Source organism: Jaculus jaculus, chromosome 4 (genome assembly GCF_020740685.1).
Source record: "Jaculus jaculus isolate mJacJac1 chromosome 4, mJacJac1.mat.Y.cur, whole genome shotgun sequence".
NCBI lineage: Eukaryota > Metazoa > Chordata > Mammalia > Rodentia > Dipodidae > Jaculus > Jaculus jaculus.
Window position 1 is genome coordinate 175,596,150 of NC_059105.1, and position 144,179 is coordinate 175,740,328.

Consider the following 144,179-nt stretch of genomic DNA (forward strand, 5'->3'; position numbering starts at 1 on the left):
TAAGTACAATTTTCACTTTTAGAAACTTGCCTTCTCCCCATATATCTCGATAGCTTATTGAAATTGTTTCCTATAAAAATTTGCTTCTGGGCTGGGGAGATGGCTTAGTGGTTAGGTGCTAGCCTGTGAAGCCTCAGGACCCTGGTTCGAGGTTCAATTCCCCAGGACCCATGTAAGCCAGATGCACAAATGGCGCATGCGTCTGCAGTTTGTTTGCAGTGGCTGGAGGCCCCGGCACACCCATTCTCTCTTCCTCTCTTTCTCTCTCTCTCTCTCCTTCTTTCTCTGTTTGCCACTCTCAAATAAATAAATAAAAATAAACAAAAATTATTTTAAAAATTTGCTTTTCTGCTTTGGTTTGGAGGGTGACTGACTCTGGAAACATCTTGACTTCTGCCCAAGCCCTGTCTAGCAGTGCCATTCCACGCACCTAGAGGACCCTGGGAAGACAGGTACCTGAGAAGCGGAAGGGCCAAAACAGAAGTCACCGGGAAAAGCAGCCTCTGCCCCAGAGCCAGACTCAGGAACTCGCCTTGGTCTGAAGTGACGCGGACGAGCACTCATGTCATTCTTCCAGTGACCCAGCTCGAAAGTCACGAGAAGGGGCAGGCTGGGAGCAAACGCAAAGGGGCTGTCTTCAGGTGGGACTCTTGTTGCTGTCCCTTTGAAAGAGAACGGAATTCCCGAGAAGGAGGAAGTCCTCCTCGCTCCGCTGCCCTCGCAGGGACACTTGCCAAAGCCAGTAGTCTGCAGAGGGCATGAGTCATGACAGTCCCATGAGGAAACACTCTGCGTGGAGTCTAGAGGACAAAGGTGAGGACATGGGGGGCTGGGGGGACACAGAGTAGAGGGAACATATAGGAACCCTGAGGGAAGGGCCAAGCTCGTTCATGATCTTTACTGAGAAGTTCCCAGAGCCTCTTGGTGCACAGGTAGTAACAAGTGAGGGTCTGCAGGACGAAAGCTCTGTGTTAACCAGTGGGACTAAAAGCCTCGGACTATATGCCCCGTGTCTTCGAAGTCCCATGCTGAGGTGTGAATGCTAGCCCTTGGCTGAGACAGTGGCTCGGATCGGCACACGTGCTGGTCGGACCAGCTCTGTTTTCTTAGGGAGCTGCCATACGTGGCTTCATTTGAGGAATTCGTAGTTCAAGCACCCAGAGCAAAGGCCTGTCCAGAGGAAGAGTCTGGGGACTCCTTTCCTGCAAATGAGGAACCAGTGGGCTTGTCAAACCCAGAGGCCCAATGAGGGGAAGTTCTAGGGGATTCCCTTGCTCTGGGGCCTTCTTTTATAACTGATGAAGCCTGACTCCTCCCTGGGTGGCTGTGGTGACATTTAGGGCAGGAAGAGGATGTTGGGACAGGTGCTTAATTCCCTGGAGATGATGGCAGATGCCCCAGCCCTCCACAATGACTTTTCCTCCATGAGTTAAAGACATGAATGGGCGTGTTGTCAGTTTTGCTCAGATTCAGGCCCTATGGTCAGCTGGACTCGATGGCTCTGAGTGTCCCCAGGGAAGAAGGACATTTCCATACTAGCCAGGACCCAAATCAGACACCTCATTCTGCAGTGATTGAAATGTTCCAAGTAAAGGGATTTTGCATAAATTAGTTATTCATCACGGAAGAGGTATTATAGATAAATACCGTACCTCATTGCTATTCTAAGTTGCCCACCAGTCATCTCTTTTAAGTAGAAAAATAGGAGAATTAACGTGATTCTGAACAGTGATCTGCTTAATGATTTCAAGGTTTTTATCTGGAGAGGGTTTCAATAAACTACTTTAAAAGAAGTGGAAAGCACAAAAAAACAACAAAACCTGTGTGAAGGGCTCATATAATTGCTGAAAGGCTGGTTATCTAGGGCGAGAAATCAACAAAAAGGGTGAATGTTATGAGAAGATTTTTAAGTACTTATTCAGGAAAACTAAATAGAAAATCAATCAGGAAAATAAAAAATTCATAAATCCAATTGCTTCTAATTGGCTTAGAACATAGTACGGAATTTAAAATGTTGGACTATGAACAGCTCAGTCTCTTGAAATTATGACTCTTATCATAGGCAGGAGTATTTGGGTTACTTTTTTTTTTTTTTTTTGCTATCAAAGAAAACTCATCAAGGCTGAAGCAATCCTTCAAAGCACAAGCTGAAAAACTTCTCATCTTGGCTATTTATGGAGACATTACTGCTAAGGAATTACTCAAGGCATGCAAGAGCATACTTTCATTTCAAGCCTTTAAACATTCATTGATTCCCTACTATGTACACAGCTCTAGGCTGGGCTCCACAGGACAGACACAAGGTCCTGAGCTCTGACTCCTGAGAATTTGTGATCTTGATGGGGAAATGGACAGGAGCCTTAGTAACTTTAGGAAAGGAACAATGCAGAGAGCGCTAGAGCATACGGGCATTGCCACCCCGCACGAAAGGAGAGAAGGCTGTGATGATTTCTCGTGGAAGGGATTTGCGAACTTTTCTTGGAAGAGGTCAAGTCCATTTCAAGGGGTATGAAGGTATCCCACACAGGAAAACAAAAGTATTTTGGACAAATGTCCAGCAGAAATGTGAACCAGGATTGCTAACTGCAAACTGTTTAGTAACTAAGCAAGAGCAGCAGGTGAAAGAGCTTAAGGAACATGCCACTGGGCCTGGGCATCATCGTGGACACCCAGGCTTTGTGTGCTGTCCCCACTTCTCTTGTCATGACAAAAATACCCTGGGAAGCACATATGCCCCCACCCACCTATTATGACCCAGTAGGTTCTCCATCCCAAAGAGTATTTGCTTTGTTTCTTTTAATTGCTACGTAGTCACTTAAGGAATAGAAGAATTCAAGATATGAGAGTGCTGTATTTAATAAGGACAACTTTAAGAAGCTGCTGGTCCCCTTTACTTTATCATAATCACTTTCAACATTCTAAACCTCACTTGGCATTTTATTATTATTATTTTCATAGTGGAGACATGAGAAAAGAAACACAGTATTTTCTAAGGTGTAATGTTTCTCCCCTGGAGGGATGCCAGGCACCCAGGTGAAGGTCCTCAAATTTCATGGTTGGAAGACCAAAGAACCACTTCACATGTTTTAGAGACAGAAAATTCTGGGTTTCAATTCCTACTCTGTCTTTCAAAACACTGGCTCGGGGACAAGCTGCTCAGCTTCCCAGAGTCCACAGGTCCAGGTGTGCAAACCGGAAGCGACTGCTGACCACCATGCACGGAGGGTGGCACAAAATGCTCTCAGGCCACGACAGGAGGTGGCAGGTATGCCTAGTGGCATGCTCATCTGAGGCACACACAGGATCTGCTAAAAGCGCCCAGGGAAGCTGTAAGGGGGAAGGCCATGGGGTCCTGCAGCTCAGGAGAACTCCCTTGCTCCAGTCCCAGTGATCCGGCCCAGCCCAGAGCTCCTTTCTCCAGCCCAGTTCTCCAGGCTGGATTGGCCGCTGTTCAAATCTGAAGGGAAGACTGGTCTTCTAAGGCCTCTGCCCGTGAAGGCCAGGATGGATCTTAGTTCCCCTTATGACCATGACCACTTCCAACTTCTTAACATTCAGTGCCTTCTTCCTGGGAACATTCACAGTGGAGTTCATGGACTGGCCTGTGCTGGATGCTCTCAAATATACTTCTTTTAAAATATTTTGAGTCATGAGCCCTAGGGGTCTAACATCTACTGCTGTGTGGCTAAATGTATATACTATGCTTATCAAACTGCCCAGTAAGCACTTCTCTTAACATTCATATCCTTAAACTAATGCTACTCTCACTTTGGGTAAAGAACCTTCTCTTTCCAGATGGCAGTGACCTTGGGACGACTCAGAAGGTATCATAGTGCTGGAAAGAAGTGACTGGAATGCTGAGTAATATCTCGATCACACCTTCCAAGGCTCAGGGTCCATTGTGGAAGAGGTGGTGGAAAAAATGTAAGAGCCAAAGGAAGGGTAGGACTCATTACAACGTGCTCCCTCCAGACATAAAATGGCCTGGATATCCATGACCTCACAGTGCCTGACACTACCTACACAAGACCATCCTAAGAGGAGGAAAAGATCATGACATCAAAATAAAAGAGAGGCTGATTGAGATGGGGAGGGGATATGATGGAGAATGGAATTTCAAAGGGGAAGGTGGGGGGGGCAGGAGAGTATAACTATGGGATTTTTTAAATATTTATTTATTCATTTATTTATTTGACAGTGACAGAGAGAGAGAGAAAGAGGGAGAGAGAGAGAGAGAGAGAGAGAGAGAGAGAGAGAGAGAGAGAGAGAATGGACACGCCAGGACTTCCAGCCACTGCAAACGAACTCCAGACGCGTGCGCCCCCTGGTGCATTTGGCTCACGTGGGTCCTGGGGAATCAAGCCTCGAACTGGGGTCCTTAGGTTTCACAGGCAAGCACTTAACTGCTAAGCCACCTCTCCAGCCCAACCATGGGATATTTTTTTATAATCATGGAACATGTTAATAAAAATTGAGAAAAAATAAAAATAAATATTTTGTTTATTTATTTAAGAGACAGAGAAAAAGGAATGATTGCACAGCAGGGCATCCAGTCTCTGCAAATGAACTCCAGTCACACACACCACCTTTTGCGTCTGGCTTACATGGGTCCTTGGGGTTCAAACCTGGGTCCTTAGCTAGGCTTTGCAGGCAAGCGCCTTAATGGCTAAGCCATCTCTCCAGCCCATCCTCAAGTATTCTTGAGTGACTTAGTAAAGGAGAAGGGAAAGTGAGGGAGGAGAAAGGAAAGAGCCTGTGGAAATTCTTTGCCTTACAATCAAATGGACCCTCCAGAGGTGCGACGGATGGTGAGCTCAGGCTAACATGGCAGGAGCTAAAGAAAATCAGAGGCCGCTTCTATTAATATGCTGTGATCTTGCTAAAAGAACAAAATGCATCACGAGGGCTCATTCCCTCTTACACGTGTCAGCGCTGCTTCCAGCACAGTCCTTGCTGATGCTTAGATGCCAACTTCACGACCCTGGGGCCTTGCGGATTTCACACAATAATTTCCCACAAACTGACACTCTTCCGTGGCTCAAGAGAGAGCCTTGTAATATCTATTGTTCACCTGCATTGCAAAACTGGTGGTCTTTTACTAAGGAGGGTAGATGAATATTTTATAATGGCCTTTCAGGAAAATATAATAGAATATTCCATCATAAAACATTCTGCTTCTGTTTGCAATTCAAAAATCTCTGACGGTGTCCAGGAATGGGGGTTGTGGATGGTTCTTCCAGTTTTTATCTTGACTGCACATCAGATGTCCTGGGAAGGGGGAGTGAGGCTATCAAAGGTGAGGCAGGCAGCTCTGACAAGAGTTCAGCAGTGGGATTGAGAGCTCCATTCAGTGCAAGGCACATCTGCGAAGCACTGAGTGGGTTCAGCAGTTCAAAAATAATGGCAAGCATCACATGCTGTATTAATAATTGAAATGTGTTATGCAAATATGTGCCAAGGAATAAATGGTCTCATTTAATCCCATCACCTTTGTAGTTGATATTACACTACAGTTGCCCTACTTTGAAGATGGAGAACCAGGCCCAGTGATCAATTTGAAATGTGTAAAAACAAGCAAAAATACAATGCATGGGCTGGAGAGTTGGCTTAGCAGTTAAGGCACATGCCTCCAAAGCCTAAGGACCCAGGTTCGATTCTCCAGGTCCCATGTAAGACAGATGCACATGGTGGTGCATGTGCATAGAACTCGTTTGCAGTAGCTAACTGGCACACCCATCCTCTCTCTCTCTCCCATTCCTCTCTCTGTCCCTAATAAATATATATATATATATTTAGGCCCGGGCATGGTGGCGCACGCCTTTAATCCCAGCACTCAGGAGGCAGAGGTAGGAGGATCGCCATGAGTTTGAGGCTACTCTGAGACTACATAGTTAATTCCAGGTTAGCTTGGGCCAGAGTGAGACCCTACCTCGAAAAACTAAAACAAAATAAAACAAATAATAATAATAACAAAATAAATCTTTTTTAAAAAATACAATGTGCAGCACAGGAATTCGTAACCATTAACTGATGAAAGCAAGAATGCAGCAGGAAAACTGCCTGCCAGCCTTGGCAGTGCGGGCCAGGCGGAGCAGAGGGGCTGGGGATGGGAGAGCCGTGACGAGACGAGGGGAGCCTAGTGGGGAGAGCATCCTGATTCGGGTGAAGCCCACAGCCGCGGGGGTGTCTGGTAGCAAGCCCTGAGACTCTGCCATAGTCCTCAGACTTACTCATAGTCTCAGAGTTTTCCTTTCAGAACTGGAGAGGGGTCTATGGTGGTCTGCATCTGCTGTTCCCACATCCCCTCCTGTCCATCTGACGCTGTGGCCCGAGCTGATTGAACTGGAGATGCAGAAAAAGGAAACGCGCTATCCGGGCAGAGGAAATGGCTTTTCGGAGGTGCCTGGTGGGGTAATTCCCAGGGACCGAGAAGAGTATGAGGAAAGGGAAGAAAGACAGATGGACAGAGAAGGAACAGGGGGTGAACCAAGCTAGACCGAGGTGTCATCTAGCCCTGGCAGCCCAAATAGTTCAGCAGCATTCTGAACTTTGTTCTTTAAATATTGATCCAACATTTATTTAAATGAGAGGCTGAGATCGGCCTGGAAAAAGGGCAGGAGGAAGTCTGGCCCATTTGTTCCATAGTTGTACGATAGCTCGCATCTCAAACCTCATGCACAGACCTGTGAAACCAAGGGAGCATCTGTGGCAGAGGAGGTGCTCTCCCTCTCTTCTCCCCATCCCTTCCCACCCACCTCTCCTTCCTGCCATTCAGGTATTTCTTGTGGAAGGCGCTTCAGTAGAATTGCTCCGAGCCTGACCCTATCTCCGAGACAAGGGGAGACAATTGAAGAAGTCAATTCAAGGTCACATGGACATTAATTGGGACACTGGAGGTTTTAAAAGGTGGTGATGTGGTTTGTGTTTAACAGACTCTTCCAGAGACAGTGCATGGAACCCTGTGTTGGTCATAACTGGTAGGTCTGGACCAATGAGGGTGGACAATGTTTGAACCCATCAATCTCACCACCATTTCTTTTTTTTTTTTTTTTTTTTTTTTTTGTTACTCATGGTTGTCACTGTGATCCCCTTCATCATCCTAACTTGGAGGGTGTGGTGGTTTGAATCAGATGTTCCCCATAAACTCACGTGTTCTGAAGGCTGCATTCTCAGCTGATGGCAATTGGGAGTTGGGGTCTTGCTGAAGGAGGTGTGTGGTTTGGGGCAGGGTTTGGGGTGTTACAGCAGCTCCCCCTTGCTTGGCTCATTCTCCTGCTCCTGTTGTCCACCTGCAGTGGCAGAGGTGATGTCCAGCCTCTGCCCATGCCATGTTTTCCCTGCCATCATGAAGCTTCCTCTTGAGACTGTGAAACAAAATAAAAACTTTCCTCCCATCATTGCTTTTGGTCGGGTGCCTTGTCTAAGCAACGAGAAAAAATAAAAAAAGAACAGAAGGCCCCGTACTAAGTAAGATTTAGGCTCCTTAATAATTCCAACATCAAAACCAGCCACTGGGGAGTCTTCCTGACCTTAGAGTCCTGTGTAGTTGCGCAGATCACAGCCCCTCCAGGTCTGCAGCAGTCATTCTTTCCCTGTCCCAGTATTTTTCATAGTAACTGAGCCATTTTGTGGTCCAGCTTCTCCATGTTTTACATGAGTTCAGTTTTCGCTGTTTCACTCTGCCTTGTGGTGCACTTATTGCCTTTGTTCTGAATGTACTTGCCCCTTCTGAAGATTGTCCCTGAGTAACTCATTCTCAGCTCCTACACAAAAAAGGCTCTGAAAAAAATCAAAGCAAATGCCATCGAGTGCAGACTTGTTTTTTTAACTTGGATGAAGACCACCAATAATTAATATCAAAGTTATATGCTGGCCTTGACTCTGGCATCCTCTGTGGGTCAGGCTGGCAGCAATGCATGGCAGACGGGCATGCTGGGCAGGGCAGGCATGGTTGTGTATTAGCCTACTCCTTGATTGGAAATAAAATGGAGCCCCAGGCCTTGTGTAGGCTCCTGAACTAAAATAAATTATATGCAATCCAATGGAGCCATTCTTCCTACACTCAGAGACCTTGTAATCTTACTGAGTAGTCTTTAGTCTGTTTTCTGCTGATGTAACATACTGTCTGAGATGGAGCAATGTTTCTTAAGTTTTTACTGACAACCTGCATACATGCACACGACGTGACCTCATAGCATAATCCCCTGCCACCTTCCCCCTTACCTCCCCTCCCTTGTGGTCCTTGCATTGAACCTTTTCTTCTTTCTAAGCAGACCTCTTCTATTTTGGTGTCTTCCTTTCTTTCTTTCTTTCTTTCTTTCTTTCTTTCTTTCTTTCTTTCTTTCTTTCTTTTTTCTTGCCCTCAAATTATGCAGGTCTTGTTGTAGGTAGCAAGAGCCACCGTGAGGCTATGAATGCAAGCGTCGCTTAGTGTCCAGAAAACAGCATTGCAAAGCATCTTTCCCCATCCTTTGGCTTTTACATTCTTTCTGCCAAATCTTCCACAAGGATCCCTGACCCTTGGACGGTGCGATAGAGATGTCTCACTGGTGCTGAACACTTCACTATCACTTCTCAACACTTTGATGAGTTTTGAGTTTTTCTAGTGAGACCTTTTTTTTTTTTTTTTTAAGAAAATACTCTTATTTGGGTCACTGTTACAGAGGCTGAGAAGCCCATGAACATGACGTGGGTCCTTTGTTGAGGTGGCACTGGTGCTACATCATCCCAAGGTCAAAGGGCAAGTGTGTACCACAGAGAGGTAAGGGAAGGAGGACCATAAAACTTTGTTTTATGGAGCCCATTACCATAGTAACAAGACCAGTTCTGCTATGAACAGTACTAAGCCCTCTAGGAGAGTAGAGACCTCATCGGCTCTTTGAAGGGCTCTGCCTCTTAATACTTTCACAACAATGTGCAAATTTCAACATGCCTTTCAGAGACCGTATTCAAACCACAGCAGGGAGGAAGGACACACAAAGAGTAAACTAAGTAAGAAAGTACCTTTCATGACTAATGATGAAACTAAGCAAGAAAGCACTTTTCATGACTAATGGAGAGACAGGGAACCTACCCTTCCCACTGTACCAGTGACAGCCGCAAGCCAGCAAAAGCGGGAAGCTGCAAGCCAATCCGTTACAACCAGGGACAACCTAGATGTCCACAGGTCTGTCCTAGAACTTTCAACCTGTCATCGGTGGGTGTCGTATCTTTGTCCAGAGGAAGCTGTCACCCAACCTTTGCACATTTTGAGCCTTCTTCAAAGCGAAATGCATGTAGAGTGAAAATCACCTCCCTCTCCTGGAAAAGACATGACTGCTCCAACTCTTTTCCATGAGATGAGGTTCTTCTTTAAATAAAAATCTTCACTTTGGAGGCCCTGGTACCATCAGCTGCCAAGCCATATCTTTTTAAATTTAATTTTATTTAATTGAGAGAGAGAGAGAGAGAGAGAGAGAATGGGCAAACCAGGTCTTCTAGCCACTGTAAATGAACTCCAGATGCATGAACCACCTTGTGTATCTGGCTTTATATGGGGACTGGAGAATTGAACCTGGGTCCTTAGGCTTCACAGGCAAGTGCCTTAACTGCTAAGGCATTTCTCTAGCCCAAGATAAATATATATTTTTTTTTTCAAGGCTGCTCTGCCAGTGGGTAACCTACAGTACTTTTCTCTAAAAATATTTGCTTTACTTTCACTTTAGAAGTATGCCTAATTCAGATCCTACATGTAGCAAAAGTCCCACCCAACTGGTGCCAGCAAGTTGTGTCTCCCACTGCCCCTGGGCAGTGCCCATCTCCTCCCCTCCTGATACAGGCTGGGGAGTGGCTTTGCCCACATTTCCTTCCTGGCCCCCACCTGCTGGACTGGGTCTCGGGCCTGTTCCTTTACCTTGTCATGCCTTAGTATTTTCAGTTATAAAATCATAATAAGTGTACAGCTCCACTGTTTTTTAAATTCTTTTTAAAATTTAATTTTATTTGAGATAGACACAGAGAGAGAGAGAGAGAGAGAGAGAGACAGAAAGAGAATGGGCGTACCAGGACCTCTAACTAATGGAAAGGATTTCCAGAAGCATGTGCCACCATGTGCATTTGGCTTACGTGGGATCTGGAGAGTTGAACATGGCTACTTAGACTTCACAGACAAGCGCCTTAGCCACTAAGCATCTCTCCAAACCCCAGCTCCACTGTTTTGTGACAACATGAGATCATTTGGTTTTTTTGTTTGTTTGTTTGTTTGCTTAGAAAGTGAGTAGACTTAGTAACTTTTTTTTTTTAAACCATAACCTAGTTTTTCTATTCCTAAATGTCTCAGCGTCGTTTTGGACAGAAAATCGGGTCTCTCTCCTCCGAAGAGCACGCTGGGTTCTTGCCGTTGCTTGCTTTCTGCGTGCGGCATCCCTCCTCCTGAGCCCGGCTGCAGCCCCGGCTGGGTCTGCAGCCCGCGCTCTGCAGGCCTCCGCTGATCTCTGCCGAGCTCGGCGCTCAGACACTCGCTGGCCCGTTCCCAGGGCCGAAGCCCCGCACCTTGGATGACAGCTCCGTCGCTGCTCAGGAAATCGAGGCTGACTGAGCCCAACGCTGAGTGTGTCTCCTTCCTACTCCTGCATCATTTTTACCACACATCACGACAAGCTCCCGTTGCCTATGTTCCTCCTCCTTCCTGTCCCAGGAGCTGCCCAGTCTGCAGCTGTCATATAAAACGTGTCTTCAGCTCCTCCTTCTCCTCAAACAGCTAGTTCTTCCAGCGAGCCCTTCTCACCGCTTCCTGCTCTGCCTTAGAGCAGGTTTCCCCAGAAAGCACCACAGAGAGGCTGTGACTGTTAGTCCTCTAATGCAAACCTGCCCCACTCACTAGCATGAAACTCTTGCTTCAAAACAGAATGTCCCTTGAGTGTCTAAGCAATGTGACTATTGGTGGCTCAGCGGTGACGTGAGAGATTCGCTCCTTGCCTTTGAGAATTCTATATAAAGCGCTACAACTGAGAACGGAGAATGTGCTCTTGGACTTTGCGGAACTCTCGTGAACTGCAAGTACCACTTTAGAAAATAAAAATAGAACTGGGGATTCCTCCCACTAGGCTGAAGTGAAACAAAGACACAATTTTTACAGTCACACAGAAGCTGGTAGAAAGATATCATGTTCCATAGCAAAAGAAAAATGTTTTCGAAAAGGAAATACCAGGGCTGAGGGGATGGCTTAGCGGTTAAGGCATTTCCCTACAAAGCCAAAGGACCCTGGTTCAAGTCCCCCAGGGCCCACATAAGCCAGATGCACAAGGTGGCACATGCATCTGGAGTTCGTTGGCAGTGGTTGGAGGCCCTGGCACACCCGTTCTCTCTCTCTCTATCTGACTCTTTCAAATTGAAAAAAAAAAAAGAGAGAGGGAAATACCATGTTTTTTAGGGTTGTTTAGGGAAGTTCCTCTGTCAGAGGCTAAGCTTCAACATTTGCTATAGTTTTAGTTGCATCCCCATCTCCCCCCCCCCCCCGTCACTTCTAAGAAACAGCCTGGTTCTATCAGGAAGGAGTTGGCCCCAGCACCTGAGCAGCTAGGTTCCTTTGTGACTAACCTGAGTGTAAACAAAGCTCTTCGCTGAAATTCAAGGGCTTCTTGTACCCACTGCTTGAAGAAGTGGCATTCCTGTGAACTGGTGCTGAATTAAAAGTATGCCATCCATTGAGGGGAGCTTCAGATGGTCTGCTTATGGAGCCTTCCTCTTTCTGGCTTGTTGGTCTGAAACCACTGCCTGGAGGAAGTAGAATGTTCACAGTCCAACTGTCACCAGGTCCTGTGCCCTCCTGGCCTCTCTGCCAGTCTCTCTGCTGGCAGCTCAGTGTCAACAGGCTCCAAATGGAGCCATGCAGAGCCTTTCTCTCTCTTTGTCCTGATATCTCTGAGTTACGCCTCTGAACTAGACATCTGAAAGGTGTCCTCGATGACTTCCTATGCAAACAAAACACTCGGCTGCTATTTCCCAAGCTTCTTTTGAGTTTGCTTCTCAGTCACTTCCTCCACCACTCTTTCTCTTCCTGCCATCCCTTCTGCTCCTGCCCTGGTCCACATCTTTATACCTTTATTATTCTTGAAGTTCCTTGAGCTTCCTAATTTTCCTCAAGCCATGATGCCTGTCTTTCTGAATCCCACAGTCCCCTTAAATCATCCTGTTCCATGCAATTTCTATCTTGTCACTTCCTTGCTCAACCCCCTTCCAACAGCAGATTTTCTCAAGGGAATGGGGCTCCTTTGAAACCTGGGGAAGGACAAGTTTCTTGAGTGTCCATCACGCTGCAGGACATTAAGCATCCCTGTAGGCTAGTAACTTCCAAAGTGACCTTCACTCTCAGTCGCTGTAACAACCAGAGTGCACACACATTTCTAAATATTCCTAGTACCACCTCTGCCAATGCTCATCATGAGAAAAAGCTGTCCGTTGCGTGGGCTCCAAAGCCTCCCAGCACGCAGTGCTTGCCTGGACTTACAGGCCTCTGTCCTGCCGCACTACACCCTTGATTCTCAGCCAACAGTGAACCGCTGTTGTTCTTCATGTCTGAAGTTTGCCCACATTTATCACCCGGAGAACTCCTCATCATTCGTCAAGACTCATTTTAGGGTCTCCTGCTAGAAGCCTTCCTTCACCCGCCTTCCCTTTCCCATGTCCCTGAATGTTCTTCCTCTTGTCCCGCCTCAGTCAAGCACTTGAGTCAGGATCGAAAGATAGGAAATTCTGGGAGACATGAGAGGGCGGAGGCTCTGTTTCTTCTGAGTTATAATCTGCCTTTTCTGTTGAGAATGCCAGGAAACTTCCTATGCCACTGGTAAAGCCTAAATGACCCACAAAGACAAAGGGAATTATCCAAAAGGCATCTTGACAAAGACAGTACATAAACTGTACTCACATATGGCCAGATAACGCATTCCCAAAGACACCTCAATCAAGGAGTCAAGTATTATAAATAAAGTTATGGCCAAAATGGTATACAAACTTAAGTGCCCACTACTCATTCCTAAGCCTAAGTCTGGACAGTGTCCCTCATCAATTATAAACTTTGTTTCCAAAATAATCTTTTGTGGCCTGGAGAGATGGCTTAGCAGTTAAGTGCTTCCCTGTGAAGCCTAAGGACCCCGGTTCGAGGCTCTATTCCCCAGGACCCACATTAGCCAGATGCACAAGGGGGCACACAGTCTGGAGTTTGTTTGCCATGGCTAGAAGCCCTGGCATGCCCATTCTCTCCCTCCCTCTCTCTCTCTCTCTCTCTCTCCCTCTCTCTCTCTTCCTTTTTCTCTGTGTCTGTCGCTCTCAAATAAAATAAAAAATAAGCAAAAAAATCTTTTGGGCTGGAGTGATAGCTTAGTGGTTAAGGCACTTGCCTGCAGAGCCAAAGGACCTTGGTTCAATTTCCCAGGACCCACGTGAGCCAGATGCACAAGAGGACACATGTGTCTGGAGTTCATTTGCAGTGACTGGAGGCCTTGGAGTGCCCAATTTCTCTCTCCCTCTCTTTGCCTCTTTCTCTCTCACAAAAATAAATAAGATAATGCTTTTTAATTTTTATAAATGAAGTTTTATTTAACAATACAAGTATGCATACCTGGTTCAATACTATTTTTTCATTAACAACTTCCACGATTATAAAAAAAATCCCATGTAAATACCTCCCTCCCCCCACTTTCCCCTTTGAAACTCCATTCTCCATCATATCCCCTCACCATCTCAACCAGTCTCTCTTTTATTTTGATGCCATGATCTTTTCCTCCTATTATGACAGTCTTGTATAGGTGGTGTCAGGCACTGTGAGGTCATGGATATCCAGGCCATTTTGTGTCTGGAGGAGCACGTTGTAAGGAGTCCTACCCTTCCTTTGGCTCTTACATTCTTTTCCGCCACCTCTTCTGTAATAGACCCTGAGCCTTGGAAGGTGTGATAGAGATATTGCAGTACTGAGCACTACAGTCACTTCTTTCCAGCACCATGATACCTTCTGAGTCATCCCAAGGTCACTGCCATCGGAAAAGAGAAGATTCTTTACCAAAAGTGAGAGTAGCATTAATATAAGGGTATGAACATTAAAAGAAGTGCTTACTGGGCAGTTTGATAAGCATAGTATATACATTTAGCCACACAGCAGCAGACGTTACACCCCTAGGGCTCATGACTACCTCTGTTTTAAGTTTTCAGTATCAGGGATGTATTCCCTCCCATGGAGTGGGCCTCTAGTCCAATAGAGGGCAGCTGGTTTCCACTATGACAGACATGCCACTATTGCACCCATTGGCTCATTTGACCTGCCTGGACAAATATGAAGCTTTCAGTGTCCACTGTTGAGTATCTTCACTGGTGTTTCCTGTTTCTTCCATTTACCTGCATGCAGAATGGCTTCTTCCTGCTTTCTGTCAGCTGGTCTACATGGAGGAAGTTATCAGCTCAGTTCCAGGAGGATTTCTCAGTGGCCTTGCAGCCCAAGTACGTGGAGTCTTCAGCAATAGAGTCTTACCATATTTCCTGGTGGGAAACCAAGGGCCTTGGCAATGACCTATAATGTTTTGGGGACATCAGGGACCTCCCTGGCCAACAACTGACTGAAAGTTATCCCATACCTGTTACTGAAAATTTTCTACCAACAATCTATGGCTCCTGAGTGTTCCATTGTCAAAAAAAAAGTAGGTTTCCAAAGAAAAGAAGGTGGGCATGGTTTCTCAGCACCATGTACAAATGTAACTTAAGAGCCAGTGAAGTAGTTGCTTTCTCATTGCTGAGTCCAAATACCTTTTGGAAGCATGGTAAGGAGGAAGGATTTGCTTCAGCTTATAATGCTACCATGAAGAAAGGGTCATGGCAGCAGGAAGGCTGAGCTGCTAGCCATGTGGTGTCCGACATCAGGAAGCAGATAGAGACCTGAATGTTCATGCCCGGCCAGCTGTCTCCTTATTCACTGCTCCGGGCCCCAGCCCATGGAATAGTGCCACACTCACAGTAAGGGCGGGTCTTACCACCTCATGTAACCTAGTCTCGCAACTCTGTAACAGACATAATGAGAGATTTGTCTCTATGGTGCTTCCACATCCTGTCAGATTGACGGGCCAAGATGAACTGTCATAGCCACCAAACCTTAATAGGTACCCACTACAAAGATACTTGAAACTCGCCCAGGGAAGTCCATACCCATGGTCTGGGGTGTGGCTTTTGTTTGGAACATCTCTCTCTATCCTAGCCTGCAAGCTTAAGCCTGAGTGAAAAATAGCTTTAACAAAATCTCTAACCTTGCTTCATACTGGCTTGTTGGAAATTCTTTTCAAAGCCCCAAATCCCTGCTTGGCCTGAATGGAAGTCCTTCAGGGAAGAGAGGCTCTCCTTCAGGCTGCTTCGGGGAAGGGAGTGGAGCTGTACCCCTCTCCTCATTGCTAGTGCCATGTCGACTGGACAAGTTGTGCTCTGGGGGCACTGAGTGCCCTAGGAACATGGTCACAATGCTGGTCCTATCAGGTCAAAGTGACCTGCTTTAACACTGATGGCTGCACTCACAGTTCTGGGACAGATGTACCTTTCAAATCTCCTTTCCCGGGTGCACCTGGTGTCCTCATTAATTTTCTATAACCGTGGTGGTTGGAATGAAAAGTTCCCTGTAGGCGCATGTGTTTTGAGGATGTGGTCCCCAGCTGGTGGCAAGGCTGTTGGTGGTGGATCTTTGTTGGAGAAGCTGTGTCACTGAGCGTGGGCTTTGTGGTAAATAGCCCGGCTGCAAGGTCAGTGTTGAGGCAGTATCCTTCAGGTTGCTGTGGAGAGGTGGCACCTGGCTGGCTCTTTGCCCATGCCAAGCTCTCCCTGCCATTGTGGAACTTCCCTGATATCAACCCTTTCTCCCATAAGCTAATTCTTACTGGGTTTTGTCCCAAGAATGAGATGCCAACTCTACAGAAATTGGTACTGAGGAAGTGGAGCTATTGCTGCCCTAAGCCTAACCGTGTGGGATTGGTCTTTTGGACCTTGTTTGGGAGAGGAGTTTGTAAATAATTGGAACTTTGGACTAGAGAAGCCTTGCACTGCTGTAATCAGGACTTACTGGACCATTCCCGTGAAAGTTTGAAAGACTTAAACACGGAGAGATGTGTGGACGGTGGAGGCTCATCTTATGATGTTTCAGAGGTGACCAAGGACTTGGTCAGGACTGGGCTGGAGGCGTTCTGTGTGATGCTATGGCAGAGAGGCTGGCTGTGTTATGATCATATCCTGAGCACCTGGGCAAAGTTGAATTTAAAAGCAATATGCTAGTGGGTTTGACAGAGGAAAATACAGAGTAGAAGAATCTAAAAGGTATGAGGTTTGGCATGAAAATAAATGAAAAGGATCAGGTCCCAGAGACTAGCTGCTTGACCTGATTGCTTTCTAGCCGCCACTGAGGCAGGCCAGCTGTTTTGCATTAGGGCAACAGGAGTAGTGCTGGCTCTTTTGGAAGTAAGAGCTTGAAGGAAGAGCATTGAAGCATTTCGTGCTCCTCAAAGTTGGGCTTTGTGTTACCTGGATTGACAAAGTTGGTAGTGTTGCTTTTGGGGTTCTGACATGACAAATGCAGAAAACAGAGGGTCGTTGGAATGTGACATTGTTCTGGAGATGGCCACTGAGTGTGGGCGATGTTAGGCAGCACACATCTGGAGTTCATTTGCAGTGGCTGGAGGCCCTGGTGTGCCCATTCTCTCTCTACCTGCCTATCTCTCTCTCTTTCTCTCTCAAATAAATAAATAAAAATAAAATATCTAAAAGCATATCAGACAAACCAGGCCCATGCACTTATCACTCACTAGAGCTCACAGTTAAGAGACTTTCTTTTTTTTAATTTTTTATTTATTTATTTGAGAGTGACAGACACAGAGAGAAAGGCAGATAGAGGGAGAGAAAGAGAATGGGCGCGCCAGGGCTTCCAGCCTCTGCAAACGAACTCCAGACGCGTGCGCCCCCTTGTGCATCTGGCTAACGTGGGACCTGCGGAACTGAGCCTCGAACCGGGGTCCTTTGGCTTCACAGGCAAGTGCTTAACCACTAAGCCATCTCTCCAGCCCTTAAGAGACTTTCTTGAGTCTCAGGCAAGAGTTTGGACTTTAGAACAGTGTTGGGACTGGTAAAATCTCTAGACACCTTGTTGGACTGAAGTTATTTTTCCATCTTGAGATAGCTATGAGTCTATGCAGGTCAGGGGCAGAATGTGAGTTGTAGATCTTCCCTGAGATGTGCAAAATAGAGGTTTTCCTGCTGTGACTTGCCCTAGGTGACTCCCTATTACAAGCAGCAGTGGGTCCCCTTCAAGTACAAATGCAGGGGCAGAGGGACTCCACATATCATGTAAGCAGAGATACCACCGCGTGTCCAGCACCCACCAGGACAAAGACTGGTAGGGTTCTTCTGCATGTAAAAAGACTCCACCTGTAAACCTACCAAGCTGGAGCAAGGACACGAGAACACATGGGTGTATTAAAACCATATCAGACAGACAGGGCTGGAGAGATGGCTTAGTGGTTAAGATACTTGCCTGCAAAGCTAAAGGACCCAGGTTCAACTCCCCAGGACCCATGTTAAGTCAGATGCACAAGGGGTTGCACACATCTGGAGTCCATTTGCAGTGGCTGGTGTGACAATTCTCTCTCTACCTGCCTATCTCTCTCTCCCCCCCCTCTCTCTCTTTCTTTCTCTCTCAAATAAATAAATCAAAATAAAATATCTAAAAGCATATCAGACAAACCAGGCCCATGCACTTATCACTCACCAGACCTCACTCACCTGGCCCCACAAACAAGGAAGGACGATGACAGTGCCGAGGTGATGGCTCCTTCCACCTGTCCTACAACCCTGTCCATGCATCTAAGGGTCGGCAGGCAGCAGACTCCTGACTGTGCCCAGTGTTTCAGCTCATCAGTTTCGACTGCGTGATGCAGCTCAATAACATCGTCATCTAGTCATCTGTCCATGACCCATTCACCCCTCTAGACCCAGTTCTGCGCCTCCCCTCAACAGTCCTATGTCTCGGCAGGGGACCCCCGGGGCCAGGCTCTGAAGCTCTGATTTAGCTCTTCAGACCTATAGCAGCTCTCCAACTGGCTTCTGACCACTTCCGGTGACTCTTTAACCTTTTGGTAGCTATTCTGTAACTCCGTGTGCGTGTATGTGTGTGTTATATGTGATCTGAGAATAATTAAGATTGGAACTAAAGAACTTGTGGTTGTTAATGTCCATGCTATCTTGGCAAATTGAGGTTAGTTGTTAAGTTGTAGTCACAAAACCAAAGTTGTTTCTTATTCAACAAGTTCCGACATTGCAAAGAGACAAAAATGTAAGTTTCTGACACAGCACACTGGTGACACCAACTCACTACACTTGCCAATTGCAGGAGCCTCTCAGGGTCAGTTGCACAGAAAAGTCATGTCAGAACAGGGAACTTGACAGTGACAGCTAAACGTGAGGGCAGGTCCCTGAGAACGGGTCACCTTGTCACTGGGCAATGAATGAGAATGCCCATGGACAAATTCATTCTCTCTTCTGTTCACTTCCTCATGCTGGCGTGACTCACTTTCTCGGAGGTTCTTTCAATGTTAATTTTGTGAGATCCTTTTAAGCCTCTCACCTGAGATGTTGAGGTTGCTAAGAAAGCCACCTAATAGATTCCCTGGTCCTCCTGGGGCCAAGCTTCTTGATAGGAAAGACATGATTACTTGTCAAGATGAGTGATAAAGAAGAGTAGCAGCCTCAGGACAGGAACAAGGTCAGGCTCCCTCAGGCTCAGGTTCCTGGGCTGTAAAGGCTGGCTGCACTTTGATGTCTTAAGAGTTTCCAGTACTAGCCACTTCTCTGCAAGTCTTTGCATGTAGGGAGAAATCATCGATGACAGTCTCATGCCAACTCTGAGCCCTGAGTGGTCTGTTAGGCTAGAAGGAGCTTTAGCAAGGAGAAGGGAAAGGGAAGACAGACACCAGGGCGAGACATCTTCAGAAAAATTTGTTTGCTGGGCTGAAGAGATTGCTTAGTGGTTAACGTGCATGCCTGTGAAGCCTAAGGACAAAGGTTCTATTCTCCAGGTCCCACATAAGCCAGATGCACATAGTAGCACATGCATCTGGGGTTCATTTGCAGTGGCTAGAGGCCCTGGTGCTCCCATTCTCTCTCTGCCTCTGCGTCCCTCTTTCTCTCTCTCAAATAAATAAACAGACAAACAAAAATATGGCTGCACTTCAGGGAGGAAGAGGAACTGGCTTGGGATGGAAGAGCCGGGTCATCGGTGTGAACCAGTGGCAGTAAGAATGCAGGCAATCTGAAATTTAGGAGCCAGTTGGAGGCACAAAGCCTGGGAGGAGTTTGAAATGGGGGGAGAAGTTGAGGTGATAAAATACTAAATGGTTATTTTAATGGCTGGGAGGAGTACAGTTCAGTGGGAGAGCACTTATCTAGCCTTCACAAGGTACTGGTTTTTTAATCTTTGGCACTGTGGCTAAATGAACAATTGGTCTTTTAAGGAAATTTCTCAGGGCTGTGGAGATGGCTCAGTGGGTAAATAAATAAATAAAATAAAAGACACTGGTTGAATAAGCATGCAGACCCAAGGCTTATCCTTAGTGCCCACAAAAAAAAAAAAAAAAAAAAAAAACAGGACATGGCCACTCATGCCTGTCACCGCAGAGTTGAGTGAGGGGGAGATAGGAAGCTCACTGGTGCTTCCTAGATGTCAGTTGGTTCTAATTGAAAACTGGCAAGCTCCAGACTGAATGAGACACAGCAAGATAAGAGGGACGGAGGAGGCCACCTGACAGCTTCTCCTCGTCTTTGCACGCAGGCACGCGGGCTCACACACCTTCACACACACACACACACACACACACACACACACACACACACACACGCACGCACACAAATAAAATAAAATAAAATTGCTCCCAACACAAAGTCAGGGAGCCAATGCCGGAAGCCATTGAGATGCGTCAGTCTCCCGGGTGTACGGTAGACAGGACTTGGAAACCAGGCAGTAGAGACATTCGAGACCCATATAAATTGTTGATTTAGTAACTGGTGGGAACTTTAAAGTGAACAAAGTCTCAAATCACTCCAAAATTCACAGCCTGGGAGGGGCTGAGGAGTAAAGATTTTTCAAAACAAGGATGGGCTTGCTTTGGAACGCGTTGGCTTGATGGAATGTCAGGACATTTAAATAGAAACGTCCGGTGCTTTGTGAAGCACTCGTGGCCCCTCATGGCTGCTGCTTTGAGCTGCTCTGTCTGGCCTAACGCGCCGTCTCTCCTTGCTCCTGGGCAGAGAGCCTCCTGTCAACTCCACAAAAGCATCCTCCGTCTTATCTTGAATGTGACCTTTCCCTTAATTTATAATGTCTACTCTCAAATCTTCTGTTGTGCTGCCATTTATTTTCCACCCAAAGTAGCTGACAAAATTGAGCAAATCAGGACAGCGTGTATTTATTTATTTGCTCAACAGACATTTTTCAAGCAGTGATTTTGTGCCATTTAGTGTGCTAGGTACCAGGCATCTAAAACAGCATAAACTCTGGCCTTATGGTGGGGTTGATATATAACAAATGAGGGCGGTGCACAAGAACAGGAGGCAAAGGATCCTTCGAACACAGAACAGGCAAGTCTGGAGAACGCAAAGGGGTCATGTTCATCCCTTGCAGCTCAGGCCTTGCAGGGACTGGTGATGTGATTAGAGGTGATTTTGACTTATGCTAACGAACTTCATCAGATATTAATAAACATAAACTCCCATATCTGTTTGTGAATTTTCATGTGAAATGAGAGTCTCTGTCACGTAGACCGGAGATTGACAGTCTAGAGGTGCTGACTCATGCTAAGTAAACTCCCAGGACATGAATATATGCAAGCCAGCCCACCGATTTGTTAATTTTCTATGAGAAACAGAATCTATCTGTCAAGTAGACCTCAGATTGACAGCCTGCCCTGTCTTAGTGTAGGGGGCTCCCTGGGAAGCTTAATTATCCTTACACTTCATGGGGAGCCAAGAATCAGACATAAGAGCAAACAGTTACATGAGCTGCAGACTTAAGGATCGGCGTCTGCGTGCGGCGCACTTGACCCTGCTGGGACAGGCTCAGAGCTTGTCAGGGGTGGGGGCGGTGTGCAGACTCTCTCAGTCCATGGTGACCGCTTTGTACCTCTCTGCTCCAGAGCTCGTTAACACACCTGATCGGTATACTCACCTAGCTCGGATTAATGTGTTTGCTACGGAACTTTAGAAAAGCAACTGTGGCCGGGCGTGCTGGTGCATGTCTTTTAATCCCAGCACTCAGGAGGCAGAGGTAGGAGGATTGCCGAGAGTTCGAGGCCACCCTGAGATACTTAGTGAATTCCAGGTCAGCCTGAGCTAGAGTGAGACCCTACCTCAAAAAAAAAAGGAATAAAGAAAGAAAAGCAACTGTGTGGGTAGATTCTAGTAATTTAATTCTCATGGCACCTTCCTGCTGTTCCCAGGTTTCCCCACACCTATAAGCTAGTTTGGAATGGTAGTGTTATGGTTCCACCCCAAAGCTCACATGCTTTCACGCCTTCAATACCATGGTGTGGACAATGGGGTCTAACGGGGTGTTTAGGTCATGAGGATTCTGGCCTCGTGAATGGGCTAATTCTGTCGTGGTGGGAACGGGTTAGTCATCGCAGTGATGAGCTCCTGATAAAAGGACGAGTCTGCACCCTCCTTTCCTTTCATTCCTTCATGCTCTCTTGTCCTCAGCCTTTTTGTCATAATATGTCACTGCAACACACTCCTTAGTAGATACCGGTCCTTGACCTTGGACTTGCAGTTTCCAGAACTGAAAGAAATTTATCTCCCATCTGTTCAAAGCACCCGTTCTTAGAGACTCACTCTCAGCAGCACAGAGTGGGCGAAGACATTCGGCTCATCAGTGACAGCTCTAAGCTGAATTCAGACCTGCCTGGAACCACATAGGAAATGAGCTCAGCCCGGAGCCCTCCGGTAAGCCATTTGCCAAGATGAGAACTTACACCACCAATCTTCTCGCCTCCTTCTGCACAAATGCCTAAGCAAGCGTGGCTGGGTGAGGTCCTGACATCATGGTGGCACTGTGCCTGCTGAGTCTGACACACGGGTGAGCAGCTTGGTGGCCTCTGGTAAGTTCCTTTTGCGTTTCCACATCACAAATCACACACGGTGTGGACTGAAGACGTTCCAAGTCTGTTTGGCTCATGGTTCTGGAGGCTGAGAAGTCCAGGGTACAGAGGTCACATCTGTTGAGGTTCGTCTTGCTGTGTTCCAGCATGGTGAGAAACACCACATGGTGAGAGGGCATATGTACAGAGAGGGCTCACTCCGTAAAGCCTTTATTCAAGCCTAACGAACCAGCCCAGGAATACTGACTGCTCGCCTCGGAAGGCCTTCCAATACCACTACGGTGGAAATGAATTCAACATGAGTTTCAGAGGGGACATTCAAACCATCACCTCTCTCCCCCAAAGACTTCCCCACCTTAACCCCTTAAACCTGTGAGTATGGATTTTATTTTGCAAAGGGACTTTAAGAATGCAATTAAGAATCTTGCACCGAAGGGGAAGCACGCATTGGAGAGATTCCCCAGTGCTGCCCGCACAAGCACGAGGGCCTGACACCACATGAGTTTGAATCTACAGATCCCACGTGATCATTTGGAAGTGGCTACGCATGAGACCAGAGACTGGGAATTGATAGGGTTTGTGAAAAAAACAGCAAGCTCTGATATCAGTAAGAAGCTTGGGCTCCAGTAAGAGCGGGGAGACGAGTGATGGGCAGTGTACCGGGTGTTAGGCTCTGGCCGCCCCAGGCCAGCATCCCCTTCTGTAGTGAGCACTCATGGTGCTACAAGGGCACAGTCATGCACACACACACACACACACACACACACACACACACACACACACACAGAAGCAAAACAGCAGAATGTTGGCTAGGGGCTGCAGGACTGGGGAGACAGCTCAGTGGGTCAAGTTCCTGCCGTGCAATATCGAGACGCTGAGTTTAGATCCCTAGCACCCACGTCACCTGTCACATGTGGCAGGACACGTCTGTAATGATACAGGTGAGCTCCCAAGATTTGCTGACTAGCTGGTCTAGCAGAATCAGTGAGCTCTACGTGCAGTGGAAGATCCCGTCTCAATGAATACGGTGGGGAATGACCGAAGGAGGTTCCCACCGTGAAGCTCTGGCTTCCACATGCATAAGTGTTTTTGTATACCCACGTGTGTTTGAGCCTACACACATATGAACATGCATATATGTGCACATGCCACAGGTGGAAAAAAAACCTGAATCTTGGGTAGTAAAGAAGATTGTGCGTTATCTGAATCCAATGTCATCACAAGGGCTCATATAAGGGAGGGACACAGAGGAATATGAGGCAATGAGGTGGACTGTGGCTGGTTAAGCCCTAGGCCCAGAATAGGGTTGCCCCTCCCCGCAGCAAGCTGTTGGTCAGGGACACCCATGAGGTCCCCAAAACAATGTAGACCGTTGCTAAAACACTGGATTACCAGCCACAGCTAAAAGGTAAGACTCTATTGCTGAAGACACTGCAGGCTGCTTCCACAGGACATGAAATTACCATGCAGGAACCTAAAGGGAAACTAGCTCCCTTCTGACTAGCCCGCAAAGTGCTGGAAGAAAAAGGTCACCAATAGCATGAATAGGCAGAGGATCCTGCAGGCTGCAAAGCCCTCCAGTGGGACAAGAAGCTGTGAAATAGTGGCACGCGGCCTATGCAGGTGACCAACCATTCTCTGATTGCACACAAGGCCTGCTCAGTGGGGGCAAGCTCATATCAGGTACTGGAAAACAAGTCATAATCCCATAGTCAGGATGCTCAGACTTCAGAGAGAAACCCCCATTGCTCTCTGGAGAAGAAACACGGGTTTGCACACCAAAAATCTGTCAAGTAACTTTGCATACCCCCTTTGACCCAACTCTTGTTTGAAGAATCTGTTTTATTTTACAGATGGCAGAGAAAACTTAGGATAGCCAAGATCCATTGATAAAACAAGTAGACAACTGACTGCCCACCATGAGACTTGCCACCTCTGCCACTCCTGCCAGGGCCCAGCAGAACCTGCAGAGGAAGCAGCACCATGAACACTGCTCTTACTGCGAGCCTGACAACCAGCCTCAGGGTGACGGTGACAGACAGGGTGAGCAATCATAACCTATCAAAGCAGAAATCCAGAGGCCACAAAGAACTCAGCACTAAATCAGACTGCCCACATGCCTGCCATAGCTCAGGGATCATTGTGGGAGATATTGTAAGAGCCACAGAGAGGGTAGGAACAGCTTGAAGTGCTGACCCTCTGCTACCGTATAGAGACTGATTGAGGTCTTCATGGCCCCTCAAGTGAATACCATAACCCCACTGAAGGGCCCCCAGGGTCACAGGAGCAGGAGTGAGGGGATATAAGAGAATATCCTGTTACAGTGTTTATAAAATAAAATTAAAAAAAAAAGAGGAGATGAGGGAATGGGAACGGAAGTCAAGTATTTTAAGAGGCATGAAGGTGACAAGCTGGAAGGAGTGTGGCAGGTTCTAGAAAAGGCCAGGAGACAGGGACTGTTCTGGAGCCTTCCAGAAGAAACACAGTCCTGCTGACGTCTTCATTTGAGACCTGACTTCTGACGTACAGAGCTATCAGGTCATATATTTGTATTATTTGAAGCCCTGTTTCTGAGTAGTTATAATAGTAAGAAATTCATGGACTTCACTTCTCTCTCTCTCTCTCTCTCTCTCTCTCTCTCTCTCTCTCTCTCATTTACCTGGCATTGTCTGCCCTGCTTTCGAGGGAGGGCCTGTTGCTGACAGACCAGTCCTCAATGTTTGTTCAGGCACTGGCATATTCCTCACAAATGATTCTGCAGTATTAAAACCCTGTGTATAAGTGGTATCTCCATGTCCTGGGCCAAAAATACAGTCCCCCCCCCTCCTGTGCCTGACATGGGCCCCTGGGTGATGATGAAGATGTGGGCTCATTGTTTGGATCAGCTCTACAGGAGCCTGAAGCAGGATGAGAAATAAGTCCACGATTCTCATCATGATGCGGGTTTTGTATCAAAATGCACAATCAACTGACTGGAACAGGAAATAATTAATCAGGATATTACAGAGCAGTTAAGTATAATTAATTCATACAAAAGAATGTGAGTGTGTGCAGTTTTAGCTGCCACAGCAGTTTTATTTCCCTGCAAATTTAGTTTAAGATAAACAAACATCAGAATATTCTTTTCAAATTTTTCATGACTCAGGGGTTATTTTCTCCTTTTTATTTAGTTACTAAAAATATTAGTAAGTGCACACATTAACAACTTGAGGTTGGCCGTATAATGCAGAAAGAGCTCTCTGTTCCTGGTAAATGAGAAATTACTCAGTTATAGAAACCACTTTCCGCTTGAATATTCCAATGCACGTGTGTGTGTGTGTGCGTGCATGTGTGAGTGCACACGTGAGCACGTTAGGAGGAAACCCAGCTATCGGCGATGCATAATAGCACATGGAGGGACGTTTTCTACTTCTGCTCAAACCAAACGTCAGCACAATGCATTAAAAAATTATGTTGTTTAAGCATCATCTGAGAACGTGGCTTGATCCCTGGGGAAAACTTAGTGATTGATATTGTGTGGGGTATTTCTTTCCTCTTATCTTTCTTTCCCCATGCCCTAGAGCTGGGAGCTCTTTATAAGCGAAGAGGTGAAAAATGTGAGGCAGCATGAGTTGTCTGTGACAACCGCCTTATTGGTCTGTGACCCATTTCTCCTGTCATACTAGGGTCATTCGAAAAGCCACAAAGACATGCCCTGTGCGCAGGACTTTGTGTAGAGGTGGCAAAATTCATCGTGCAGGAGTGTTGGAGGGAATATTTTCTCCACTCTGTGGCTTTGGAGAAGCACAGCCGGCTCTGCTGAGCTGCAGAAATAGCATTGGCTTGGTGTGATGGATGACTAGTTAGTGCTGGGAAGTGCGGATCCAACGAGGCCGCCAACAGAAAGGCCGGGCCCGGACAGCTCTCCACGGCCCAGCGGCCTCCCGGTTCCCGGGAGATGGCTGTAGCGTGGATTTACTTCCCACTTTCACCTGGTCACAAATTGCATGCAAAGGGCGTCCTGACCCCTAGGTCATGTAATAATGACCTGTCACATGACAAAGATAGCCGTGCTCCAATTTCTGATGCCATTTACGAAGTAATGATGACCCAGCTTCATGTGAGTCTTATTTCTTGCAGCTGGAGTCAGTTTTGTGCAAGAACTTTGATGTCTTCAGTCACTACCTTTACTGTGGAATGTGGCTTTCAACATGAAAGCTATGACCCACCTATGAATTTTGAAATAAATTTAATGGGTCACAACCAGCATACTTTTTTTTTTTATCTTAGAAAGGAGTAGAATAGAAAAGAAAGTACCAGAATATATCACACATAACAAGGATAGTGTTTGATATTTCAGTTTCAAAGAAAATGTGAATGCAGTACTGTGTCTACATCACTTTATATGCACGTACTTACACACTTGTATGCTTGTGTTCACATAATGTAAACTTGTTGGCCCAAAAGCATGCTGCTGTGTCTCATTCTAAGGGCTGCTCCCCTACAGGGCTATGCATGATACACTGGGAAAACCAATAGTTATAGCCAAAAAATAAAAACATTCACAAACAGACTACCAGCAGCTGCTCTCACTCTCCAGCCACCTCAGATCCTGCTGAGGTCTCCAGGGACCTGCTCATAGATGTGGCTGTGGCCCTGAGTACCTGCGATCGGCTGTTGCTGCCACAAACGTCTTACCAGACACAGCTTATAGGAGGAAAGGGGTTCATTTCAGGCTTACAAAGTCCAAGAACGCCATCAAATGGTGAGAAAAGCCAATTCCCTTTCGCAGATCCAAGCAGAGACATCCGTAAAAAGCATGAACAGCCAGAGTTCAGACTGCTCTCTCTATACCTTTGGGCTGGAATTCAGAGCTAACCCCAAAACATACTTTAGGGCTGGACTCCAAGATCAGCCCCCCAGTGACACCTCTTCCCCAGTAGAATTCTACCCGCTGGAGACTCAAGATTCAAATGTGAGTCTGTGGGACCATTCACTCAAACGACCACATATGCCTTTTTTTTTTTTTTTTTTTGGTCACTTTTTGCTCTGGGTATACATGGCACAAGTTTCCACTCACCAAGTGAGACATGAATGATTAACTCAGGGATCATGCAGAGTCTCCTGTGGTGAGCACAGGAGGAGCCTGGGTGGGAAGAGGGGAGACCTGATGGTTAAGTGTTGTGATTCCTTTCTTGGGTTGAAAGTACTAGAACGCTTTGTGAAGAGCTGCTCCAGGAATGGCCTCAGACACAGTTGTTGAGCAAATTAGATGGAGTCACACACAGCATACTTGTAAGTGTGTCTCAGGGTTCGTGCTACATCCTTAGAAAGAGAAGCAATAATTTTGCTATAGAAATTCTTGCAGCCAGCTGAGGAGATGGCTCAGCAGTTACCAGCACGTGCTGCCGAGGCGTAGGACCTCTTGGGCCAGAGACCACCAAGTTCGACACCTCAAAACACATGCTATAAAAACAGCTGGGTGCTGCAGTGCACATCTATGACCCCAGTGCTTGGAGGGCAGAGACCAGAGAACTGCTGGAGGTCACTGACAGGGAGCGGGCACCACGTCAAGGGAGAAACCCATTTCAGGGAAAGAAATATGTGCAGGAGAGATGAGAAGAACATCAATGGTCTCCTCTGGCCTCTGCATGCACATGCATGGGGCTTGTGTATCTGCGCACACACACATGCAAACACCACGTATCATACATACCACATCACATACATACTCACATACACACTAAGCGCGTGCACACACACACACACACACACACACACACACACAATTCTTGCAGTCTTCATCCTTCTCTTTTTGTTTTTGGTGAACTGAAACAAAAGTTTGAGTAATGATATTTTGTTGAGGTAAGCTTGTCCCATACCTCTCATGTGACTGCAGAGCAGATTGTACCTGAGCCACCTGAAGGGAACTGCTTGTCTTGTGATCAAAGACATCAAATATTGAACAGGCGGCATAGCTGTCATCTTAGGCTTGCTGTTCTTATGCATCTTTCAGGGTAGTCTTAGTAAGTAGAATAATCATTATCAAAAATGCTGGTTATGACATAAGCTAAGCAGTCATTAATAGTTAATAGCATTGCGACAACCAGGCATTACACACCTCTGACAGAAATATAGAAAATACAAATTAAATCTGATTAAACCTTGTTGCAGTCAGGTTCTCATTCCTAGTAGGAATCATCCAGCTAAGAGCAGCTTGTGGGAAAAAAAGAGGTTCATTTTGGCAAACAGGCTCGAGGGAAAGCTCCACGATGGCAGGGAAAACGAATGAGCAGAGGGTGGACATCACCGCATGGCCAACATAAGGTGGACAATAGCAACAGGGGAGTGTGCCAAACACTGGCAAGGGGGAGCTGGCTATAACACCCATAAGCCTGTCCCCAAAAATACACCACCTCCAGGAGGCTTTAATTTCTAATCGCCATCAGCTGGGGAGACTAGCATTCAGAATACCTAAGTTTATGGGGGGCACCTGAATCAAACCACCACAAACCTCCAGCTATACATACCAAAGCTCAGGAACTATAGGAAGAAAAGACATATGCTAAACAATGTCATAAGGCTCTCATCAAGTGAAGCTGAAATACGGGATTCTTAACAAGACAATAAGACCTGGTTCTCTTAACAACACACAAGCAGGGGAAATGTGGTATGGGTCTTATTTGAGTCCCAATGAAAATAAGTTTTCAAGAAAAAAAAAAGAGCATTGAGGCCACTTGCAGGATAATAAGGGAAATATAAATAATAAATAGATTCTTAAGGATGCCAAGGAATTTGCTATTACCCTTGGGGAGCTGTAATGATTTCTAGGGTGTGTGGTGATGTTGTCAAAACTGTTTTAAAAGAGGTATTTCTTTTCTTTTACAGCTAGCTGCACCCTGAAACATTCACTGATGAAAGGTTCTGACACCTGGGATTTGCTTCAAAATTTATCTGGGGCAGAGAAAACAAAATAGGTGATACATTGAAGATACTGAATCTTGGTGAAGTGTGCATTTGATAAGTTAGTATAAGTTTGGCTATTTACCTAAATTTACAAAAAAGCTTTAGTGAATATTTTACAGAGGTGTTCCAATAAACATGTTGAAATCATATTGCCCAGCAGGTACAGGGGAACACAGAGACAGGCTTACCATTGCTTCACAGGTTCTCTTTCTAAGATGCCAGTGATTTCTAAGACACACAGTTATTGGTTTTTTTTTTTTTAATATTTTTATTTGTTTGAAAGAGAGAGAGATAGAGAATGAATGGGCATGCCAGGGCCTCCAGCCACTGCAAATGAAACCCAGACACATGCACTACCTTGTACATCTGGCTTTTATGGGCCCTGGGGAATAGAACCTGGATCCTTTGGCTTTGCAGGCAAGCGTCTTAACTGCTAAGCCATCTTTCCAGCCTGACACATGGTGGTTTTAACTAAAGTTCTTCAATTCCACTGATTTGATGGTCAATAATTCCCCCTTGGGATAAAGAAAAAGAAGAGAAAAAAATTAGCACATTAAAATCACACATTGATTTTTAAGATATATCTTGATTTTCAATTCATACCATGTACCTTAGAATCAAGAAAGAATGGTGATTCCTACTTCTCCTTTGACTCTATAGTAAATATTTGGTCCAGTGAAAACTGTGCTTTTCTTTTATATATACTTTTTTTTTTTTTAATCCAGTGTGACTGAATCCAGCCATCAAGCTGAAATAGGTCAATCTGGTCTTACCACTAACAGACTTGACTCAGTCATCTGGAAGATGCAGTTCCTAGAAGCGTGGCTTGCTCTTCTTTAGGATATGGTTGTGAAAATCATGTTTGCAGTGGTGCAAACTGTTTCCCAGGAGTCAAGAGAGATTTAGCAGTCTCAAACCACAAGCTCTTTCTCCAGCACACCCGTCCTTGGCACAGCTGTGGGGAACAGACTGGGGTTTTGAGCCAGAGGAGTTGGACTGGAACCTGCTGTTACCAACAGAGTGACTTTGGATACGGGCTTTACTCTCAGATTCATGGATAAAATGTATGTGAGGAAACCTTCTGTTGACTGTTGTGGGATTTAAATGAATGACAAGGGCTGGAGAGTTGGCTTAGCACTTAAGGGGCTTGCCTGCAAAACCAAAGGATCTCCGTTCGATTCCCCAGTACCCACGTAAGCCTGATGCACAAGGTGTCACATGCATCTGGAGTTCGTTTGCAGTGGTTGGAAGCCTTGGCATGCCCATTCTCTCTCTCTCTCTCTCACTCACTCACTCTGACTCTTTCCCTTTCTCAAATACATAAATAAAAATCAAATATTAAAAAATTCTTTTAAATGAATGACAACAAATCTATGGTGTCTAGTGGAATGTTAGGACATAGAAGCTTAAGGTGTTAAAAATTCCTGGAACCTGCCGGGTGTGGTGGCGCACACCTTTAATCCCAGCACTCGGGAGGCAGAGGTAGGAGGATTGCCATGAGTTCAAGGCCACCCTGAGATGGCAGAGTTAATTCCAGGTTAGCCTGGACCAGAGTGAGACCCTACCTTGAAGAAAGAAAAAAAAAAAATTCCTGGAACCCAAACAACGGCTCTACCAGCCAATGTTCTGGGTGGGAAGGTTTGAATTCAAACTTCTCACTGCTACATCAGGTTCTTGGTCACCCTACAAAGCAGTCATATGGTAAGTTCACTGCCAAAGAATGCATATAGTTTCTGTTTTAATTCGGGCGGCTGCATCAACATCCTATAGACAAAGTGGCCTGAAGCACATCTATTTCCCTCACTTGTGGAGGTTGGAAGTGCAGTATAAAGGTGTCAGAGGTTTTGTGTCTGCTGAGGTCCACATTTCTGGTTTGTAGATGGCTGTCTCTCTTCTGAGTCCTCACGCTGTGGAGAAATCTCTAGTCTCTTCCTGTCTTTATCACTGTACTAACCACATCACAAGGGCCCTTCAGTTATAACCCAACCGAACTCTACCTCAAAGGACTACTCCTCCAGATACCATTTTTTTAAATTTATTTATTGGACAGAGCAGAGAGAGAGAGAGAGAGAGAGAGAGAGAGAGAGAGAGAGAGAGAGAGAGAGAGAGAGAGAGAGAGAGAGAGAATGGGCCCACCAGGATCTCCAGCCATTGCAAACGAACTCCAGACGCATGTGCCCTCTGGTGCATCTGGCTAACATGCGTCCTGGGGAATCGAACCTGGGTCCTTTGGCCTTGCAGGCAAACGCCTTAACCGCTAAGCCACCCCTCCAGCCCACCTCCAAATATCAGAGCACTAAGATTAGAGATTTTATATATGGGCTTGCAGAAGGGGGAGACATTCAGCCCATGACAGGGGAACCAGCTATTTCCGCTCTGACTTGGAGCTGTAGACCCTCGGGATCTTCTCCTAATATGATTCAAGCTCAATGAGCCGGCATCACTGTGGACCCTGTGGTCTTTGGTGGGGATGCTCGGGAAACTATTATGTGAGCACCAGCATACAGTAAGTGCTCATCACGTGGCTCAGATTCATGACTGACTGAAGGAGCCTCCCGACGCCCACAGCCTGGCCATCTTTAGTTCCCTGAATGCCGGTGCTGGGGATTTCCACTGCTTCTGGGATGCTTACACAGTCATCCCTCCTTACCCCAGCGGGCATGCCTGGGCCACAGACACTACCAAGTTCTATACAAAGGCTGCCTATTTCCCCACGCACTGTCTAGACCCAGCCCAGGAAGCTGATCTAGAACTCACACTGTAGCCCAAGCCCAAGGTAGCCATGAGCTTGTGGTGATTCTCCTACCTTACGCTCCCAAACACATGAGCCACCACACCCAGCTTTAAATAGTTGTTTTGTTTTGTTTTTTTTTTGGTACAAACATACTTATGATAAAATTTATAAACTGTGCATAGTATGAGACAACTAATAATAGGACAATGATAACAGTCACACTAATAACATCACACAATCTTTTTGTCTTTTTTCTGAATATCTCATATAGCCTTCACCCTTCTTGTAATATTGATATAGTACCTATATAAGATGGTTGTCATGAATGAAAGAGGCATGGTTGACTTATGAGGCTATTAGTACATAAAGAGTTTTTAAACAAAAACATTTCACTACTACAACAGGCAATCTGATAAGATGGTTACGAAGCCATTGAACAACAGGCAGTACACACAGTGTGCACACCCTGGGCAACATGTTGCATGACTTCATCATTCTACACAGAATGGTGTATAGTTTCAAGTTTATCAATATTTTACTTAAGTAGCTGAAGCCACGGGCAGGGAAAGCAAGGATGAGGGTGGAGGCCGCCCTTCTCCCCTCCCCGGGGTGGGAGGTCGCGACGCTGGAAGGGCGTTCTTGCTCCGCTGCGGAGCTGGAGCCTGCTCTGAGGCAGCGCTGTGCGGCCAGAGGCAGAAGACGGACACGGCCTCTGGCTGCCCTCATTCCCGCGTTCCTGCTGCTCTCCCAGAGACTCCAGAACCCCACTCTCGTGATCTGCCTGCATCAGCAGTTGCTATCCCATCAGGCCGAGGGCCCCAGCTGGCTTCCCACGCTGCCTTGCCCCAGCTGCTAGATGCCATGCCGTGTGGCCTGGCTGGGGAGACCTGAGCAGCTTTCGACTGACCACAGCAGCGCCTGTAAGCGCACCTGATTGCAAGCATGTTGGGAGGAGAGGGAAGCCCGCGCGGAGGGGCGCCGCCTCGCCCGCCCCAGGGAAAGCAGCAAGGACACCCTCCCTTCTAGACCAGCTGATCACCCAGTCCCTGCCCTTGGGCAAGCTGTTTACCTGCCTGGATTTCCAAATGTCTCTGAACAACGGGAAAAGGCCATAATAGAGATCCATGCTGTTAGTATTTGAATAAATTAAATTTGGTTCTCCAAATCCAACTCCTATGACGACTGAGGGATGCGATTTGTTAGACTTGCTTCAGGCAATGAAGCAAGCAAGGGCTGAAGACTACAGGGCTCCTGTCACACTGTGGGCGTGAGAGGATGAAATTGCTCCAGTTTACAGCTAGGCCTAAGTTTCAGTTTCCCAAGGAGGCAGGCAAGACTTCTGGGAAAAACCATAAACAAAGGGCTATTAATCAACAGCGACCCTGACATGTGGCTGGGGAAGATAGCCGCCCAGGGGCCTGAGTCAGCTCCTGCAATACCTCTGGACTATGGCCACAAAAAGGACTTGCCCGAGATAGCGGGCTCCAGGGCTGAGTTGGTTCCTGCAATGCCTCTAAAACATGTCTAAACATGTCCAAGGATGGTAAAGTCTGGGCCACAGCCAATCAAAGTTGTACAAATGTCACTGCTGCTTGCTTAGCCAATCACATTAGAAGATGACCTAACCCTCCTGGAATTCCCCTAGCTGTGTGTCAAAGGGGCCTGCAAGCTCCTCTCCGGTGGCCATTTTGCATGAATGGCTGACCCCCACATGCTGGCTGATTCTGCAGAATAAATGCTCTTTGCTTTTACATACTATTCGAGTCTGGGGTCTTTCTTCAGCGATTCTCGGATGCTTACAGGGGGATGGGCCAAGCAATCCCATCATGACCCACGGGGAGGAAGGGGGTTTGCGTGAATACCTGCAGACCCCCTGCTGAGTTTCAGATGGTCACTCTCTGACTTTTCCAGCCAAACAGGTAAGAGCCACGTGGGAAACTGGAGTGAGTGGAGGATGCCACAGGCTGCGCATGCGCATTGTCGCGAGCACTCTCAAAGATGATTGGTTGAGAGGATTCCACCCACGAAGGTCAATGATACTCAGACACTGGTATACTTGCAAAGGAGTTTACTGGGATGAAAGTCACACACAAGCAAGTCCAAACTATCACAACTAATATTATAGCTAATATAATATATAACCAAATTATATTCATCACTACTAACACAAGAATATTTCTAACGAGTCTAACATGTATACAAACTGATAACGCGAGACTTGGGTTGCGACGTCTCGGACGCTTTACGACCTGGCAACGCGGAGTCCGTGCTGCGACTTTTTCTCTCGGTTCGTGGTGTTTTCTCGGTTCGCAGTGTTTCAAGCCGAGTCTTGATCGTTTGGACAGCGTGTCGGGCAGATGAATTCGGATCGGTGATGCGTCTCGCGGAGGTCTCGGTCCGGACTGCTGAGCAACCTTTCAGTCAGTCATAGTGTCGGGAAGACTGAGACAACGGTTTCTGAGCAGCTGGGGTTTTTATACTTTCCACTACTTATCTAGAGTTCCACACACACACCTGCTAATCTCCACTATGTCACCGCACACAGCTTAGTCTTAGTTTTTGCTTACAAGGTTTGACTTTGCATTTTTACTCTCACAAAAAAAAAAACTTATTTATCTAAACTGGCCCTGGACCATATGCTGGTCCTTACATGCTCATAACACGCATGAACGTTAGTGCTTTCTCCCCAGAGGACGCTCTCCTTCTCTACTTGCTGGGAAGGCTGATCTGTGGGGATGCTTGGTTTTCTCATGTTTCCTGGACTCAGGAGCACACAGAAAGATTTCACTACCACAAGCCAAACACTCGAGTACAAGCTTAAGTAGCAACCGTGCAAGGAGCCTTGGGGAGTTGGTGGCCGTGTCCTCCACCCGAAGGGACAAGGCTGTGCCCTGCCAGCTAGCTACCGGGGGAGGGGTGAGCCAGGCCCAATCACAGCAGCAGACTCCCCCTTTTGCTCTCCCAGAAGTTGGAGACACGGTATTTAACATGTAAGATTTCCTTCTCGATGCTTTTCTCTTTCTACTTAATTTTATAATATACAAACGATAGATACACATCAAACAAGACTCAGGCAGTATTCTGAATGTTGAAAGGTCTTTTCTGGGGTCCTCACTGACCAGGAAAGCATGTCTTTGAAGTTGGCCTGGTGTCCTCAGGGCGTGCTTTGGGGCTAGTACGGGCTCTATTTCTTTATTGGAGTCTTTGCATTTTCTTTGTCAAGTTCTGGGGTGCTGGATTTTTGTTTTTGGCAAAGTCACCTCCTGACTTCTTTGTGGGTAGAGAAGAAGTGCAGTTCTGGGGTCCTGACTCCCTTCACGGAAGAGGTGATGAGCACTGCTGGGTGTGCCTTTAAAGCATCATGGTGAGCCCCCCCCCCCCCACTTTGTGCATGAATGAGCTGAGACGTGTGCAGCGGCCAAGAATCCGACATGCCGTGCTGAATTCTGCTATGTGCTGTGCACCCTGCCTCCCCTATTGGGGCCTCCCGCCTTTCCCTGGAGTTCAACCAGGACTTGAACTTAATGACTAAACTTCAGACCTGAAGCTAAGAACTGTGTAAGGCCAAGGGATCAACTGAAGATCAGGGTATGTTGTGTTGAGGGAGGGAGAGGTTGGAACTCTCTTGTTTTCCTCTGGCTGTGAGCAGAATTCACACAAGAACAACAAGAAAATGGTCTGTTGATGGTTCTTTTCACCAGAATCTGGGGCTACTATGCCCATGGCGCATGTGGAACCCGAGGCCCTGGCCTGGGCATGACTCAGGTATCCTGTTTGCATCGAGTGATTCTCACTAACAAACAGGAAAGCCAGCACTGGCTCTGCCTCCTACAGCCTCTGCTGGCTTCCCAGAGCTCAGAGCGCTTTGGGTGTCTGGTCACCGTTGCTCAAGGACCTGCTCCCTGGGAAGCTGGCCTCAACCAGCGGATTGCCCTGTGATTTCCACCTGCGAACAGCTGTTTAGTCTTAAATAATTCATTTTTTTCCTTTGAAATCAAAAGCTTCCTCTTCTACTTAGCATTCTCCTTTAAAAAATTAAGAAATAGCATTTTATTTTCTTTTCCTGTTTATGCATGGGGGGGAATAAAGTTTTCTGAGCTCCTACTTATATTCTACTAGGTGCTTTTATATACTGTAAATCAATAAGGCACATTAAAATTGCCGAGTTTATTTGAATACAAAGCATTTATGAGGTTGGGAATACCAGAGTGAGAGAGGTTTTAATGTTCTGATAAGTCATCAGAAGCAAGTATTTATGGGAGAAATTTGAAGCACAACAAGAGATTATTCAACTTTCTTGCTTTTCATTTTCGTCTGTTAGAAATTCCCTAGCTACATAATCACATGTTAGTTGGCTGCTTATGATTGGGTGAGGTTAAGTTTTGTCTCTATCTGACGTTTCTAAGCTTTAACTAAAATTTCTGCAAATTACATTTTGCTTATTTTGCAGTTTGAGCAAGGTTTGAGGCCTAGTTTTATTTGCTTAGGGATTTCTGAGGCTCAGTTTCTGTTTCTATTTGTTTTAATCATATCTTATGTAACCCTCAATACATTTGCAGAAGAATGTGAGAACATTATTTTTATTTTTCTTATGTAATGAAATGAGGGGGCTACAGGTTACTAGAAAAATAGAAAAGTTACTAAATACCTTTGTCTTGGAAGAACTCTGTCTGATTCTGTCTGTATGCACAGCTGCAAGCGCTGTCCAGCACAGGATGTGGTTGCCAGTGATGTCCTTTCCAGGGAGAATGAGCAAGTGAAAATGCCTTTACAAAGGAGATGGGGGCGTGGGACCCACGGAGGATAACAAAGAAAAGACAGAAGGTGCCATGATTCACAGTGAAATAGGAAATGACGATGCATGTGTCATTACATTGTTCTTTCAAGAATGTCTGTGGTGTGTGACATGTCTTCTCACTTGTCCTTTCAAAAGTCTTAGCAATATTCCTGTCAAATGAGAGCAAATGAACAAGAAATAATTTGGTAAGGGCCAAACACAGAACTCTAGCGCCAGACATGGTCAGCCTTCTGTTCCTGGTCTGACTCCTTCCACCTTCCATGGACCTTTGAAGACTCTAAGAAGTGGGGGGACGTCCTCTTAAGCTCCTGCCCCATCTGGCTACCGCCCCTGACATTCTGCCATTACACTCAGTAAGGAGGGTGAACTGAGATGTCAGCTTGGGTTTTAGTTCATGGGGCAGACAGGAAGAAAACCACATAGAAAATAAACTGTGGGGAAGTATTTAGACAAAGCAGTTGGCAAGAACTCCCTTCCCCTCGCCTCCTGACTTTTTCTTTCCCTACAGTCTGACTTTTAATGTGTAGTGCAATGCCTTGCTTAAAACATTACAAAAGAAAAAGATAAAAGAAGCAAAAATCTCCAGTACATGCTTTGCTGGGTATTTCTTTGTTGTTCCTATTGTCAGAAAAAAAAAAATCACATACTAATAATTTTAGCTGCAGTTATAGACACAAGCTTTGATTTTGTTAGCCCCATATTGTGTCTTTTCACTAGAACCACAGAGTGAAAGTTACAAAGGAAGTGGCTTTATAGTCACAGTTCTTCTAGGAAATTTATGAATCCAGACTGGAGATCTATAAACCCGCAAACTGAAAGTCAGTGGAGATCCTAACTGTGATCCTATAACCCTCCACTACCACCCCTCTTAAAAGCCTATCGGAAATCCAGAAGGCTTAATCAAAGGCAGATACCAGGATGTCCTGAGTTGATTTTTCTCATTTAACATTATTTTTTATTTACACAGCTCAGTAAGAAGAGAGAAATAACTGGGTCTCACTTTTAATAAACACATAGACATATACTTATTTACTAATTCCACTGAGATATTGCCTAATTTTCATGAAAGCTGTAGAACAACAGTCTTGTTCATCCTGCTTGAATGCAATTAATTGTCTTGTGTTTATCTAGCTGGTCCCGTAGTTAATTCCAGTGCAGAACAAATGGTTTTATGTTTTCTGACTGCTCAGAACATCCTTCCCACTGAAAATTCACTGATAGTGTCATGATTCACAGTATACTTTTATTTCTGGGTGAGGGATTGGTTTGGGGAAAAAAATGAGAAGGAGCAGTCTATAGCCCACTCGTCATTTGGCGTATTACAAGGGCAATGTTCCCAATGAAGGCCACAAGTGCCCACTCTTTGATATGATTATGGTGCCAGGGTTGGCTCTCCACACCCCTTTGTGTTCCTCTGAGACAGATGATGGGCTAGAAAATGACCCCAGTGCAGCTACTGCATTTGCAAACACTAAACAAACATAAACAAGAAGCATCTTTTGGTGCACTGGGACTTATTGACACTCCGTATATCTCTGCCCAGGAGATAAAATGCTGACATATGAGGACAGTTCAATTTCCCCGCTCAGGAAAGTGTGGAATATTCTAAGCATTAAGAGCTCCACAGAAAACCCTGCTTCACAATGAATTTGGGGCTGTAATCAGGTGCTCTTTAAAGCAGGTTTCTTTCTTTACAGCTCTGCTCAGCGGATACTGGCCACTGAGCCCCGTGGTGTTTCAACAAAGAATGTGGTCAGTTTGGAGAAGGGGGCAGGCTGATTACAACCTAAGCCCAGGAAACTCCGAGCTGGGACCAGCTCCAGTTGGGCGATCACGTAGACGAGGCCTTGGTGCATTTTCGGAGCCTAGCTTCACTCCCACTTGGATGCAGTGCCTGCTGGGTACCAGCCTCAAAGACAGTGCTGAGCTCTTACTCACATCCAGTCCAGTGTGACTGGAGGGCCCGCTTTGAACATGTCTTCAGAAATCTTGAGACTCACTCACTGTCATGAATGAATAAACTGGGCTGAGCACTCAGGACCGGTGGAGACCCCGGGGCCCTCCCTGCGTTACAAGGGTGGGCTCCTCCCCTTTCACCTTCTCTGCATTCAGGGCAAGACTAGGATCACATGATGCCTAATGTCACCTTCCGTCTGTCCTCTGGCTCACCAATGGGAACGGTGTGGCTGGACGCCACGTCGACAGTTTAGAGGTTACATTATGATATCGACCTCATCACAGTGTTTGATCCCATGAGAACACTTCTGAGCAGGACAAGATAGATTCTCTGGGTGTCATTCTCATTTTTAGGGTTTCTAGGCTCATCCATGCTTGTTTCCTGTCCCTTGCTCAATGGCTTGAAGATAAACGAAGGGAAGGAGAACGGCTTACACTCATGGAGTCGTCACTCGGCTTACACTCACGGAGTCGTCACTCGGAGCCGGCCCCGGGCCACGTCTCAGGGTGTCTCACCAAACCTTCTTTTTTTCTCCTTAACGAAGGCACCTGAGGGACAAGGAAGTTGGGCTAATTATGCAGGGTGACGCAGCTGGTGAGGACAGGGTGGGGCCCTCCTCGTGGGCACTGCATGCCCCTCTGCAGCCTGCATAAGGAGCCTCTGCTAATTCTCCTATCAGTGGAAAAAAAACGATTATCAGGAACACTGACGCCTCCACGGCCTTGTTTCAAGGGCAAGAATAAATGCGCTGAACTGTCCTTTGAGCCGCTAATAACGGGGCTGCCGAACACCCCGGCTATTATTGTTTGCCGGCTGACACTTGGCGGGGTCTTCTGTTCTTCACTTTCAGGCTAATAATTAGATTTAAGTCTCTGACAGGACTCTAAACATCACCCCGGGGAGTTCGAGCTTTCTTTACTATTACTTGCAAAGATTTCATTTTCCAAAAGCCCTTTGAAACTATAAGTAAGTTACACTCGGCAACAGCTTTAAAAAAAATCTATTATCTTATTGAGTCTTTTGAAGAACACGTGCAGCTCGCCCACCTTGCCTTGACAGGCTATCCCTTCGTTTTAATCTCCAGCTGGAGGAAGTCGAATCCCCGGGGGGTGGGGGGCAGAGCAGGTAGATTCGTGAAATGATTTCATCAGCACCCGCGGTACTGGCAGGTCGATAAGACTGCCAACCAGGGTCTCAGAATGTTTGGATTCAGGAAGCTTGTTTTCATTTTATTAACAATAAATTTATTTTCTATATATAGTGAAAATCATTGTGGTGGCTTTGTTTCTCAGGGGAAGCATGAAAAACAACTGTTCTTTATACGAGTAAATGAGTCTCTCGACCTCTGTGTCCTGGTTGCTTGGAGCAAGGCAGTTGGAGAAGGCTTTGCCTAGAGCTGTCGGCCCACTGCTCCGGTCTTCTCACATATTATGCATCTACTGGTTGTCCCCAGCAGCTGTGATCATAGACAGATGCCTTCCTCAGTATAAAGATGCCCAACCCAAACAGGGCCTTTCTAATCCTTTGAGGAACAAGATGGAGTCACTAAACCAAGGGTGCACTGTGGCTCAGGTGGAGACAGTGGTCACATGGACCTCATTAGCACATGTTAGCGCACAGATGAGTGGTCTCCAGAGGCCGAGCCACTCAGGAAGAATCTCTTCTGAAGCCTACATGTCACTTCATTATTCCTTTGGAGAATCCCAGTTGCTCTGAGAAGAGCAAAGCGTGTGTTGGTCTCTCTACTAAGTCTTGTCTATCCGTACAATAAAGAAAAAATGAGGGCTGGAGATAAGGCTTAGCATTTAAAGTGTTTACCTGTGAAGCCTAAGGACCCATGTTTGATTTCCCAGTACCCATATAAGCCAGATGCACAAGAGGGTACGTGAGTCTGGAGTTTGTTTCCAGTGACTAGAAGCCCTGGAAGCCCATTCTCTCTCTTCTCTCTCAAAATTAATTAATTAATTAATTAAAAAGAAAAATTATTCTACCCAGAGGACAAAGGAAATGTGGTGATCGATTCTAGCCAAATCCTCCGGCCAAATGTATTTTTTCCAAGGCACAAGAACAATATAATAATTGAATTTTATTAAAAGTGGTACTTTTGAGAAAATTTAACTAGAAGAAATTTTGGTGTAATTTCAAGCACAGTTCTTTTTGAGTAATTAACTAGTGCCCACACTATCTATAATTGGGTAATACATAAAACTTCTATTATTTTTGAGTACTTATTTTGAGGAGAAATAATAATAATAATAAAAAAAAACATTTGTTGATGCCTTCAAGTAGATTCCTCCTTAGGAGGAAGGATAATCTTTTTTTTTTTTCAACCTTTTGTGCTATGGAATGAGCCCAGGGCCCAGGGCCTTGCACATCAGGCCAGAGTCCTTCCAGAGGTGCATCTCCAGCCTGATCTAGACCAATCTTTTCTCTCACATTTAGCAATAGGTGTTACCAGAACAATGTCCATCAGTAGCTAGGTGCATGATTAAAGGTGTGAAAAGTCATAGACAGTACTGAATCCATGAAAATCAAATTTAAAAATTCAAGATATCTACCCTGAAAGATGCCGCAAGGAAGAAAGATTTCTTCAGGCAGCAGAATAGATAGGCCTGCTAACTTGCACATGGGAAGCTTTTGAACATCACATTCAAGAGCTCCCAGTTGAGCTGGAGGAGGAGCTCCCTGGAGGGCAAGAAGCTTTACTAGAAAGACCTGCCTGGGAGATGGGCTGGAGGCCAGCCACACAAGGCTATCACCCGAGATGGAGGGACAGCTGTTCCTGCTGGGAGAAGACACGTTCACAGTGGGGAAGAGCAGAGGTTTTGGTACTGTCCACCAGATCCTAGCATGACAGAGTCACCCTGACAGCTTACAGATTGTCAGTGTAACCTGGAGGAGTTTCTCAGGTCACCAAAGTGGGGAGCAAAACTACAGTGATTAGCTAGGTCAGAGGGCTTACAACCCTAATTCCAGTACTTCAGAAGCGAGAGGGAGTATAGCAAGGTTTGAGGTCAGTTTGGGCTATAGACATAGCAAATTTGAGGCTATCCACGGCTATGAGATCTTGTCTCAAGTCCACAAAGCATTTTTGTTTGTTTGTTTCAGTGTATGCATCTCTGTGTATGGAAAACTGATGTAAGACGAAATAAGCTTCTGTTAAGCAGAGGCTCTCAGAAAGCCATGTATCAGGCCTTGGTGTTGCAATATCTGTCCCCAGAGAGCAAGGGCTACAGTTCCAGAAATCTGCCAAGTTAGTGTGCCATCACCAACACTGACATCACACTGCGGTTTCCAGACTTACATTTATCTGGAGAGAAATGCTTATCCAGCATACGTCACCACTCAAATTGGGTCAAGATATCTGTTGTCCTACAATTGTCTATCATGGGGCTGAAAAACCATTGCTTTCTAATGAAATGGCGAAGTAAGGAAGGACATTCCAAATAACTGGACTAGAGTTCTGGTCATTTCCATGTGGTGGATGATGCTGTCTTCAACATTAAATCTGTGACTTAGGGTTAAGTATTTTATTTCCCTCTAAGTCCTTGAGCGTTCTTACAAAAACAGAGCCCAGGTGAGCGATTCTCAGCACGGTGGCACTGCCAAGTGGGCAACCTCAGGCGTTATCGTAATTGACTGTTTTCTAAAGTTGTCAGACCTGACGCTTTGGGGCGGCAGAGTGCCGCACGAAAGTGAAGCCCGCCGCATTTGAAGCCTACACCTCGGCGGGACTTCTAACTGGGTTGAGTACAGTTCTGTGCTATGCCAAGCCGTTTTCAGGGCAGGAGGTGGCCCATTAAATACTTTCTGAACTCCATTAGTTACTCCCGCTGAGAGTGAAAAAAAAGTCCTCATAAATGCAGAAAAAATAAAATTGCCTATGAGGTTATGAACGAGACGGCATTTTGCTGCCTAATATTGTTTCCCATTCAAATGGTCTACAATCAGACATACAGTGCAGAATTCGGGTATAGACCTGGAGGGCTAAGACCCCGCCTAGGAATCCTGTGCCCGATTCTAATGACCTCCCGTCATCTGTTTGGCTTCAGAACTGGCCCTCTTCCATTCCTGGCTGGCCTGATGGGCTGCAGACACGGCCCAGCACCTCCACTCCAGCCTGCAGGTGGAAGGGAGGCGAGCCCCAATAGAGCAGGGCATGCTTGGTGTCAGTGACCCAGGGCGGCATGGCATCCAGTCAGAGGCCTGAGGTAACAGTTGGGTGGGCAGAGCTACTGAGGAAGAGACATGCATCATCTGCCCAACCTTCCATTCTCCATGAACCTGGGAGAGGTAGGCAGACTTGCCCCCACCCCTGACGGAACCTGGGAAGGCAGGAGGAAACTGGGTACTTAATGTGGCTTGAATCCAGAATCCAGTTGAATCCAGAATCCAGTTGTACTTTATGAACTTTTAGGTTACACTGATTCATACATTGAATTTTTTCTTGGATTTTAGACTTTTAACTTGTAGTCGCAATGGCCCTAAGTAATTAGATGATTAATTAGGCTGGAGAACCACACGTTTTTTCTTGGAAGAGGCTAAACACATCTTACACACAAGGACTATACTGAGACACAGGCTTAGAGGTATGCCCAGGTCTTCTGGAAAGGAGCCAGGACTAGAACTAAGGTCTCCTGCTTCTCATGATATTTTCACTGTATCACAGGAAAAAAAAAATAATAATTCAAAGTTAATTATGAAACATATTGGATCTGTTTAAAACATTTCTTCTGTCAAAAGCTCAGGTATAGGGTATCTTTATAAAAGAATTTTTATTTAACCTTTTAAGTCATACTTGGAATTATTACCTCAAATTTGGAAAACTTGAAAAATACATTAATAAATTTCTCAGACACATTTTTGTAGTCTGCTACCACAGAAACAGAAGTAGCCCAACAAAATAGCTTAAAATGTTTTATTAGGTATATATAATATTACAGGGTAATATTTACACAGTTATGTTTTTTAAATTAAAAAAAAACATATCTTGGCAAAGATTGCAGGTATTCAAAGCTTCAAACAGTGATAAATTGATTTAATACATATAAAAAAACTTTAAGGGTAACAGAGCTGTAAAACAACTTTGGTCTTTAAATCACTGAAAAAAAAATAGCTACTGACAAATTGCACACCTTTAATTGCTATGCAAAAAGACCCCCAAGAGAGCATCTTGTACGTAGCAATGCTGGAGTCCTGTTTATTATTTAGAATGGTTAATGGATATTCATATGATGTGGGAACTAATTCTCACCAATGGCTTTTTGTAACTAATGCTCTGTTTAATAAAAACGAAAATGTTTCCCTCTCTCACCACTCATGGTAACAGCACTTTTAAGATTCCATTCATGTTGTCTTACACAGAAGCTTATTACAATCTTTGTACTCTCTCCGAAGACTAGATTTATGAAAAACCTAGTCCTAAATGGTCTTAATGAAGAGCTATCAAAGTTAAAGGCAGGGCAGTGCCTGGCTGCGCACATCTCTTCAGAGACCAGCCCTGTTAAGTCACTGACAATGACGGACGGGACTCCCGGTGGGCGTGGAAGTTAGGGGACTGAGTATACCACACACCTGAGAACTCATGCTTCTAACTAAGCCCTCAATCAAATACAACAAAAATAGAACGAACTTCCATGATTTTTTCTAAAGTTCCCAACAACAGGCAAATACAGAGGCTGTCTTTTCATATATAACCACTGATTGCCTGTTCTGAATACTCTTGTCTGACAGGAGAAATTTAGGAGGTGACAGGCGGTTCCCTTCGTATCACTGAGACAGAGAAGTAAACATACCACCTTCTCCTGCTTCATTAACTCAAGTTACAATCTGCTCGGTCACCTACTACATTGATTACAACACTTCCTCCTCCAAATGCTACATTCCACATTATAGGATAGCCCCAATATCTTAATCCGATGTTCTCAGTGATTTAAACATAACAGACCTGAAATTTTTCAGGTGAAAAAATCATTACCTTTTCCAGTTTTTCAGAGCATGTGAAATCTGTCAAAAAAGAAAAGTGTCTAGCTCACCCTATTAAAAAGAGCGAGAAATCTAAATACAGCCAATCCTCGGTCATCAGACTAATGCACTGAGTGTCTAATGTATGCACGACACTGCAGGGAGAGAAAGGAAGAAAGCAAAGCTCTTGCTGTGGAAAGAATTTTAAAATCCAGTGAGAAGAACAAGACAAAAACCCAATAGAGCCAAGCAGAGATACACCAAGTACCAGGGCAGGGACAGTGAGAGATGAAAGAGGCAGCGAGACCGATGGGGACGGACAGCCAAGCACAGCCAGTGGGGGAGGAAGGCTTGGAGCAGAATGTTGGAAAGAGAAGAATGTGACTTGGCCACAACCAAGGAAAGGTTGTTGCAGGAAATGACAAATGGTGTCACTCTGTACTGTCGTACAAATGGAGCATAGACCATAAATAAAAGTGAACGGGGGAGTTGACGGCAAAAGCCGAGATCAGGGGCGGGAAGCATAGTTAGGACACATGATGCCCACAACACTGTTAGCAACTTGGACTTGACAGGGCACGAGAACTGGGGGTCATTCTGATTTAAAGAAGGTGGACTGGCCCCGTGATGCCCAGGCAAAAGGGCCTCTGTGCTCTTGTCCTTTGTCCAGAGAATCTGGTAAACAGGAGCTGGGCTCATCTCAAGTCTCCCCGCTAACCACGGCAGCGTAGTTGGGGCACTGCCAGCCTTAAAAAGCAGGCAGCATCCAAGAGGCGAGACAACACACGTCCAGACCCCAAGACAGAACCCCAGAGACAGAGGTTACCACATATGAAAAGGCTCAACTTCAGTCTGTAAAAACTTTGCCTATGAAGATTTTCATACCTGACTTTCTTCACAGAGAATAGGAACTTGGATCTTTTCCAAGTCCATCTGCCTCCCCGCCCCCCGTTTTCATCCAAACTGATTTCAAAAGTAACAGATAATATGAGCAAAGTGTAAATATTTTCAGAAGAAAAAAGAGCAGCAGGAGCCGTCATATTTGTATAAAGGCATACAGCTCCCTCTCCATATGCTAATATTTTGGACAGCTACAAAAGTGGGGAGGAGATTATACATCATATATATCTGTCTTTAAGAAAAGAAATCTCAGTCGTGTATTCGGGATTTCTGAGCAGTGTCGGCAGGTCATGAGTTTAGGTTTGCCATGAACAAACCACTTGGTCCCAACATGAAATGTAACAATAGATTTGGCATACAGAGGCACATGGAAACAGTCACCAGACGAAGAAATAACCATTAGTAATGCAACCACAAACATGGAATATGCCTTATTACACAGACAGGAAGAGTTACTAGCAGTTTTTTGGAGGGGGGAATGATGAGCATCCACAAGAGTTTGGCAAATTACCTAATTTTTAAAGTTTTAAGTGACCAAATATTTGCATCACATATAATTCCACCCAACAAGAACCTTTGTTTTTAAATGTATTTACTAAAATCACAAAGTTAGCCTTTGCTCTCCTGTATGCCCCACTTTGTCCATACAGAAGACGCGTGCACACATACAGACACACAGCCACAGACGAGGTAAAAAACGAGTGCTAAGCGTCTAAGAGTAGTCCATGCGATCACAACTGTCAGAACGTCGTTTTGTCTTCTAACCGGGGTAAGGAATGTGGCAGTTTTGCTTAACTTTTCCGTCTTAGGGGAGGAGGCATGAGTCAGGATACAGGAGGAAGGGGATGAGTGGTATCATGCAACAGAGACACAACAGGGGGAATCCCTCCTCCCAGAGCCTTCCTGGAGCCTGATGGAGACACACATGTGGCCATGCAGGAGACACATAGTTGATTTCCGTCTTGTTTCATGCCTCCAATCAGAAAACATGGGAAGAAACACTGTAGAGTTTTGCTTTCAAATCAGAGGAAGGGAGTACATATGTTACAACCACAGCTATTTTTTGCTGACAAGTGTGAACACAGTGCTCTGAGAACAAGTCTGGCTCCTTTCTGCACTGATGCTACTGTGTCATGGGGCCACGTTCCAAAGGGAGAGAAGGTCCTGCATCTTGTACCACAGAAGCAAAATGCCAGGAGGACACGTCGGGGCCCAAAGGGTTGTGAGAGAAAAAGAAAACCACATCCATCAATAAAAGCACCCTAAGTCTGGGCAGGATTTGTCACACCGTATGTCAAAGAGGAAACATGCGAACAGCAACCTCCAAGAATGAACACCAGCATCTCCACCAACCCTACGGCCCGCCTAGCTGGCATTCGGGAGAGCCCCGCGGGCTTATCTTGACTTCTGTCACTACGCCAATGACCCAGAAGTGGCAGACACATTATTCAGTCAGCGGCATCACTGCCGAAGCTGTTGGAAACCTGAGTTCACCGAGGCTTGTTGGAAGCCACCGATTTTCAGTTGTGTCATGGTCGCCACCAGGTTAATGCTACGTAATCCTCACCCAGAACCAATTTAAACCTACAGTCAAGAGGCCCACGGACCTGAAAGGCATCATTCTTGGGAGTTTGCCCCTCCACTTTTGTTCCTAATTGAGTACAAATAACAGAAAAATGGATCTCAACTGGTTACACAACACAGTTTATAATTCTTTTATTAACTAAATTACAGCTGCTTTGATATAAACTTAACTGTAAAAACCATTTATGGGTCAGTGACATGTTCTCTCAAAGATGAAAGCCAGCTCCTTTTTTTTTGTTTTGTTTTGTTTTGTTTTCTTCTTCCCAACAGTGAGTCATCAAGGCCATGGTGCTTAAACGTAAGTGGATTCCTTCACATCCATGACTCCCCAAGCCGGAGCCCATCACTCTGCTTCAGTTATTCTGAAAAATGGAAAAATGGATACATCATCACTACATGTTTCTACTTTCTATGCATTAAGAAGCAATGCATCTTTTAAAGTTTTAAAAATTATTTATTTATTTATTTATTTATTTGAGAGAAAGAGGGAGAGAGAAAAAGAGAGAGAATGGGCACACCAGGGCCTCTAGCCACAGCAAACAAACTCCAAATCCATGTGCCACCATGTGCATCTGGCTCATGTGGGACACAGAGAATCGAACTGGGATCGTTAGGCTTTGCAGGCATGCATCTTAACCGCTAAGCCATCTCTCTAGCCCAAGCAATGCATTTTTATGATTGGAAAATTATTTCAGATATATAGCATGTAAACATAAAGAAACTGTCTCAGGTTTTGCTAAGTACGATGTTAATGCCGAATGAAAATAATAGTCAGCATGGTTTGATAATTGTGGTTTGCTGGGAAAATTGAAGAAAAGCCTAGAGATGTTGATTATTCCAAGGAAAAGAAACTGATCCAAGAATAATATTCGATCACATCCACTTTGGCTCAATGCTATTCAGTTAAGAGGAAGTCCCTAAGGCATACTGTGAGCACTGAGCCACTATCAGAAGAAAGAGCCCATCAGAGAGACAGCTAACAAATAAATTCTGGCCATATAACTAGAAAAAAGTCCAGGGTATTTTAAAGGTCATCACAGATTTCATGTGCTGTAAACAAAAACTCAAGGCAAAGATTCCTTATGATATATCCTGATATAGTGGCTCAAAAGCAAAAAAAAAAAAAAAAAAAAAAAAAAAAAGGCATCACAGGAATAGGTAGAAGGATCACTGTGAGTCTGACACCAGTTTAAGATGACATTATGAATTCCAGGTCACCCTGGGCTAGAGTGAGACCCTAACTCAACCCGCCCGCCACCCCATGGGAGAGATGGCTTAGTGGTTAAAAGCTTGTCTGTGAAGTCTAAGGACCCCGGTTCGAGGCTCAATTCCCCAAGACCCACGTTAGCCAAATGCACAAGGGGGCACACGTGTCTGGAGTTTGTTTGCAGTGGCTGGAGGCTCTGGCCTTCCCACAACTAAACAACTAAACGCCAAGCAGCAGCAAGATGACCAAAGACCAGCCGAGACAAAGGATCCAAGAACTCACTTAACAGGTGTCCCAGAAAGCCTTGGCCGGTGCTCTCTCCAGATGAGCATGTCTCAACAGAACATGAGTAACACGGAAAACCGACATTACGTCTCTCCAGTGGAGCACATCTCAACAGGAAATTAATAACATGGAACACTAAGACAATATGTCTGCCTGGAGAAAGACTAATGGTCTCCTGTTGAGTGCTCCAAAGAAAGAACTCAAAGAATGATTGTAAATATGTTTGCAGAACTCAGACGGGACACAAACAAATACCTGAATGATATTGAAAAGAACACAAACAACTAAGCGCATTCTAAGAGGATGGAGTAAATGGCAAAGATTTCCAAGAGAACACAAACAGATAAATGAAATGAAGAAGTCAAGTCAGTATATTAAAACTGGAATTCAGGGCTGGCAATATGGCTTAGCAGTTAAGTGCTTGTCTGTGAAGCCTAAGGACCCAGGCTCGAGGCTTGATTCATTCCCCAGGACCCACGTAAGCCAGATGCGCAAGGGGGCACATGCGTCTGGAGTTTGCTTGCAGTGGCTGGAGACCCTGGTGCACCCATCCTCCCTCTCTCTCTCTCCCTCCCTCTCTCTCTCTCTCTCTCTACCTCTTTCTCTCTCTGTCGCTCTCAATTTTTTTTTTTTAAAAATCTGGAATTCAATAAAAAGACATGATAAGTTAAATAAAAAGAAAAACTAAATGGCTCTGACCACTTGGGAAGTTCCAGCTGTGAGTGAGGTTTTCCCTCATCGGGGCCTGGGCCTCAGGTTAAGCGCAGGGGAGGGACCCCTCTCCACATGGGCTCCTTTACCCCCTCTAGCTCCCCACATGGCAGGAGTTCCTTGCACTTTCTTTTCTCTTTCTTCTTTCCAGTTTTCCCAGGCCCTCTACATGGGATCTTTAGCCATGTGAATATCTTTCCTTGGCTCTGTACTTCCCTCAATAAATATAATAATTTAATAATAATAATAGTAATAATAATAATAATAAACTAAATAAAGCTGGAAATGAAAAACAAAATAAGTCAAACAGAAAGCTCCATGGGGGTGGCTGGAGAGATTTCTCAGTGGTTAAGGCTCTTGTTTACAACTAATCACCCAAGTTCGACTTCCCAGTACCCATGTAAAGCCAAATACACAAAGAGGCGCAAGCAGCTGGAGTTCATTTGCAGTAGCTAGAGGCCCTAGCATGCCCATTCTGTCTGTCTTCTCTCTGTGTCTGTTTCTCTCTCTCTCCTTGCAAATAAATAAATAAAAATATCAAAAAGAGAGCCCCAAGACAAGCTTCACCATAAAATGGATCACACAGAGGATGGACTATCAGGGCTTGAAGACGTGGTATAGGAATTGGGTCAGTTGGTCAAAATCAGTAATATGTTCAAAAATGCATGAATAGAGCATGAAAAGTCTTTGGAACTTCATAAAAAGACCCAAGGTTTGAATAATGAGCACTGAATAATGGCAAAGAAAAAAAATTCAATAAATAAGAAATATGTTTCAAATTTAGGGGAAGAGGTGTCCATCCAAGCATAAGAGGCGCACAGAACATGAAGCACACAGGACCAGATAAGAAACTGCACGCTAAACACGAAATACACGGAAGAAAGAAAGGCACTGAAGGAGACAACAGAGAACCATCATACAGGCCCGTCAGAGTAACAGCTGGCTTTTCACAGTAGAAACTCTGAAAGCCAAAAGGGCTTGGAATGACGTATTCCAAGTACTGAAATGTCACAGCTTCTAACTCCCAGTACTGCGCCCAGCACAATTCTTTCTCATCATAGAAGGAGAGAGTAGAGCTTTCTATGCTAAAGGCAGGCTCAATGAATTTATGACTATGAAGGCAGCTCTACAGAGGATACTACTAGGAATACTTTAGACTGAAGTGTAAGGACATAGTCAAAAGCTTACAGGGAAAAAAAAAAAGATCAATGTTAGAACCTTCGTTAAGCAAGTAAGAATAAGTGAGTATCAAACTCGGCAAGATCATCAACATGACAGGAATTAACTAACACCTTTCAATAATAACTCTTAATATTAATGATCTCAATTCCCCAATCAAAAGGCAAAGGTAAACATAGGACCCATCTCTTTTCTGTTTTCAAGAAACTGACCATTAAAGACAGACAGTAACTAAGCCAGATAGGTTGGAGAAAATAAAAGGTATCCCAAGCAAATGGAACTAGGAACAAGCAGCATATGTTTCTGTTCTAATGACTGAAGCTATAGACTTCAAATCAAAATTAGCCAGAAAATACAAAAAAAAAAAAAAAAAAACACTTCTTACTGAGTAAGTAAACAATTCACCAAGACAACAAAATAATTCTAACCAGACATGCACCAAAGACAGGCATACTTAATTTCATAAAATAAGTTTTACTAGCTATAAAGTCAGATATAAACCCCAATAAAGTAATAGTGAGTGACTTCAATAGGCCACTCTCACTAATAGATAGGTTAGAATCATTGAGATTAAGTGACATCATAGAACAGTTGCCAGTTGAGGGGAAATAGCCACTGGTAGTGATGAGAAGAGAAGAAATGCAGTGGGACCGAGGGGATAAGAGAGTATAATATGGGGTAGATGTGCTCAAAATGCAATATATGTGGGCAGAATAGTTAAGTTTAAATAAAATCGTTAAGGTATAAAATTACATTACATACACATATGAAAATGTCATAATAAAACCCATGGCATATCATTTGTATGTGCTAATCACGCATTGAAAGTATTCTTTTATTTATTGCTATGAAATATAGTACAAAACATGCATTTAAAGGCTGTGACAAAAACCCACTAATATGGGATCATTTTGTGACTTATTAAATACAAGTCTAAACACTGTTTTAAATTTAGTTCACTAACCCATGGGCAAAGTGTTTTTAATTTATGCAAAATTAATTGTACTCAAGGGAATAAGGTCTCTAGTGTTAAATGGTTCACTTTGTTATAGGGTGAGCAAGCAGGGCCCAGACTTGAAAACAGCAAATACAGATCAGGGTATTTACATGAGCAAGGAATGCTTACAAGCATCAATACAATAAAGGAAAATTCGAATATACTATAAAAGTATAAATGTGTACTAAATGTCACTAGAACCGAAGAATAATAGTATATTATTAAGGTAAAATCATGATGAATGCTAACAACATAGGCATGGCAGATTTATTTAAGGATTAGCATATATATGCATTTGGAATACTCAAAAAATAAGTTCTTACTAATCTAGAGTCCAAAAAAAGTGGGAAAAATGACTAAACATGCCTCTCTCTCTTTCTCTTTAATCCTCTCCCATAAGGTTAGAATCAAGTTCTTGCTACACACACACATACAGATCCTATGGGTAACATACAATATCACCTACACAAACATTAAAAAAAAGTGTCAAAATGAGGCAGATTTGTGCCTTATAAAATGTTTTCAGGCTAGGCATGGTGGCACATGTCTTTAATCCCAGCACTAAAGAGGCAGAGGTAGGAGAATCACCATAAGTCTGAGGCTACCATGAAACTACATAGTGAGTTCCAGGTCAGCCTGGGCTAGAGTGAGACCTCTAAAAACCAAAAGAAATTTAAAAGAAATAAAAAAGCGGGCTAGAGATGGCTTAGCAGTTAAGGCGCATGCCTGCGAAGCCTAAAGACCCAAGTTTGATTCTCTAGGTCCCATGTAAGCCAGATACACATGCTGGCACATGTGTCTGGAGTTTGTTTGCAGTGGCTAGAGGATGTGACATACCCATTCTCTCTCTCTAATAAATAAATAAATAAAAACAAATTAAAATAAAAAATGAAAACATTTTTAAAGGCTGGAGAGGTGGCTTAGTGGTTAAGGTGCTTGCCTGCAAAGCCTAAGGACCTGGGTCCAACTCCCAAGTACCCCGTAAAGCCAGATGCACAAAGAGGTGTGTGCATCTAGAGTTTGTTGTGGCTAGAGGCCCTGGTGTACCCTGTTCTCTCTCTCTCTCTCTCTCTCTCTCTCTCTTTCTCTCTCTCTCTCTCTCTGCTTGCAAATACATGAATAAAATATTACAAAGCATTTAAGTAACAATAAACATTTATCAAAAGTGGCAATTTCTCAGCTGTAAACCATGACTCTAATTCATGAAATGCCATAACTTTTATAGTCACAGTTTCACAATTTTTAGCAAATAGTTGTTTTATACATCAGGAAATGTGGACCTTTATGATTTGACCAATGCCCTTTTATTTAAAAGAAGACACACTTGTAAAAAATGTTATGCTTTCTTTTCAATGTCTATATTTCAACCAATGGATAATAACCATAGGTGGATTTTATACTTACCATCGTTCATCATTCCTTTTGATTCTTTAAATGCTAAGAATTAGTAACAAGTCAAGAAAGCAGTTAGTAAGCTTTCACAGTCAGAAATCACTTCAAAATAAATACATATGCAACAGCAAAATGCCAACTACTCCACAACCAGACAGCCAAAGCCATTTTAAGGTTATCATTTCACTGCAAAGCATTTCTATGGATCACACCCACAGTGGCCACAAGGAAACAGACTCAGGAATACAGATCTAGATTTCTACAAAAAGAAAGTGAAACATTCTGATTTCAAGCCATGGTAGCAATCTGTATCTTTCTGAACTTTACAAATCCCTTTTGAAGTCACTGAGGGTGATACACTACTTCATTTTGGCCAATATAAAAAGGTCAAATCCTTGCCCAAATTATAATTGGCTTGGGTAAGCAAATACTGGGGATCATGGAACAGTGTACTTTTCCCAGAGGTGCAAATATTACAAAAGAAATACTCCCAATTCTTGAAGAATAATCAAAGAAAGACAGATCAAGGCAAAAGAAAAAATAAATAAATAAAAACCCAAACAAGATTGTCCCCAAGGCATGTAGATGTGCAGTCTAACTTCTTTTGAGGACCAGTTCAAATTATGATACAATAATGGATCAAGAATAATATGTCAGTGTATAATGATCACATACCGTTAAGGGGCTCCTCTACAGCTTTCTGGAAAATATTTAAAATATATTCATATAAAGTGTAATTTATCTCATGTCTTTTGTTTAAACTAAAACTTATATATGCTAACATTTAGCAATGTAAATAGTGAATTCTAAAGTCCAAAGACAAAATAAGAGAGGAAAGTTCTAATGAAATAAAGCTTGCCAAGTCTAATTTATAGTTTAATAACAATTGGACTGCTCTCTTGATATTTTTTCTGTGCAGATTTTCCACTTCAGTAATCCCTCTGTTCAAGAAATCCCAACTTTTCACAAGAATATTACAGTGCAAACATGCAGATTGCAACAACAGGAACGTAAGACGATAAACAAGAAATGGTGGCAAAGCAGTTAATTCTGTGTCATGCAAACTGCGCACAGTTAACAGGGAAAGAAGGCTGTTAAGAATTAATGGTCTAAAGACCAAGTTATCTCTAAGAGGCACTAGGAAAACTGTTGGCTGCTTATGACTAATGTAGCTATGCACCAATCTCTGAAATAAATGGCTGAGTTTTATTAATTAACATTATTAAATTATTGATTCATGTATTAACACCCAGACCCAACCTCCCCTTTTGATGTTTGCCAGACTAAGGAGCACTTCCTGGGACCTTCGGGATTCCAGAGAGAGCTGTCATTGATCATTTATAGGAAGCTGAGTACAATCTTATTTCCACATAAGAGTTCTTGGACTTGTCAATGTGATGAGATGTATAATGATTTTTATATTGTCCTCATCTAGACTTCCTAAATTTTATCCTTTTCTTAGAATTTTCTCAGAGAGATGAAGCTATCACAATATAATGAAGGCTAAGGTACAGGTTTTAGGGAGAAAAATGTTTATAAAGTGGGGGAGGGGACAGAAATGGATAGGGGCATTCATGTCCCCACAGGAAACGCCAATAACCCCAATAAGTTCATATAGTAAAGATATCAAAAATAAAGTTGAAAAATGAGTTAGGGATGAGACTTAACTCTGGACAATTTTTTGTTGATGTTGTTGTTGGTTTTTTTTTTTTTGTTTTTCAAGGTAGGGTTTCACTCTGGCTCAGGCTGATCTGGAATTCACTATGTAGTCTCAGGGTGGCCTCGAACTCTCAGAGATCCTCCTACCCCTGCCTCCTGAGTGCTTGGATTAAAGGCATGTGCCATCACGCCCGGCTGGACAATTTTTTTTAAACAACATTTATATTTACATTTCAACAATATATAGACTACAAATTTTAATGAAGTCAATTTAACATAACTTTCTCTTCCCTGTTATCAAGCTTGAAATTGTTATTCTGTGTATTCACATCAAATGAATCTAATAGGTATGGAAACAAACTGGAATCAGCCTCCTTAGGGAAAAGAGGACCAATGCCCCCCCCCCCACTGCCGCATAAATTGTCCAATTCTGGGTATAAGAAGTAAACACAGTCATGAAATCACTTACCCTATCCTAGAGATACTTAAATAACCAAACACTGGCTTTAAAACAGAATTATGATCACTTCATGCAAAGGTGTGGAAAAGACTTCAATATTGCCTTAATTTGATATTACATTAAACAAGGACAAAATAGTTCAATACTCCAATTATCAAACTTCATTATAATCCACCAAGAGATTATTCCAAAATCATTTAATAAACTTGAACTTACCCTAGGAGGTTGTATAGTCCTCTGATTGGAAGCTGATACAAATAAAAGTAAGGACATACATTTAGTAAGTGAAATAAATGAAGGCAATGTGCTATTTAATTGTAAGCTGAAGTATATGGGGCTAAAACTAGAGGGGACTGGAGACTCTCGTGAAGGATCCCTGCTTTGATTGTCTCTAGTCTTCATGAACATCAGTAGAAGGAAGGAAACAAGAGGCATATACATTGTGTCATTTGTGCATAGCATGGCTCCCTCACTTACCACACTTCATGGTAGAAAGATGCTGTCACCCACCCTTTCCCAACATAGGTTCTTCTATCCCTTGCTTTCTCAGCTGGACGGGGCAGAATGTGCAGTGAGGGACCTCTCCTTTGGTTATTCAAAGTAGGGTCTCACCTTAGCCCAGGCTGACCTGGAATTCACTATGTATCTCAGGGTGGCCTTGAACTCATGGCAACCTTCCTACCTCTGCCTCCCGAGTGCTGGGATTAATTTAAAGTTGTGTGCCAACTTGCCTGGCTTTTCTCTTTTTTCTTTCATCTTTCCACTTCTCAAAGCTCCAGACAGTTAACAAGTGACAAGAAAATATTCCCTAGGCAGCTAGTTCCAGGCACAATCAGGGTCTCCTCTGCTTTCTTCCCTGGCTTCCCAGCCCTTTTCTGCTTCTGAACAGATTAGCTCAGGAAGATGAGGGAGCACAGGCCATGGGCTAAATGGAAACAGGGAGGACTACTCTGAGTATAGGTCAGAAGCAGCAATTTCCTTACAAAACTAGGTGAGGGAGCCTTGGAGAAGGCGAAGCCAGTCTGTAACTTACCCAGCATGACCAGCAACATTCCCCAAATCCCTCTGTAGCAAAATTACCCTACTGTGTTACTCTCCTGGTATTCATTTGCTAGGCAGAATTTCCCAACCCGTCTATAGGGGTTTGACTCAGGTGTCCCCCATAAACATAGGTGTTCTGATTGCCAGGTTCTCAGCTGACAGAGATTTGGGAATGAATGCCTCATGAAGGTGGAGTATTTTGGGGGTGCTCTTATGGGTATTATAGCCAGTTTCCCCTTGTTAGTGTTTGGCACACTCGCCTGTTTCTGTGGTCCACATGATATTGCCCAGGGGGGTGATATCCACCCTCTGCTCATTTTTCCCTACAATCATGGAGCTTTCTCCCCTCAAGCCTGTAAGCCAAAATAAACCTCTTTTTTTTTTTTCCCCACAAGCTACTCTTGGTTGGGTGATTTCTACCAACAATGCGAACCTGACTGCAATGCCACTCATCTCTCACTTCACAAATCCAAACTTCTCATAAAATGCACCCATTCAACCATTCAGAAAGTAACAACAGAATTCATGATATCACCAGACAAGAGAAGCGAGCAAAAGAGAATCATTTTCAAGTCATACACACCGACATGAGTAAGAAGATGGAAACTGCGTTGGGGTTTGTGGGATTGCACCAAAACCTGGTGTGGAAGGCGGGCTGTCTTGCTCATTAGCTGATGGAGACAGGGTCGGGGCAATCTGCTGCTCTGTGCTAGTTACTTAGGATCACCCCCCATAACCGCCCATCATGCTTCTTCTAGAGCTGATGGAAAACAAGACAGGTTCTGATGCCAGGAAGGCCATTCCGTGGGCCAGCCTGATAATGCTTTCTCAAACTGGAAATGGTAACTGACTGGACAAGTATGTTTTTCACTCTCATCCACACAGAAGAGGGGAAAAGCCGTGAGGAGACTACAAAACTGGTGATGGGGAAGGGAGCAAAGTCAGAAACAGAAGTAAGCAAGGAGGAGCGCAGAGCTTGGAGAAAAGTGCCCATGCGCCAAGAGCTACCGCGGAATAGATGACCCAGTCCCACAAGAAATGGGAGCAAAACAGAATCCTTAAATCATGCAGATTGAACGCAGCATCAGGGACAAGAGAGAAGATGACCAGATTCAAAACTAATAGGGGCCTGAGGTAGCTGCTAAGAGGAATCTGTATGAAACAAGAGAACATCCACCAGCTCTTTCCGGGGAGAAGGTGGTGGGATGGCTGCTGTTTCAGGTGCACTTGAACCACTTTGTCTCCCGCTCTGTAAGCTCCATCTATGTGCGTATGAAGGCCGCTGCTTGTCGAGGAATGAAATGGGCTGAGGTATATCACATCCAGCAGCTTTCCAAATAACCAAGCTGAACCAGATCCTTGTTAGGGACCATCTGACAGCCATGTATGTACAACTTCCCTCAGCTACCATGCACTGCATCTTAAGTTTCATAAAGGAAAAGTGCTATCTAGTTTTCTGATTGGTAACATGAAGGGTCAGAGGAAATGTTAGTGTTATACTGTGGAGCCCATAGATGCACTGGTCAGAATTAGTTTTAAGAATTGTCAAGTAATTCTTCTTTCCACCAACCATGTGCTTAGTTGCTAAGTTCCGATTTTCAAGTCTAAGGAATGTGACATCTGGCTAGGCCATTCTGAGCAAAGATCTAACTATGAGAAATACCAGTCAGTTATGTTCCTCTATCTTTATAAACTGAGACAGCTCAGAAATTAGTGTCGCCTGAGTTAATTCTCCCCAATGAGGATATAATCCATGTGATGAGCCCTGAACAGGACTGGTCTGTGGCTCTCGTCAGCACAGGCATTGAGAGCCATAAATTTTTAATCGAGAGCTCTAAGTAGCCACATGAGCCTACTGGCAGTCTTTCTTAGTTTGTTCTCTCTCTGAAATACCCAATTACATGCCATACATATATTTCAGTTCTTTGGGTTTTTTTTTTCCAGAATCACCTATCATCAACAGAGAAGACAATATATCTGAATACACACGTGCACAAGCATGTTGGGTGTGTGTGTATACACAGACATTGTGCCCTAGTATACTTTTAGAATGAGTATCTGAGATGTTGTGGTAGATAGGACTTTGACTATTATCAGGTTGATTTGGACATACTGAACTGACTGGTAACGGTTTTCAAAATGATCTCACACTGGCCCTCATCCATCATGAATGCAGGCCTCCCATATAAACAAGTCCAAGTTCAATGAATAAAGTCATTTCTTTTTAATCTTTCATATGCTCTCACATTCAGTTATTATTCCACGCCCACTTTCTGACTTCATAAAATTAAAATGCGTCTAGTATGAAAGAAAAAAATTGCAAGATTTTTTTTAAAGAAAGCAAATGTCTAAATCATATCCTTTAAAATTACAATTAAGGCTACAAATTTAAATTTGGAAATAATGAAAAATATAGAAGTTCAGATTCTCACGGGATATTAACTCACTTTTAAGAGACAGCTTGGGTTTTTCTTTAAAGTATCTAAGGATTTTATTACATTGAAATCCAGACATTCATTTCTACAAATGCATCTTCAATACACAGAAATTATTTGGGAAATATATATAACTCTTACTTCTTGATACATACGCTCAAATTTGCAACCTTAATTTAATATATATGCAGATTTACACAGCTGTAGCACATGAACAGAGCACATTAACTTCCTAGTCTACCTACCACATCATCTAAGCAGCAGCTTTTCCTGTGCCTGTTATGTCCGTGCCTTTCAACTGACCGAAGGTGGCTCTGCACTCTGGCATCACACAAGTCGATTGGAAAAGTTAATTGAGAATATTCTCAAAGTGCCAAATAAAATTGGACTGAATTCTTAATTTACATATAGTATATTTATCCACTGAAACCATGATAAAGAAAATACTTTGGGGTTCTTGTAGTGATTGCACTTTCATGACTGTAATTTTAAACAACCATTTTAATGGTTTCACAAGCTTCTCAGGAAAGTCAGGCACAGAAGTGAGAGCGTAGAGGCAACAGAGCCCCCAGGATCCTATTCCTGGGGAGGCAGCAAGGCCGGCCCTGATGGCAACTGTGCAGAGCGAGAAGCACGCCTTGCCAGATGGGTGGCATGAGTAGGCATGGCAACAAAAGGAGGTAGGTATTCTAGACAGACAAGGGAAGGGTGGCAGCTTAAAGCTGACCCACACTCAGAGACACCTCATGCCCCCCCACCTCATCATAGCTATGCGAATACCGCAGGTCACGCCCCATTCTTAGACATGCACGCGGTGACAGAATCAGCCCTATCACCTCTCAAGGCCAGACTCGGGTGATTGGAAGACTCAACAGAAAGATAACAGGGCAGCAGAATTCAAGAGCCCGCACGCAGACACCAGCCCACTGCCCATGGACTCAGCGGTGCTACGCAGGCTTATGTTGCATGCAGTTAGGAAATGTTGGCAAGAATGAGCTATGACTTATGAACATACAAACCAAAGATAGGCACATTTTGGTTGCATATTTTGATGGTGTATCTAATACGCATTCATTAAAAGGGAGAAAAAATATGTAACAGACCAAACTCAATTAATGGATTTAGGAGCCAAAGTTAAAAAAATAGAGGTAAAAATGCTTTGCTTATACAAATCATATGAAAATTTTCTTCACTGTAATTATTCAAGTTTTGCATTAGTTTGTAGAAACGTAAGATTGTTTACCTAAAGCAGAAGCAATGCTGTTTTTACTTCATGAATTTGTAACTCTAGATTATCTTGAAATATGGTGGAGGTTTTGCTTTACTTCATAAATAAAGAAACAAGTTCTTTTAAGGGAGACTACCATAAATCAGTTGGCAGGCAACATGTTTGGCTTAGCTAAGACAACAAAACACACAAATTTCAGAACTTCTAAAGGTATCTACCTCTGTATATATTCAAAACCGGAATTCATAAACCTGCTACTTATTGGCAGATCAAATATCAAAGTTAGAAACAATGTAATCAATGTCACACTTACTAAGAATTGTTTTTTAAAGGTAGCACAATCTTAAAGAAGAACTATTTTATTATATTGGTTTTACTTAAAAATCATTTTAAATTAATGCAGTAGGAGTCACTAAACTTTAAAATGACAGGAGTGATTTTCAAATTCCGTCTCCTTAGGGCATGTCGGTATGTATAGGTAGTGCGTAAGGACAGAAAGTGACAAACAGGTCTCCATCAAGGAGCCCTATCATTGAAGTAAGGGATAATGAAAAAAGTAACATTAGTTTAAATGGATTTTAACATTGGGGAGATGGCTCAGCAATTAAAAGCGCTTGCTTGCAAAACCTCTCAGCTCACGGTTCAATTCCCCAGAACCCACATAAAGCCAGATGCACAAAGTGGAGCATGCGTGTAGAGTTCATTAGCAGGGGCTGAAGGCCCAGGGTGCCCATTCTCACTCTAACTTACTCTCCCTCTCTCTGCTCACAAATAAGTAAGTGAAAATATTTAAAAATAAATATGTAAAATGGATCTCACTTTTTACAAAAGATCCAAGTTCTTTATGTACTATATGTAAATATAAAACAAAGCAATTTTTATTAATTCCTGTGCCGTTTCCATCTTTAAGCATCTTCATTTCAAGTGCATTCCCACATTTTCCAAGGTGTCACTATATCGCTTTGGGCCTGAATTGAAGAAAACCAACTAAACTCCTTTTCTGAGTTATATTTGCGAAATTCTCCAAGGAAGGTAACAAAAATAAAAAGAACTTACCCACAAATTTCATATAAACTAGTCCAAGTAATTCTGCTAGAGCTATGATACCCAAACCTGAAATCAAAAGAGGGCCATGAACTGGTTCACATGCTGTAGAAAAAAAATGAAATCTGACATTAGAAATTCATATAAAATAACTGACTTTTAAAAGAAATTAAAAATAACTAATAACACAGTTTTATTTGTCTTATGGCGGTGCTGGGATTCCACACCAATACCTCTTGCACACCAGGCCAACACTCTACCGCCAAGCCTCCCATGCAAGGTACCTTCTAATTCATATATTCATATCCTAATGATAAATAAATAAACACTAACTTTATTAAGTCAGTCAGTGAAACAACTCTCAATTATTACAAGAAAAAAAAATCTCCTTGGCATAACATTCCCTTATCATATCTAGATTAATGGTGAGAAAGTGTGCAAAGTCTTTCCAGCCAATTACAGCTTGGTTGCTTTTAAAGTTTTCTTGCAAATATTAAGATGGCTCAGCAATCCAGGTGACATGCTTGAATGACTGCTGGCCCAAATTTGACTCCCTGACACCTATGTAAAGCCAGACAGGTGCACAGTGGTGCATGCACCTGTGATCCCGGCTTGCCTGTTGCAATGGGAAAAAGAGCGAGGGGGAATCCCAAGGATCATGGGCCAGCTAGTCTGGGACACATGCAGTGACAAAACAAGAGAGACCATGACTCAAGAAGAATGAACAAGGAGAAGATAAATACCTCAAGGTTGTCCTGTGACCTTTATTCTGTGCCATGGTATACACATGTACACACACACACACACACACACACACACACACACACATCCACACAAACATACACATACATATAAATTTTAAAAAGGAAAGGCTCACTATACATGTGGTAAAACATATGTGCAGAGACAGAAAATCTCACTCCTTGATTGGTGGTACCAGAGTTCATCGGATGACTACAAAATTAACTTTACCTTAACACTCCTTGTAGTTACCCAGATAAAGTTGAAGACTTACACATACAAAAACATGCTGTAGGATATTCCAAGAAACTTTACACCTGGTTACAAAAAAATTGAAGGCAACCAAAATGCCCTTTAAGGTGCATTTATGAGCAAATTATGACATATTCCCATGACAGAGTATTACTCAACATGAAAAAGAGTAATGAGCCATCAAGCTCTAGAGACATGGAGGAAATGTAGATTCACTTTTCTATGGAAAAGATGACCTGCAGTGTGATTCGGGCTCTAAGACATTCTGGGGGGTGTAACACCGTGTGCAAAGGGAAGAGCTTGTTGCAGGAGGCGTGCATGGAGAGATGGACAAGTAGAACACAGGGAGGCAGTCTGCATGACGCCTCCACGGAGGACACGTGCCATTACACCTCTGCCACAGCCTCAAAAGCTCCACGAGGCAACACGAGGCATGAAGCACCGCAGAAGCCAGGTGACAATGATGTCTCTGCATGCTCATCGATTGTTCCAGTCTTGTCTGGGATGTTAATGTACACTTAATGTAATGTAATGTAAGAAAGAGTTGGGAGATATGGAAACTTTATTTCTCTTTTCCACTCATTTTTTTCTGTGAAACCAAAACTGCCCTAAAAGTGTGTGTATATGTGTCTGTCTGTCTGTCCCCCCCTCTCTATACATACATATATATATATATATATATATGTATATATATATATGTGTGTATATATATATATATATATATATATATCAGTATACCTCAATTGCTCTCTCTCTATATATATATACATATCTATATCTATATACATATCTATATCTATCTATCTATCTATCTATCTATCTATCTATCTATCTGCACATGTGTGTGCACACACATATATTAATAAAAGCTTCAAATGCAGAAAGAAAACAGGACTGCAGGAGGAGAGGTCGTAATCCTTACCCATGATACAGAGACACAGTCCAACCACAGCAAGGACATAGCCCAGCACCTGGGTGATCAATATGGCGATGGTGAAGGAGGTCATCCCAAATGCTGGGGAAGACAAGGGACAGAGCAGAGTGGTGAGGGAACTGATGACCACTCCTCCTGGCATTGGATATGACCAGAATGATCCTATGACCAGATGGACTTATCAGATGACACACAATGCCTCCGGGATTTCACCCTTCCGGGAAGTATCAAATACACACTTACACCTTCCCCAACTTCTTATGGTCACCGACTTCTGAGAGGAACTGATAGTTTTGGGCCACGTGTGCATTTTACAGTACATGTAGCAGCCCCGCACATCGGCAGCCGGTCTCGTGCACAGAAATGCGAACGCAGCCTCTCTATCATGAATGCCCAAGATCTGTGATTCTGTAATGAACTGACCTTTCCCTTGTTTAGCAAGTCAGAGCCAGGCTCTCACTCACTGTCAACTGGGAACCTTTAGTAAGAACAACAAAACCATGATAGTGACTTACTCTTAAAATGAGGAGAAAATGATATGGTCTATTGGCAAGACCTCTAACTGTCTTTTCAAAATAGTGTCACCACTAGCTAAAGAAAGTCTCTTTCCAAAATTTGTGATTTACAACCATATTTTATAGAGCTAGTCTTCTTGATGCAGAGGGTTAGTAAAAGAAAATAAATAAGTGCTTCTAACATTTAATTGATAACCACAAAACCTGAAATTACAATATGCAAATAATCATTGAAAATTACACAGCACACTTTAAATTATGCTACCTGCTATCAAATACATAGAATTTCTTTTTACAGAATGACTTCCTTGAAGATCTAAAGTAACCTTAAAATTCAATCTGTATGGAAAATATCACTATGAGCCGGGCGTGGTGGCACACGCCTTTAATCCCAGCACTCGGGAGGCAGAGGTAGGAGGATCGCCATGAGTTTGAGGCCACCCTGAGTCTCCATAGTGAATTCCAGGTCAGCCTGGGCTAGAGTGAGACCCTACCTCGAAAACCCCCCCCAAAAAAAAAGAAAATATCACTACGAACACAAGAGACAACTCTTAGTAAACAGATTTTTATTGAGCTATTAAAACACATACAAGAACATTTTTACTAAAACTACTGTTTTGGGCTGGAGAAATGACTTTGTGGTTAAGGCACTTGCCTGCAAAGCCTAAGGACACAGGTTCAGCTCTTCAGGACCCATGTAAGCCAGATGTACACGGTAGCACATGTGTCTGGAGTTTGTTTGCAGTGGCTAGAGGCCCTGGTATACCCATTCTCTCTCTTACTCTCTCTCAAAAGTAAATAAGTAAACTAAAATAAAATATTTTTAAAACACTACTTTTTTAAAAGGAAAAGGTAAATTCATGCTATAAGAACAAATACCCACCTGTCATGAACACATTGTACTGAAGAAATATTAATATTATTGTAGAAATTACAATGAGACCAAGTCCAGAAGCATTCTTTACTGGATATTCTCCTGTTAATACATAAGCGTATGTGAAATATTTTCTTGCATACTTTGTGAAGTTGAAGCACATAAGTTAATAACTGTTTTAATCTCAATTACACTGTGACACACTCAAAAGTTTCTCTCAAGTTCACATGTGGGGCTTTGGTTCAGGTGTCCCCCATAAACTTAGGTGTTCAGATGCTAGGTTCCCCAGCTGAAGGCAACTGGAAATCAAAGCCTCCTGGAGGCACAGCATTGTTGGGGGCGGGCTTATGGGTGTTACAGCCAGCTTCCCCTGCCAGTGTTTGGCACACTGTACTGTTGCTATGGTCCACCTTATGTGGGCCAGGGGGTGATATCTACCCTCTGCTCATGCCGTTGTTTTCCCCTGCCATCATGGAGCTTCCCCTCCAGTCTGTAAACCAAAATAATCCTCTTTTTTCCCCCACAAGCTGCTCTTGGTTGAGTGATTTCTACCAGCAATGCAAACCTGACTGCAACATCACAAACAACAAATGATTCTCTCCCTCTCTCTCCCTCTCTGTCTCTCTCGGTTACTTAAAATAAAACTGAAGATTTTATATCTCAGCATGTTGAATACTCGCGTGAGCATACGTGCACTGCCATCTGCCTTACCACAACCCAGTGGGGTCCCCAGTCTGCCAGGGAGCCCCCTTCTGCCCTCACCTTTCTTCCCAGGGCCTCGTCCTCACCGCCCACTCACACTGACATCCCCAGGTGCAGCTGCCTCCTCTGACAGACACGGTTCCCATATCCATTCCCACTTCCATACTTTGGCCAAAGAAAAGCTTCCCTCCACAGTGGAGAGAGTGGTGGTCCTAATTATCCTCCCACATCCAGTCCCTGGAGCCTGTTGCTATCACCTTGTTATGCAGCAGAAGAATGATAACTACAGTAAATGGGGAAAGATAATATTCACCACAGAATCTTGAGGAAGAAACCTATCTCAAATTACGTGGGTGGCATGAGTCCTCGTGAGACAGGGGATTGGAGGGAAATCCCATGAGGGCGCAGAGAAGACGCAGGAGAGGGCACTGTGTGGCCAGGGAGGCAGAGCTGGCTGTTAGAGGCTGGCACAAGTTAAAGATGCAACGTGTCTGTGAACACCGGCAGCCAGAAGGACCAGAAATGGCCTTCCCCCTGCCAAAGCCTCCCGAGGGGTCCAATCCTGGTGACACTCTGAGTGCAGACTCATCATGACTCAGGATCCTTGGGAGAATTTCTGTCGTCTGTGGTCATGCATTTCCCATCATCTGTTACAACAGCCCCAGCAAGCCAATGCGTGCATCGCCCTTAACACGAGTCGCTACACTACACGGCCATCTTGGTGCCTGAGCGTCCTACCTGGGATGAAGAGAATGGCTCCAACGATGACAATTATGGTGAGCATTAATCCGGTGATGAGTAGCAGAATGATTTTCTTACTTGTTCGAGTAGATTTGTATTTAAGTGCTTAAAAGAAAAACAAATAATGACATCAGGTCAGCTGTGTGTGAAGCCATTTCTAGAATGCATATCGGGCCGAGAGGTGGATGATGCACCATAAACGGATTCCCTCGGCAGAACCCCTTCCTACCAGCAGGTCTCCCCATATCTTCTCATAAGCCAGGAGATACAGGGTCATGGATGCTGAGGGCCCCTGCACCTTACTGCAGTTAGAGACTGCAAGATTTCTCCACTGAGGCACATCAAGGGCTTGCACCCCTTCTTCTTTTCTGGGGGGATGGCTGCATGCACTACAGAAGATGACAGAACTCCAGGGCTCCACACCCCATGTTCTAGTCATAGCTCCCTGCTCCCCCCAATTATGCCCATCCCAGTGCCTTCAGACATGGCCAATGTCCCATGAGGAGCCAAAGTACCCCACACCGACCACACCACAGCGCAACACACCGTCCTGATGGAAAACAAGTGACCAACTAGCAATGCAGGGAAAAGGAGAAGCTCTACCTCACCCAGAATCAGTAAAGCACCAGGAAATCGGGGTATTTTGTCCTGAAAAGGAGGAAAGCACTAACACTGAACAAATCACATACTTTGAAATCTTGATTGAGAAAACTTCCAAGACAACATTTTAGCCAAAAGAAACTGCCTAGATTCAACAGACTGCATCATAGCTGGTATCATCAAATGCCCACAGTTACTGGCTCTGAAAGAACACAGCAACGGATAGGTCTAAAAAATATTTTCTCTCCTGACCTGTTTGTTTAGAGCAATACTGAAATTAACTGCTCACCAAGAACTGTTAAAGCGACGCTAAGAGCAAAACACGGAGCAGAGAGCAACGTAGCGTGGGACTGGCATTCGGATGTGCCCCCTGCACACACGTCCTCGCGTTGGTAACTGATGGTGACTGGCACGAAGGGGTATTTTAAATGCTGTATCTTGTTTCTAGTTTTCTTTGACTAAAATGACAAGCATTTTACATAAATAGGAAACAACAAACAAATACCTTCGTGACCACAATAAAACCCATGCTCAGGTATACTGCAGATCTACAGGTTATTTATATCTCTTCCCACCCTTTCTTTAGGTTACCTCAGCCGTGGTCACTTTATGGGGAGACCGAGGCCACGGCAACCACCATCCGTGAAGCTGAGTCAGTGACATGCACGGGAATTAAGAATCAAGGACACGCACAGTGAGCAACAGGGCATGCTTGGGGAGGTTCCTTGGCTCTGGTTTCCCACCTATCCTAGGACATTGTGACCTCACTCCGTCACATCCCTGCCTCCTTTAAGACAGATGTTGCACAGCTTCCCTCTGGCCTCGGCTCAAGGACCGGCTACAGCAAGGTCGAGTGTAAGGTCACAAGGACACAGGCAAATCTCGAAGGAGCAGGCACCACATTTTCCACTTATCCCATGTTAAGTTGTTATCTAAAGATTCTGTAAAAGGTCGTAGCGTATGAGCTGTTGGGCAAGTACCTCACAATCAATCCAATCAAACCCAATAGGACTCTTCCAGGTCTGATTTCATACCGAAAAAGGGCCATTAAAATCAAATGGCAAGGATTTAGAGTACAGCACAAATTTTGCACAACAAGGCTTACATGTCTTAACAAGGTAATAGGCTGAACCTCATATAAAATGCATGCCCTTCAGGCTCAGGGGTAAGGGAATAATGTTACAAAAACCACAAAGATAGAACCACCACCAAACACAACTAGCAGTGATCTACCATCAAAAGGCCTTTCCCTTTGAGTATAAATACCCTGTGGATCAGAGGTGGCTGAGTTCCTAGTGACTGGTTCAACTGCGATTTATTTTCAAGACTACCTTAAGACTTCTCCTTAACCAGCTATTTGCCCTCAGGACATCACTGGGTTCTGGGTAAATAAAGGCAGGCAATGAAAGCATATCTCCTTTTTCTTGGGCAAGCCTTTCTAAGTAGTTTCTTCTGGCTCATACTGTGCCACACTTCACCAGGTCCCACTGCAAGAGAGAGGGGGCATCTTGTTGTCTGACCGGCTGTCAATGTTCTCAGCTACCTTGAGATACTGCAGAATCCAAAGATCTCAAGGGCTTTTGCTAATGATCTTTTTTTCCTGTCTTTATTTGTCAAATTTATCAAAACATTAAACATGACAGGGAAAATATAAATTCATATAATTCCCCAAGCACATTAGGATAAAAGTTATTTAATGCATTCTTAACAGCAGGCTCTTATCAAATGCCTTGGTATGATTTTCTGGTTGCTTAGCAAGACAATCTATGGATTTTTAATAATCTGTATACTTTCAAAGATTCCCCCCAGCCAAAACTATTGAATTCAATATATAAAATACATATGACATAACAGTATTAGCATTTTTAACAAAAAGTTTATAGCCTTAGTGCTACCTGCTACAGAAATGGGAAATTACAAAGGAAACAATATGTTTTGTTTTGTGACAAGGTTTTACCATGTAGCCCAAGCTGGCCTTGAACATGCCTTTTCCTGTTGCTTCTGCCTCTTAAGTACTAAAACTTCAGAAGCGGGCACCCCCTGCCTGGCGCAAAATGGCATTCTCGTCAACAAATAAGCAATTCTAAAAATTTTCTCTTTCAGTTTCAAGATGTAGGTTCTTTAGCTTTAATGTAATTTCAGAGTATACGCAGTATAAAATAAATCTTCCATGTTGCATCTCAGGAAAAGGGGTTCCAGAGGGCCGGCTCAGTCACCTGTTCTATGAATTTTTGCCTGGCACAGACACTGTACCTGGCACTTTTCTGCATTCAAAGCAAAGAGCAAGTGGAAGACTTTGTTATTTAGCAATAAGTGTCTGAGCACTATTAATCCATAAACGGTTGCATAGTCTAGTCTTAGATCACGTATTAAACCTTTGAAATCCATGGGAACAAAGCAGTAACATGTTCCCTTAGCCACCAGAAGAAAGTGCTAATGTTAGAACAGACAAGTTTTTCTGTTCTCTTTGTGACTAATACACGTCACAGACAGGCGAGCTCACAGGTTGTGGCTGATAAAAATCTAATAAAAGAGCTGGAGAGATTGCTTAGTGGTAAGGCACTTGCCTTCAAAACCTAAGGACCCAGGCTTGACTCCCTAGAACCCATGTAAGCCAGATGCACAGGTTGATACATGCACAAAAGATCACACATGCACACGTATCTGGAATTCAGTACAGTGGCTCGAGGCCCTGGTGTGCCAATTCTCTCCTTCTCTCATTAAAAAACAAAAAACAGGGCTGGAGAGATGGCTTAGCGGTTAAGCGCTTGCCTGTGAAGCCTAAGGACCCCGGTTTGAGGCTCGGTTCCCCAGGTCCCACGTTAGCCAGATGCACAAGGGGGCACACACGTCTGGAGTTCGTTTGCAGTGGCTGGAAGCCCTAGCGCGCCTATTCTCTCTCTCTCCCTCTATCTGTCTTTCTCTCTGTGTCTGTCGCTCTCAAATAAATAAATAAAAATTTAAAAAAAAAAAAAACCTAACACAATTACCAAGCTACTTTCGCGGTCAGCATTGTACCTATCATGTTAAGTTTGCACGAGAAGACTCGAGGTTGAACAAGCTGGAAAGCTCACGAGAGCACAGCTTACCTACCAAGATCCAGGCTCCTAACACTTGCTCCAAGACATGACATTCAGACAGCGCGCAGCCTTACAGTGAGTAAGGAGATGGAAGGCATGCCAGACGATAAAAATTCACAGCAAAATAAGAGCAAGTCATGAAGGGAGAGAAGCTTTCTTGTAACTCCAGGAAGTTATTTAGAGTACTTCTGGTATCTAATGAACTGTCAGCCAACACTGTTTTCAATATAGGGTAAAGTCCATGTAATAACTTCTAAAATCAAATTACATCTATCTGAAAAGGAGAAGCAGATTCTCCAATGGAGAGTAAGTTAGCACCAGACAAATGAGATAACTCTTACTTTTTTATAGAGAGTTTAATAGGTGTAGGACCTCTTATAGCCCACGATTTGTGGTAGCTTGATAATGGACAGTTGGCTTATGTTTGGATATGGTTCTGACTTGTTTTCCAGCTCCAGCTATGGGTCCCGTACCACTGAGGGGATCAGTTAGCCAAATCAAGAGCAGTTGGTTCCCCACCATGGCTGTGTGCCACTATTGCACTTGTGTGGGTACCACGACAGGTTATTTGCTGCTAAGTAGGTTAGACCATGAGTTGCTTGGACAGATACTGGTCATTTTTCCCCAGTCGCCCATGTAGCACCTTCTGGCATTAGAAGTGCTGTCTGGGGACTGACTCTCTTCCAGCTTCCAGCCATGCATGCGAAACAAGCAAGGGTGCTGTTCTCTTGGTGAACCGGGTACCAGCACAAGGGTGAAGGAGATCAACACAGAGAAAAATCAACTTCTACCAAATCAGAGAGCCGGTGACCCAGAGGCCCCCAACACCTCATCACTGAAGCAGACCAAACATGAACCCAACATGGCTCAGGGAAATTTTGCGGAAGAAGGGGAGGAGAGAATGTCAGAGCCACACGTTGGGTCATGAAATGCAGAGACATTTATCCTACCCATAACTGTGGGCTAACTCCAGAATGCATGACCCATATACCTCAACAAGGAGGGGCCGGGGAAGAGGGTAGGACATAGATGAGCCTGACTATATTTGCTGAGTACAAAACTGATTAATAAAAAATAAAAATAATCAAATTACAATGTTATCTAGTAAAATTGCTTACATTTGCTATTTTTAAAGTATTTACAACACACGTCAGCACAAAGACATGCACACTCTGAGACATGGGTGTTGGAGAAGAGTGGACCACCACGTATAAACTGTTCATTTGCCACAGGAGAGGAGGAATTGTACAGTAAATTCCATAGGCCATCCACCGTCTTTTATGAACCCATTTCATCAAAATGACTGCTGACTGAACATTCCATTCCGCACCTGCAGGACCTCGAAACAAAGAAGTCAGCATTTTTGTATCAACTATCTGAGTACAAGGAAGAAGGCCCAACAGTGGAGTTAACCTACTTAAAACTTACCCCGGTCTGGTGTCTGAATTTCAGAGTGTATTGAAAAATGGGGATAACGGGGTTTTGAGAGTCAAGGAAAAGAGTGAACTGCTGACCTACAGTTTTGCTACTATGTTACCGTTCCGCCTACGATGTCAATGCATAACCATACGCTTTGTTTGATGCAGAAGGTGATAGTTAAGTGGACAGGTTCAAGGGGAAACAATGGGAGTTCAAACCTAGTGGACAGAAGTCACATTAAACTAAGCTTATTATGCAGGGCGAGGAGCCAGGTCACAAAAGACTGTGTGATTACCCTTACTGACTATTTTATCCTCTTGGGTAGAAATCATCAATGCCACTCAATGTATGTCTTCACTTTTCAGACTCATCAGCCAAAATCCCATTCTTTGCTTCAAGGCTTACTTATTATTTCCGTCAAGCTCGGCCTCCGGTCCAGACTAGAGGACTTAGTAAGACCCCAGGTTGCTGTGAGGGAGAACTTTTTTTCCCTTGTCCTTCCCAGTGAGCATACCTGTAGGATCATGCCACTGAGCAAGGGCATGGAGAGATGGCTCATCAGTTAAGGCCCTTGCTTGCAAAACCTAATGACAAGGGTTTGATTCCTTGATACCCATGTAAATTCAGATGCACAGTTGCACATGCATCTGGAGTTTGTGTGCAGCAGCTAGGAGGCCCTGGCACGCCCATCCTCCCCACTCCTTGCAATTAAATGAGTATTGTTTTAAAAATACCGCCAAAACCCTGAGGTGACATTCTTCAGTAAAAAGTCAGCAAAGGAAGCAAAAGATACAGTCTTTACCCAGTTCTGATATGCATGAACTCCATGGTTTAGTTACCTAACACTGGTCTCCCAAAACACAGTTCAAACTTTTGTTACAATATGCCATGTAAAAAGCTGCAGAAGAGAAACTTCACTTCTTTCTCTTTGGTTCACAAATCACCACCCGAATAGCAGAAAGTGTCCCCTCACCAGTCACTGCTCTTGACAACTGCTGGGGACCAGTCACTGTGCGTCTGTCATTCAGTCCGCACACAGTCAGCCAGGGCATGGCTGTGTTGTCTCCTTGTCTCCCAGTGATAAACTCACAAGACATTTTATAATGCAAAGGAAACCCCAGGCATGAAAACTAAAAGAGCAAACATAGGCAAAAGTGGGGGGAGGACTGAGGGAATGGCTCTGTGACTAAAGGGATTGCCATGCAAGCACGAAGTGGACACTTGACTGTGAATGTGTGTCCCCACCCCCATCGCTTGAGGTAGTTTTGATGAAGCTTGCAACTTAAGTCCCCAGCAGCCTGCCCCTGAGGGGGCCGTGTGCATCCTGAAGTCCAGCTGTAAGGGACATTCAGAGCGGGCTGAGCTCTGGCTGCTGCGTTTGGTGGTGTCCCTGTTATGATCTATGGACGCGAGCCAGCTTTCTCCTGCCAGGGGTGATGCGTCCCCTGAAATCGAAGCCTAAAATCAACCCTTTCCTCCCACAAGGGAGCTGCTTCGGATCAGGTGGTTGTCCCAGCAACCGCGACACATGAGATCCTGAGTTTGACCTGAGAACTCATCTAAATTCGCCCGGCGTGGCCCCCTGTGTGCACAGTGCAAGTGCTGATGGTGACATGGGGGGTCCCTGGGCTTCCTGGCTGCAGTGCGGCCAGGCTGGCAAACTCTAGGTTCGACATGGGCTCTGTGCGGAGAATAGGACAGAAGCTGACATTCCACTGCAACGTTTTCCTCATTGGTTATGACGGTCGCTTTCCGGCTGGGGAGATGGTTCAGCGGCGCAGGCTTGCTGTGCGAGCCTGGCGGGCGGAGGCTGTGTAAAGTTGGATCACGCGGTGCATGCGTCTGTGATCCCAGCGCTCCCACGGCAGTGGGAGGCAGAGTCAATAGAGCCCTGAGGCCTGCAGGCCAGCTGGTCCGGCCTTCCCGTGGGTCATCAAGAGCCTGTTTCAAAGCCGAGGGGAAAGTGAGGTCTGACGCTTCGAGGCTCTTCTTTAACCTGTGCATGTGTGCTCTGGCATACACGCTCAGCCATACATACAAAAACATCACAGAGAGAGGGAGAGAGAGGAAAAGGGGGAGGATTGCCTTATGGAGGCTCAGGTTTCAGTCATCCTCATGGCCATGCAGTTGTATACAAAGCAAAAGACTCCTTGTATAGGAAAAAAAGCTTAAAGAAAATAAAACAAAAGAATAAGATACGCCAGCATCAAAGAATTCCAGAATGTAGCCAGCCCTTTATTTACAGCTGAGCCTTAAATCGGCAGGGAGGAGAGAGTGGGTGGGCGGTACTAAAAATCACGAAGCCACCATCTAAACGGCAGAAACCACTTAGGACATCAGAATGTGGATGGAGCGCCCTGGACGTCAGCCAGGAGCTGATCTTGAATGAAGCAACAAACTCGGAGCTGGTAGAGTTTCCAGAACAATAACAAGTGTCGGAAAGCAGTTCTACTTGCTGGGGGCTCAGTGCTTGTTCCTAGCGATCTCTGAACTGGTTCTTAAGATTCTTCAAAGCCAAACACACATTTAGGAATAGCTCCATGTAGGAGACCTTTGTCTTCGAAACAAGGGCTGGTGCTCCCAAGTTGCTGGCCGGGCTCCAGGAGCAGAGAAATCTCTCCAGGTTTCTTCCCCACTAGGACCCCAGCCCAGCTTCTTGTAAAGAAACTCTCTCCTCAAAGTGAGGCCATAACCTCCTGTCTGTACTGACAGGTTAGCAAAGGTTCAGGCTTCTTCTTGGACCACAAAAGACTCACATGCAGAGCTATAGACAACACTGACAGAAACGCCCCACAGCCAAGTAAAGCGATGGTTGCAAAAAGTTAAAGAGAGCTAGACATCTAGACAGGAAAAGCCATGGGTCTGCATTATCAAGTCCACAAGGTTTACTTCACACTGGGTGCTGAGGAACACCCAGTCTGAAGAGGTGCTCAGGCTATAACCAAGCAGCTCCTTACAAAAGGGGGCTAAAAGGCAAAGAGTGAGGTCCAGCACAGGACAGGAGGACACACCTTCTGCCTAACAGCAGTGACTGGCATGTGATGGCTGTAAGCCAAGGGTCATGGGAGGTCACTTCCACACCTCAAACATTTCGCTCAGTGCCCAGCAGGTACCAGTCAGTGGGCATGTGTAGAATAACCCATCACATGACACCAACATTTAGCTCTGTAGTAGACTACTTGGATAAATACCTAGGCAAGACACAGTATATGGGAGGAAGGGCTTTACTCGATCCTCCACGTCCAGTGGGAAATTCTATCAGTAGAGGGAAAGCTGCTTGCATACATCCATGCAGAGGAACGAGCAAACAGCCCGTAAAGAGTTAGAGCAGCAAGCACAAACGGCAGCAAGCAGCACCTACTCAGAGCTCAACCCCCTCGGTGCACCTTTGGGCTGCAATTCGGAGCTTCCCCTCAACACCCCTCAAGGCTAAACTCAAGGGTCCCCTCCACCCACCTCCTCCAGCAAGGTAGCTAGAGATCCAAATGTGTTAATTTGGATAGATGCCCCCCAATATATTCAGTGTTTTACTACTTTGTAGCTTCCATCTACAGCCGCCTGGCTGGAGGCGGTGTCACTGGGCAGATCCTAAGGTGTGGTGGTGGGTTCGAGATTTCAATCTAAAGGGATGCAAAGTGTGCCTGGCTGGAGTTCCTGAAGTGTGCTGTGCTGTGTGGCTTTTGTGTCTGACTCTACATCTGTCTCTCTCTCTTTCTCTCTCTCTCTGTTTGAACCTGTGAAGGCAGGCCAGCTTCTTCTGCCATTATGGAACTTCCCCTGGATCTGCAAGCTTCAAGAAATCCCTTCCTCCATAACTGTGCCTGGTCTAGAAGTTCATCTCAGTGAACCTGAAGCCGTCTGCTACACAAAGTTACACATTTTAATAAAGCACCTGAGTCTATGGGGGATACACAACACATTCAAACTACTGCAAGTTCTTTCACTAAGTTTCATGGGCTTAGGGTAGTAAACTTAATACAGGTTCATCCATCAACAAAGAAATATAGAGACAGTATAGTGGTAAGCAACAGTGTCCAAATTCAGGGCTTCCAGAACGATCTGCCTCAGTGTCTTATGTGTACCATAAGAATGGCAACTGCACCTATAGCCCACAGTCGCTGTGGGAAATCAATATGCTTTTGCTGGAGAGTGGCTGGCACAGTGCCTGATCTTCAGAGTGAGAGATCCATAAATATTTAGCTACTTATTAAATCCCTGTAAATGTGAGGACAGGCTAGGCGAATCAAGTACAGATGTTCCTCGCCTACACACACACACACACACACACACTTTACCTGAGTACCTAAGATGAACCAAAGTAAAACAACTGCACCAAGTATTTCTTCAGCTTCATAAACACTGTCCCTAAATATGACTAGTATAAACATATAAAACGAACATTCAACCTCCAAACAAAAGCAGAAATTAAAAGTCTTTTTTCATACATAAAATTAGCCAAGGTTTTAGAATGGTAATGATGTCAGGACCATGAGGCGAACACCAACCATTATCATCTGCAGTGCAGTAATTGATAAGGTGCATCTGGAACATATGTTGACAGCGTGAATCTGGGAACTTAAAATATCTTTGTAACCTCTAGGCGTAGGCTCCTTGATCACGGTTAGTTTTACAATCAAATTTTGGGTGAGAGTAAATTCTAACACAGCCGCAGGAAGCGAGCACAGACAACCACGGCCGTGCTCCTGCGGACACTGGGGAACGTGAGGGTGTAGAGCGTACACGCTGGGTGAGCCCATCTTGCTCTCATTTTTAAACAGGAAAATAACAGAGGTAAAGAAAGATATAAGTGGAAGTCGGAAGGTCACGAGAATATACCAGTAGGTCATTTCTAGGTCTCCAGCTGATCTTTTTTCTTTTTTTTTTATTAAAGCTCTTTTTTTGCTTATTTATTTATTTATTTGACAAATAAAGATAGATAGAGAGATGATAGACAGAGAAGAGAGAGAGAGAATGGGCATGCCAGGGCCTCTAGCCACTGCAAATGAACTCCAGACACGTGTGCCTCCTTGTGCATCTGGCTTACGCGGGTCCTGGAGAATCGGACCTGGGTCCTTTGGCTTTGCAGGCAAACACCTCAACTGCTAAGCCATCTCTCCAGCCCGATTTTTTTTCTTGATAACTTCTCATATAACATAATGTGTTCTAAAGTGATAGGCACTGTTTGCTTTAGGTTAGAAAACATTGTTAAGCTTATTTTGTACAGTTATGACTAATCATGAGCATTAATTCCTGGTTCTTTCCACTGAAAATAATGTCACCAGTGATCATATCATGCCTGGCCAACTTCTATTAACCCGGATTCAACAACATTGATATGAAATCATTTTATGATTAAAAAAAATGCTGCCTGCCCAAATCACATGAGACAGCCTTGAAAGCCTGAGTCTGCCTATATAGTTAAAAGCTTTCCCTAACTTCAGTGAAGAGAGAGCAGGTACTGATACTGAACTAGTCTTTTTCTGGAAATAAAAGGCTTACTGAAATTCTAAGGTAACTTCTAAGAGAAGTCTAGACTTGAAGGTGGGAGTTATGAAAATGTCTTGACAGTTGCCGCTGTCAGCCCTTGTTCTCCTTAGTATATTTTCCTGTTTAGGCACAAGTTGAGAACATGTCTGAAATCGCTAAGCATTTCTAGAGTGCTACCCATTAGGAAAAGCTCTTAAAATATATCACCCGCCATCTCCCTTCCATTTCCATGTCTCACCGAGGATACACACAGCTTCGATCTCGGAGGAGGGAGGCACACCAGGCCTGTCCGCCCCAGTACATCCCCAGCCTTTGCAGACCAAAGTAGCCCAGCACTGTCCACTCGGTGCCTGGAGAGGCGCCCTCTGGCCCCCATCAGCTTGGAGGGAGACGCGGGTAAGGCTTACAGTTTAGAAGGCTGACTTCGGCCTTCCTCTTCAGATCTTTACCAATTTGCTCAATTCCCTTCACAAAACCTGGCTCAATCTAAACCTTAACCAGAACACATGCAACTTATGACCCATAAAGACAATTCTATACCGTTGAGGGCAAACCAAGATAAGGCATCAGGGTGCGCCCTCAGAAGTTCGGTGGCATGAGTGGCACGGCAAAGTGCCACATCACAGAACACAGCTCCCCTGGGGCTTCCTCGGGGGCTACACAGCTGCAGACCAAGGACGACAAGGCAATGGGGGCTTGTCCATGGTGGGACAAACTGAGGGAAGTAAAATGGGACTCGCCAGCACTCCAGAGCATAAGATTCTGTCTTCACATGAGCCTGTGACCATCTGCTTAGCAATTAAAACCATAAGTCAATATGGCAGTACTACAGGAGATTATGGCGGTATTATTATTAGCATTTCCAGTATTGTCTCAAAAAGAGATCTTTATTAAAAAAAAAAAGAAAAACACCACCACCCAAAACACCTTCTTATGAATTTAAAAATAAGCTGCAGCAAAACCTGGGGGACAATGTGTATGTTAAGTTGACAATTATTCAAACAGCATACTCTATGTATCACAATGGCATGCTTACCAATACAACGCAGTTACATAGGGCTAATTTATTAGCATTGCCCTACAAATAACCACTGAATTACTAAAACACAAATGAGAAATGATATAAATACTTACTTAATATGCCAAACTTTCCCCAGAACAGAAGTATAGCCAAAATTGGGAAAATAACAATGAGAATCTTTTCATTTGGAGAAAACCATGAAGCTGAGGAGAAAGAAAACAAAAAATCACAATTAGTGTTTACTGTAATCAATCCTGCTGCCAGTCTTAAGTATGCCTTGTATTAAAGATAAACATAATTAAAACTGTGGGCATAATTTATACACTCACATACACAAACAGATGATACATACCACTTATTCATATAACACATTCTATCTAGGATGCCCAAAGCCCTGGCCAGCTGAGTGTCTCTGCTCACGCGCTCTGTTTTCTGTGGAAAGGGCACGCACACAGTAGTGGACAGCAGCTCTGTTCCCCACAGTCCATGTGAACACCGCTGCTCATCACCACCCTTGCCTGCCACACAGGAAGAGCACAGACTGCACCCCTTTATGGGTTGTTGTGACAAGCAAGGTAATGTATGCAGAGGGCTTACAGCAAGGGTCAGCATACTTGCCAAGGGCTCAGCAACTGTGGGCTACACTTATTATGTAAAATGCCCAAATTATCTTCATCCATGAAACCTGATGCGGGCAAACAGGGAAGGGAGCTCTCTGGACATTTAGGCCCCTCCCGTTAACCAGACTTTGACAAACACTTATGAACCCTTCCTTTTCTCAAAATGACTTTGTAATAAAAGACTAACTCATGAACAATTCGACTTGGAAAAGATAGTTCATGTAAACATGAGAGGCTTTAGGTTACTAAAGAAGTTGTTTACATGTGTTATATGCTATGGTGAAAATACATCCACACATCCTATGTAAATGGAAATGAGATATTACAGCTTCACTTAAGGCTTGTTGAGAACTTTTAAAATGTTAAGTTTAACTGCATCTCATAATTCTGTATGACTGTAATTTTGGCTATGAGATTTTTTTTTTTTTTATTCCTCTAACAATAAAACCAAGGAAGCTCAATTGAATGAGGATACAGCTATGCAATGTGAGAAAATCTTTGCCAGCTAGACAGGTGACAGAGGATTAATATCTATCATACATAAAGGACTCAAAAACTAAACACCAAGAAAAGAAACAAACCAATCAAAACATGGACTATGAGCCAGGCAGGGTGGCACACGCCTTTCATCCCATCACTTGGGAAGCACAGGTAGGAGGACTGCTGTGAGTTCAAGGCCAGCCTCAGATTCTATAGTGAATTCCAAGTCAGCATGGGCTACAGTGAGACCCTACCTCAAGAAAAAAAAAATAATAATAAAAATAAAAATAATAACAATAAATGACTATGAAACTGAACAGTTATTAAAGAAAATGGCTAACAAATATTTTTAAAAGTATTTAATATACTTAGCCAAAAGGGAAATGGAAATTAAAACTACTTTGAAATTCCATCTCAGCTCAGTCAGAATGCCTATCATCCAAAGAGAAAGGAAAGAAAGAAAAAAGAAAAACAAACAACAGCAAACACTGGCCAGAATGTGGAGAAAGAGAAACATTTACTCACTGTTGGTGGGAATGTAAAGTGGTGTAGCCACTATGGAAATCAGTGTGGAAGTTTCTCAAAAACCTAAACTTGAGCTACCAGATGATCCAGCTAAACCACTCCTGGGAGTCTATTCAAAATGTGTGTGTATGTATGTATGTATGTATGTATATGATATGTATATTATATGTATATGTATGTATATTATATGTATGTATATATGGCATATACCCTACAATGGAGACACTTGCATAACAATGTTCACTGTTGCTCTATTCATAGTAACAAGGAAATGAACTCAGCCTAGATATCCATCATCTGATGGATAAAGAGCATGGGATACATACATGATGGAATTTTGTTCAGTTCCACTGTCAAGAACAATTATTGCAGAAAAGTCAATGGCATTGGGAAATACCCGGAGTGAGAGAACCCAGAAAGACAAAAGCGACCTCTTCTCTCTCACAGATCTGACCTGTGAATTCTTAGATCTGTATGTTTAAGTTGGAGTGACTGGTGTTGGAGGCCAGGAAGGTAGAAAGGGGGCAAGAAGTGTTAAAGCACTTATGATATAAAAGTAAAAGGAGAGAATAGTGGGGGGGGGGGTAAGAAGGGATGGTGTAGAGGGATGAAGGAGAAGAGAGGGTGCAGGGGAGTTTAATCCAAAGAATGAATAAAAACTTGCTTTGTAAGTGAATTAAAATATAACTTAAAAATAAAGAGCTTGAACACAGGTACTGCATACGGGTGGATAATGCTGTTCCCAGAAGCCATAGCTTATTAAACAAAACATCCAGTGCCTGGTGTGAGATACTGCCTTCTAAACTGAATGTAAGGGAGGCCCGGGAGAGCCCCTTACCTAACACAGCACAGACCATTGCTGTTGTTTTCAATCGCCCCCAAAACCAGTGCTAAATCCGTATTGCTCAAGGCACAAGATGTTTTGGTTGCAAGACAGAGAAACCAAGCTGGGACTGATCTGGAACTTTCCTCCTTGCTATCTTTCATAGCATTGCTGGAAGGTGTTTTTATGCCGGCTGCTGGGGGAGAAAAGCCTTCAGCAATCTTACCCAGCAGTGAACCTTGCATACTGTACAGCTGATCCGCCAGGCGAGTTGGGTCTTCTGCTCCAGCGGTGGCGTATTTGTTATGGCTGGTAAGCGATCACTTTCTGATTGGATGTAAGGGCCACTGCCTGGGAAGTAATTCATGCCTGGTGAACATGGTCAAAAACATACGGCAGCGAGCTCATAAGACCTAGGATGGAACCTAGTGCAGCCGCTACGCTAAAGGGACATGCTGTCCAAAGGCCTCCTAAGTATGCACGTTTATACCCATAGATTCGAGCTGGTGTCAGCCTCAAATCAAGAAAGCTTCTTTTCCGGGTATGGGGAAGGCGGGGTTCATCAATAAAGATGAATGTAGGTTCAAAGTGCCAAAATAATTCCTGTGTGATCAGTCCTAAGTAGGAAACTTTATCATTCCCTCCAAGGCTCAGGGAATATTGTGGAAGAGGGGCCGGAAATAATTCAAGAGACAGAAGATGAGAAGGAGTGCTGTAAAATGCTGTCTTCTGGACAAGACATGATTGCTACGCTCATGAACTCACAGCAGTTGTGGTTTCCTGGACAAGACTGAGCCTGACAACATTCCATCACGAATGGAGGAGGTACCCATGAGGCTCCACCCCTCCCAAAGGATCTATTGTCAATTAATAATTACTGGGTTAGAGGAGCCATGCTCTTCAGTGGTTTAACCACGGGCAAGTTACCTATGCTCCAGTTAATACCCCACCCTCGGGTCATGCAAACAAACCTAATTAAACTGAGTAAGTCACCAAAAATAAATAATATCATACATGATAGATAGATAGATAGATAGATAGATAGATAGATAGATAGATAAGATAAGATAATGGATGGTAGGAGGGAAACTAGTTTGGAAGAGGATTCTCTCAGTTTAAAAATTTGGTGGGTGGGCTGGAGAGATGGCTTAGCAGTTAAGCGCTTGCCTGTGAAGCCTAAGGACCCCGGTTCGAGGCTCGGTTCCCCAGGTCCCACATTAGCCAGATGCACAAGGGGGCACACGTGTCTGGAGTTCGTTTGCAGAGGCTGGAGGCCCTGGCGCGCCCATTCTCTCTCCCTCTATCTGTCTTTCTCTCTGTGTCTGTCGCTCTCAAATAAATAAATTAATTAATTAATTAAAAAAAATTTGGTGGGTTGGAGAGATGGCTTAGGGTTTAAAGTGCTTGCCTGCAAAGCCAAAGTACCCAGGTTCAATTCCCCAGGACCCACGTAAGCCAGATGCACAAGATGGCACATGCATCTGGAGTTCATTTGCAGTGGCTGGAAGCCCTGGTGTGCTCATTCATTCCCCCCTCCCCTCTCTCTCTCTTTGTCTGTCTTTCTCAAATAAACAAAGGAAAATAAACAAAATCACTAGTGCAGATTTCTGTTGGAGTTTAGGTCCTGTCATCGCATGATTATGTCATCTACCTCTAGAATCTGCTATGATGGGAACAATCAAGAATCACTGTATTGGACATTTAAAAATCAACGAGCTGGGTAACAAGATGGTACACATCTGTAATCTTACATTCAGGAAGCTATGGCAGAAGGATCATGAGTTCAATGCCATGTTGAACTACATAGTGAGACATGTCTCCAAAAAAAAAAAAGGTTCATGTCTTTCTTTAATCCCAGCACTTGGGAGGCAGAGATAGAGGGATTGCTATGAGTTCAAGTCCAGCCTGGTACTTACAGAGTGAGTTTCAGATAAGCCTGGAGCAGAGTGAGATGCTACCTTGGAGTGGGGAGGGGGTCTAGAGGGGGGTAATAAAAATTTATCTAAAACCACTTAGCTGTCCATTAAACTACTGATTTGTTATGGAAATATTGTCAGATGCCATTAGCTCTTATGTCCTAAGGGGAGTGTGAGATAAAGACACTTCTCTAGAATTTCTTTTTGAACTCTGAATTTTTTGTCACTAAGAAAATTAATTAAGCATAAAATGATCTAAGAATAGTATCAGATGTGTTTCCATTTCAGGTCTAGAAAGATAATCCAAGGGCATTCACACTCTTTTTCCTCCCAAGCTATAGCTGACGGCTTGGTCCGCTCCACTCGCCTGTGAGCCCCTGATCCTCACCAGGAAGAAGGAGGTGCAGGACAGGAACGTACTACTGGAAAGGCAAAGGAATGACAGTAAGAAGGTGTTGTCTGTGAATAAAATGTAACTTGTGCTTCCAAGTCAAAGTGCTCCAAACACCGAGGGCCTCAGTCCTCTAGCTCGGTATGAAAACGGGACAACTTGAAAGGGTGAGGAGAACACTTCACTCAGCCAAGTGCGCTCTTCAAACAGACACAACACGAACCTCCACAGACAGAGCCAACACCAGCTTCAACAAAACATCACAGTAAGACTTGCCACACTAAAGTTCATACCGAATTTCTATTTGATGTTTCGGGATAATAATGTCTTTTGTGAGGTGCCAGGATGTCCACAGTTTCCAGTTATTTGATCACACTCAGAATTCTATGGTCGTCCCCCAAACTCTGACTTAATGACTTGTATGACTCCTCTCAGTGAGTGAGGCTGTGACTATGTCGAATTTCCCATGACCATGGATTGTTATGAAAAGTGGAAAAGCCAGTTTGCTAAAAAATTAAGGTACCTGATTATGTGATGTTAGCAGTAGGAATTACGATCCTTGAGTGGCTCAAGGTTGGCCTAATCGTGTAACTCTTAGGAGGGGGCTGGATTCTACCTCTAAAAACACACTCAGTATGTGTGTGGAATTCAACAAGATGAAGATTGTCTTCCCTGGATTTATATGTGAAAGGGACGGAATCATCCTCTAGGAGCTCAAGGGAGTCCCTGGCAGGCGTCCAGCACTGCTGCAATGACAAGGAAGTGAGTCCTGCCACAGTCTGGAGAGCAAGGAACTGGACCTCCCACTCCAGAGGAACCCCATTCTGGCTGCCGTCTTAAAGACTTTGGGCAGAAGACAGTCATACCACAACCAGAGCTGCGACCTTCGAAATATGAACTCGTAATTGTGCATTATTTGAAACTCATATTTGTGTCAATTTGTTTTCCAGCACTAGAAAACCATCAGAAGGACTTTATGATGCCTTCATTGCCATCACTGTGAAGAGGAACCATGCTGACAGGGATGCAGTGGGTGACAATGTCGAAGCGACCCTTCTAAACAAAATCCTAACAGCTATTTACTCACCTGCATAATGAAAGCTTCTAAATTTTCTGTATTGTGGATAATAGGAACGTTAATAACTAATTCATAAATATTATGTAGAGTATTAATATTTCATTTTTATTTTTATAGGGGAGTATTCTGATGATTTTATAGCCAGAGAGATCTGGGTTAAAATCCTGGATGTGACTCTGATCTTGAACTCACAGCTGAATCATGTTGGATAAGGATAAAGATAAAGAGTGTATCTATGACGAGTTCTTAGTAAAAGACATAAAGCATCTGACACATGCTGTGGTGGTTTGATTCGGGTGTCCCCCATGCATGCTAGGTTCCCAGCTGATGGAGATTTGGGAATTAAGGCCTCCTGCAGGCAGTGTATTTGGGGGAGCGGGGCTTATGAGTGTTATAGCCAGTTTCCCCATGCCAGAGTTTAGCACACTCTCCTGTTCCTGTTATCCACCTTAAGTTGGCCAGGGGTGATGTCCACCCTCTGCTCATGCCGTCATTTTTCCCTGCCATCGTGGAGCTTCCCCTTGAGCCTGTAAGCCAAAATAAGTCTCTTTTTCCCAGAAGCTGCTCTTGGTTGGGTGATTTCTACCAGCAATGCTAATCTCCTGACTGGAACACATGCTCACGGAAAGGTTAGGTCATTCTGTTCTTATCTGTAATCACTACCTAACTTCAGGAGTTGCAGCTTGTTATCACTGAAACCACTGTGCCCTGTGCAGCACCCAACACATGCTCAGTACCCAATAAAGCTTCCTTTAGGAAGAGACATTGCTATGATAGAGGTGGCATCTTTGTCTTACTGATAAAACAAAAAGGCCCAAATAGGTTGAGTTTCTTATCTAGGTTTTCTTATGTGAGGAAAGAATGAAGTTATACAGCACAGGAGTGTTGTAGACATGAGAGCTATGATGCAGACGCCACCGGTGTGTCCAGTGTGTCTCACAACGTTGCCTCCTCCTCAGCACAGGCTCCAGAGCAGTGAAGGGTCAACACGACCTGCGTCCTACTGAGTGGAATTCAATTCCAGACTGACGTCCGTCCCTTATGTATTCTTGTGCTTTGAAGAACAGCACAACATAGTAAAAATGGCTTCTAATGCCTAAATCCCCAAAGTTTACAAATAGATATTATAATCATTATAACAAATGTGTATGCCCCAGTAAAAGTCCCGCCCCCCATTTAACATTTTTATGCTAAGGAGTATTTTACTGAATTTTTTTTTTTTCTAAGCAAAAACACTTTCAAAAAGGACAGCCTATAGAATGAGAGAAAAAAATGCCAACTATACAACAGATGGAGTTTGACATCATTCATTCAACAAATAGGCTACTGAATTGAATAGACAGTTCTCAAAGGCAGAAATACAGAAACCCAACACATGCCTGAAAATATGTACTTGAAAAAGTGTACGGCATCCTTAGCCATCAAAGAAATGCAAATGAAAACTGCTTTGAGTTTCCATCTCATCCCAGTTAGAGTGGATGTCATCCACCAAGCAAACTAGAGCAATGCTGGTGACGATGTGGGAGCCATTATAAACTCTTGGCAGGAACGAAAACTGGTGTAGGCACTGTGAAAATTAGGATAAAAGTTCTTCAAAAAAGTAAAAACAGAACTTTCTCATCGCTCAGCTGGTCACTCCCGAGAAGACCACAGGACTCTAGGTCAACACACCTCAGAGACACCTGCACAGCCCTTTACTGCTGCACCCTCACCACAGCCAAGATTAGGACCAGCCTCGAGGTCCACCAGCAGCTGGATAAGGAAATGCAGTTCCAGCACACAATGGCAAGTGTTTTGGTGTGTGTGCACTCCTGCAGAGGCCCCTGGAGCACGCTGGCTGTCTACCACTACTCCACTTTATTTTCTTAAGACAAAGTCTCCCCAAACCTGAATCTCTCCATTTATTTATATATTTTTTTGGCTTTTTATGTGGATTCTGGGGATTGAACTCAGATCCTTACACGTATACAGAAAATTCTCTTAAGCTACTGGTATATCAAGCTAGTCCCCAGCCCCACAGTGAAGTGATATTCAAGTGTAAGGCAGAATGAAATGATGGCATCTGCAGGAAATGAGGGGAACTGGTTATCATCACATTAAGTGAAATAAGTGGTGTGTGTGTGTGTGTGTGTGTGTGTGTGTGTGTGTGTGTAAGCTATAAAAGTAGAAGGAGGACTATGAGAGGGGAGGACAAGGTCTAAAAGGAGGAGGAAGCAAGGGTCATGAACATGTTAAGATAAAACAAGAGCTACTACAGGAAGAGGAGGGAACCAGCAAGATAGGGGAGAGGACGGCAGCAGAGCAATGAGGGAGGCAAATAAGAAGAAAGAATAATGACATGCAGATACAAAAATGTCACACTAAATAACACTACTTTGTATACTAACCATGAATATTAATAAAAATGGGGGATAAGGCTACAAAATAGTGGCATCAAATCATAGATAGCACTGATAAAAACAAGCCCTTGTCACTCCAGAATAAAAAACTACTCATATAGTTAGTAGATAACCCAAAAGTAGAAATGACCAAAATGTCCTGAAATAGGTGAGTGGTTACACAAGCTGAGAGAAAGTGACAGAATGCTACTCTTAATGAAGATAAAGAAACTGTCTGAAGGGCCTGTGTGGATTGAAAAGGCCAGCCTCAAAATATCATGTAATGTATGATTTCATTGCTATAACACTGTTAAGGTGACCAAGTTACAGATGGGGACACATTAGTGCTTGCCATGTTAGTAATCACTGAAGTGAGGGGCTGAGCCTGTTACGTAAGGGTTTACGAGGGAGCTGTTGGGAATGATAAAACAAGTCTACCTCAACTGCAGTTGTAGCTACAAAAATACTATGAGAGAATTACTCATGCGCAGGGCCATTGTGAATTCCCTGATTGTTGCATTAACTTGTCCTGAGGAGACATGGACCAACGTGAGAGATCCAGATAGGACACAGAAGACAGAACCAAGCGACAATTCTACCGAAGTCCTGCTTGGTGAACCAGTGAGTTTACTGTACTTCCTTTCAGAGCATGGGTGAGGGTGTGAGTGAGGGGTTCTTTATGGGGGTGTGGCTGAACTTTCCATAAAGCTGCATCCCTGAAAAGTCTCACCCCATCATGAATGGTGAACTCATGGGCGCTGTGTCACCCTGTGGTGATTTACATGTGAACGTGTGTCCCCGGTAGTCTCCAAGAGTGTGATTACAGTTAAGCTTCCTACCCTACTTGGGTTTCCAGTAGCCTGCTGGAGGAAGTGTCACTAAGGGCACATCTTTTAGCCCAGCAGTCAGGTCTACAGAGCCAGTGGGATTGCTGGCTAGGGGTGTTGCTGGCTGCTGGTAGTCTCTCGGCTATGCATCTATGGACGCGAGCCAGCTTTTTCCACCACCTGGATTCTGGATGTCTGACGTAAACCCTTCCCTCCTGTAAGCTGCTTCTGGCCAGGTGTTCGTCCCAGGGAAGAATGGCAACTGCATCATTCCCCCTTCAGTTAAGCTTTCACTTCCAACACACCCCAGCATTTCCCAAGATCACTTGCAGCTGGAGGGAGGGGCAGGAGGACTAACAGCTAGAACCCCACGTGAGGTGAGGGTCCGGTGACTGCCCCCTACCTCCCAGTATGGAGTGTTAGGAACACCATTACCACTTCCACAAACCTAGCTATGGCTATGTTTTTCTGCACAATTAGTTGCCATGGCTACCAGGCCAAGGTAAACTCTACTCAAATGGCAATGGGAAGGTACACAGAACTTCTCTGTCTTTGAAACTTCCAGTACAATAATTATTGTAGTAAAAAAGAACGTGTGGGAAGTCCAGTGTCTCAAGCCTTTGGCAGAAATGCTTTCTCTCTTACAAAACACTTCCTCATTTCAATGTCTCTCCCAAACAAGCCTATCTACTATTTCCTGTAGGCTATTTGGAAAATAAAAATGATAAGACAATCACACACAAAACTATAAACTGGCTTCCTCTCAGATTCTGGGATTCCATTCCCACTTAGCTTCATTCCTTTCTCTGGACTTTTCAGTCTCATGTCTTAATGTTTATGAGTTTTCCTCTCGGCGACTTGTTACTCGCAGTTAATGTTCTCCACATATTGTCCTTTCATTACTTCCATTGAGGTCTGAGATGACCCTCCCTCCAGTCACTCACAGAACATACATCTGATTGTCTAGACTCCCATTAAAGTCACACATTTAAAAAGAAAGTGATTTAGCCCAAATTAATATCAAAGGTAAAGTTCCCATGTACATAAGATTTGTAAGTAGAAAAGCCTTCAAAATCCTCCTTCCATACTGACCCCATCAGCCCCTTCCCCTCCCATGTTCCAAGCTGGTGCCAGCAACTTGACATCTTATAAAATAAATATCCCAAGAACACTTAGAGATGAGGTAACTTGGACTCAGAGAAGTAATTTTAGAGATGAGGTAACTTGGACTCAGAGAAGTAATTTCTAAGATTATACAGGTAAACAGAAGTTGTGACTAGGGTGTGACTGAGGTGTACTGATTCCCAAACCTTACCTATGTCAAAATGCTTCGAAAGCTCCTTATTCCCAACCTGGTAAAATTTTGTAAGAGTAAAAGCTGAGAAAACAGATAAAAACAAACTGATCTAATTGAACCATTATGATCTCACCTAGAACAGAGGTTCTCAAAGTGTGGTCCACCTCAGGACCAGTAATGTGCCTGGTGATTTTAAATAGAACTTTTAAAATGTGCCTTTAGAAAAACGTCAGAGTAGGGCTAAGAAGATGACTTAGTCAGTAAAGTGCTTGCCTTGCAGTATGAGGACCTGAGATCCGTTTCCAGAACCCATGTAAGAAAGATGGGCCTGGGGCACGTGTCCGTACAATCCCAGCACTGGGAGCCAGACACAGGCAGATCCTGGGGCGGGCTGGCCAGCCAGTGCAGCAAAAGTGGTGAGTTCCAGACCAGTAAGCAACCGGTCTCAGTCAGGTGGATGGCATTCTTGGGGAATGGTACCTGAGGTTGTCATTTATCTTCCACACATGCACATGCACGTGTGTGCACACACACACAAACACTTTTTAAAAAAGTAAAAATGTCCTTATGTATGGTTAAAGAAATAACCTAGTGTTAAAAATATAGTAATAATAATAAATTAATAATGGGGGCTAGAAAGAGGGCTTAGTGGTTAAGCTCTTGCCTGTGAAGCCTAAGGACCCCAGTTCAAGGCTCAATTCCCCATCCCCAGGACCCACGTAAGCCAGATGCACAGTTGGTGCATGTATCTGGAGTTCTTTTGCAGTGGCTGGAGGCCCTGGTTTGCCCATTCTCTCCTTCCCCCTGCTCTGACTTTTGCTCTCATATAAATAAATAAATAAACAAATTTAAAAAAAAAAACAAAACCAGACAACTAGGGTGGAGATTTGGCTCAGCCAAGGCCTGAGGGCCTGAAAGGGCCAAAAGAGCAGAAAGTCAATCCCCACACTCACTCGCATTTACCAGGCATTCATAATAGGAGAAAAAGACAATGACATCAAAATAAAAGAGAGACTAATGGAGAGAGGGAGGGCATATGATGGAGAGCAGAGTTGTGAAGGGGGAAAGTGCAGGAGGGCAGGGAAATGAATGTAAAAAAAAAAAAAAAAGCTGGGCATGATCACATATGCCTGTGATCTCAGTCCTGTGGAGGATACAGACAAGAGAATCTCTGGGGCTGATGGATGAGCCAATCTGACGAAAAAAATTGGCAGCTTCAGCGAGAAAGACTCTGGCTCAAAGAAGCAACACAGAATAACTGTAGAGGACAATATTCTAGCCTTCTGCTCCGGCCTCCAAAACCATGTGTACACGTTGTGCACATCTGCACACACAAACATGCACATCCTATACACACACACCACATGTACATGGACACACCGAAAAGGAGACTGTTGACTTCAGTTAATGTCACTGGTTTACACACACTCACCCAGACCATTTGTGAAAGAACAGAACCCATGTTGTAACCCAGAGTTAGACAGTGTTTGATTCAGGGGTCCCCCATAACTTAGGTGTTCTGAATGCTAGGTTCCCAGCTGATGGAGATTTGGGAATTAATACCTCCTGGAGGCAGTGTATTATTGGGGGTGAGTTTATGGGTGTTATAGCCAGTGTCCCCTTGCCAACTTTTGTCACACTCTCCTGTTGCTATTGTCCATATTATGTTGGCCAGGGGGTGATGTCCACCCTCTGCTCATGTTGTCATTTTCCCCTGCTATCATGGAGTTTCCCCTCAAGTCTATTAGCCAAAATAAACCTTGTTTCCCCCACAAGCTTCTCTTATCTGGGTGATTTCTATCGGCAATGTGAACCCAACTGCAACAGTAAAGTGCTACCAAGGAGTGGTGTCATTTGCTGCTAGACACCTGATAGTGTGGCTTTGGCCTTTGGGGGCTGATTTTCAAGAAGAATGTGGAAGGATTTGAAACCCTGGCTTAAGAGATGCCTTACAGTTCTGTAAGTACAGCTTGGTGGTCAGAGTTGAAAGACCTGAATGCAGTAAGAACTAAGGACTGCGAGGTTTGGCTTATGAGGGTGAGAAAGAGCTTTGCCTGGACTGGAATAGAAGCAGTTTGTGTGAGAGGTTTGCTGTTATGTCCGTGTCCTGAGAAGTTGTGCAGCGTTGCACTGCATAGAAATGGACTGGTATGAGAAGAGGGATACGGCAAAGAAAAAAAATGAAATCTCTGGCTAAAACTTCTGCTGGTTCAGCTGCAATTGTATAAGAGATGACAATCATTGAGAATGGGCCAGTTGACCTGTAGTGGGACAATAGAAAGAATGCAGTCTTTTGAAGGGGCCTAGATGCTAAAGGGGTGTTCTATTATTCAAAGTGTGCTTTACTCACCCCTGGATTAACAAATTGGCACCCCACCTGGTATTATGGACTATAAAAGGTGCAGGAAAGAGAAGGTCATTGAATTTGCAGCACGGTCTTGTGTTTTGAATTGGCCATGGGCAGTGTGAAGCACGTTTGTTGGATGCCTGCATGGAGACCCAATGGAGCTGTGAGGATGGACTGTGGGCTATAGTTGAGACCCAGTGGAGATGCCAGGACCACGAGATGGTTGCCAAGCAGAGCTGCCAGCCCAGATGAAGTTTTCAAGGACTATGTGTAACCTAGCTGGAGGGGCAGAATTGGAACTCTAGGGACTTGTTGCTGGTTAGAATTATTTGACTTGGAGACTTGTCATTGACTACAGTTGTTGGACTTGGAGCTAGAGTTTGATGTTTGTCCTGTTTAAACCTTGTACTGGTTGAATACTTCTTTGCTATGCCCAATGCCATCTTTTCCAGTGTGAATGTTTATTTTGTGCCATTATAGGTTTGGGAGGCATTTTTTTGGTATTATGGCTCAGTTAAAATACCTTGGATTATGGGGATGTTTGGACATCATTAGAATTGATAAAACTATGGGGACTTTTAAAGTTGAACTGAATGCACTGCATTTTACATCATGGATGGTTATCAGTTTATGGGGGCCAGGGGTGGAATGTGGTGGTTTGATTCAGGTGACCCCAATAAACTTAGGTGTTCTGAATGCTAGATTCCCAGCTAATGGAGATTTGGGAACTAATGCCTCCTGGAGGCGGTGTAATATTGAGAGAGAGCTTATGGGTGTTATATCCAGTGTCCCCTTGCCAGTGTTTGGCACACCCCTGTATGTGGGTCAGGGGGTGAGGACCACCCTCTGTTCCTGCCATCGTTTTCCCTGCCATCATGGAGCTTCCCCTTGAGTCTGTAAGCCAAAATAAACCTCTTTTCTCACAAGCTGCTCTTGGTCGGGTGATTCCTGCCAGCAATGCAAACCTGACCGCAACAGATACCTACTTCCCCCACCTCTTATCTAAGGAATAGAAGCTGGTAGAACAGCTGAGCACAGAAGTTTCCCGGTAATTACCCTGCTGACAAGATCTTCGTCTCCTGGTTCTCCTCCCCACTGACAGGGGAAACATGACTAGGCCTTGCCAATCCTTAGTCAAAGTGAAAGATTACAAACCAAAACCACATGGGCTGGAGAGAGAACTCAGCAGTTAAAGGCACTTGCTTACAAAGCTTGCTGACCTGGGTTTAATTCTCCAGCACCTGTGTAAAGCCAGATACACAAAGTAGCCAATGTGTCTGGAGTTCATTTGTAGTTACAAGAGTTCCTAGCTTATTCACACTCATTCTCATTTCCCACCCCCCCTCTCTCTGTCTGTCTCTCTCACTTTCTCTCTCTCCTTGTGAATAAATAAAAAATTACCAAAAAAAGCTAAATAATCAGGGATAAGTTTAAAAATTAACCAAAATGCTTCCAAAGTTTATTACTTATTGTTGTTTTGTGAGGTAGAATCTTTCTGTTAGCTCTGCAACCTGGAATTGACGATGGCAGCCCAGGCTAGTCTCAAATTCATGGCAAGCCTTGTGGCTCAGTCTCCAAGAGCTTGTATTACAGACCTGAGTCACCATAGCCAGCTAAGAAAGTACTTTTGATGGCAGCATATAGAAATGCAGAGAGGACAATTATTCCAGAACATTACCACCTAAATGCAAAGTCCTCGGACCACTTTGTGATTACCACACAGTATGCAAATGAAGAAAACTTAAGAGACAGGTAAGGAAGAACCCATGAGAAAGTGCAAACTACTGCACCAACCACAGCACATCAACATTTATTATCAATGGCCTGCCTTTTGGGTCCAAGGAGTTTCTAGCCCCATTTTGCACCCCCATTTCCCCTTTGTGAGCCATGGTCTCATGTAGCCCAGTCTGGCCTCAAACTTGTTATGCAGATGAAGCTGACCTTGACCTCCTATGACTGGACTAGAGACAGACATGAGCTATGCCTCCTCACTAGTTTGTTCCCTTTTATTTATTTTTACTTTTTAATATTTATTCCTATTTATCTGACAGAGCGAATGAGGCAGATAGACAGAATGGCCATGTCAGAGCCTCCAGCAGCTGCAAACAAACTCCAGGCACGTAAGCCACCTTGTGCATCTGCCTTATTTGGATCCTGGGGAGTTGAACATGGGTCCTAAGGCTTCACAGACAAGCACAGTAACTGCGAAGCCGTCTCTCCAGGCCTCGCTCGGTCCCTTTCTAACGGATCAGGCTTTAGAAATAGAAATGAAAAGGAGGGCTTTGGTAGAAACCCTGACTCTTTACTCAGTGTGCTTTCTGTTGTTGTGACAGAATTCCTGAGAGCAGGAGACAGGTCAGTAAAGAGCACAGCTTTGTCCTTGCAGAGGCTTGTGGAAGGTGGAAGAGCAGAATGAAAAGTGTGTACAAGAGAGAAAAGGCACGGGGCAGACCTGCTTTACCACAACCCAATCTTCTCTTTCTCTCTCTCTCTCTCTTCTTTTTGGTTTGTTTTTCAAGGTAGGGTCTCCTCTAGCCCAGGCTGACCTGGAATTCACTACGCCACCTCAGGGTGGCCTCGAACTCACGGCGATCCTCCTACCTCTGCCTCCCAAGAGCTGGGATTAAAGGCGTGCGCCACCACACTGGGAGAATAACCCGCTGTTGCGGGTGAGACATTTTCTTCAGAGGAGAAGCCACTGGTAGTCACCCATGCTTCACCCCCGCGCAGGCAAACAGCCACAGGTAAGCCCAGGGGGTCACAGGAGAGGCAATCGAAGACGTGGAAATAGAAGTGAGAGCAGGTTTGGAGAAAGAAAGAGTTCAGAGGAGGGGGAGGGGAAGGAGAGAAGATAATGCGGTGTCCAGGGTCGAACGGCATTATAAACACGTATGAAATGGTCAGAAAGAGTTTTAAACAAGTAATAGTCCACTGCCCTGAGAACGGCTTACGCACCCCTCCAATGATCTAGTCCCCGCTTGCAGAACCCCCCCCACCTGCCAACACTCGCACCGACTCACGACTCGTGGGGACAGCCGCGTCACTCACCCACGCGGTACTTCAGCTCTATGACCGTTTTGCCTTCTCTGATTAACTCCGTGACTTCACATGTGTAGTTCCCGACGACGGCATCGCGCTTATCCATTTTCAAAGAGGCGTCTCCCTTTAGCAATTCTGAGACTGAGATCTTTGCACTTGAAAAGTTACTTTCTACAATGGAATTGTTTCTATTTCCGTCGTAGTTGAAAATATACGTTTTGTTCAGTTTCCACTTCACATACATTTCCTTGGTGCTCTGAGCCTCCACGTTACTGACAAAGCACGGGATGATGACAGTTTCATTGCAGACGGTGAATTCAACAGATTTGACTTTCCTAAGCAGTAGCTGGGCTGAACCTTGAAAATAAAAAAAAAAAATGCCCATTAGTTATAAATTTCAATGCTACATAGACTATGTAAAATCTACAGTGTGTTACAAAGCATTCTGATAAAAACCAACATGTCGACTGTTTATTTAAGCAAGAAGTACCATGGGAAAGACTAACAGTTGAAAACTGAAAAAAAGTAACTCCATCTTAACTTGCACAGCTGGTAGACAACATGGTAAGTTTTCTCTATTCAGTCTCAACACAAGGTATACATTACCCTGCATTTTGGGAATAAATGCAGAAATTGCCTTGGAACATCAAGGTATAACGTCTAGCTTAGAAGGTAGATTACTCTGAGGTAATCATTTCTGCCCACTGACTCACATGGGAAAATCCTGTCTTACCACGGAAAAGTTTTGAATAGAAAAACCAAACCAAGCATTATATTTGGTCTCAACTTTTATATACTTCTTCTAAATGGGACTTGCTGAAGAGATAGGGAATTTATCTCTAGCCTCATGCTGCATATCCAAAAAGAGCGGCCAGTTCTACTGTACTTTAATACACAAAGCAAGTCATATAAATCAAATCATAGCTTTCCAAGAGGATGAAAAGTCTCGGAATACTAACAAGGAATAAAATTCTCTGGGGCTATTTTCCCACTACAAAATAGAGACAGCGATAGACATTTTGTATGCAAGTCTTACAAAGGGTTATATACAACTGAATGGCGTTTTCCACTCTGACATTTCATTGAATGCACGGAACAATTTCCAAATGTAGATCACAGGTACCTCTTCCTCCAACCAATTGTAAACCACACCTTGTTGAGAAACACACTGACCAGTAGCTGGTACAGGTAGCAAGTAAGGAACATTCACCCTTTCTTCCTGGCACAAACTACCACTGGCTGCCTGGCACCCAGGGGCCAGGGGGCGCAAGAGCTCACAGTTCAACTCAAAGGGGTCAGTGTGGAGAAGCTGTCTTGCAGACAGCTTGGCTCTTTGTCAACGCTTTTATTTAAGGAGGCTGCTGACTATAGTCCCCTCCACAAAGAAAGTACTAACAAGTACAGAACTAACTTCGCTGGCCGTTCATCACCAGCACTGATTGCTTCTACATGAACTGGAGTCACACCAAAGGCTGGGGGATGTTACTCTGAGGACGTAATTTACTAATGAACAGGCCACTGACCTGGAATTCACTATGCCCTGCTGCGGTGATGGGGAGGTGACAGGAACCTGCCATCCGAACCAGCCCCCTGGGCATCCACAGCTCCCCTCACCCAAGTTCTCCATGTTTCTAGTCACCCCAATGCTAGGAGGCCCCTGGCAAACCCGGAGGCCCCATTTTCTTCTTTTTTTTTTTAAATTTTATTTATTTATTTATTTGAGAGCGACAGACACAGAGAGAAAGACAGATAGAGGGAGAGAGAGAGAATGGGCGCGCCAGGGTTTCCAGCCTCTGCAAACGAACTCCAGACGCGTGCGCCCCCTTGTGCATCTGGCTAACGTGGGACCTGGGGAACCGAGCCTCGAACCGGGGTCCTTAGGCTTCACAGGCAAGTGCTTAACCGCTAAGCCATCTCTCCAGCCCCCCATTTCCTTCTTGAAGCCTTGGAGAGAGAAGCGCAGAGAAGAGAAGCCTCAGTGAGCAAGGAGACCAAGGAATCAGAGATCACTGGGCGTCCTCCAGCGGGGTGGCGGGCATGTCTAGCAGGTCCTTTAGAATGATGGGATTCTACGTGGCCCGTGCTTCCCTCGGCTTCTACTGGGCGGTCTATACTTCACAAGTCCTCAAAAACTGAGGGCAATGCAAGTGAGTCATGTCCATAGAGGTACAAGTATATTTTGTTTTGCAACTGACTTCTACTTGGTGGAATGGAGGAGTCCAAAGAATTTCACTTTATTCTCCTCAGAGTACTGGCCTTATTTTTCTTAAATCTATTATCAAATCCATTGCAACATTCTTCCTTTCCTGTGTCTGCTCTTCCAGTTGTCCTGTAAAGGGATTCTGTCCTCAGCCTGGTTTGCTCTGTTATTAAGGAGTGAAATAAAATTTTGACATGTCCATTTCATGGTCATGAAAGTCATGTCAAAAATTATGTCAATTATATTTATATGAAATGGAAACATTATTCTTCTGTAAAAGACACAGTTGAAGAGCTCAGTTATCCTATCAAACTTTCTCAGAAGATTCTAGATAGTACGTGTGGCTGGCAAACCCTCCATAATTTCATAACCTCTGTTTGGAAAATAAATTTTCTAGGGAATATATAAAATGCAAATCCCATTGCCTTATTTCTTATAATAAGAACATTTCATAGCTGTGGTAATTTAAGTAGAATAAATGCCGTCAGTGAATGAAAAGTAAATATGACCTGGACATTTGAATAACCATTGAATGCATAATGCATCAGGGTAATCCAAATATACCACTCCAGACCTTAAATACAACTTTGTTCTCTATCATGAATATGTAGTAAAACTCACTGTGGTGATGTGAATATGAAATTTACCCCATTAGCCTTACAGGTTTGTGAATAAGCCTCATATCCCGGGCTGGTGGCTCTGTTTGGTAAGTTTGTAGAGCTGGCGGGAGGTGGAGCCTTGCTGGAGAGAGTACGTTGCTCTGGGAGGGCCTTGGAATTGTAACCCAGCCCAGCTTGCCGTATAGCTCACCGCCTCTCCACCTTGCCTGTTCATGAGAAGGCGTGATACCTGCTGTCTGCTCCCGCCAGGCTTTCCCCACCACAATGAAACATCCCTTCAGCACTGTGAATCAACCTGTCCTCCCACAAGTTGCTTCCGGTTGGGTGTTTTGCTGCAGCAACGAGAAGTTGATTGTTGCCATCACTAAATGGGGACTGAGGGGATGGTTCAACTGGCAAAGCACTTCCTGCACACGTGTAAGGATCCAAGATCGGATCCCTGGAGCCCATACAAAACACTGGCTGCAACCTCAGTGCTGGGGAGGTGGAGGCAGGCATCCCCTGGGGTTCACTAGCTAGCTAGTCTAGCCAAATTGGTGAACACTCCGTGTCCAGCAAGAGACCCTGTCTCGAAAACAAGGTGAACAGTGACAGAGGCAGAAAACTGATGTCCACACCCGGCCCCCACATACATGCACAATCCACGTGTACTTGCACCTCATATACACATGTGCCCACACACATGCAAACACAGCACACACACACGTGTGCACAATCATGCATATTAAAAATCATCTGGTATGGGGCTTCCTCTTTTGTCTGCTGTCTCCTAATGAAACAGAAAAGTAAGGTAAAAGTGGGAAGCCCAGGGAGTAGAAAACCACAGACGCTGAACACAAGAACAAAATGTGCGTATAGCAGTCCACATCAGATAGCAGAGGACTTTAACCAGGAATGATGCTAGAGCCACAGACCGAAGTACTGGACCTCACGACCCTCAGGAACACACAGCGCAACACAGCCACACCCAGACCACAGCCCTGAGCACAGCTGTGCAAATGCAGAGGGCTCTGTTCCCTGCTGCGGCAAGCACATGTCCAGCTCAGAAACTTATAACTGAGGGGCTAGAGAAATGGCTTAGCGGTTAAGGTGCTTGCCTGCAAAGCCTAAGGACTCATGTTTGACTCTCCAGATCCCACATAAGCCAGACACACAAAGGTGAGGCAAGTGGAGGGTGGCACATGCCTACCAGGTGGCACAAGCATCTGGAGCTTGATTTCAGTGGCTGAGACCCTGGCACACCAATTCTCCCTGTCTGTCTCTATCTCTCTTTATCTCTCTCTTTCTCACTAGCTCTCTCTCAAATAAAAAAAGAAGGGAAGGGGAAAGAAAAGGAAAAGGGAAAGGAAGGAAAGAAGGAAGGAAGAAGAAATTTATAGCTGAGAATTACCTGAATGAAAACTGTGGCAAGATAGGGAGATACAATGATGTTTTGTTTTGTTTTGTTTTGTTTTGTTTTGTTTTGTTTTGTTTTTAAAGTAAAAATTATCTTTCAGGACCTTACACTGCTCCTATGGGAAATGATAAGTAGTTTATGTCACACAAGGTCCTAAGTGCAGTTCCTTCTGTTTCAACGAAGTGCTGTGACTGGGCAGAAACCTGTCTAGCAGGTTTCTAAGAAAATTTACGTTGCTACTAGGGAAGAAAGGAATTAAGAGAAGGTTGTCAAACCCCTGACTAACATGACTCTATACTATTTTTAGATGTTCCATGTAAAACTTCTCTCTTTTTTAATGACTCCAACCTTCTTTTGCCTCTCATCCTATACTCTCCAACAGAGTCCTCTCTCTCTCTGCTTCTGAATTCAAACTGAATCCTTCAGAGAAGTCAGAAGCTCACGACAGTCCCCATCAATAATCTTACCTGTAACCTCCACTCTCCACACCTCCTCTCTTCCCACTACAGCCTTTCCAGAACCAAATCCCATCACCTGAAAGCTTGTTTCCATTTCTGCCTCAAGTACTGTGTTGAATTATCAGCCTCCTCACACATTGATTCCATCTATGATGTGCTTATCTCTTAACCATCTTTTAAAAATGCTTGTAGTCACCAAATTTTTTAAAAGCCTTTATATTTCCCTCTTTGATGGCATGCTAAGATAATAACATACATTTTGTACCCTCACTGCACGCCTCACCTGTGTTAGCACTCCATGACTTCACTATTCCTGATCAGGCCCAAACCACCTTTGTGAAAAATCACATGAATAGTCAACTCTCTGCCTTGACTTCTCTACGATTCTCCACCCAGTGGGAGTTCCTTGTCTTATCTTGCTCCTATACCTCTACTGTACTTTTGATTAGGAATTTCCTCCACTTTGTCCCAGATTTCTTTATTAAGACTCATTCCAGACAGGCCTGGTGGCACATGTCTTTAGACCCAGCACTCAAGAGGCACAGGTTGGAGGATCACTGTGAGTTTGAGGCCAGCTGGAGACTATATAGTGAATTCCAGACCGGCCTGGGCTAGGGCAAAACCTTACCTTGATAAAGAAAAAGACATTTCGTGCCTCCTACTAAATGCTAGTGTTCCTAAGAGCTTCACAGTCAACAAAATCTACCTTAGTTAAAACTCCCATGGTTTTGCTGGGCGTGGTGGCGCACGCCTTTAATCCCAGCGCTTGGGAGACAGAGGTAGGAGGATCACTGTGAGTTCAAGGCCACCCTGAGGCTACATGGTGAATTCCAGGTCAGCTTGGGCTAGAGTGAGACCCTACCTCAAAAAAACAGAAAAACAAAAAACAAAACAAGAACAAACTCCCATGGTTTTAAGAACCAGCACACTTTTTCTTGCTGAATCAGACCTCACACTTTTCTCCTAAACTGCAGACTTTCAACAATCAGTGGTCTTTTATGCACTCCAGTTGGATGCCCTCCCGTTATTGAAAAATCAACATGTCCAAAAACCTATATGATGGCAACCTTCCAAATCCTCATCTCCCCAAAGGACTGTCCATTATACCTACCAATCAGTCCGACCTGGACCTGGAATCAAGCTGGACTCCACCCTTGGAAGACTCAATCGCCTACCTAACAGCCATTCTCAACCCAGTGTTTGTAGAATGAAGGAACTGCACAGCCGCCGTTTCTCCCTTGATGAACTGACATAATCCCAAAGTGGCTCTCTGCCTCCACTTTTGATATTTCTCCACTCAGACACCAATACATGTTCCAGTCCTCAAAATAATGTCTAAATGCAAATGTGCACTCCTCTACCCAGTGGCCCCCTCCCCGCTGCTTCTCAGGCTAAATTCTAAGTGTAATAGCTGGAACACAATTGAAACCCAGCAAGATCCTTTCCCGTCCCTACGGTATAGGATGTCTGTCCTTTCTCATTTCCAAACTAAGCTTTCGTCATAACGACCTTACTGCAGCACCATGAATAAGCATATAGACTATCATGTCTCCACCCATGCAGTTCCCCAGCTACAGAGAACCACATCCTTCCCGGGGGGGGGGGGGGGGACACATACACCTTGCCTAAGAGCTTGCACCCTAGAGCTAGATCCTATGTCGTCCTTGTAGAACTGCAGGCAAGTTGTTTAAGCTGGGCATCTCAGCATCCTCATCTGTGAAGCGTGAGAAGTGACTGTGTCTACCTTGTAGAGATGTCACTAAGAGGTAGTGAGATGAACAAGCCCGTCACTTACAGCAACATTTGCACACTTGGCAAGAACTACACAAAGCTGCATCTGACCGTACTTTTGCACTTCCTGCCACAGCACCAGCGACGTGCCCACTCCTGCTCTGTGCCACCTCCACCACGTAACTGCTGTTCCCTTTTTTATTCTCCCACGACTCCCTGCGGAGGTGCCGATCCGCTACCAAGCGCTGGCATCGCATTGCTGGTGGGCTTAGAGGAGAGGATGGTTCTTCCTTGGTATCCGGAGGGTCAGGAAAAGGGATTCAATGCTCTCTTATGAATGTCAGAGGTTTAAAGAACTTATAACAGGAGACTCTGCAAGTCCTGCAGGAAAAGACTCACACGTCCTCATATTTTAGAAGATCCCCCACTAGTTCTCTCTTCTACCACCTGATTACGGGCCCGTGGCATACTGCAATGGGACATTTCAAGTCAGCTGCATTCTTGGATGCAAAATTCCTCAAAAGAATACGTAAATGTGTTTAGTAATGCCCTTCTTACAGGGTGATATTAAAACGCGGGCTTGGGGGTGAGAAGGGAGCGTGGTGGAAAACGCTTTCTAGGTAAGACCGGTGGCACGGGCGTGCAGTGTGTGGAGGCGGGACGGACGCAAGTAACCGAACGCAGAGCTCCGGGGGCTCCGGGAAGAGAGCGTAGAGAGACGGCGAAGGGGCCTGCAAAGGCTTCCTGGGCCACGGCACTGAGGAGCTTAGACCTGACAAGAGCAGAACTACCGGACAAGCCCCACGCATGTCCATCCAGTATGAGAAACGGGCCTGGAGGGAGGGAAAGGGGGCTCATCAAAAGAACCTGTTGTAAGGGGGCCTGAGAGGTGGCTCGGTGCACAAAGCTGAGAACCCAAGCGTGGATCCCGGCATACGTGCGAGGCGGCCGCTGTCGCACTGGCGTGTGTAATGCCAGCACAGGCCTCGGGCGAGAAGGGAAACAGACAGAGGAATCGCCCGGAATACCACAGGCCAACTGGCAAGATGGATGCAGCACGGTAAGCAACAGAGACTCGGCCTCCAGAAAGGTAGCAGGCAAGGGCCGACCCCTGACGTGACCCTCTGACCTCCACGTGTGTGCCTGCATGTACACACATGAACACACACTCATGAAAAAAAAAGAAGATCCTACTGCAACAGTCCAGGTAAATGACAACTGGAAAGAAAGCCTAAAAATATCAGCCAAAAAAAAAAAAATCAAAGCACTAAAATCAACAGGAATCAGATGTGGGAGGTGAGGGAGATAAAAAGGGGAAAAATGAAAATTGGTAACCAAAATAGTATGTGGAACTAGTTGGGGTTGCAGATTAATTATAGAGGTATAAAAAGGTCTGAACAGTTAAGGGAGACATTCTTTCAATATTTTATAGCTCATATTAAAACTGCCAGTGGTACAATGAAGCGGAGCTGTCCAGTAGATCCCAGGATATATTAACTGGATTTAAGGAGAAAGGGCAGAGCCATAAAGGCTTGGGGATCACCAGGAACAAAGCTGGCAATTGCCAACATGGGCATAAAGAAGACTGACCAGAGGCCCCTGCCAGACACACACGGCAGACGGCACAGAGTAAAAGCGTGGTTGGAGTAGCTTTAGTCAACCATCAACAACAGCCTCATGATTGAAACCCATGTGCTGCCGTGCCATGGGCAAGGGGGACCACTTGGCAATCGCTCTTGGGAAGGCGGCAGGAGCAAATCTCACTCAATGCATCAGAAAAGAGAGAGAAAAGGCCAACAAGTGAAGAGCGTTGAGGAGGGGCAAGGCAAAGATCACTCTGGAGCTTTCCAGGAGAATCTGTTTTCTCTTTCTGCAAGCGGTAAAACTTTATCGCGGCTGCAAGGATGAGGGAAGAAGCCAGTAGTAAGGACAAGATCCAGGGTTCAAGACTGAGGAATAAAGTGATGGAGATCTCCAAGACAGTGGCGCATAGGAAGGAGCAGCAGACAGGCTGGACCTGAAGGTGAACAGGTACGTTTCTGAAGCTGCGAGAGGAGAGTGAGTTGAACACTGCCTATATTAATTTAAATAAAATAATAATGGTGGGAGGGGAGCTGGTAGTCCAAACCACTCACCATCATTTTATTTATTTATGTTTGTAACAATTTTATTTATTTGTTTGCTTGAGACAGAGAGAGAGAGAGAGAGAGAGAGAAATAGGTAGGGGGAGAGAGAGAGAGAGAATGGGCACATCAGGGCCTCCAGCTACTGCAAATAAACTCCAGATGCATGTGCCACCTTATGCATCTTGCTTATGTGGGTACTGGGGAATCGAACCTGGGTCCTTTGGCTTTGCAGGCAAGTACCTTAACCGCTAAGCCATCTCTCCAGCCTTCACCACCATTTTTTTTTTTCTCACAGGAAAAATGTGGCTGATTATCTGCTGGAAAGGGATGTTCAGGAATAGAGTGGCAAGCCCCAGTAAATGCTGAGGTAAATGAACCAAAGAACACCAGGAGAAGGTGCCTGCCACAAATGAACCCTTCAGTCCGCCCTCAAAACCAGCTCCTGGCGTGACGAACTGGATTCTGAGACTGAAGTGGGTCAGGTTCACAGGGAGGATCACACCAGCTCTCTCCCTCCCAGAGAAGGCTAAAATAAAGGTCCAAGACGTAGTGTGGGGGTGGGGGAGTGTATCAAGTATTCTGCTTTCACAACCAAAGCAACCCTGCCCCACCCCCTCTGTTAGGTTTAAAAGTGTCATAAACATGACGGTGATTAACCGAGAACTACAAGAAACAGGACAGTCTGAAACCATGCCCTGAAACATCAAGAATCATGCCCCTATCAAGAACTTCAAGTTTATTAAGTATCATGGAGGAAGGGTAAACAAAACAACAAGAAAAAAGCCCACTTGCTATGAAGTACATTGTGTTACTAAGACGCATGAAAGTCTGAAATTTCTCTATAGGCCCATAAGGTTCTTGCAGAATGTTTACAAGCAACGTGGGCTCACACTTGCTGGAAATGAAAAAAAAGCAATTTTGCCAAAACCCTGCGTTTGTCAAATTGCGTGCCTTGATTTTCAACCTGTCATCAGTGTGACAGACATTCAAACGTGCACATTAATTCTCCTGATCTAAACCTCAACTTGGGGCTGGACCATATCATGAAGCTTGTGTGAACTGCTCCACGGGTGTGTGGAATGCAATATTCAGAGGTGGGCGGAGATTCTCATTCTGGTTTCCACCCCACGTGACCACAAAGAAGGGAATCCAGGTGCTTCTGGCTTCCTGGTCTAGTCACAGCAGAATCAGACTTCTCGAGTGCTCCATGTTTTTTACTTGTACAGTAGAATAAACTAAGCACGGTTGATCCTTCCTCATTACTCTTGCTCGTTTACCACAGAACAACTACACCAGCGCACTGAGCGGAAGTGAGGATGATAACCCAAGGGCGCACTGTACTAGGCTCACATACACGATTAAAAAAAATAAATAAAGTAGAAATGTCTATCCTGTGTAAAAAGCTATGACAGCAAAACCCCGAAAGCCAAATACAAGATAAAAGGCTTCTCTGAAAAGGACATCACGGACAGGGTACTGCTGTGTTAAGTCCCATGTATTCCCGAGCCACAGCTGAGTTCGTATTAAAGAACTGAAAGCAAGGTTTTGATTAAAAAAAAAAAGCAAGTGATCAGGCTGTAGTAAGAACATGTATCCATGGGGAGCACCGAGCATTTTTCATCTTCGTAAGGCGGCCTTTCCATTCTCCATTAACACCTCAGCAGCAAAGATAAGACAGCTGACAAAACACAGGTGACGGCGTGAGCAGCCGTCCTCACTGTGAGGCTTGAACACGCCGCTCCAGGCTGCCGCAGCGGCCGGCACACAAGGACGTGGACTTGGGCGCGGGAGTCCTTAAAACGGCAACGTGTGCTTAAAATAATGTTGTTTTTTCTTAAAGGGAAAAGAAAACATTTTCTTTGAAGCAGTCAAATTAGTCAATAAAATGCTTTTTACATTTAATCATTTGTATGCCTGACTTAAAAAAAGAAGTCACTTTGAACAAAGAAAAAAAAAGTCAAGTATCGAAAAGACTGTTTAAGAGTCTGCTGACATATATCGCTGGCATTATTTATTTAAGGCTGTGTTTACTACTGAGTGACTGCCTTGGACACGGTTGTGTTTTTAAATGAAGTGTGACTGGCCTATGGGAGGAGCACAGCACCATTCATCCTGTATCCTGTAAAGCATTACAGTGGGCTGCAGTCGGCCTTTAATTGGCAAGAAACATTTGAAGTAACTTTTTTTTTAAATCACAAAGGTCACAGAAACTCTATTCATTATTGAGACATAACCCAAGTCTACGAGTTTCATGTCAATGAAACTGAAAGCAAAATCAAGCTCAACACAGATGAAGTATTCGAATCCACAGCGATCGTACTTGTTCTAGATTCCAAATTCAACCTCCCAGACCCCGGGGCTCCCAAGTGCGCGTACTGGGAGACTGATACCATGGCTCACGGATGCTCTTCTGAACTTACACATGCAATGCACCCCCAAATCCATTTTATCTTATGATAAATATCATCATTTCTTGTCTCATATTCCACACCAAACACAGCTTTAAATCATAAAGCCTGTATTTGAGGTTTTTTTTTTTTTTCCCTCGGTTAATATTAACAAGTACAACAGAATAGTACAAGCTCTGAATTTCACAAGCAGTCGAATATATTAATACTGTACACAACAGGCGTTCATTAATGTGATCTTCACAATAACTGAAGAAGGCCTAACAGAATTCCTATCACCAAAAAACATTCTAAATGTTTTTGAAAGTCAACTTGAAAATGAAACCTCTCTTGAAAATAGCACATCGTTTACTTTTTTTTTATTATTATGATTTGCTAGACTTTAATGCCTGGCAGTCTGAATTAGTGGTACTTTATTACAAACTCCTGGTTCGGCATGGACTCTCCGATTATACAACAGGTATCAGAAAGCAGCCTAAGCACAGCAAGCACATTGGAGCTGATGCTCGGGCAGGGGATGGGGCGGGAACCCGGCACACCATTAGGTACCAGAAATCGTTCTCAGCTCCAACACCCAGGATGCTGGGGGACGGGAAAGGGACCAGCGGCGACTTAGGGGCATCTTGGAAGTAGCTCCCAGGCAGAGGCATTTACGACCCGCACGCTGAGGCTCATGACCGTGCAACACGGAATGAATTCAGCAGAGATGAGCCGAACAATGGCTATTAGTCCTGCTTCAAACTCTGAATCTTGCAAAAAGTTCACAAAGGGATCTACAGATATGAAGTGGGATCGGCACTGGACAGACACAAAAATTCCTATTCCTTCCTCAGCTTTTACAGAGGAAGCACACGTTTTGAGCAGAAATGCTGCGGGGTGGGGGGAGGGGTGGAGGTTGCATTTTCGGCATCAAGACATCAAACCAATCCCACGCTGTTTCATATGTATTTCGAGTCGGACTTATTATCCCCAAATTACTGGAAAAATCTAGAAAAAGTCTAAAACATTTTCCTCAAATAAGGTGGGGGGGGTAACTTCAACCTACAATGTGGAATATATTAAAGTCCTGAAAGGGCGTGGGGGTCACGAGAAAGTCTTTCTAGGAAGCTTAATTTTAGGATGCTAAATTACCACCCCCCCCCCAAAAAAAAAAAGAAGAAGGAAAGAATACGTGGCCACAAGATTCTTGTGATAAACACTGGGCGAGAAATGAAACTTGAGACCATCGCAACCCTTTGGATGGATGAGCATCCATCGGTTAAAAAAAAAACAAAAACAGAAAACAAAAAAAACAAAAATCAAAACCCTTCTGGGTCAAAAGCAGCAAAATGCGCACTTGCATCGGAAGAGGCCCGGGCCCTCGGGAGCTGGGTCCTTCGGCCCCAGACGCCGCGAGGATGCGCAGGGAAGGGACGGGCGCCTCGGAAGGGGTCCCCCGCCCCAGCCCCGCCTCGGCTCGCGCCCCGCTTTCCCGGAAGTTCGGCTTGGCCCGGAGAGTGTGCGCACGGGCGGCGCGGCGGGGCGCCGAGCCCGCTCCGCTCGGCCCAGGGAGGGGCTTGGCGCGGGCGGGGGGGGTGGGAGGAAGAGGAAGACGGGAGGAGAAGCCAGGAACGAAGCGAGCAAGTCGGGGAGAGGGGGGTGAGCCCGGCTCCCCAAGCCCTGAGCGGGGCCTCCCACGCCTGCGCCCCCTCGATCGCGAGCATCGTCTCCCCGGGGCCAGGAGAGGGGGGCGCAGCGCACACCCGCGCGCAGCGGCCACTCACCCAAGCACCACGAGCCCACGAACAGCCACAGCACCAAGGGCCACATCCCCGCGCCGGGCTGCAGGGACGCACGGACGGACGCACGGACGGGAGGACGGGCGGACGGACGGAGGAGGGTGGCCGCCGGTGTCCGGAGCCGCCGCCGCGTCCACGGGAAGCCCCGGCCGCCGCAGCTCTCGCCGGCTGGAGTGGACGCCCGGCGGCGCGCACGCTCGCTCCCGCCGCCCGCCCCACGCCTGCTCCCCCGGCGGTCCGCCCGCGCACGCGCACTCGCCCTCTGCCGTGCAAGCGCCGCCCGCCTGGCTCCGGGCTCTCCACCCACCCACCCGCCCACCCACCGCCCCGCCATCCACCACCGGCGCCCGCCCCTACCCGGCGCCCCAGCCCGCTCCCGGGCATGCTCACGTCCCCCTGCCCAGCGAGCCGTGTCCTCGCTCGGCCACGAGTGTCCCCCCCGCCACCCGCGCCCCACGACACCAGCCTGTCTTCTTCCTGGTTCTAAACAGCCCTGGTCCTCCCTCGCTCCCCTGACCATGGCATCGCGCGCTCCCCGTGGACACTGGACACTGACCTTCCAGCCGGACAGCCTTCCCCTCGTCGCAAGCCTTCCTCATCTCGCCGAGTCTCTGGAAGCTTCCTCTGCTCTCGCTGAAGCCCGCGCACCCCCACATCGCTACACACACAAAACACACACACGCGCGCACACAAACACGCACGCACGCACCCAGGGCAGGGCGGTGGCCCAGGGCCTGGCCCTAGGACAGCGTCCACCAGGGACCCTCCTGGGCGACTTGATTGGATGCTGTCCTCTTCCATGCTTCGTACTTTGTTGTCTAGTGTTTTCATCCTTCGGACAATACGGGGAGGCTAAAAAAGTTCCAGGCGTGGGGATGAATGTTTGAAAACGTAGTGGTCAGCCCTGCAGAGTCCGGCACTGCCACGGTGGATTGAGCAGTCAGTGGACATCGCCACCAGCAGTGCTCTGGAGCCCGGCTTCTGTGCTGTTTGAGTCTAGTGTGTTTGGAAAGTGGGTTCACAACGCGGCTCCAAGACACAGTTTGGACAAGGACTTCAAATACAGCAGGATCACTTAAGCCCTGTACCTTTCTCAAATGAAAAATCTTTACAGCTACCTTAAAGATTTGTCTCAGGCAATGAACACATCAAAACCTCAAAACCCCGGGCTCGCTCTTCTGTAAAGGATGTTCCCTCCTGAGTAGCTTTCTCTCATTGCCTCATTTGCTGCAAAAGAAAACAATTCCCCAGGCTGGAGAGATGACTTAGTGGTTAAGGCGCTTGCCTGAAAAGTCAAAGGTCCTAGGTTTGATTCCCCAGTACGCACGTAAGCCAGATGCACAAGGTGGCGTGCATGCATCTCGTGTTCCTTTGCAGTGGCTGTAAGCCCTGGCTTGCCCATTGTCTCTCTCTCTCTCTCTCTCTTTTACTCTCTCCCTCGCTCTCTCTCTCACTCAGATGATGCCTCTCCCAATCTCAAATAAGTACATAAAAATTTGAAAAAGGAGAAAACAATTCCCACCACACTAACCCAGTTATCCAAATCCACTACTCTGGCTGTCCCCCACCCCAGCACCAATTGTGACCGAAACACCATACTCTGGATTATAGCGAAAAACAAAATTGCTGGGCTGGAGGGAACCCAGCCGCTAAGGCACTTGCCTGCTAAACCTAACGACTTAAGTCAAATTCCCCAGTACCCACATGAAGCCAGATGTACAAAAGGGTTACATGCATCTGGAGTTCGTGTGCAGCGGCTTGCAAATTAATTAATTAATTAAATAAAATATTTTAAATTTTTAAAAAAGAGCCACTGTCTGTTGTGCTGTATTGTTCCTGTGTAAGAGAGAGAATGAGAGATTTGATCCCACATCATTACTGATTCTTCAGTATCAGAGAGGGCATCTTAAGGGTTCCCGCACTGAACTGGGCAAACAAAGTAGCTAATAAATATCTTGATATGACTTGAAGCACATTACCCTAGTGAAATTTGATTGTGACTTTAATGATTAAAGAAAAGAAAAAAAGAAAAAACAATCGTCTAGCAGCCATCTCTCTAAAACGATGGTAATGGTTGCGGTGGTAATGACCTGAATGGAGCCTTCTCTCCCTCAGGCTCAAAGGAATTCGATTCTCCTCCAACCACTGCTGACCAGACACGGGAGACCCCGCTCCCAGACTGCGTACACTGTAGTGTATACCACAGAGCAGCTGCTGGTGGCTAGAAAAGGCTGTCCGCAGTCTCTGGAAGCAGCACCCTTCCCCCCAAAATGCTACTGAAGAGTAAGAACTAGAAAGAACTGTCCCCAACCTTTATGGGAATCACCCAGTGATGCTCAGCTCTGCTGTGAGCTCCTGAGGCCTTTGCTTTGATGCCTCCTTGTGCAGATAATGCAGCGGGCTCAAGATTAGTGAATGGGAATCCACCAGAGCGGCCACCTCGAAGCATCTCCCAGGGACTCTAGCTGGGGCATGTTAGCGCTGGGGATGGGGCTATTCCAGGAGAGAAAGTCCATAGCAAACAACCTCGGCTTGATGTTCTCTGTCTGAGATAACCTTAAACTCTTTTCCCCAGTACCTAGCCTCCTTTAAAGCCAATTTTTTAAATTGAGTCAGGCATTTTTAATGGACTTTGAGCTCTGCTGTGTCTTTAGGTAAGGGGTACCTTTCATGGGGAAGGGGTTGATGAGTAGTAAACTTTTAGAACCCAGGTTATCATATTAGCTAACCATGTTAGCTAAACCAGCTCACTGTATTAGCTAAAGGAATCTCCCTAACAGCTGTAGTTTTACTGGTTTTCTGGCTCAAACTGGTTGCTTCACGGTTACAAAGAATAACAGTAGGAGGGTAAGAAAGTAAAGTTTTCTTCAAGAAAGGAAAGTTAAAGAACAAAGCTCCCCGAGTCAGCACAGAGGGGACCTGAAAGGTTGCCATCAAGCTCTGTGGACTGGGGGCTTTTAGATACTAAGGACTAGCCTGTTCTTGGCCTGGGTGGAAATTAGGCATCAAGTAGGAGTGAACTTTATTGGTTGAGCTTGAATATGCACGGAAGACTTTGACTTGCTGGAGGGTCAGGAGAGAAGGGCGCAGGCTCAGAGTGAGCAGGCAGGAAAGTACCAAGGGGAGACTCCAGGGGGGCAGACAGAGCTTGCAGGGACCAGCTTTGCGGATTTTTCCCCAAACCCCATCCTTATCTGGTCAGCTTGGCTACTCATAACCAACTGCAAAACCCTTATTCTCCCCCAGTGTTCTGACCTCACTATCTATCTATCTATCTATCTATCTATCTATCTATCTATCTATCCGTCACTTAAACCATTACATTCCCAAGGCAAGGACAAAAGGCAAAACCAACGCCAAGGAGTAGCTGAGTCACAGCCAAGGGCACAGAGCAAGATTGCTCAAGGTCTCTTCTGTAATTACCTGGCTAGCTCCTTTCTCCAGCTCCCTATCATTATGCCTGCATTTCAGAAGCAGAAACAGGAGGGAAATGCAGGGAGCATGGGCCCCCAGTATGTGCAAAGTGCTCTCTCCTTTATGCCAACTACCCCTTGACTCCTTCTCTCCTTGCTTGCTTGCTTTTTTTTTTCTTTCTTCTTTATTTCTTTTTAAATTTTAGTTTTATTTATACAGAAATAGGCAAGTAGAGAGAGAGAATGGGCTTGCCAGGACCTCCACTGCAAACAAACTCCAGATGCATGCGCCCCCTTGTCCATCTGGCTTATGTGGGTCCTGGGGAATTGAACTTGGGTCCTTTGGCTTTGCAGACAAGTGCCCTCACCACTAAGCCAACTCTCTAGCCCCTCTGCTTCCTTTCTTTGACATCAGAGTTGTTGGAGCCATTTCTTCTTTGCATTCTTAGTGAATTGCCATTCTCACTGTTATACGTGATGAAGTGAGGCTGGGTCACAACCTCAAGGAGGGACATTTGGTTGGAAGTTTACTGAGTCATGACCAGTTCCCCTTCTGTCCTCATCTTCCTCCTAACATTACATCTGCTTCCATACAAATACGTATTATGAGTTTTCATTCAACGAACGTATCACCCCATTGCTGTTGAGCCATGCCATGGTATGAGAAACACAGCGCTGTCTCGGGTTCCCCTGAAAGCCGGCTGAGGAGTCTAGATGCTTTATACAGGCCCATATGCAGATTTCTAAGGGGACCTATATCAAAGGTCCCATAGAAGACCAAAGCCCAGGAGAATGCTAGGTTGAATCAACAACCCCCTTTCTGGGTTGTCACATTGTGTAGTGCCATGTGAAAACGTTGTTTGTTCAGTTGGTTGGTTTTTTGTATTGTGGCTGTCATTTTGGTTAATACTAACTCCTTCCTAGAATGCATGCTCAAGGAAAGAACGGGCAACTTGCATTTCATTCTCTGTCAGCCTTGTTGTCTGGCACATGCTGACTGCTCAAATAATGATCACTGAGGGCCGGGAGAGGGCTCAGTGGAGAAAACGCCTGCTGCACAAGCGTGAAGACCCAAGTTCAGACCCCAGAAGTCACGTGAAGCCACGCACAACGGCCCAGGCAGCCGTCATCCCAGTGCCCCTAAGATGTGCAGGGAAGCAGAGACAGGAGCATTCCCCAACAGCTCACAGGCTAGTGAGATGAGGAGTGCTCCTGCCTCAAACAAGGCAGAAGCGGACAGCCTACGCCTGAACCCGTCTCTAAGTCCTACCCATGTGCACTGGCACATGTATGCCTACACTCATACATATGAACATGCCCACTCGCACGTACAACCCCCCCAAATACTGATCACTAAAAGAATAAAGGGGTGCTTTTTAATACCTTTATTTGTTTATTTGACAGAGAGAGAGAGAGAGAGAGAGAGAGAGAGAGAATGGGCACCCCAGGGCCTCCAGCCACTGCAAACTAATTCTAGACTTGTGCGCCCCCTTGTTCATCTGGCTAACGTGGGTCCTGCGGAACCGAATCTGGGTCCTTTGCCTTTGCAGGTAAATGCCTAACCGCTAAGCCATCCCTCCAGTCCTAAAGGGGTGTTCTGTAAACATCAATGAACTGAACCTCTGAGCTAATCCTGAAGCCTATCTGAGGTATCAAAGGTTCTTAGCATCAATGAGTTCCAGTCTTTGACTTACCAGTCATCAGCTACCTGCAGTTCATGGGTGTTCCATTCTTACTTTTCACGTCTCTGTATTTTTTTTAAATAAAGATTATTATACTTTTCACACTTACAGGCAAAGGGATCCAATCTGACTTCTCCATGGTCAGGCCCTTTACAATAGCAACACCAGGTCACTCAACACCGGACTACTCCACTTCCAGGCTTCCGTACTTCCCTCACACTGCTCCCTCTACCTCCTATCTTCCTCCATGTTTCCCATGTTCCACTTCCCTCTCCTCAACCAAGTGAATTCTAAAACATCCTTCAAAGCCAAGATTACCCCTCGCCTTCAAGACGTCTTTCTGAACTCTACTTTTTTCTCTCCTATAACTCCCTTATTCTGCAGGGCTAATTTACTATCCCATGACACTTTGTTCGTATTGCTAATAAAATGTTCCAATAGATATCTCTTTCTGCATATGTGTCTCCTATCACGTTAGTTCAGAGTAAATGAAATTTGTCCTAAGTATATTTGTATCTCTGCACTAATTAGAGTTATTCAGACAGACAGAACTGATAGTTTCTGCCACTTGTTCACGCTCAGTGTTGGTGGAAGACTGGCTCAGGACTACTATGAGTATGAAAATCTGGGGATTAGCAACTCCTTTCCATAAATGGTATATTTGCTTATGACCTATGCAATACTCTTACTTACCCGAGATCATCTTTAGGTTGTCTATAATAGCTAATAAAGTATAACTAACAAATTAGCAGTTCTACTTATTGTTTTGAAATTGATGGAAAAAAAATCCCTACATATTCAGTACAATTATGATTTCTTTTTTCCTGAATATTTCCACCAAAGATTGGTTATATCTATGAATGTAGAATTCATGGATATATAAGACTTTACTGTAGGTAGGTAAGTAGATAAGTAGGTAGAGATGAGAGATGGTTGACAGACAATAAATTTTTTAAAAATTTTTTGTTCATTTTTATTTATTTATTTGAGAGAGAGAGAGAGAGAGAGAGAGAGAGAGAGAGAGAGAGGCAGATAGAGAGAGAATGGATGCAACAGGGACTCCAGCCACTGCAAACAAACTCCAGACACATGCGCCCCCTTGTGCATCTGGCTAACGTGGGTCCTGGGGAATTGAGCCTCGAACCGGGGTCCTTAGGCTTCACTGGCAAGCTCTTAACCGCTAAGCCATCTCTCCAGCCCGAAAACAGATTTTTATGAGAGAAATTAGATGGTGTTTTCATGGGTGCTGAGAAGTTCCATGATAGGTCTTCTGAAATCCAGAGGACGAGGAAAGCTAGCAGATGCTTTCGCCTTGGCCAGGGAGGTACGGAGTTTCTTGTTCCTTTTCCTACTATTGCTGCTACTCATGTGGGAAGCTCCTATCATACCAGTTTCCCTGAAGCCTTTAAAATCAGAGCAGACACAGACTGTTGTTTTTTTTTTTTTAATAGAAAATATTTTGAGAACTTTCAGGCCCCTTTGTGTGTTACCCAACTCTCTTCTTTGAGAGCAGGTAACAGGTGTCTGCTACGTATCAAAACCTTACTATTGAAGGCGTTTACTTCCCAATGTTCTTGTCACCAGTGATCACAACCTCGGGCTGTTAAAACCACACACACTTAATACCTTGAGTCCTGAGGGTCATGAAGTCAGGGGTGTCAGCTGGTTTCTCTGCATGAGTCCCACAAGGCCGAAACCCAGGCATTGGCTGGGCCGCTCTAATTTCTGGAGGATCTGGAGAAGAATCCATTTTGGGCTTCATCCAAGTGGTAGGCAGGAGTCAGTGTGTGCAGAACCAGGGTCCCCACCCACTTGCTGAGGCCAGGTGGGGTCTCTAGTCTCTGAACAGCTCAGGACTCACCATGACACTACTTAGAATTCCACATCTGTCTCTCCTCTCCTCCTGTATCTGTAGTTTCTGAGACCACTCTTCAGACTCCTCCTGTTTGTTTCCTCAAACGATTGGATAGGACACAATTGATAATCCAGGAACATCTCCATATGGCAAGGTTAGTGATCAGAACTATACATGCATATTCAATTTTGCCATGTAACATCCAAATGTTTCAGGGGATTTTTTTTTTCCCCCACCACAGCTATCTATTTTTTCCCCACATGTATCCACTATAATTCTCGCCACCAAAGGGAAGTATGTTCATACCCATTGTTCATGAGACGATGCTGAGGCTCTGGGAGATGTGGATCAAAGCCAGTAAGTGACGTAGCTGGGGTCTGACTCCTGCCCCAGAGTTCACACCGCGGCCTCTGCCAGAGAGGGAGGAGTGGAGCCCGGGGTCTCTGGGACTCAGCTGTCCTTGTGGCTGTCCCCACCATTCTGTCACCGGTACGGCTTCTCAATTCAGCAAGGCTGTCACTCATCCCACCAAAGACCCCCAGCCCTCCTTCCAGGTTCGCAATGTGTGTGTCTGCTGGGTCCCAGTGGAGAACAGATGGCACGCTCCAGTGGAGTGACTGAGGACAGATTGATAAAGGGACTGGTGACATGTCAGGCTGTGGGCGGGGTTATGGGAGAGCCGAGTCAGGAAGACTGACGGATCACCTTAGCAGACACCAGCTGCCTTGTTTCTTGGTGTGGAGGGGCACATGAAGAAAACAGAGAAGTCCCAGGGGGGAAAAAGGGGGATAAAAAGCAGGAGAAGCTGCCCAACAAAAGCTGATGACCTTCAGAACAAACACAGCTCCCACCAGCCTGGTCTGGCAAGAGGTGAGTGGCAAGGTAAGCAAGACTTCGCCCTCAGTCCCTATATTGGCAAGTCTTGGGCAGAAGCCAGAGGAAGGAGGCCTGCTTGGGCAAATTGTGGAGGTTAGCTTTGCAGGACTGGGGCATGGGGTGGGAGGATGGAGAGTGCCCTTCCAGGAGCGCATCAGCCCAGAACTCCTCAGAGAATCCCCAGTCCCTGAGGACATGGAGACTTGTTCTTGCCAGTATGTTTGTTTCCTATGGCTGAAAACATAAATTACTATAAACGAGAGGTTTGGCCCCAGAGAAGTTTATTATCGCACAATTCTGGAGGCTGGAGATCCCAAATCAAGGTGGCATCCTGGGCATGTTGCTTCCTGGGCGCGGTCCTTCGAAGGATGAGGAGGGTCGTTGCTGCCTCCCAGCATCTGCTGGATCCTGGCCGCCTCCGTGTTCCCTGACCTGAGCTCCAGTGCTCCCAAGTCTGCCTATCTGCATATGGTCTCCATCTGTCTCCATGTCCTCTCTTCTTCTCACAAGGTCACCTGTCACTGGGGCTAAGGCCACTCTACATCTAATATTATCTCACAATCCTTAGCTGCACATACCTGCAGATGCCTAGTCCCAAATACAGTCCCTTTCTAAGGTTCTAGATAGACATGAAGTATAGGGCATGCTAGTCCACTCACAGAAGCCGGTGACATGTGCTACTTCTGGACAAAAATCTCAAGACCTAGCATGCAATTTGCCAATTTTTTCTTTTTTCTTTCTCTCTCAGTGTCATAACAACCAGCAAGGTATGGATGAGTGCACCCCTGGGCCCTGCACGGAAGGCGAGGCAAAAGATGAAGGCCTAGCTGAGCTGCAGAGGAAATATATTGAGAAAACAAATACACGTGTCACTTGTCCTGTACTTCCTCACAGTCCTCCCTGTAAGGACACTGTCAGCATTCAGCAAGTTACACACACAAACATCCATGAAAGGACAAAAGCCACTTTGAGGGGTCACTATTTCTGGAAGTCCTGACCCATGAGCAATGTTTCACCGCCCGTGGCACCTCTTAGGGCCAGGGTGCAGGGAGAGACTGCTGTTTGGGGCTGGAAAGGTGACTTAGCAGTTAAGGTGCTTGCCTGCAAAGCCAGGACACACGAGGTGGTGCATGTGTCTGGAGTTCATTTGTAGTGATCGGAGGCCCTGGCATGCCCATTCTCTCTTTATCTGCCTCTCTCTCTCTCTCTCTCTCTCTCTTCTTCTCTCAAACAAATAAATGAAAACAAAAAAAAAAGAAGACTGCTGTTTGTATTCTTGGCGGGGAAGGTTTTCTAGAATTCAGCATGGGTGTCCTTTGAAGCTGGCTGCATTGCAGCTGTCTGCATTTCATACTGACAGTCTCTTCTTGGGGTGCAGCTGAGTTCCCCACCAGCACCAGCCAGGATCTCCGCGTGCTCTGTCTCCAGCATGGCTCTCTAGGTGTGCCCTTCCCGTCCGGCTGTGATCACCTGTGCAAACCCATGAAGAAACTGTCCTTCAAGAGCACTGTTCACCCATGAGTTCTTCGAGTCTGTCTGCCAACTTCTCTTTGATCTTGGGGGCGGGGACTGTGTGCGCTGGCCATGGCAAACAAACTCTCCAGGCAGGCTGAGAAGGTGAAGTGAACGAGCTGGGGCCACGCTGCCAGGTGAGACTCCTGAGTGCCCGGATCATGAGAAACACTGCCCAGTTCCATGTCCTTTCTCTCCCTCCTGTCTGTGCTGAGTGACAACCTGGACTTGATGCCCCCTCCCTCTCCCCGTGATTCTGGAGAAATCGAACTTGCATTCTGTCTCCCCTCACCACTGGTCTCTGAGCCAAATGGTAGGAGCAGATGAGTAAGTTAGACACATCTTGACCTGAGAGAGAGGGTTCGTGAGGGAGGAACGTAGGCAGCAGCATGTGGGAGATTGTTAGAAAGGCCCGTGTGGGGGCCCCACCCCAACCTCCTCACACTCTCATTGAACCCAGAAGCCTCTGCTTCAGCCAGTCTTCCCCAACATTCTGGTGCACAATGCCACTTGAAAATCCCCAGTTCTGGGTCTATCCTTGGAAGACAGGTGGCCCATCTTGGTTTTGGAGGGATAGGACAGCAGTAAAGTAGGTCTCTGGGAGCCCCAGATCAGTCTGCATGTTGGGTGTTTTCTGTTAGCTGCAGGTGGCAAGTTCTAGTCAGGCCGGGACAAGGCCCAGCGGATGAAGCCTGCCTGCCACAAGGGAACCCTCTCCTCTGGGAAAGGGGGGTCCTATCTCCCAACACGGTGCCTCTGTTCTGACAGAAGCCAGCATGGGCTTCAGGGGGCTCCTTATTAGTGACTTCGGGGGTGATTTGAGGAGCTGGTTTCCCTGTAATTTACAAAGTGCCTTTTGTGTGCGTCCATCAAGAAACTTAATATCTGAAATCTGTACTAATCTCCTGTGAATTCCCATTTAGGAGGGGCCATGTTGATAAAAATGGGAAGGCTGGAAAGCTTCCATATGTGACACCTTTGTCCAGACAATGAAACAAACAAGACTAGGCATCCCCTGGAGGAGCGACAGATCAATACCCATTCCACCAGGTGCCCAATGCGGAGGGGCCTGTGTGACAAGGTGTAGACTGGCTGGGGGGTGAGGGCTTGGGGAGAAGTTATAGTCTATCACAACTGGAAAGAAAAGTTGTTCATTTCCAACAGCCAAGGAGGCCAGACCACCTGGAGCTGGTTCTAATAGACCAGGAAAGGTGTTCGGTCCAACCTGCTCCGTCCTGGAAAGGTTAGTGGCATTCCATATGGGTTGTGGTGGTTTGAATAGGTGGTCCCCAATATGTTCAGTTTTTTTTAATTTGTTTGTAGTTTGCATCTGCAGTTACCTGGCTGGAGGAGGCAATGTCACTGGGTGATCTTAAGGTGTGGTGGTGGGTTTAAGATTTCAATCTAAAGATATGCAAAAGTGTGCCTAGCAGGAGTTCCTGAAGTGTGCTGTGCTGTGCTGTGTGGCTTTTAGGCTTGTGCTTCTCTCTCTCTCTGCTTGGTCTTTTGAAAGCAGGCCAGCTTCTTCTGCCATTATGGAACTTCCCTTGGATCTGTAAGAGTGAATAAATATCCATTCCTCCATAACTGTGCCTGGTCTGGATGTTCATCTCGAACCTGAACTGTCTGCTGCATGGATCAAGCGTGAACGCTGAACCTCTGGAGATGGAGGAGGGCAGCTGTGCAGAGATGTGCCAGGTTTGCTGGTGGACAACTTTCTCTTCTTCATTCGTTTGGGTGACACTCTTAATGTTGTCTGACAGTACTAGAGGAATATGCTTGTCAGTTGTGATCCAATATCTGACCCCTACCCACCCAGTCTTTACCTTTAGAAGACTGAATATTGGACCTATCCAGTTTTCTTCTTCTCCTAAGATGTGATTTGGGCCAGCAGGACTGTAAGCTAGATGAAAAGCTATCAGAGTTCTAAGGGAAGGAATCAATAGTAATATATATAAGTGTGTATATAGATCACAATGACAGGCCTGCTTTTCTATTCAAGTTAAGATGCTCTCAGCTCCCCCCGTTGGCATTCTGCCTGGCTATGACAAGCCCACTATGAGGGACATACCTAGCTGGACTCAGTTTACAGAGACAAGGATGGACAAGCTGCCTGGGGGCCATGATCAGGTTTTACTTCAGGGGATTCTCTATGGCTACCTTGCTGGCCTTGACCTAGGGCCTGCTGGAGAGCCCCACATCACTACCTATTCGCATTCAGGCATTAAAAGTTGTTTAAATGCAAATTATTTTCTGGGAGCTAGAGACGTTATTATTCATTAGTGTCTGGGCTCCAATGAGTTTATCAGCTTAGAGGAGAATGTGCCAGGGTCTTTGGGTAATAGAGAAGAAGGAGATATGTTGTAATAAGGACAGGTGGAAGAGGAAAGACTAAGCTCTGAAATGCTGCAGAAACTACTGCTGTAGACTTGAGGCACGGCATGAGATACTGGTTATAAAGGCAAGAAGTAAGATTAAGGAAGGAAGTGGATAGGGCTGGGGAAATGGCCTAGTGGTTAAGGCATTTGCCAGAGAAGCCTAAGGACACCAGTTCTATTCCCCAGGACCCACGCCAGCCAGATGCTCAAGGGGGCACATGAGCCTGGAGTTTGTTTGCAGTGGCTAGAGGCCCTGGCATGCCCATTCTCTCTTTCTGCCTCTCTTTCTCTCTCTCAAATAAATAAATAAAATATTTTAAAAAGAAAGGAAGTGGATAGTAAAATATCTTCAGGAGCGCACAGTGAATTTCTACCTGGAGCTCCTGGCAGTCTGAGGGTGACTGTCTATAGAAGCCTTTGCTGGGACATGGAAAAGCACCTCTGTGCTGTGGCACTGCTGGTCCCGGAACTGGTTCATCTATGAAAGACTTGACTACTGTGCCCACATCCTGTGGGTGTATCAGGACAACAGAATGGGCAAAACCTGCCCTACGGAGTTTGAATTTTAGCGGAGGTCCTTTCTGGCAAAGGGGACAGAAAATGCAAGGCTCTTTCTCAGGGGCAGGTCTGGCTTACATAATAAATATCAGGGGTATGGTGGGTGGTCAGCCTGGCTACATGAAGAAGATGAGAGAAGTCATTGAAGTTCTGGTATTATTCAGGGCCTCCCTAGACTTTCACCCTGGGTTTTGAACCTAAGCAGTGATATTATCCAACTGACAGCGGCTCACAGATCTGATCTCAGCATCTGGGAGGTAGAAACAGAAGGATCAGGGAGTCAAGGCCGTCCTCAGCTACACTGTCAGTTTGAGGACAGCTTGGGCTACATTAGGCTGTGTCTTGTTGGAAAACTTTTTGTAGAAAGACAGGCACAGAGGTCAAATATGTTCAGCTAAGAGATCTCTCTTGCAGCGTGTTCAGTCTTCTCTGGCAGCACAAAAGCGTCATGATCAAAGTCAATTCAACTATTGAGTATAGCTATGAGCCAACGAAACTTCCATCTCCAGAAAATAGGATGGGCAGCTGTCATATTTGGCCCATGCTGACCCTTGATCCATTTCAATGATCCTGAGTGGAGATAAAGTGCCTTGACTGCTGAGCTGCCCCTCCAGCCCATGATCTCATTCTTTAGGAATACTCTTCCAGGCCACATAATTCTGTCTTTCCCAAACACCATCCATGATTATGCTGGCTAGAGAGCAGTTGCTGGAAGGAACAAACACCAAAAGGGAGGCAACTGCCAGTTGAAAGTAGCAGGGGCACTTGGAAGAGTGGCACAAATGGGATGTCCAAGGAGGCTTTGAGGGCTAGAAGCAGATAGAGCCTTGCATAGCTTAGTTTCCTGGGGTTGGTTTTACTGGAGGGTTTTCAGCTCACCGGGCTAAGAATGCTTGACTCATTTTCAGAGAAAAGCAAAGCAAGTTCAACTTCGCATCTGCTCCATGCTCAGGACTTCAGATGAACTCACCATCTCCAGAGATCCCCTGTGCCATGTGTGGGTCGTGATAGTGCCTTCACACCCACAGGACACAGCACGGACCGTGCCAGCAGCCCCTCCCCCCTCCCTGGGAGCAAAGTCTGCTCTCTGCACCCAAGCTGTGCCAGTGGGGTTGTCTGCTCGAGAGCACCGCAATGCACGCTGGGTGTGTGCTGATTGTAATATATTTAAATATGAGCATTTATCAGAAGCAGCAGATGGAGGCAGCAGAGTGGAGCTCCCAGGACTGAGGGCAGGAGTGTCTCATTCAAGTGTAAAGCTCACAACATCTACACTCAGCTGGCACCAGCTCATAAAAACCAGTGAAGAGAAAGAAGAGGGGGAAAAAAAAAAAAAAGCCACCTTTGTGCTAGGTTCTGAAGGTCACAGCATTCCCTGACCTCAACTCTCAGTGCCTCAAGGACAGCATTCAGTCTAGAAGGGGAAAAATAGACCTTCTAGTGGCTTGCTTTAAGTTTTATTTTTACTCTCTTAAAATCCAATAAATTTAATAAAAATTCAGAAGCTTGAAACAAATGAGAATAGGAACCATTACATTTCTGCTTGTGTGCATTAGTTCTTCCAGCAAATGCGTGTTACATGACACACGTTCCCTAAAAGCCATGGGTACCTGGAGACAAAGAATGTGGCAAGTAACTGTGTGGTAATCCTAAAATACTAGACATGACAAAAGTATTTCCATTTTGCTTGTTTTCCCACCACCTCCAAAACTCACCCAAAAAACACAAATATATCCAAGGCCTACTCTGTTGACTATGTGAACTAAGAAGTGTGTTTCAATAGTAAATTTCCTCAGGGAACAAGTACCAAACCCAATACATTAGTGGTGAAAAATAAATAAATAAAGACAGTGACAATAATTTTCAAATCCCCTGTTTGAGAAAAGAACTAATATTGTTCCATCCCATTTGGCAAGGTCAATTTTAACAGTTGATCTCAGGTTAGAAAGAAAACTAACTTGTAGATTATACTATCACAGTAATGTTTGCCTTCCATTATTTTTTGAGAGACTTTTAAAATGCAGAAAAACCTCATGTTTCTTAATAGTGTCCTTTTGTGATAGCTTCAAAATGGGAAACTTGCATCATTACAATGGAAGGTATGGATCCTGTCCTCTGCAAAGGTCTTCCCTCTGGCCTCATCAGAATTCATCACTCCTTCCTGGGCTACCACAGAGGAGGGATAATGCCACATTTAAATATATCAAGTTTTATACTTAGCTGTCTCTCATGATGCATTTTTCAAAGGAATACATGGAATAAAAGACTTAAGACTTTAGAGAAATGTTTGAGGTTATAAAGGGAGGGGTGGGAAAGGAAGACTGCCAAAAGTCCATTTTATCATATGGCCTTCAGGGCAGAGAAGATATATTAAGAAATATTCCACTTGAATAAATGGCACTATCATCAAGCTACTTGTTCTCAGGGTCATTTTTATTTTATTTTCTGCCTTTTAAAAGTGTTTGTTAGACAGTCTTACTGAACATTTACTCAGTTTCAGATGGGTGATTGCTTAGGGGTATAAAGGTGATTAACCGCCATCCTGCTCTACAAACCAACTCTGCTCTCAGGAAGCCGGGGCAGAACTGGACTGATGGGAGATTAGAAAATACCACAGAGGGGAAGAGCCACAGGAGCACCAGGTCACAGAAGGCGACCATCAGCGGACGCTTGGAGGGTGCAGCAGAGCATCAGGCAGGGCAGTGGTTCTCAGTAGCAAAGATGCCCCTTGGGGAGTTAGGACATTTTAGGGGACAGCTCTGATATCCAGTGGGTGAAGGACAGGAATGCTAAATGTCCTGCTGTGACTGGTTTGGTCCACACAACCATGGTTTCACACTCAGCATGGGGCGTAATATCCCTCTGGGCATTCATGTGAGTGGACATCTGGTTATAATCATCAGAGCCTAACAGCTACCGCGTGTCACATATGACTGCAAATTGTGCACTATGTAGATACTTTTTTTAAATTTTTTTGTTCATTTTTTATTTATTTATTTGAGAGCGAGAGACACAGAGAGAAAGACAGATAGAGGGAGAGAGAGAGAATGGGCGCGCCAGGGCTTCCAGCCTCTGCAAACGAACTCCAGACACGTGCGCCCCCTTGTGCATCTGGCTAATGTGGGACCTGGGGAACCGAGCCTCGAACCGGGGTCCTTAGGCTTCACAGGCAAGCGCTTAACCCCTAAGCCATCTCTCCAGCCCTGTAGATATTTTTAAATATTTTAATTTAGTTGTGAGTGAGAGAAGAGAGGAAGCGAGGATGGGTGCAGCATTGGCATCTTGCCTTTGCAAACGGACTCCAGATGCGCACACCACCTTGTGTGTCTGGCTTTACGTGGGTACTGGAGAGTACAACCTGGTCAGGCAGGCTTTGTAAGTGTCAAGCCTCTTCCCCAGCCACTGCATGTTCTTAATAAATACTACACTTTCCAGGAATGGGCTTCCCTGTAAATCAGAATAATATTCTGTTCTGCTCTCTTTGCAACTCTGCCAAGAGGTATCTGCCATCTTGGAAACACAAATCATTGCCTTATGCTTATGGTATGTATGTCAAGAAAATAATTTATGTGAATTGGTCATTTGTACCTGTCCATCCCCAATGATTATAGAACATTTTTATTCCTTTGCTGCATCTTGTTTTAAATTTTATTTTATTATTTGGATTTTTTTTTTTTTGAAATAAGATCTGACAATGTAGCTTAGCCTGGCATGGAAGTCAGTAGCAGGCAATGCTGTCCTGGATCTCATGATACTCCTGCCTTCGTCTCCAGAGTCCGTGTGCCACACTGTGTGATGTCTTGATACACTAGTGAACAGACACATACATATAGAAATATTGGTTTAATATGGTACTTGCCCTTTTTCTTATTGAAGTTAAAGCATATTGTGAGAGAAAAATTTAACTGTGAGTGTAGATATGTTATCTATAACTTTTGTTTAAGATAGTAAATAACAGGTTACTTTTTTAGCATATAAAAAGAAAGAACATGTCTGTAAGTCTGAGAGCGAGGAAAATGCACACAGTAGGAGAAAAGAGCATTTCAGGCAGTCCTAAGAGTTTAATGTGTATGAGAATCATTGAGTGATCTTGCTGAAATGTGCCTACAGATTCCATGGTGCTGGGTGGGGTTGGAAGGTGTTCACTTTCATCAATCCCTCGGGCAGTGCTGAGGCCGCGGTGCGTGGACAACAGCTTGCTGAAGGAAATGCAGGTACCAAAGTATACAGGGTCGGAAGGGATTTTGGAAAACAACATGTATTTCGGATAATGAGAAAACAAAGTATCCAGAGGACTGGTGGGAGGAGAGACTGGAGAGGGAGGTTGCTAAGAGTGATGAAAACTGGGCGGTAGAGAATGGTCAGGCAGTTGAGGAGTTAGCAGAACTCCCAAGGTGGACAGGATTTTTCTGGTGGTTAAAAGTGGGAAATGTTCTTGATCCTGTAATGAGGGATCTGGATTTTCCTTTATCTCTTTTACCCTGAAAGTGTCCTGGCAGCCTCTACCTTGTTGGAGGGAGGCCACTGATTCAGATGAAGTTTGTGTGACTGTAAGGATCAGGCATCTTGACTCCTGAGATCAAAGCCCAGCCAAGAGCTGAGAGGGCTTCTGTTCTTATCAAAGACACCCCAAACCCTTGTATCAAGAATATGCAGAACTTTGCCCAAGATGTTTGGCCTTCGGCATGTAGACAACGAGGCACCCTCAAAGGCTCTCAGCACAGCTGCGCCATACTGCATCTCTGTCCTCCAACGTGTGATGGCTCCTGCTGAACACAGGACGTCCAGTGAGGATGCCTTCATAACGGTGGTGCCAAGAAATCAAGATGCCCCAAACTGCAGAAGCCACAGTGGAAGTAGAAGGAAGAAAAGGAGCTTGACTTTCTAGTTAGAGTTCCCAAGACTTAGTGACTGAGTGTGGGCAGAAAGCTTGGGGACGGCTTGTAACAGGGCTTGTGTCTGGGTGTGGAACGGCCAGCAGCCCTGGCAGCGGATAGAAAGCTTAGAGACAAAGTGTCCAGACATTGACTTTTAGACATTTAAATTCAATGTGTGCATTTTCTCCAACAGAGGGCATATATTTAACATAACTAACATGAAAACTTCTGCAAAGAGTGTCTTGTGTTTCACTTTAGCAGGAGAAACTCACACTGAATTCTCCAGCTTCTGCGGATTTCCACGACAATGGAGGAAGGTTGTGTGCAATCCCATACCCATGCCTGTTCATCCCTGGGCCTGGGGTGGAAAAAAGGGGACAGTACTTTATTAATATTGTTATTATTATTATTACAGAAACTGCACTTAGCATGAGAATCATTTGGGTGTGGAGGAGTAAAGAAATGGAATGAATTTCCTTCTTAAGGTCACACAACATATGCATGTCCACACATGCTCACACGCACACACACACACACACACACACACACACACACACATTGTGCATGGTAGTGAGTTTGAGTTCATGAGCCTAGTGTCCCATGAATAAACTAGCTGTATGTAACTCCATGAGCACCATGAGTGGCCATTCTTCACTAAGTCGTGCAAGGAGCTCTGGCCTTGTCAATGATTTGGAGCTCATTCCATTATCATAACAATTCTAGAAAGAATTTTTATACAGATGGAAACTAACATTTACGGAGGTCCGAGAGTGTGCTTGAGATCACAAAGAGGAGATGAATGGAGCCTGATGCCATTTCTTTTCATGTCCACCCGACACTTCACTTGCCCTGACTCTCCCAATCATTCTAAAATCATAGCTGACCCTTTAAAACACTTGACTGCTTCATACCTCTGCATGTGCCGGGGATTTCTGCCTAGACTCCTCCTGCCTGATCAAAGTCCCACCGAGTGTTCTATCAAATCTCTACCAGGTGTCTCATTTGTGAAAACGATTCCAAGCCTCCTCATTTCATGTCCTGAGTGGCACTCCCCTCTCTGTGTAGCATGCTCCTCTGTAATGTGGGGTTGCAATTCCTTGCCCCTCTCTAGGCGGTGGGCTCCTGAAGGTCAAGGGTATGTTTGTGCCTTCTTCCATCATTATGCCCAGAACGCATGACTGTGTAATGAAAGCTCTGGTCTGAACTTGCACACACGTCATCAGTGAGTCCTTTGCAGACGTCTCTGGGTCCCAGGAAGTTGCTGCAGTGAGATTCTCATGGCTGGCAGCAAGCATGCAACCAAACGCATCTTGGGGGAGGCACAGGTTTATTTTGGCTTATAGACTTGATGGGAAGCTCCATGATGACAGGGGACAATGTCGCCTGAGCAGAGGCTGGATGTCACCTACTGGCCAACAGCAGCAGAGGTGTGCCAAACACTGGCCAGCTGGCTGTAACACCCACAAGCCCACTCCCAAGAACACATATGCTCCAGCAAGGCTCCAATTTCCAAATTGCTGCCATCTGGGGATCAAGCATTCAGAATGCAGGAATTAATGGGGAATACCTAATTCAAACCACTACAGAAGTGTAAGCCAATTTCTATAGAATTCAGACACGAGCGATGCACAGCATTGGCTTGGAAAATCACAGTGTTTATATGCACACATTTCTTGTGCAGAGCAGACCCCATGATGGCTTCACCCCTGTTCTGAAAGCCCCCACCATCACTATTAAACTTAATGATTTAGATTGGACTTATTGGGAGTCAATACCTAATTTAAAATCTAATTCCTCAATGGATTTTAATAAATAATAACATTGAACTACTACCCATGACACATCGGTGTATAAAACAACTAATTCTTAACATAATTAAACTTTCAATAAAACATAATACAGAAAACATTCTTCACACAGAACTCTACGCTTGACCAAGGTTTGTCTCTGCCCTCATCCTGCATTCTCTTTGTAGTGCCCATATCTAGCTTCCTGGCTCTCTTTCTGTAGTATTTCTTTAATGAGGTTTATGTGAAGAGGGTTGATCTAGTTACTTCTGGCCTATGATGAGGCAGAGGTAAAACAACACTGATTTAACAGAAACAAAACATGATTACTTTCAACTTTTAATAGGGAAAATGGTATAAAATATCCATAGGTAAGAATATCTGGGTTTGGGAGCTGGAGACATGGCCCGGGTGTTAACTGTGCTTCCTGCGCAAGCCTGAGACTTGCTGGGTTCAAATTTCCAGATCCCACATAAAAACAGCTGGGTGTGGCCTTGCGCACCTGCAGTGTGACCCTAGTCCCAAGAAACTTCAGAGCACCAGAAACTCAGGAATCAGCAAAAAAGAGACTCCGGCTCAAAACAAGAGCAGCTGGAAGAGCGTTGGGGCAGGACACCGGATGTTCCTCTTAGGCAACCGCAGGCAAGCCAGCTCCATCTCAGGTGAACATAAGGGAACCTGCGAGGGAACATACATGACACATGCACACACATGTCATACATGACACATGCACACACACTTCCCTAAGACCAGTGCATCACTTTGGATCACCAGAGGGCAATCACTCGGATCAACTCAAAGAACACAAATTGATAATCAGATGGAGTTTCTCAAACTGAGGTAGCACTCTTTCACGAGGTCATATGGCCAAGAAGTAGGGGAGCAACGGAGGCCAACAATATAACTTAGTCCCTGCATCGTTCATGTTCATCAATGAAGGAAACGTCATTTTATACAAAAACTAGCACAGAGCTTCTAAGGAGAAAAATGCAAATGTCTCATGAAAATTTAAAGATCACAGCAACATGAGACTGCAAGTAACTGCTGAGCCAATGACAATGTACGTGGGCTGAGTCCCAGCCCGCTGGTGGTACACAGGTTCCTTTGTTTTCCTTGTCCGAGGTCAGTTCAGACGCAGCTGTATAGGATTCACATGGAATGACATGGAGCCGGCGCTGCAAAGAGGCTAAGGTGAGAGACAGCAAAGCTGCTCAGAGAGCAGAGTGAGCTCACAGTCCAGGATGGCGCTGGTGACAGATCAGCCTGTCATTCCCTCCCCGGTGCAGCTCCTCAGCCTTTGCCCACAGGGAACTCTGGAAAAGCTCCAGGTCGGCGTCAACATTTCAGATGCCCACCAGCCAACCAAACCTCCACTCTCTAGATTTCCTTTTGGTTTCTGCCTTCTTGCAGCCTTGGTCTACAAATTTTAATATATCTAAGGTATTCTACCTGCCCCTGTTTTATTAGTGGGTATTTATTGTACAAAATAATGGGTTTCCAATACCTCAAATATGTTTTTTATTTATTTATTTATTTATTATTTGAGAGAGAGAGAGAAAGAGATAATGGGAACACCAGGGCCTCCATCCCCTGAAAAGGAATTCCAGATGCATGTGCCACCTTGTGTATCTATCTGGCCTGCGTGGGTTCTGGGGAATAAAACCAAGGTCCGTTGGCTTTGCAGGCAAGCGCCTTAACTGCTAATCCATCTCTTCAGCCCAAACATGGTTTTATCATGACACTTCCGCACATGTATATGATGTAGTTTAATCCTATTCACCCTCCGCTCTCCTGCTGACCCCTCTTCCTCTTCCCAAATACCTTCCCGCCTTTCCATTAATGTCTTCATACACCTTCCAGGCCAACTTTTTTCTGAGTATCTTCCTTTTGTTCCATCTCCTAAATGCCTAAATAAATTTGTACATTAAACATAGAACTCCCTGCAAAGTGAGAAGATGACCCTTCCATTTAACCACTATTATCCCCATTCTCATGTAGATTTTGTGTCCAGCTGCCACAGAGAGCATCAGCCAGAAGACATATTCTTTGCCCTTGAGCTTAATTTCTATTTTTGGCAACATCGGCTGCTGTGCAGCCAGAGTGACACATCTTTAGGATTAAGGTCAGGCATCTCGTAGGTTCATGGTGGTCAGGTCTCCTCTGCAGAACAGAGATCTGCATGGGAGTCCTGGCCATGGCTTTCTTCTCTAAAGCAGCCACCTTGAAAGACATCAGAAAGTGACTCCTCCTATTAGTGAGTAAGTGACTTAGCAAGATAAACAACTAAAGGCTTTGTACTGAAACCAAAATTCGGAGTAAAGAATGGAATCTCAACCGGGCGTGGTGGCGCACGCCTTTAATCCCAGCACTCGGGAGGCAGAGGTAGGAGGATTGCTGAGAGTTCAAGGCCACCCTGAGACTGTGAATTCCAGGTCAGTCTGAGCTAGAGTAAAACCCTACCTTGAAACTCTCCCCAGCCGCGCAAAAAAGAATGGAATCTCTATTTGAATGGAGAGTCCTCCTATTCAATGAACATATCCTTTCATAGGTTTTTCTTTTGCTTTAATTTTTTTTTTTGTTTATTTCAGTTATAGAGGCTTGGCCCACAGTGAGGAAGAGTGGTAACTGCTGGTGCTCAGCGAGCTGTCTCCTCCTCACACAGTCTTTACACTCTGCTCTAAGGAATGATGTTGCCCGCAGGTGAGGTGGACCGTCCCGCTTGCGCTAACCTCAGCAAGATAATCCCTCATGGGCATGCCTAGGAAGGGCAAAGTACTGCGACCTTGTGTGAAAGGGTAGAAAGGCAAACTGGAGCTTTGAGCTTGAACCCCGTCCAAAGAGAGCTGTTTTTACTCATGAGAACAAAGTCCTCACATGACCTTGTCACAGCCACATCTCGTAATATTGGGGTTTGTGATCTCATGATGTAAACAGACATCATGTTTAGTTTTGGCCATGTGTTGTTTGACTTTTCCTGGGAAGATATCTATTCACCCCTGATGGGCTGCCAGCAACCGTTCAAAGAAACAAGTGTGGCCTAGTGAACTAGTGACTTTACTGGGTTTACTTATTGGGTGGATGAGGGACTCCTGCAAGCTGCGTTCCCAGAGCTTCCTGTATGGCCTGCTGGAAGCTCTGCCAGCAGAATTGTTTGCTGCTTTTCTAACCTTGAGAAGCATTGCTGGAGCTTCCTGAGTTTTGAAAGGAAATAGCCACACAAAGTACTTCCTAGATTGTAATTTCCTTGCCAAGGTAATGTCATAAAATTTCTGCCTTTAGTTCACCATAAAGAAAGTCCCGGGGAGTGGGAAGATGGCTCAGCAGGTGAGACAGCTTGCTATGTAAGCATGAGGTCCAGGGAGGGCCTGATTCTCCCTGGATTTGATTTCCCAGGACCCACATAGAAACGGCTGGCTACGGCCATGCAAGTGTGAAACCCCAGACCTACGGGGAGCAGAAATGGGAGAGTGTCACTGGGGCTCACAGAAACAGCAGCTCCAGGTTCAGAGAGAAACTCCATCTCAAGGAAGAAAGCAGATGAGCAATCAAGGAAGACACGCAGCTTCCTCCTCGGTTGTGCATATGTCTGCGCGCGCATCTCCATACACTCAGGACACCCACCACACCACAAGACCGCACATGCATGAGCACAAAGAAAAAAAGAAATGTATCTGATCCACCTAACTCTGACACAAGGTAAAGGACCACTGTTATTCTAGAGGAGTCTAGCCCTTCTGCCAGAGAGGAAGGAATTCTGCACAGAGTTTAAGAAGAGTCTGAATAGCTAAGCCTCACTCACTCAGGTTCCTCTCCTGATGTAGAAGGCATCATACCTGTTTAATGATGTTTCCATAAACCCCACCCCACCCCCAAAGAACAAAGTTTAAAGAGCTTCCAGTTAGCTGAACACACAAAGGTCCCTGGAGAGGGCATGGGGTTTCCGTGCCCCTGAACTTCCTCCATACTCTGCATCTCTTCATTCATGTCCTTTGTAATATCCCTTAAAATAAACCTATAAATATCAGAAAATGCATCCCTGAGTTCTGTGAGTCACTCGGGCAAATTAATTCAATTCATAATTATTCAATTCCTTGTCAGAAACACAGGTAAAATTATCTTGGTCTTGGAAGACAAAGTTGGGGAGCAGTTTTGAGGACTGAACTCCTTACCTGTAAGGCCTAACACTTTTTCCAGCAAGACAGCTCAGCATTAAATTGGATTAGGGGGCAGCCATCTGGATTAGAACAGAGCAGCTGGCGCCCACTGCTGCAAAATTGCTTGCTTACTCTCTAGTTTGGAGAAATTCCTGTATCTTTGAGGTTACAGAAATCCTCTGTGTTGATGGTGTTATGACACACAGGGATTCAGACTCACATTAATTTTGGCAAGGACAAAAACATTCCAAGAACAGCATCTCCACTGATTCACTGATCTATGGAAACATTCTATAGTATCTAACAGGTATTTTAACTGACTGCTTCAAATCCAGAGCTCATAAGGACATCATCTTATTCCACTGAGAGGTCTCTAATTTTTAAATGATTATTACTAATATTAAGCTAAAAATAGCTTTCCTGAAACTTTGCATCAGTCATCGAAGAATTCCTGTAGAACCATATGGAAAAATCTATTTCTTCCCCTACATAGTAGCCTTTCAACATTGGAAAGTTACGCTTGAATTTTCATTCTTCTATAAGAAACATATAGAAACATCTGAAACATCTGTTCTCATTAATTCTTCATATAAAGTGGGTGTAATACAATTCACTAATAGTTTTCCCTTACCTACATGGTAATTTAATCTTTAAAATTTTTTTTGTTTATTTTTAGACAGAGAGAGAAAGAGGCAGAGAGAAAGAGAGAAAGAATGGGCACGCCAGGACCTCCAGCCTCTGCAAACGAACTCCAGACGCGTGCGCCCCCTTGTGCATCTGGCTAACGTGGGTCCTGGGGAACCGAGCCTTGAACCGGGGTCCTTAGGCTTCACAGGTAAGCACTTAACTGCTAAGCCATCTCTCCAGCCACCCCCCCCTTGCCTTTTTTTTTTTTTTTTGAAAGATAGGCTGCATGAGTCATCTCTTTACAACCAACACAGAAAAAATATCTTGGCTCACTGTTTTGGAGATTTCAGCACAAAATTAAGTATCCCTGTGGCTTGGGTGGCATATCATAACAGGGGGTCCCCACTCAGGGCACATACCCAGTGGCCTGAGAACCCCCATGAGATCCCATCTCCTCATGTTCTATCACCAAGGCCACTACCCTGGGGACCAAGCCTTCAGCATCTGAGCCTAAGAAAGCATTCAACAACTAAAATATAACACAGGTATTCCCGTTTTTAAATACTTAAAAGTAAATGTGTTTCACTAATGCAGAAAATGATGGGTACAACCTTGTCCCCTAATTTCAATTTGCGTTAATGCCTTCTGAAGTTTGTATTTGAATTTTAAAAAAAAAATCATATCCCACTTTGACTCTCATTGAACTTTAAATCTTTTTCAAGTGAACTGCTGTCAATCTGAAGCTTTCCTACCTCATATTTAAGTAGTTGATTCTTTGAACTTACATGCAAAACTTAACATTTAACCCTATTAAGTTGTATATTGTTAATTTCATTCCATCATTCTCCTTTTCCAAGGTCTTTTTGTTTAATTTTGACTCCTTAATATGGTTTATAAGTTTTACCTCAAACTTGCACTCATCTATGAATTTGATAAGCAAATGTTATCAAATTCAAATAATTTATTGATTAAAATACCATTTCAAGAGAACAGAGACGCACTTCTACTAGTGGTTCTCAAACCTGAGTGTGTTAAGGAACTGTACTGATCCCTAAATCACATTTCCTGAAATTTTGATTCAGTAAGTCTGGGATGTGACTCTGGGAATGTGCATTTTTAACAAACACCATATGTGATTCTGTTGCTTTTGGTCCTAAGCCACTTTTCAGAAACATCTTCAGAATTTTGGTTTTTTAGGTTTAAATTGACACCAGTGCGGTCCTTGGTTTTAACAGGGTGCTTTGGGCCCCTAGTATAGTAGTGTACAAGAGTAATAATGTCTGAGTGAATATGTACAGAAAAGAATGAATGAAGTGAGGAATAAGTGCTTAACTTGTATTTTTCCAGTGTAGTCAAGAAAGCCAGTATGGTCAACTTTTTCAAATATTTGACATAGTTAAATTATATTATGTCTTTAGAGCTCCCCCCTGGGGGAGAAATAAAAAGGTGCTTTCCGCATGACCTATTCTTAATGAACATATGTTGTCTCTTCCTGCTCGTTGCTTTCCTTCCCAAGTACGCACAAATCACGCATTTAATTTTCTGCCTGTGATCTCCTGGAAAATTACACAGTCCTTTAAATTAAAGCCCACGGCCTCTCTCTAATGCTCCTGCTTTATTTTTAAGAAATTGGGGCACAGGTTTACTGCATGGCTTACCGCTCACCTTTGGGTGGTATTGTCTTTCCTCCCTCCGTCCCTCCCTTCTTTTCCTCCTTCCTTCTTTCCATCCTTCTCTTTTCTTCGGTATACAGTATGTGGTAGTTTGAACGTGAAATGTCTCCCATAGCTTCATGTGTTTAGAATACTTGGTCCCCACCTGGTATCAGTTCGGGAGATGGAGCCTTGCTGGAGGAGGCACGTTGCTGGAGGACACCGGAGTGAAACAGCCCCACTTCTCCCTTGCCAGAGCTTGTCCCACTCTTGTTGCTCTCACCAGGTGCTGTGGCAAAGTGTGATACCCAGCCTCTGCTCTGCCCTCCTTTCTGTGCCATGCTGAAGGTTCTCTCAGGTCTATGCAAAGTAAGTCCTTTCCTCCCCTCAGCTGCTTTTGGCCACAGGTTTTGTTCCAAAAATGCGAAGGTAACTACACCAGTATGTGTGGTGTGGTGTGTCGTGTTTACAGCACATATGTATGTTCTGATGCACGTGTCCCGTGCACATGTGTGGGGAGGCCACAGGAGAAGGTTGGATGTCATCCTCTATCACTCTTGGTCATTTTTTTTCTTGGAGCCATTTCTCACAGAACCTGGAGCTTTGGGTCCGACTGTCAAGCCTGTGAGCCCAGGGACAGAGTGCTGGGTTGTGAGTACACGCGGCCATGCTCAGGTTCCCGTGCGGGCGTAGATGTCAACCGCAGGCCCTCGCGGATCTCCGCGGGCTCTTGTGTTTAGGCAGCAAGTACTCCGACCTCTGCTCATTTTCATATCTTGATATATTTGCACATAAGTGAGAACCCGAGGACCAGGCACTTCAACAAAGACATTATTCCTTAGTTTCCTCCAAGTATATCTTTTATAAAGCTTTCTAGATTCCCAGAACAATGCCAAAGTAATATGATGTCCTGAGTCTATATTAACACTTATTTGCATTTTTCCATATCTGCTACATATTTTCCCCAAAACTAATGAATTGCTATGTTTCTTCAGTCTCCTTTCCTGTGGAAAATTCTATTTTCTACACCTCCAGATGGGCACCTGAATTCTTGGAATACACTTTTCAGTTCTGATTGTTCATTTGCTGTTTTTTTTTTCTTTTAGTTTTGATTTTTTAACCACATAAAGCTAAGACTTTATATATTCATAAAATTAGGGCTGGAGAGATTGCTTATTGGTTAAGGCACCTAAGAACTCATGTCTGAATCTCCAGGTCCCATGTAAGCCAGACACAGAGTGATGTATGTGCACACTGGGGCACACACATCTGGGGTTCATTTGCAGTGGCTGAAGGCCCTGGTGTGCCCATTCTCTCTTTCTCATTGCCTCCCTCTCCCTCTCAAAAATAATTTTTTTAAACCCTAAATTAAATTACATTGAAGATTTATAAAAGCAAACTTTAAAATTAGTTTCTAAAGGAAGTCTAGGGTGGCATATGATTCTGTTTACCACCAGCTTAGAGGAGGACAGGGAAGGCTTCAGTAAAGCTAAGAGAAAGATAGAACCCTACACCACCAAGGAGTCGTAAGCAAGGTCTTAAGGGATTTCTGTAGACAAAGCCAGCTAACAGATCTGTCCCTATTTCTCAGAAAAAGGCCTGCCTGGCTATCCCTGCTGCCTGGGAGCAAATGCAGTGATGGACTGTTGGCCTCAGCATTTGTGAGAGATTTGAGGGATGACTCCCTCAGCTGCAGGCTCTCATTTCACCCTCTGAGTGACTTCCTTCAGACTGCTTGCAGCTATGTGAAGGTCTCAGTTCCTACCCAACTCGGAGCATACCTACGGGGTTCCTACAGAGGCTCTGTCAGGATTCCATAACAGTTCGACTTCTTGCTCTTCTCCATCCTGCTTTCTAGTCCTTAGGAATGCCTTTCTGTTTTCTTTTCTTTTTTTCTTTTTTGCATACCTTTATCTACAGGCGCTGCTCTGAGCTCTTGCTACCTATGCACTCCTCACAGCCCCGTGACGTGGGTGCCAGCAAGCATCCCTGTGTTACACGCGCAGAAACTGAAGCACGGTGCGTGGCTAAGTGACCATCCCAAGGTACACTGCTGGAGAAAGGTTGACATCCGGACTCCCTGACAGCCGTTCATGTGTGACCCACTGCACTTGTCAATGACATAAAGATTCCTGCTGCCATATCCCAGATTGTGTATGTCCTACAAGGATGTGGAAGAACTTCCTAGGTTTAATGTAGGAGAGTTGGCCCGATTGTGTGAGCCAGGGCTCACCTAAATCTTTATTCTCCCATGGGGAAGTAGCCCTAACGTGGGTGACTGGCATCATTTGCCAGCTTTTCTCTGTCAACATGATATGCCTGCCACTCCCACGTTCTCCACAAAAGGAAAGAAAGTCTGCCCAGCTCGAAGCATGGAATGAGAAACAGGCAGTCTCTTGTGCAAGACAAGAGGTCTTGTTCCCTGACCTATTTGAGTGCGCGTGCAGAGACTGTGCACTGCAGCTAAGCCAGCCTGTTAGTGTTTACGCGATCCGTCCCCGGCAAGCTGTGGGACATGTGACATCGAGTAGAAAGCTTCGGCAATGTGCAAGGTCGCAGATGCCATTTCTACAGTTTTGAGACTGACGGAATAGCAAGATGATAGTTGCAATTTAGAAAGTCTTTTCACTCAAATGAGGCCCTCAGTCTGAAGATAAGAGGGCCAAGTCTCCTGATTTTCGTGTCTGAGTGTGGGGTGTGTGTGTGTGTGTGTGTGTGTGTGTGTGTGTGTGTGTGTGTATGGTGTGGTGGTGTTTGCACATAGACATGCCCTTGCAGTGTCCTCTTGCCAGAACCCGTGGAGTGCTAGCCTGTGGTGGCCAGAGCAGAACTTCGAGTGGCCCATTCACTCTTCAGTCTGGTCTTATCTGAGCCAGAATCTCTCTCTCTCTTTTTTTTAATTTATTTGAGGGCGACAGACACAGAAAGACAGATAGAGGGAGAGAGAGAGAATGGGCGCGCCAGGGCTTCCAGCCTCTGCAAACGAACTCCAGACGCGTGCGCCCCCTTGTGCATCTGGCTAACGTGGGACCTGGGGAACCGAGCCTCGAACCGGGGTCCTTAGGCTTCACAGGCAAGCGCTTAACCGCTAAGCCATCTCTCCAGCCTGTGAGCCAGAATCTCTTACTGATACAGGAGCTGGCTGTTTTCCCGTGAACCGTGGAATCTCCCTGATCTCTGCTCCCCTTTCTGGGAACTGGTGTTACAGGTGCAATTGGCCATGTCCAGCTGTTTCTGTGAGGTCTGGAGATTCAAACTGGGGCAGCTTCAGGCCTCCTTGGGTGAGAATGTTTGCACAGGATGTACACCTAACCACCGGGCAATCTCTCCCTCCTCCAATATAGTACTTTCAAAATATTTGTGTTGCCTGTTTAATCTAGAAAATTGACTACCGAAGCTACCGAAGGAAACCAGGAGGCTGACAAGAGTAGGTGCTCATAATGTAGTGGTCGCCACCCATTCAAACCTTGCAACATCTTCGACAAGTTGTTTCTTTGTGCAGATATATATTGTATGAATCTAAAGCTGTGCACTGCGGTTTTGTAGCTTGATTTTCACTTAGCATGACTGCACTTTCCCGTATCAATAAGCATATTTTGAAATCACCATTGCTATTGGCTGAATAATTTCCATCAAGGATGCCCTATACTTTATTTAAACAATTTTCCAGTTGCTCAGCATTTACTCTAATTTTCGCTGTTAAGGATAATGCGGCTATGAACATCTTTAGGTTTCTAATGATTGCTTCTGGAGAAGTTTCCAGGTCCTTATGGAGTAAAGCATGGGTGTAGTTCAAGCTGCTACAGCCTGTCTCTGGAGAGCCTCTGGGAAGGCTGAACCCCTCAGGGCGGCTGCCCTCCCTCCTCCACAGCCTGGGGCATTCAGACTCTCCATGCCCGCCAGCCTTACAGTGAAGAAGAAGCTGGAGCTACATTCTTCTCATGTCTTTGCTTACTGAGGGAGTTCAAGCCTCTATGTATCTTTATCATTTTCCTAAGATTATTTGTTCAGATTTTATGATGAGTTTTAGGGCCTTGCTACTCATTTATAGAGTTTTGCTATAATAAATCATTTTATGTCATACTTATTTCAGATCTTTTCCTTGATTCTTTTTTTTTTTTTTTTCTAATTCTAGCTTTCAGGCTGGAGAGATGGCTTAGCAAGAAAGGCACTTGCCTACAAAGGCAAAGGACCCAGGTTAGATTCCCTAGGACCCAGGTAAGCCCAAAACACAAGGTGGCACATGCGTCTGGAGTTTGCTTGCAGTGGCTGGAGGCCCTGGCCTTGCCCATTTGCTCTCTCTCTCTCTTTCAAGTAAATAACTAAATAAATATAAGAATTTAAAAAAGGCCACCTTCCAAAAATCTTAACTGTTTATGGCCCTTAGATAGTACATTAAACCCTGTACACATGCACACACACACACACATCCTTTCTTGGTGAAAGCCTAGACTTTCCTGTCACAGTCTCTTTGTTCCCGAATGTTAGCTCACCAGCACGATTTAAGTTATTTTGTAATTCCTGAAGATAACAGGTGTCACATACATGCAGCTGTGAAGAGAAATTCACAACCCAACCGAGAGCTTAAATGTGCCAACCGCTCTGAATTCCTCCTCAGTCTTGGAGCCTCCACTTTGCCACGGAGGACCTGTCTCCCGGCTTTCACTCCTCTTGTTTCCTTACTTGTAAAGAGCTAGTTTTATCCCATGTGTGTTGGTGCCTCTAGGCATATATTTAGTTTTTATATTTTGAGCTTTAAAATAACTTTATAAAAATTCATCTTTCATTTTTTTATTCTATTTTCATTAAATGCAAGTCCCATATTTTATAGGAGCTATAGTTCACACATTTCCATCAGTGCATAATATTTCATTTCATCAACATCAACATGCATATACCTGGTGCCTATTTGTGGGAATTTCTCCGGAGGGTGCATGTGGGCATCATATAGCTGGGTAGGAATACATGTACATGATCAAGTTTTATAAGCCTATGGTAAGTTGTTTTCCCCAGTGGGTGTACTAATTACACTCCCAACTGCAGACTCTAAGATTCCTGTTGCTGGACTTTCTTGCCAATACTTTGATATTTTCAAGTATTGAAATCTGGCAACCATTTCTCATCCAGTGAATTCACACCAACTTTTTGGGCTTCTTTGCCCAAGTTCCTAAAGACTAAAAAATAAATAAATAAATTACAAAAACAAAACAAAGAAAACAGTTCTTGGAAACAAATCAGACCTCTTTATTTGGATTTCCAGTGTCTGCATGGGGTCAGACACTGGACAAGCTGTTCATTTTCTGTCATGCAGAGTTCATGTTCAGCCCTGAGAAGAAGGGGTCACATGAACTGGCACGAGTAAGCAGCAGACTGAGTAGGAGTAGGAAGCTTGGTGTCTAGCCTACTCCTGCTCCTGATGTTTTGCAGGGCATGCATCTAAGTCCCATCGCCTCTCCCCATGGTATGTTCTCACTAGGCATAACAGAGCTGACCTTTCTCCCTACCCTGCTGGGAGGATGAAATCCTACTGAAGAGTACTTGGAAATCTTTGGATAAAAAAACATGGCAGAAGCGCCAAGTATGATTTCGCTCATGCCAGAAATGCTAGAAGACAGCATAAAAATAGGAAGCAAAGAAAATTTTGTATTTTACAAAGGCTTCAGTGAGAAAATTGGCTGGTCAGAATGTCATGCCTTGTTTCTGATTCACATGAATGTTAGCTATTATAAAATTAAGAGGGAGGCCTGGAGAGATGGCTTAGGGGTTGAGGCACTTGCCTGCTAATCCTAAGGACCCGTGTTGGACTCTCCAGATCCCACGTTAGCCAGACACACAAAGGTGTCTGTAGTTCAATTGCAGTGGCTGAGGCCCTGGAGTGCCAATTCTATCTCTAAAAAGAGGGGGGGGGCATTAAAAAATTAAGAGAAGAGCCGGGCGTGGTGGCGCACGCCTTTAATCCCAGCACTCGGGAGGCAGAGGTAGGAGGATTGCCATGAGTTCAAGGTCACCCTGAGATGACAGAGTTAATTCCAGGTCAGCCTGAACCAGAGTGAGACCCTACCTCGAAAAACCAAAAAAAAAAAAAAAAAAAAAAAAAAATTAAGAGGGAAAAATATATACATTTCTGTGCTCGTTAGGCAGAAGCCATTTGGTCACCGCTATTCGTATGGGGCTGGTGAGTCATTGACGCGGAAGGGAGACTGACCCCTGTGAAGTCCACGTCCAATCAAGTCTTTTAGATGCCCTCCAGACCTTGCCTTTCTCTGCTAGGCATCTGAGCCACAAAGTTGGAGGGGATGTTTCCGGTTGAGGACTGGGAAGTTTCTAGGCCTTTACACTGTCACAGAGCAGAAGCTCAGCCACTCCAGCTGAGACAGATCTTCCTTCAGCCCTGGCCCACCACCCGGTCTCCACTGGACGCCCTCAGATCCCCCTCCCGTCCTTAATATGAGAACATGAAAGATGCCAAGAAGGGATGTTTTTTCCCCACAGCCTTTGATGTATTAGGAACCCAAAATAAGGTGAGTCATGCCCATTAATGTAAACTCTTATTCTAAAATTGACTGAGCCATAATTTTCACAGCTCATATCCATCTCAGTGTGATGCACTAAAGTGAGCCACAATCCCCTTTACTTACAAATTCAATGGACTGCAGAGACAGCTCCAAACCCCCCAAAAGGCATTTCCTACTCCAAACTACCTGATGGGACACTGTAGAGAGTTTGGCCTGGGGGCTTTTGATTCGTTTGTTGTGTTCTTACTGCTCAAAATTAAAAATAAATAAATAAATTAAACCTGGAGATCTTAAAAGCTAAACTTCCTACGAGTGGTTTAGTTTGCTGCACTCCACTGAGAAGCTGAGAAAGTAAAAGGTAAGGGGGTGTAGCCCTGGGTTTGTAATGGGGACATGAGTGACGTGTGTCCACCCACAGCAACTGTTCCATAAGTTATGAATCATATTGTATTTGACTCCTAATTTCCACCCAGAAATGGAAAGCCACTGAGCACGATTGAAATGTTTTTGTTGAAAAGTTTCTCAGAGAGGGTCCTGAGTGCTTTGTAGAGGAATTTGTGTTCTGATTGACATAATGAAATTACTGCCATAGCATTGTCATGGTGCGCGTCCAGTAAGAATGCTTTCCATTAGGAAATTTCCTTAGGGGAACACAAAAGTGTCCACTCTGGTCCCACAGCAGTCTCGTTATTCTATTCAGTAGCCCCATGATGAAGGTCACTCTCACCTGATTTCCAATTGCCTAGCTGAAGAAATTAGTTGAAAAGTGGAAATCTGGCCTGCTGATAGTTTCTTTATCTGTCCACACCTAATAATTGGTTTGACTGATTTTTCTCTTTAAATTGACAGGTTATTTACACCTCTGTGAATTACAATGTTACTGGGTTCTCTAAAAAAAATGCTTTTCGGAGGTTAAAATTCAATTTTTCTTCCCACAGCTCTTGTTTATATGAGTTCTTAACAAATAGTAGGAAAGAGGACAATCGCACCGCCTTGAAATGTTCTATTGATGAAGACAAGGGAGGACCACGGGGAAAACCGACGGCAGGTGAAGCGGGGAAGACTGTGAAGCGCATCGAAACGATAAGCTGTGTTTTGAATATCCCATGCAAAACTCACGCTGAAATTTGATTGCTCTTGTGCACAGTGTTAAGAGGTGGGATATTTACGATGTCACTGAATACAGCCTTCCGGATTGGATCGCTCCAGTATTGGAGTAGAGCAATTGTTGTGGCAGTGGGCTTCTGTGACGCTTTCTGGTCCCCTCGCTCTCTCTGTGGACTGTTCACGGGAGTGACAAGCAGGGAAGCCCCCTGGGATTGGCTACATCCTTGGTTGTCTCGTCCTCTACGAACATAACTCCTGCGCACAGCTCTCCAGGCCAGTGGTATTCTATTTTAGCAGCATAGGCAAACTCTGTGATCTCAAGCACATATCTTGTGAGTATATGAATAAGTTTTGAAAAGCAAAATGGAGGGAAGAAGTCATTGGATAAGACGGCAGAAACATGAGAATTCCCTCCTGACTCCCATTTTGTTTTCTATTGTTTTCTACTAGTACTCTTTTATTTTTTTTTAATTTTTATTAACATTTTTCATGATTATAAAATATATCCCATGGTAATTCCCTCCCTCCCCACCCCCACACTTTCCCGTTTGAAATTCCATTCTCCATCATATTACCTCCCCATTACAATCATTGTAATTACATATATACAATATCAACCTAATAAGTATCCTCCTCCCTTCCTTTCTCCACCCTTTATGTCTCCTTTTCAACTTACTGGCCTCTGCTACTAAGTATTTTCATTCTCACGCAGAAGCCCAGTCATCTGTAGCTAGGATCCACATATGAGAGAGAACATGTGGCGCTTGGCTTTCTGGGCCTGGGTTACCTGACTTAGTATAATACTTTCCAGGTCCATCCATTTTTCTGCAAATTTCATAACTTCATTTTTCCTTACCGCTGAGTAGAACTCCATTGTATAAATGTACCACATCTTCATTATCCACTCATCTGTTGAGGGACATCTAGGCTGGTTCCATTTCCCAGCTATTATAAATTGAGCAGCAATAAACATGGTTGAGCATGTACTTCTAAGGAAATGAGATGAGTCCTTTGGATATATGCCTAGGAGCGCTATAGCTGGGTCATGGTAAATCAATCTCTAGCTGTTTTAGGAACCTCCACACTGTTTTCCACAATGGCTGGACCAGATTGCATTCCCACCAGCAGTGAAGAAGGGTTCCTTTTTTTCCACATCCCCGCCAACATTTATGATCATTTGTTTTCATGATGGTGGCCAATCTGACAGGAGTGAGATGGAATCTCAATGTAGTTTTAATCTGCATTTCCCTGATGACTAGTGACGTAGAACATTTTTTTAGATGCTTATATGCCATTCGTATTTCTTCCTTTAAGAACTCTCTATTTAGCTCCATAGCCCATTTTTTGATTGGCTTGTTTGATTCCTTATTATTTAACTTTTTGAGTTCTTTGTATATCCTAGATATTAATCCTCTATCAGATATATAGCTGGCGAAGATTTTTTCCCATTCTGTAGGTTGCCTCTTTGCTTTTTTCACTGTGTCTTTTGCGGTGCAAAATCTTTGTAATTTCATTAGGTCCCAGTGGTTAATCTGTGGTTTTATTGCCTGAGCAATTGGGGTTGTATTCAGAAAGTCTTTGCCAAGACCAATATGTTGAAGGGTTTCCCCTACTTTTTCCTCTAGCAGTTTCAAAGTTTCAGGTCTGATGTTAAGGTCTTTAATCCATTTGGACTTAATTCTTGTGCATGGCGAGAGAGAAGAATCTATTTTCATCCTTCTGCAGATATTTATCCAGTTTTCAAAACACCATTTGCTGAAGAGGCTGTCTCTTCTCCAATGAGAATTTTTGGCATTTTTATCGAATATCAGGTGGCTATAGCTACTTGGGCTTACATCTGGGTCCTCTATTATGTTCCACTGATCTACATGTCTGTTTTTGTGCCAGTACCATGCTGTTTTTGTTACTATGGCTCTGTAGTATAGGTTAAAATCAGGTATGGTGATACCACCAGCCTTTTTTTTTGTTGCTCAGTATTATTTTAGATATTCGAGGTTTTTTGTGATTCCAAATGAATTTTTGGATTGTTTTTTCTATTTCCATGAAGAAAGCCTTTGGAATTTTGATAGGGATTGCATTAAATGTGTAGATTGCTTTAGGTAAGATTGCCATTTTCACAATATTGATTCTTCCAATCCAGGAACAAGGGATGTTTCTCCACTTTCTAGTGTCTTCTGCAATTTCTCGCTTGAGTGTTTTAAAGTTCTCATTGTATAGATTCTTTACTTCCCTGGTTAGGTTTATTCCAAGGTATTTTTCTTTTTTTGATGCAATTTTGAATGGGAGTGATTCTCTGATTTCATCCTCTGTGTGTTTGTTGTTAGCATATATGAAGGCTACTGATTTCTGTGTATTTATTTTGTATCCTGCTACATTGCTGTAGGTTTCGATCAGCTCTAACAGCTTGCTAGTAGAGTCTCTAGGGTCCTTTATGTATAGAATCATGTCATCTGCAAATAATGATAACTTGATTTCTTCCTTTCCAATTTGTATCCCTTTTATGTGTGTCTCTTGCCTTATTGCTATGGCTAAGACTTCCAAAACTATATTAAATAAAAGTGGGGACAGTGGACACCCTTGTCTTGTTCCTGATTTTAGTGGAAAAGCTTCCAGTTTTTCCCCATTTAGTAATATGTTGGCTGTAGGCTTGTCATAAATAGCCTTTATTATATTGAGATATGTTCCTTCTATTCCCAGTCTCTGTAGGACTTTTATCATGAAGGGATGTTGGATTTTGTCAAATGCTTTCTCTGCATCTAATGAGATGATCATGTGATTTTTGTCCTTCAACCCGTTTATGTAATGTATTACATTTATAGATTTGCGTATGTTGAACCATCCCTGCATCTCTGGGATAAAGCCTACTTGGTCAGGGTGAATGATCTTTTTGATATACTCTTGTATTCTGTTTGCCAATATTTTGTTGAGAATTTTTGCATCTATGTTCATGAGGGAGATTGGTCTGTAATTTTCTTTTTTTGTTCTATCTTTGCCTGGTTTTGGTATCAGGGTGATGCTGGCCTCATAGAAGGAGTTTGGTAGAATTACTTCTTTTTCTATTTCCTGGAAAAGCTTAAGAAGCAATGGTGTTAGCTCTTCCTTAAAAGTCTGGTAAAATTCAGCAGTGAATCCATCCGGGCCTGGGCTTTTTTAGTTGGGAGATTATTGATAACTGTTCGGATCTCCATGTTTGTTATAGGTCTATTTAAGTGATTAATCTCATTTTGATTTAATTTAGGTAGGTCATATAGATCAAGGAAATCATCCATTTCTTTCAGATTTTCATACTTTGTGGAGTATATGCTTTTGTAGTATGTCCCTATGATTTTTTGAATTTCTCTGGAATCTGTTGTGATGTTGCCTTGTTCATCTCTGATTTTATTAATTTGTGTCTCTTCTCTCTTTCTTTTGGTCAGATTTGCTAAGGGTTTATCAATCTTGTTTATCCTTTCAAAGAACCAACTCTTTGTTTCATTAATTCTTTGGATTGTTCTTTTTGTTTCTATTTCATTAATTTCTGCCCTAATCTTTATTATTTCTTCCCGTCTACTAATTTTTGGTTTGCCTTGTTCTTCTTTTTCCAAGGCTTTAAGGCGAAGCATTAGGTCGTTTACTTGCGACCTTTCTAATTTCTTAATATAGGCACTTAAGGCTATAAATTTACCTCTTAGAACTGCCTTCATTGTGTCCCAGAGATTTTGGTATGTTGTGTTCTCATTATCATTTGACTCTATAAATTTTTTGATTTCCTTTTTGATTTCTTCATTGACCCACTCATCATTTAGTAGTGTATTGTTTAGTTTCCATGATTTTGTGTATGCTCTATAGCCTTTCTTGCTACTGATTTGTAGTTTAATTCCATTGTGGTCAGATAGAATGCAAGGAATTATTTCAATTTTCCTGAATTTGTTAAGATTTGCTTTATGTCCTAATATATGGTCTATTTTAGAGAATGTTCCATGTGCTGCTGAAAAGAATGTATATTCTGCAGCCTTTGGATGAAATGTCCTGTATATATCTGTTAGGTCCATTCCTTCTATGACCTCATTTAGTCCAGATGCCTCTCTGTTTATTCTTTCCCTGGATGACCTGTCAATTGATGAGAGTGGGGTGTTAAAGTCACCCACCACCACTGTGTTTGGTGTTACCTGTGACCTTAGTTCTAATAGTGTTTGTTTGACGAATTTGGGAGCCCTCTACTAGTACTCTTACAGATTGCTGGTATAACAAAGACGATTGTAAAAGTATTCAGCTGAGTGCAAGAAAACTATAGACAATGAAACGAATAACGCGTAAGTTACAGGTTCCCTCCCGCTCAGGGCTCCTGTGAGCGCATGGGTTGCTAAGCTATTGAGTTCCAGGTGGAGAGAAGCAGGGTCATAATCAGCAAGGGTTTCTGTGTCAGCACTTCTGGTGAATCACTCGTGGAGGTTTTAGAAGAAAGGGCCCCTAATTCTCCGGCACTCCTGTAATTTGGCACGATATCATTTCTCATCCTAAGTGAATATTCACACTCATGTCTAATTTTGCATTTGTAATTCTGCATCTTCTTCTTAATGAGGTCTCCTATAATTGGTCCAGCCTTATGTCTCAGAAAACCTGAAGGTGCCTTTGGCGAGGTGGGTCTCCGGAGCACATCACCACAGTCCCCGACGCCACTGGTGTGCTCCTAGACTGAACTCAGCTCTTAGTCACAAGCAAAGAGGGACCAAGTCAGTCTCAGGGTAGGACGGCAAGGTGATGGTCAGGTCATACCCAGCCACTCTCCTGACACTTGCTCTAACTTCACTCAGAGGCCTTCGGGCTAGGGCTAAAGCCCCTTGCAAGAGGCAACTCCGAGGAGGGATTTCCTTTGCCAGAAAAGTATATTACTCTAGGCCATGGGCTGGGTTGAACCAGTTTGATCTTTTGGGTAATAATGGCAGAGGAAAGCGAGAAGAAAGGAAGGAAAGTTGTTCCCCCTTTTCCCTGTCAGGCGTTCCATTAGGTGTTTGATTTAATCTCCAGAAATTTCTGAGGCAGATGTTATTTTAACATCTAAAGTTGCCAGATATAGCAAATAAAAATAGAAGATACCCAGAATTTCTGATAAAAGCAAACAATTTTAACATGAGCGTACCTGTCAATGTGAAATTAATTAGTCCTTGGGCAAGGCTTACTAAGTGTTGTGTTTTTACTAATAATTTCCTGTTATTATTATCATTTTAGTGCTAAGGAAATTAACTCAGAGCTTCGCAAAGAGAAGAGTTACAATCCAAGCTCAGATGTTTAAAAACTATTATTTCACCTTCCCTCTACTATACCATGCAATTATGTACTATCTACCTCCCACCCTAAGAAAGAGTGGAAAAATTAATTTCTCCTTTGGGATGAACTTTCAAAGAGTCCCCAGGAAACTGCCATTGTATGTGTTTCTTTTAATTTTGTTGTTTGTTTATTTATATTTATTTGAGAGCAGAAACAGAGAAAAAAAGAGGTAGTAGATAGAGAGAGAATGGGCGCACCAGGGCCTCCAGCCACTGCAAACAAACTCCAGACGCGTGCACCCCCTTGTGCATCTGGCTAACGTGGGACCTGGACAATCAAGCCTCAAGCCCAGGTCCTTAGGCTTCACAGGCAAGCACTTAACCGCTAAGTCATCTCTCCAGCTCCGTGTTGTATGTGTCTTAACACTGCAGGTAGAATTCCTGGTGAGAAATCAGCAAGGCCACTGGCTGGAATGA

General features: G+C 44.6%; 1 protein-coding gene across 3 annotated transcripts; it reads right to left on the reverse strand.

Moving 5' to 3' along the window:
- Positions 1 to 47,128: 47,128 nt before the first annotated feature.
- Positions 47,129 to 105,619, reverse strand: Cd47 (CD47 molecule). 3 transcript variants are annotated; one of them, XM_012950008.2, is made up of 11 exons: positions 105,449 to 105,619; positions 92,756 to 93,103; positions 77,139 to 77,228; positions 65,416 to 65,523; positions 63,985 to 64,077; positions 62,575 to 62,667; positions 60,672 to 60,764; positions 55,128 to 55,159; positions 53,468 to 53,492; positions 52,805 to 52,837; positions 47,129 to 47,383 (listed from the first exon to the last, which is right to left on the reverse strand). In XM_012950008.2, the coding sequence occupies exons 1-11, from the start codon at positions 105,492 to 105,494 to the stop codon at positions 47,379 to 47,381; spliced, it is 966 nt and encodes a 321-aa protein (XP_012805462.2). In that variant the 5' UTR covers positions 105,495 to 105,619; the 3' UTR covers positions 47,129 to 47,378. The 3 variants fall into 3 exon arrangements, with proteins under 3 accessions (XP_012805462.2, XP_045003064.1, XP_045003066.1); XM_045147129.1 differs by lacking the exon at positions 52,805 to 52,837; XM_045147131.1 differs by lacking the exons at positions 52,805 to 52,837; positions 53,468 to 53,492.
- Between the last annotated feature and the right edge of the window lie 38,560 nt (positions 105,620 to 144,179).

What these genes read in the sequence shown, in the direction of transcription:
- Cd47 (XM_012950008.2), bottom strand. Translation starts at nt 105,494, where the DNA reads ATGTGGCCCTTGGTGCTGTGGCTGTTCGTGGGCTCGTGGTGCTTGG. An exon ending in AGTTTATATGAAATTTGTGG is followed by an intron (nt 55,160 to 60,671) that starts GTAAGTTCTTTT and finishes TATTTGTATCAG; the next exon opens with CTTCCAATCAGAGGACTATA. An exon ending in GGACTATACAACCTCCTAGG is followed by an intron (nt 53,493 to 55,127) that starts GTAAGTTCAAGT and finishes AATATTTTCCAG; the next exon opens with AAAGCTGTAGAGGAGCCCCT.